This window comes from Lissotriton helveticus, chromosome 11 (assembly GCF_964261635.1).
Source record: "Lissotriton helveticus chromosome 11, aLisHel1.1, whole genome shotgun sequence".
In the NCBI taxonomy this organism is placed as follows: domain Eukaryota; kingdom Metazoa; phylum Chordata; class Amphibia; order Caudata; family Salamandridae; genus Lissotriton; species Lissotriton helveticus.
Window position 1 is genome coordinate 939,196,320 of NC_136072.1, and position 144,179 is coordinate 939,340,498.

A 144,179-nucleotide genomic window follows, 5' to 3' on the forward strand; every position below is an offset into this window, starting at 1 on the left:
CCCGCCGGTCTCGGGGAAAAAGAAGGCCAGGACTAGCACAGGCACAAGGCCAGCCTCAAGCACAGGTACATTGGGACGAGACGGAGGGTCCCCATGCAGGCACGAGGAGCCAGAAGAGGAGAGGTGCCCAGCAATAGACAGTACACCTGAACCAAGTCTAGTGGTGAACTTGAGCAAGCGAATCCTAACAGACATAGAGGAACATATTTTGAACAAAGGCTTAGGTTTCGTGTTTACTGAGGAGGGGGATCCCTTCTTATTGCAAATAGAACTAGCTCAGTCCCTTCGCAAATTGAAATTACATTACTTTTTCAAGAACATAAACACTGACGACCCGAATCAAATTCAAGATACAAATACAGGCCTGAGTGTGAAATCTACCTTCTGCCCCCCTATCCATTCAATTCCATCAAAAGTATTGACATTCGAGCAGGCTGTCAAGGATGATATAGAAAAAATTTGGTCCAATAAGAACAAAGGCTTCAATAATCTATCAAGAGGAGAGAAACAAGCCCTACGAATTCTGACACAAGACCGAACTATCATAATCAAGCCAGCAGATAAAGGGGGCTCTATTGTGATACAAGATGTGGACAGCTATAGGACTGAGTGTTTGAGACAACTCAATAATAGGACCGCATACCAAATACTGACCCTTGATCCCACCCCTAGACTGACCAGTGAAATTAAATCCATGGTAGAAGAGGCATTGGCAGAAGGCTGGGTAACTCAGAAAGAAGCTCAATTCTTACAAGCCCAAGCACCTACTATGCCATATTTCTATACCTTACCTAAGGTTCACAAGTCACAACGACCACCTCCAGGGAGACCGATTATCTCAGGGCAGGGGTCCCTCTTAGAACCACTCTCTGCATTCGTGGATCACTTTCTACGTCCCATAGTACATACGATGCCTACTTATCTGAAGGACACAGCCGATGTTTTGAGAATGATTCCCGAAATTGATTTCAATCAAGAAACAGACCTGCTGGTTTCACTTGATGTTGAGTCCTTATATACTTCCATCCCCCAGGATGAGACTCTAGATACCATCAGATCCATCCTGGGGGAGACGGAAATCGACTCCATCACTCCTGTCCCATTTATCATGAGTCTGGCCACGATGGCCATGAAAGAAAACTTTTTCAAATTTGAAGAGACCCTATATCTTCAAGTCTCAGGGACCAGCATGGGCAGTATTTTTGCCCCGTCGCTGGCGAACCTATACGTCCACAAATTTGAGGAACAAACCGTGCTGGCAGCGACGAACCCTTTCCGTGCATCTTTATTGTGGTGGAAACGCTATATAGATGACGTTTTTTTAATCTGGAGAGGGAACAGCAAACTGTTCTTCAATTCCATCGGTGGTTGAATGCACAGAATGACTTCCTACGGTTCACTATGGAAACCAGCAAGGATAGAATTGCCTTCCTTGATCTCTCGATTTACGTCACTCAAACGGGCTTGGAAACGGAGCTTTATCGCAAGCCCATGGCAAGAAACTCATTGCTCCTATACGAGAGCCAACACCCTAAATCCTTACGAGACAATTTGCCTGTGGGTCAGTTTTTACGTCTTAGACGCAACTGCTCTACTACAGATACTTTCAACACCCACGCTAGTGTTCTATCACCGCAACTGATACAAAGACATTATCCCAAAAAGCTGATACAGCGATCCTGGAAACGGGCGGCGAATAACAATAGGGAAGCATTGCTTGAAGCCTCCATAAGAGAACCTCAGCAAGATCGATTAACTTTGGTCAGTACCTTTACCACCAAGTCCAATAATGTACAGAACATTATAAGACGTCACTGGCGGATACTTAACAGTGGGAAAGATAAGATCGAATGCCCTCTTTTTGCGTTTAAACGAGCCAGTAGTCTGAGAGACCGCTTAGTACATACTCGCCCGCAGGAACAAGTCAAGAGGCAACTAGGCACCCTCTGGGACCTTCCTGCAATAAAAGGGCACCACCCTTGTGGAAATTGCTCCATGTGTGCCCTTACCTGTAATGTCACCAGTCTAGACATTGGAACTACGAGACCATGGGAGTTACGTCAATTTTCCAATTGTAACAGCGAAAATCTAATCTATCAGATCACATGTTCTTGTAATGATAAGTACATTGGTATGACGACAAGAAAAGTCAAGGTACGCATGCTGGAGCATAAAAGTACCTTCCGGTGTAAGAAGAACATATCTAAGATAACACAACACTTTTTGGAGAAAAACCATGCAGAAACAGACTTCACATGGACGGTACTTGAAAAACCTTTTATACCATCACACATTACAGACGTGGCAGGTTTTCTGTTTCGGAAGGAGCAAAAATGGGTGTATAAACTGCGGACAGATACACAGGGGTTGAATGATGACATCCCCTGGCTGTGTCTTAAGTAAACTGGGCTGTTTCTCATAAACTTTCCAATGTCCCATTTTTACACTCAGACAGACTTGGTTACACTACCTGTACTACACTCAAGCTACACCAGTACTCCGATTCCACACTCGGGAATGAACATCTGGGTCTCTGAATTTGGGGAATGCACGACGCTGAGCCCTCCTGGTTCCTTGTGTAATACAGGGAACTTCACAGAGGGACAGTACACTATCCTCCATCGAGGACAGATGAGGAGAGGTGACGACATAGCTGCACCTTGCTTGCCACCCTAATAATAATAACAGGCTCGGGGCCTCCCGCATCTTAGGTTCTGTATCACTGCCACTTTATCACAAGCTGAGGATCACAGAAAGGACCATATGGTGACCTCAAGGTGATGTTACCACTTCTAGCAAAACACGTAATGGGACTACACAAATGGACTCGATGATGTCATTTTGTAGTTTCCATATACACTCATCGATTTGCTGATGTCGAAACGGGCTCTGGGCTTACCACACGTGAGGCTTCCTACCGAGCTGCTAGCTTGCAGTATGCTTTAACAACTATAATAACAATAGAATTATTTGTTAGCTCTATCATTTCTTTACACTCGCGAACGGACTACTAAAATGGACGCCACTCCGTCATTCTGTAGTTCCACTAGCATCGCGAGATTACGCGATAGCGGTGCACTTCACAGATGCCTGTAACTATCTGAATACCGCTGTAGACATATCCACGGTGCATTAAGGAAAACCCCTTTAGCTAAACGAATTGCGCATTGGGGACGGTGTACTAACGTGTAGGACAGCGCCAATGACAGCGCTGGGAACTCGCTTCCGATCCTGATTGGGGGCGAGATCACGCGTTGTCCATGAATAGGAGACCTCGAGCCCTGCTCCATGCCTCCCCCTGTCTCAGCCATTACCCGAGACAACGCCGGACAGGTAAGGAGCTCCACCTCGGGCTCCCGTTTGGTTCTTTTTCTGTTTTTAATGGTGCTCAACCCCTTTCTCAACCGTGATATATCTCTATATGAGAGAGGTTGGAGCAACTCTTACAGAGAGAATTTGGTCACTTGTGGGGCTGAATGATCCAGTCATAATTTTGTTAATTGTTGTATGTGAGGAGCATCCAATGGGATTTCTTGCGGGGTGATGTCCCAGTTAGTAGGGCCCAAGTAACACAAGTTCCTTTTCATGCAAGAGAGAGCATTCACACTGGTAAACAAGGGAATGAGGGTTGTAGTGGATAAAGATGTCCCGCACCCTTATTTTGTTCCGGTGTACTTTCCTCTTACAGAGCGGGGTCTCACTACGTCTGAGCCAGGTCCAGGACGAGGTGAGGTCTCTTCCCCGGGCACCCTGGGTGAGTGATTATATGTACTGCATTAGACATATATGAAAGGTACGCTTTGTCCTTTGCTTATAGATGGTTTTTCCTGTGTTTTTGTTTGGTTTCCTCCTCTATAGATTCTACAGAATTGCCAGGTGTCATGGAGGAGTGAAGCCACAGTATTTGGAGACTCATATCCTTTACTGGTTGAATATTTAATTTATTATTTTGAGTTTTGTCAGCAACACTTTTTGCAGTCGCATTATTTAGAGAACAGAGGCCCTGATGAAAGCCTTGGGAGCGATTCCCGCATAGGCTGAAACATGTTGGCCCCGATGCAGATATTGGTTAAACTGCATGTAATATAGTTTTGCGCTGTTCTTTGGTTTTAATTAGTAAGAGGTCTTGATAGAATAAAGTTGGAATGAGATTCTCTATCCTATTTTATCTTTCCACACACTTATTGTTTTGCACTGCACCTACCGTCTCATCAGATTCCTATGGTTGTCCTTGTGTTGGCATGTGGAATCCATGTGTCCGCAGATGGTACCACTTCTGTCTCAATGATCTAGAGACACAGGACCAAGGACGGAGGACCACATGAGAATATTGATCATACATGATATTGATGGGAATCCTACATAGGTTTTCACTTTGCTAAACACAGGGTTAACCATCTTCTGGATGACGCCTTGAGCTAGTACTATTGTTTATTTTGAGACTTTAGCTCTTTTTCCTGATACATGATTCAGATGTTAGACCCATTGGTTCTCTAGGTTGATCGATTTCCAGTATAAGGGGGATACAACCGATGCAGGTCTTTAAATATCCCTCAGGCCCTCCCTAATGAAGTGTTTATATATATAGAACAAGGGCTTGAACAGCAGTTATGAAGTTACTTTTTGGCAGAAAGGGTCTGACTTTCTTTAGAAGAGAAAGATGGTACCAGGCTATCTTTGTTTTTTTGACAGTGTGTTCCTTAAGGGTGAAGCTGGTGTCTGGGGTGAATCCAAGTAACTTGGCATTCAGTGAAAGTTGGGGTTCAAAGTTATCACAGTTCATGTTATTGAGCCAGGTTTGTACTGAGTTGAAAAGACTTCATCCAAAAATACATTTTCAAATATTGGATGCTCCACACACAGACCGCAGCTTCTTGTTCAATTGTTGAGCATCTTTTTTCTGCCTCAACTAAGGCTCTAGAAGGCAAATCTATTGTTTTTTCAACAATTCCACACTAAGAAATAGCACCCAAATCTTCTCCACTTGCATCCACAGTAACAATATTTCTTGTGAAAACAAGCTTAAAGTGGATGCTATAATACTAGCACCCTTCAGAGCTTGAAATACAAATTCTTGCACTTCTGACCTCACAAAATAGACATTCTTTTTAAGTAACTTCCTAAGAGAAGGGCAATATGCTGCAAAACCAATTTAGCATAACATTAACACTATTGACACTATTCCAAATACAACCTTAACTGGTCTCCTTATTTTCTGGACATCTTACTTGTTCAATAACTCACAGTAAATATTACTTCGATTCTAGGCTCTAAGCTGTGGTTTTGTGCTCCACATATATTCATCCTCTTCAAGTAAAAATCTACACTTGTCCAGTAGCAGAGTCATACCTCTATCCTGCAAGGTGTCCAAACCCCTTCCCAAGAACACCAAGATTTTGTCTTGGGAAGCCACCACTCTTTCCATCTTCCCAAACAAGGATGCCATGAGTTTTTGAAAGACAGAAGCAGAGGCTAAACCAAACTTGAATATTTAAATGCACATTTGGGGGTGATGAATGTAGCCAATTTACTGATTTCAAGCAATAATTCAATTTAGTGGTGGTCTAACCTCAGATCTAGTGATGACCTAGCGATGAAAAATATTTAACCGCATCCAATGTTGCTAAGAATTAATTTATCTTCTGGATCGGATGACACTCCATAAGTGTTCATTATTATAGGCGTTTATTATTATTATTATAGGCGTTTTGTATCGCGCACAATTACTCGAGAGTATCCTGGCGCGCAAAGTTACCAGGTCCTGGCAGGGCAAAGGAGTTTAAACTGGAAAGTTGAAGAAGAAGGTTTTAAGTTGTTTTTTAAATAACCTAAAGTCGTGGATGTTGCGTAAATCCGGGGGAAGTGAATTCTACACTTTAGCTGTTTTCACAGAAAGGGACTGACCACCAAGCCGCATTCTCCGGAATCTAGGAATCACCATCCTGCGTTGCGAGGCTGAGCGCAGTACCCTACTCGGAGCATAGAACGCAAAATGCTTCATCTGGTACAATGGACCCAGGCCGTGCAGGGCTCTGTGGGCCAGAGTGAGAGCTTTAAATTGCACTCTATATGCCACAGGGAGCCAATGCAGATCGCGAAGGTGCTGTCTTACGCTTGATCTTCTGGAGATGTTAAACGGAAGTCTGGCCGCGGCATTCTGTATGGTCTGCAGTTTTTTAACCAGATAGCATGGGACACTAAGGTACAGAGCGTTGGCGTAATCAATGCGGTAGAGGATAAGCCCTCGGCCGACCGTTTCCTTAGCAGACCTAGGGAGCAGAGGAAAGATTCGTCTTAGAGATTTAAGAGTGCCAAAGCACAGCCCGGTTAGTTTCTTAATTTGCGTTGAAAAACGCAGATCTTCTCCAAACCATATCCCCAAGTTCTTAACTGTGGTGCCCACAGAGTTTGGTAGGGGAAAGTCAGGAGGCCACAAAGTTTCTCTAAAGGCAGGAGGGAATTGGCCATACAAGAGGACCTCCGACTTTTCCTCATTACACGTCAGTTGAGCGAGTGCAAGCCATTTAAACACCGATGCAAGACATCTCTGGGCCCCTTCAGTCGACAGTTCAGAGTCTTTCCAGGTGAAAAACAGCTGGGTGTCATCGGCATATGCGATTATTTTTGCCCCTAGCTCCTCCGCCAGAAAGATCAAGGGAGTCAGATAAATATTAAAGAGCAGAAGGCTTAAAGTAGAGCCCTGTGGGACTCCTGTGGCTTCTTTCCTGGCAGCTGATGAAAAGGGTGGCATCCAGACCTGCTGGGAGCGTTCTTCCAGAAAAGATTTCAGCCAGTCCCAAGCCGGACCGATGATGCCAATGTCAGAGAGCCGTGTGAGAAGTAATTGGTGGGGCACCGTATCAAAGGCGGCAGAGAGATCGAGAAGCACCAAGGCTGCTCTGCCGCCCGCGTCCAGACATTCCCTTATTGCCTCAGCCATTTCCACCATAGCAGTCTCCGTACTATAAGATGCCCTGAAGCCAGATTGCGCCGGGTGTAAAACACCGGATGCTTCCACATATGCCTCAAGCTGTCGGAAGACCGCTTTTTCGCAAACCTTGGACAATGCCGGGAGGAGAGAAATGGGGCGATAGCTGGTGGGTTTCAGCGGATCCAAGGAGGGGTTTTTTAAAAGTGGCAAGAGCTTAGCCTGTTTCCAAGTCGAAGGAACAGTGGCAGTCTGTAAGGAAAGATTAATAATCGAGGTAACCTCAGGACAGACCACCTCGGCCACCCCAGCCAAGACTCTAGCTGGGCAGGCTCATTTAGCGCAGACCTGCACACAAACACAACAATCATGTGTTCTTTCGCACCAAAACTGTGGGAGAAATCCATTCATTTCATCAACCCTCTCAATCACTCCATCATTACACTTTTTTCCAAGCAATATGGATATTTCCTTCGTCACAGGCAAGGTAGTATTCTTCAACTGGTGTCTAACAGGGATGGCATGGTGTTTCAACTCAATATAGTAAACAAATCCCTTCACAGATCCCAAACTTTTGCAGAATACACACATTTATTTAAAACGTATTCCACAACAAAATCATTGACACTCACGCAATACAATGGGTTGACTGAACTTCATTCAGTTCTAATGCCCAACTTTCCTTGATGAAGGCCACTTAACACGTGCTGCGCTTGTTGTGCTACGTACATTTTCCCCATGACTTGTCTCCCTTGCAAGCACATTGTACACACAAAACATCCTAACATTTGTATTATACTTTCTCTGAAAGCAAAAGACCAAGGGGCCGATTTGGATTCGGTAAAAACCCTTCCGAATCGTCATACTTAGCCTTTTCCTGTACGAATCGTACGGAGAACCGTACCCGTACGTACGATTTAGTACGATGTGTACACAATAGAGTTCTCCGTACGATTCGTACCAAAGCCCGTGCAAACCATTAACCCGTACGAATCGTATTCGGAACACGCAGTACGCGACATCCGTACGGTTCGAAGCAGCTTTTTCCGACCCAACGAGTACGATTCGTGTCGATAACACTCCGTACGACTCTTTTGCTATGGGAGTTTTAAACATCCGTAAAACCAGATTTTGAGTCGAAATGCGTGCACCCCATCATTGAAGGAGTACGGTGCGTACGTGTATGGTGTGTACACCCCTGGATTACAGGCGTACGGTGCGTAGGGGTGCGTAGGGGTACGGTGCGTATGGCATGTTTACGATTCGTATGGTTTACCGTGCGGGTCTATGTGGTACGGTTTTACACTTGACTTTCGTACGGTACGTGACGATTCGTACGTATTTCGGGCCTACGGCTCATACTACGCGATTCGGACGGATTTGTACGATTCGTCCGGAAAGGGCTACGAATACGAATCGTCTTATGGATTTGTTTCCCGAATCGGAATCGACCCCCTAATGCCATTTGGCTCAAGTTTTTGTTAATCCAAGAAAAAAAAATCTGAAATAATTGTGAAAGATAACTCTGAGTACTGCTAGCACATCCAGCTCAATGCCATCAATCAAAATTTTGCATGACGGCAAGAAAATCCAGTTCAGAATCCACATCCATTTTTCAATCAGTCTTTTCAGGGCATGCCACTTCTGATATCGACAACATCACATCCATTCTGTTATCATTATTTGTCTCACTTTCCACCACCATATTAAGTATTTTCCTACTTCTTAAACATACAGTGGCAAGGTATTAGCCTGTTCAGGAGCAATCTGTACGAATCGTATTCGGAACACGCAGTACGCGACATCCGTACGGTTCAAAGCAGCTTTTTCCGATCCAACGAGTACGATTTGTGTCGATAACACTCCGTACGACTCTTTTGCTATGGGAGTTTTAAACGTCCATAAAACCAGATTTTGAGTCGAAATGCGTACGGAACGGACCCCCCACCACCGTGTAAGGTGCGTACATGTATGGTGCGTACACCCCTGGATTACAGGGGTACCCCCATGACTGCAGGTGTATGGTGCGTAGGGGTACGGTTCGTACCCCCAAAGATCGTAGGTGTACGGTGCGTACACCCCATGCATACACCCCTTGAATTTAGGGGTACGGTGCCTAAGCGATAGTGTAGCTATCCATATGAATTGCTCATTTGCGACGTATCCGTACGAATTGCGTCCTCATTCCCCAGTCCGGATCGTACTTGGCGGGTCATACGGCATGTTTACGATTCGTACGGTTTACCGTGCGGGTCTATGTGGTACAGTTTTACACTAGACTTTCGTACGGTACGCGATGATTCCTACGTATTTCAGGCCTACGGACCGTACTACGCGATTCGGATGGATTTGTACGATTCGTACGGAAAGGGCTACGAATACGAATCGTCGTACGGATTCGTTTCCCGAATCGGAATCGATCCCCTAATGTCATTTGGCTCAAGTTTTTTGTTAACCCAAGAAAAAAAAATCTGAAATAATGATGAAAGATAACTCTGAGTACTGCTAGCACATCCAGCTCAATGCCATCAATCAAAATTTTGCATGACGGCAAGAAAATCCAGTTCAGAATCCACATCCATTTTTCAATCAGTCTTTTCAGGGCATGCCACTTCTGATATCGACAACATTACATCCATTCTGTTATCATTATTTGTCTCACTTTCCACCACCATATTAAGTATTTTCCTACTTCTTAAACATACATTGGCAAGGTATTAGCCTGTTCAGGAGCAACAGAGCAGACAGGGTCTACCAGGACCCAACTATGTTGGTTGAGGTAATTTGCTGCAGGTGCCATGGGGTCTGTCCTACGATAGCTATGCAAATTGGGCCAAGTACAACCTTTTCTGACTCTTGGCTCACAGGATAGTGAGGGTGAGCAGTCAAATGCTCCTCGGGGAGGTAGTGTGGTGGTGGCAAGAGCTCAGAAATCAATAGTCAGTCAACATACACAATTATGTTGTCCAGCCCAGCACATTTCCTAGTAAAAAAGAAAGTACTTTATTATCACAGCAAATTGTAATACAGCACAATCAAATGGGGCACATATACAAGATTGCAATCGTAACTACAATGCCTAGTATAGTGACCCACCCGCTTTGGCACACAGTCCATTCTAGGAGATGGTTTAGTGCCTGTAGTTCTTCAATTCTAGTCAAAGGCAAAGAGCAGCCACAGGTGCAGCTCATTAGACCTCTATCCACTTGCAGCAGTTCATAGGTCTATTCAAGCATTGCTACCCAAATTAAAGGGATCATATAGGCAATAGTCTCAGTTCCCATTGCAGAATGGGGACTGCATATCTGATTTAGGGACTTATTATGAGGTTGTGGGTCTTAGGCTGAGATTGCCACTGCTGCGGTCCCAGGAAGACCGCCAAGCCTGTGGTGCGCCGGCCCACTGGGTTACGAGTTTAATCCAGGCGGTGCTGCACAGTCTCACAGTGGCGGTATGTTAGGCTCATAGGAGAGCCTAACAAGTATACTGCCACAGTGAGAGAGCCTACACCACGCTCCTGAACAGTGTGACATGCACCATGTCTTACATGCCACACCATGCAGGAACGAAGGTGCAATTCCTTGGGGGAGAAACATGTGCCCCCCCCGCTTGTACCCCCATGGCCAGATTCTACAGAGGGCCCTGTTAGGTCCCCCTTGCCTGCATTTCTGCCACTCTTTCCTTTGCATGGTGTCCGCCGTGAAATGGGCAGTGAAAATGCGGTAAACAACCTTTACAACGAAACTTTTACAACGCAGTACCATTACAACGCGGTCATTACAACGCAAACCATTACAACGCATTGCGCTGGGGGGCGCTTTAGGATAGGGAATAGGTTAATTTACTATCCAATAACCTTCCCTAGTGTCCACGGGGACTGGAGTTGGAATAGTAAATTAAACTATTCACTATCCAACACCCAAAAGCACTATGCGTTGTAATGGATTGCGATGTAAAAACCGCGTTGTAAAGGCAGGCGTTGTAATAGCCTGCGTTGTAACGTCATACATCCTGAAAATGCAGGTCGTAATGTGCTCAGCGGTGCCGGCATCGGCACTACCAGCATATTCAGGCCCTTTGAAGACCGCAGTGGGATCCTTGATCCCGGTGGAGGTGGAGGTGGCGGTCTTGTGGCGTTTCCACCGCCACACTCTTAATAGGGCGGATGGGTGGTGGTCAGACCTTCGCTGTGAGTATGGTGGTCCCAGGACCACTATACTCATAATAAGGCCCTTAGCCGCTGCTGTTAGGCCCCATTACCTGCTCACGTAGTTGAGGGTGGGCGCTGGTAGATGCTGTTAGGGTTGGTACTCTCATCACCATTTCCACTTACACAAGATCGCAGTGGTAGTTTCACTTGCGGCTGTTTCTTTTGTGAGGAAGGTGCACAGCAGGTGTGTTTGGCTGGCACCCACACAGATGCAGCCTCCAGGATGAGATCCAATGGGTGTTCACTGTGCAGTTGCATACCACGGTCCAAGTTCACATGGGAGATGTGCTTCTTCAGGCAGTTGGGGCCTCCAGGCTGAGATAAGCTTCTGTTTCAGTGGTAACATCAGCTCCTCCTCAGGAGTTGCTGGTGGTCAGGCAGCAGCAGCACCAAGCCATCACTCACCACATAGGTGCCAGACAGCATTGCATGACTTTTAGGCTTTATTTCCTCATGCGGCCAACTGTAAGAGCCATGGTGGGAGACTAGGAGATCCCTCACAACTCAGGGTGACTCCTGCTTTGCTCCCACGGGCGGTCAGCAGCCTCTCTGTGCTCCTCACACTGGAAATACAGGCGACTTCACATAATAGACTGTCTCACCTCCTGTGGGGTCTGGTATTCTTCTTCCCTCTCCGAGCAAGCAGACATGCTTCTAGGTGATAGGCAGACTTTCAGCTTCTACAGCTAGTTGTGTAGATTTCTGGTGATGTCCCAAGGGTTGGACTGAGACAGAAAATAGTCCCAGTACCCAAAATTAATGTGGCTCCCATTAGTCACTTACAAAGCTTAAAAAGTGAGGCAAATTTGAACTTGTAAAGACGCGCTGTATACGTGTTTTGTGAGGTATGAAAGAATGCATAGATTTGAGCTTTCTACAGGCAATATTTGTTTTAATATCAGGGTAATTAGCAGTAAAACCTTGCCCAGAAGACTATTAAACAGGCCCAGAAACAGCCAAAATGGCCCACATGCTGACCTATAAGATCAGCCCTTTTTGATGTTCCTGCACCTCTTGGAGACTGACTGTCATGCAGACACCAGCCCTGGTCTTTCATATGTTGATAAGAAGGCCATATGCCTTGTGATATCCTCGCTGTGAAAGGAATGGGTTCATGAAGTAGTGCTTGGATTACTTACCAATAATCTTCATTATTGTGATTCTCTCTTCATCGTCCCAGTACTTACAACTCACCCTCCCACTGAGCCTTCTTATAATTTTTGGATGATGGGCTTTAGAAAGGCCCAGGAGGAATGTCGGGGCGGGTTGGAGTGAAGGGGTTTTTCTAGCGTTTGGTCAAGCATCAGTCTAGTGAAAACAGAAGAAAGTTTGGAAAGTTGTGGGTAACAGAGAAGCATGAAGAAAGCCTCATTATGAAAATAATGGAAAGAGGAAGAGAGAATCAGAGTAATAAACATTACCAGTAATTAGTGCAAGCCTTATTGTAGCGTGCCAGGCATTTTATTGTAAACATGAGTGATTGATTGACAAATCAATTAAATCCTCTTACTTTCTCCCGTTCTGCTTAAAAGATTTACTGGGACACTCTGAGCTTTTTGCAATATCAATCACTTAAAACAATGTGGGATACTTTGGCAGCAAAAAAGTATTTTCATTTTTTTAATTCAAACACCTAAAAAGTAATTGATCCCTAATACACTTTTCCTTTTTGTCACCAAAGTCAAAATTAGTAGCTAGCATTCTCAAAGCTGTCACATAGGAATTAAACATATACTCATCATCAAAGATGGCCACGGCTATTACCAAACAATTGAGGGTTCAGGAGTCAAATGCAATGTAGTTTGTGCTTGTATCCATAGCATAGCATGTCTTCCAAAGACACACATTCTTTCTCCAGGGGTGTAGCTTGGTCAGTAAGGCTGGGGGGGGGAGGGGCGTGAGCCTCAGATTTTCCAAAAATCATGCTGGCATATCATGTTAATCATTATATGAGAAGCAGCACATGAGGGGGGCTTTAGGGTCTGTGGAAAGGAAAAGGAGTGCAGATTGCAAGGTGTACTAAAAACGCATTATTTTGTAAATTAACCCTGTTTTTAGACCTTCAAAACAGATGAGAGTGTGTGTGTTTTAGTCTGAGTGGGCGTTTAAAAATCCTAGGTGAAATCCAACAAACGCCTTATCATAACCGACTGACAGCTCTTGTACCCAACTATCTTTTAAATAATACATTTATTGAGGGGTTGTAACACCCCAAACACCCCCCCTGAAGCTACTCCCCTGCCTTTCTCCAAACAGCGCTGATGTTACTAGTCCAGTAAAAATCTTTGGCTGGTGCTAACATGAGTGCACTTAACACCTTCACTGCGGCGGCTATTCCGCCGCAGTGCTAAGGGTGTGGGGCGGCCGCGCGGCGGGCGCATGCTGGTGACGGAACTGCTCCGTCACCAGCGTCGGTTGAGCTGTGCTCGTGACGGAGCGGTTCCGTCACGGCCCGCCCCGCTCAATAGAACCCTCAGTGCAGGCGCGGAATTCGCGCCGCGCATGAGCGTTCTATCGAGCTGGGCGGGCCATGACGGAACCGCTCCGTCATCAGCACAGCGCGACCGCGGCTGATGACGGAGCGGTTCCGTCATCAGCATGCGCCCGCCGCGCACCGAAGGGGTTAAGGCATGATGCCTACGTGCACACAGAGTATGGAGATGTAAACAAAAGGTTCGTGACAGCAGTGCCTTCCAGAGGGACTTGTTTTAAACAGAGCAGTTTTAAGTTTATAAATCGTTGTTAGTAATAATCATGAAATGAAAACAATCTGTTATATCTATCTGATATAATTCTGGAAAAAGCCTTTAAAAGACATATGTTAACGAACTCTATTCAATGATGCATTAAAAACAAAAATAAATGTCCTGATTTTAAAACTAGCAGATCGATAAACATCTAGAATCAGATGTACGAACATTCCATTTTCCAAGTCTCAGATTGTGATTTTTGTGAATCGTAAATTGGAACTTGCAAAACGTAATGTACTAATGTGTCATACACACATTTAGCGATTCCCAATGGGGGCCGTAAATTACCTGCCTCATCAATATTCATGAGGCAGGTTGCAATTTACGACCTATTGGTAATGGCCAGCAATCACAGGAATGGTGTTCTCTTTGGATCAGCTGACCACCATGTCTGTGACTGCTTTTTAAAATAAAGCTGTTTTTTGTACATGCAGCCAGTTTTCCTTGTAGGAAAATGGGATGTATTTGAAAGAAAATGAAACGTTTCTGTTTAATTTTTTAAGATTAGGCAGTGGTCCGTGAGACCACTACCTGTTCTTAAAAATATTTTTGCTGCCCAACACAAAGGGAAAGGGATCCCCTGGGGACCCCTTACCGTTTGCGACTGGTTTACTGCCATTGTTTAGACCGCATTTGTGGTTGCAAAACAATCGTACATACCAGTGCTATTAGGAAGTGATGCCCTTGGCATGCCCCTTTCTAATAGCAACTCGCAAACTCTATTTTGCGAGTCGATAATAGGTTACAGAGTCGCAAAATAGGGCTTGTACATACCACAAATATTTTTAGCTGTTGCAAACAAGCCAATTTTCAGATTGCAACCCCTAAAAAGGGTCGTACATCTGACCCTAAGTTCTTCAGTGAGGTACATTTTCTCCAGATGATCCAAAAATTCACAAACTACCAAGGAATGGTCCTTGGACAGCCGAAGATCAAGCTATATTTACTTCTTGTATTTCCCACACTCTTTTCCCCATTAAAGTAGATCCACAGCAGACTGGCTTCCTCCAAAGTGACTCTGGAACCTATTAGCACAAAGTCAGCTTCCAAGTCCCCGATAGATGCTTTTCTAGAGATTCAAGTGGAAGCAGGAGTTACCCACATCACAGTCCTTCTCCAACCAGGTAGAAATTCATCCAAGCAGGCAGTCTCAAGTCTAGGCAGCATTTTGACAAGAGAATTGTTTTAGCATCATTTTATGAGGTTAACCCAACAGCCATTGGCAGAATTCATAAGTGGCTCATGTCATAATTCTTGTATGTTCTCCCCCTTCCTTTCTCAGCATTCAGGCACAGTTCTGAGTTCCTGATACTGAATTCTGGCAACAACAGTCCCACAAGGCCTTATTCACACGTTTTGCAGGATGGCAACATGAAGCCATATCTTCTCTCCCATTCTCGCCTAGCATCTCCAATGTCAATATCATGTAGTCCTTGTAAGATCAGAGCCACCTCTTTTCTGCACTTCGGCCATCTTTCTCCCAGGTAGTGGGCTCTTGTGAGTCTGTCAAACCCCTTGCACTTCAGTGCCAGCCAATGTTGGGTCTTCTTTTAAAAACTTAGTTGCCAAAAGATATGGGCAATTGCAGGCATGATGGTCTCTGTGGGATCTGTACTTTGAATTATGTCAAACTTCCTTTTAAAGAGGGTTGTGCAGACAGAAGGCTCTGACAAGTCGATAGGCCATTGTATAAATAGGGCTATGATCAGTGCTAAGCTTACTTTGACAGTTGACTGACAAGCAGAAGAGTATATGGAGTCCGAAAAGGCTATTTTTATATGGAGTCTTTCATTAGTGGGCTAGCCTACCCCACCTGAGCAGGGGTGAGATGTAAAGTAATTGGTGGGCTGCAGGGAGTCCACTCGCTAGCCATACCAGATTTGCTTATAGAAGAAAAATACCACCATAAAAAAGTGATTTAGATGGAGTTTCTTTACCACAGACCACCAGTCCGCTCTTTGCGTGAGTTTCTATAATGTTCTGAAGTGCTAACATATTAAACTTCCCTTCTTACATTGCTCTAGTTGAAATGGAGAAGGTGAACATTTTGATTTCTTTACTTAATATTCTGACCTGATGTAGGAAAGTTGGATCTGCTTTCATGGTTACCCCCACTTTTTGCTGGTGTCATTCTGTTTGTCTGACTAGTCTAACTGAGATCCTGATAATCAGGACCCCAGCCTCTGTGCTTCTTCCCTAAATTGGACCATGGTGAGTACTTAGGTTCCCCACAGATTAGCTACTGGTGTACCCTTGTAAGTCCCTAGTATATGGTACTAAGGTACCCAGGGCATAGGTACACCAGGGGTCCCCCATGGGCTGAAGCATGTATTATGCCACCCACAGGAGAGCTCTCACATTGTGACTACAGGTCTTCCATTGCAGCCTGTGTAAGCTGGTGCTAGCACCACTTACGACAGATATACGTTTTCCTATATCTGAGGTCACTATGTTTAAAACCTATAGGTCAACCCTAAGGCAGGCCTCTCAATCCTGCAGGCAGGGACTTGGTTATAAGTATGAGGGCACCCCTGCATGAGCAGGGCACCCCTAAAATCATCTGAGTCCATTCTCCATGGTTGTACGTGCTTCAGCCATTACGATACATAGAGTGGCCATGCGTCATTAAGCGATGGCTAACTCTAAACTGGCTGTAACGAAAACTGCGTGTTTGGTATCAAACATGTTGGAATCATACCTCAACACCGTAAATGGTGTTGGAGGTATGATTCCATGCACTGTGGGGCCCCTCTGGGAAGCCCTCAGTGCTCCCAGTACTCATCTTCCAGAGTCTGAAAGCAAGCTATGACTGCTCTGCAACCAACCACAGACACTATTCTGCCCTACTGCTGCCAAGTTCGAGCAGGTGAAGACAGGACAATAGGTTTCCAGTCACATGGTAAAAGTAAGGTATTGCGTTTCCTAAATTGCGATTTTTTTAAGGAATCACAATTCCTTATGCATGTAGGAATCGCAAAAAAATGTTGCGGGACTACAGACCTGTGGTGGCAGCAATAGTGTACCTAGAATCAGGGAACCTTCCTTTGACACTAGGAACCTGAGCAAGATAGTCCCTCCTTGCTAGGAGAGGGATAACATCCAGAAATGGAGAGGCCTATAAAGTTCAGAAGGTCCTTCAAGGGCAGAGGGCAGCGGTCTTGTGGCTCTTCTTTGCTAACAAAAGGCAGAGATAAGCTCCTCACTGTTAGAGAAGAGGATGCTGACAATTACTCAGTCTTGAAGGGTGCCCTCATTGAAGGGTTTGCAAAACAACAGTTGATGCACAGAATGCAGAACAATGTCATACATTCACCCCAGTACAGAGATCTGGGCCTAAATCCATCGTTTTTTTGCACTCCAAACCACCCCAGTTCAGACATGGCCATATGCAAATCAGCCTTGACCCTGTGCCTCATGGGAACAGTCCAGCCCGAACTGCCAAGCCATGTCTTTCCTGGACCGGAATCAAGCATCCTAGGACCGGTTTCTGGCTATCAGCCTTCTTAAGCCAGGAAAGCTTAACTCCAGTGGTGTGGAGAGCATGGGACTCATGTCTGAGCATACCCATCCCACTCGGGGTGACAAATGCAAAACAACAGTTGATGGACAGAATGCAGAACAATGTCATACATTCACCCCATTACAGAGATCTGGGCCTAAATCCATCGTTTTTTTGCACTCCACACCACCCCAGTTCAGACATGGCCATATGCAAATCAGCCTTGACCCTGTGCCTCATGGGAACAGTCCAGCCCGAACTGCCAAGCCATGTCTTTCCTGGACCGGAATCAAGCATCCTAGGACCGGTTTCTGGCTATCAGCCGTCTCCAGCCAGGATAGCTTAACTCACGTATGAGCATACCCATCCCACTCGGGGTGACAAATGCAAAACAACAGTTGATGGACAGAATGCAGAACAATGTCATACATTCACCCCATTACAGAGATCTGGATAAATCCATCGTTTTTTTGCACTCCACACCACCCCAGTTCAGACGAGCTAGCTAAAGTGAGCTAAAGAGTGAGCTAAAGAACGGTGATGAATTAAACCCAGATCAGTTGACTGGGGGTGAGTGTTTGTATTGTCAACGCTCCGTCCATCACCACCTTTGGTTTTTCTTTGTTCGCCCTAAGTTGGCAGGGTATGCTCAGACGTGAGTCCCTTGCTCACTTTGCCACTGGAGTCAAGCAAGCCCGCCTGAAGACGGCTGTAATGCCAGAAACCGGTCCTGGGAAGCTTGATTCCGGTCCAGGGAAGACATGGCTTGGTAGTTCGGGCTGGACTGTTCCCATGAGGCACAGGGTCAGACTGATTTGCATATGGCCATGTCTGAACTGGGGTGGCGGAGTGAGCTAAAGAACGGTGATGTATTAAACCCAGATCAGTTGACTGGGGGTGAGTGTTTGTATTGTCAACGCTCCGTCCATCACCACCTTTGGTTTTTCTTTGTTCGTCCTAATTTGGCAGGGTATGCTCAGACGTGAGTCCCTTGCTCACTTTGCCACTGGAGTCAAGCAAGCCGGGCTGAAGACGGCTGTATTGCCAGAAACCGGTCCTGGGAAGCTTGATTCCGGTCCAGGGAAGATATGGCTTGGCAGTTCGGGCTGGACTGTTCCCATGAGACACAGGGTCAGACTGATTTGCATATGGCCATGTCTGAACTGGGGTGGCGGAGTGAGCTAAAGAACGGTGATGGATTAAACCCAGATCAGTTGACTGGGGGTGAGTGTTTGTATTGTCAATGCTGCGTCCATCACCACCTTTGGTTTTTCTTTGTTCGCCCTAAGTTGGCAGGGTATGCTCAGACATGAGTCCCTTGCTCACTTTGCCACTGGAGTCAAGCAAGCCCGGCTGAAGACGGCTGTAATGCCAGAAACCGGTCCTGGGAAGCTTGATTCCGGTCCAGGGAAGACATGGCTTGGCAGTTCAGGCTGGACTGTTCCCATGAGGCACAGGGTCAGACTGATTTGCATATGGCCATGTCTGAACTGGGGTGGCGGAGTGAGCTAAAGAACGGTGATGGATTAAACCCAGATCAGTTGACTGGGGGTGAGTGTTTGTATTGTCAACGCTCTGTCCATCACCACTTTTGGTTTTTCTTTGTTCGCCCTAAGTTGGCAGGGTATGCTCAGACGTGAGTCCCTTGCTCACTTTGCCACTGGAGTCAAGCAAGCCCGGCTGAAGACGGCTGTAGTGCCAGAAACCAGTCCTGGGAAGCTTGATTCTGGGCCAGGGAAGACATGGCTTGGCAGTTCGGGCTGGACTGTTCCAATGAGGCACAGGGTCAGACTGATTTGCATATGGCCATGTCTGAACTGGGGTGGCGGAGTGAGCTAAAGAACGGTGATGGATTAAACCCAGATCAGTTGACTGGGGGTGAGTGTTTGTATTGTCAACGCTCCGTCCATCACCACCTTTGGTTTTTCTTTGTTCGCCCTAAGTTGGCAGGGTATGCTCAGACGTGAGTCCCTTGCTCACTTTGCCACTGGAGTCAAGCAAGCCCGCCTGAAGACTGCTGTAATGCCAGAAACCAGTCCTGGGAAGCTTGATTCCGGTCCAGGGAAGACATGGCTTGGCAGTTCGGGCTGGACTGTTCCCATGAGGCACAGGGTCCGACTGATTTGCATATGGCCATGTCTGAACTGGGGTGGAGGAGTGAGCTAAAGAACGGTGATGGATTAAACCCAGATCAGTTGACTGGGGGTGAGTGTTTGTATTGTGAACGCTCCGTCCATCACCACCTTTGTTTTTTCTTTGTTCGCCCTAAGTTGGCAGGGTATGCTCAGACGTGAGTCCCTTGCTCACTTTGCCACTGGAGTCAAGCAAGCCCGGCTGAAGACGGCTGTAATGCCAGAAACCGGTCCTGGGAAGCTTGATTCCGGTCCAGGGAAGACATGGCTTGGCAGTTCGGGCTGGACTGTTCCCATGAGGCACAGGGTCAGACTGATTTGCATATGGCCATGTCTGAACTGGGGTGGCGGAGTGAGCTAAAGAACGGTGATGGATTAAACCCAGATCAGTTGACTGGGGGTGAGTGTTTGTATTGTCAATGCTGCGTCCATCACCACCTTTGGTTTTTCTTTGTTCGCCCTAAGTTGGCAGGGTATGCTCAGACGTGAGTCCCTTGCTCACTTTGCCACTGGAGTCAAGCAAGCCCGACTGAAGACGGCTGTAATGCCAGAAACCGGTCCTGGGAAGCTTGATTCCGGTCCAGGGAAGACATGGCTTGGCAGTTTGGGCTGGACTGTTCCCATGAGGCACAGGGTCAGACTGATTTGCATATGGCCATGTCTGAACTGGGGTGGCGGAGTGAGCTAAAGAACGGTGATGGATTAAACCCAGATCAGTTGACTGGGGGTGAGTGTTTGTATTGTCAACGCTGCGTCCATCACCACCTTTGGTTTTTCTTTGTTCGCCCTAAGTTGGCAGGGTATGCTCAGACGTGAGTCCCTTGCTCACTTTGCCACTGGAGTCAAGCAAGCCCGACTGAAGACGGCTGTAATGCCAGAAACCGGTCCTGGGAAGCTTGATTCCGGTCCAGGGAAGACGTGGCTTGGCAGTTCGGGCTGGACTGTTCCCATGAGGCACAGGGTCAGACTGATTTGCATATGGCCATGTCTGAACTGGGGTGGCGGAGTGAGCTAAAGAACGGTGATGGATTAAACCCAGATCAGTTGACTGGGGGTGAGTGTTTGTATTGTCAACGCTCCGTCCATCACCACCTTTGGTTTTTCTTTGTTCGCCCTAAGTTGGCAGGGTATGCTCAGATGTGAGTCCCTTGCTCACTTTGCCACTGGAGTCAAGCAAGCCCGGCTGAAGACGGCTGTAATGCCAGAAACCGGTCCTGGGAGGCTTGATTCCAATCGAGGGAAGACATGGCTTGGCAGTTCGGGCTGGACTGTTTCCATGAGGCACAGGGTCAGACTGATTTGTATATGGCCATGTCTGAACTGGGGTGGCGGAGTGAGCTAAAGAACGATGATGGATTAAACCCAGATCAGTTGACTGGGGGTGAGTGTTTGTATTGTCAACGCTCCGTCCATCACCACCTTTGGTTTTTCTTTCTTCTTTCCTCATTGATGGGTTTGGCATAACCACTGAACAGTATAGGATTAAGTTCAGGGATACCCAGAAATCACACACTCAAGACTGGGTTGATTTCACAGAGAATTCTATTAAGGCTCTGAAAGGCTGCCTTCAGGGAAACAATGAGGGTTGTACAATTTGTTGATGAGGGAGCACATACTTAATAATTGTCAGAATCAACTACTGCACTGGTGGACTGTGATCTGACCTCAAACTTGATGAGAGGACTGGGCAGGCCTCGAGAGATGTTAAGAACCAACACCTGTGTTGTTGAGCCTTTTGGGATCCATATGAGCTCATGATCAGCAGACCGGTCAGCTTAGTTGCAGTGCCTGCAGATGCAGGGGAGTGACTCCTTCACAGGTTTCTGTATGGTGCACAGGCACGGACGTTGCAGCAGACAAGTAGGGCGACGAGATCAGGAGCAGCAGGAGTCTTTCTAGTTGCAGCGTTGATGCCCAGAGCAAAGTCCAGCGATGTCCAGAGTGCCCAGACGGTCGAAAAAGAAGTGGTGTCGGAAATTAATCTTGTCCTAAAATGAATCTAGGGACCCACCCACAGGTAAGCCCTCAAATATCCTAAGGAAAGGGTTGTGAAGATTCAGGGGTCACTCCCTAAGGAGGAGTTGGAAAAGGGGGAGGATACTCCCCTGTCCTTTGTACAGTTTCACGCCAGAGTGAGAGCCAATGGCTTCCTGAACAGGTTTGAGCTGTGCTATGTATGGAGGGCACCAAGTGTGCCCTGCTTGCAGACTTGTGGTGCTAGCAAATGCTCCCACCCTGCCCCAATACACTAAATCCTGTCTGGGAGGTGGTCACACCTCCCTGTGACAGGGTACCTATTGTTCTGGCTTCCCCTGCTCAAGCTTCGCTCAGCAGCAGGAGGGCAAAAACGTGTCTCTGGCCGGCAGCAGCCTTGGCTTGCTGTCCGGGTCTGGAAGACTGGTACCAGGAGCACTGAGGGCCTCCCACAGGAGGTTTACTGTGCATGGAATCATTCCTCCCACACTGTTTATGGTGTAGGGGGTATGATTACAACATGTTTGATACCAAACATGATAGGATTCATTGCAGCAAGTTTCAAGATGGTCACCGCGTAATGACGCAGTGCCCCTCTAAATGTCCTATGATTGTCTCACTTACAACCCGGGAGAATGGACTCCGTAGGTCGTAGGGGTGTCCTGCTCATGCAGGGGCACCCTTATACTTAGAACCAAGCACCCTTCCTTCAGGATTGAATGGCCTGCTCTGAGGTGACTTATAGATTTTAAGTGCAGTGACCTTAGATATATGGAAACCTATATCTTTTTGTAAGTGGTACTAGCACCAGCTTACACAGGCGGCAATGGCAGGTGTGTAGTTGCAAATTGAGTGGTGTTCCATGGGTGGCATAATGCAGTCTTCAGCTCATGGGGGACACCTGGTGTACTGATAAGTGTACACCAGTACCTCAGTACTCACCAAACCAATTTAGGGGAGAAAGCACAGAGACTGGGGTCCTGATTATCAGGATCCCAGTCAGACTAGTCATAAACAGCTGTACATCAAGCAAAAAGTGGGGGTAACCATGAAAGCAGATCCTACTTTCCTACACAACACCCCCCTCCCAAACGTAAGGAGGTGAGACTAACCTTGCCCAGTTGGGTTTTTATTTTCTACGTGGAAATATCTGGAGAGTCCATCTGCATTTGCACGGTTACTCCCAGAGTCCCAGGTCTATGTTCCACTGAATAGTCCACCCCTGTAGGGAAATGAACCACCTCAAAGGTTTGGAGTTTTCTCCCTTCATCTGTTTAAGCCATAAGAGGGGCTTATGGTCAGTATGAACAGTGAATTGAGTGCCAAACAAGAATGGCCTCAACTTCTTAAGGGGCCAGATAACAGCAAAGGCCTCCCTCTCAATGGCTGACCAACGCTTCTCCCTGGGGGTCAACCTTCTGCTGATAAAAGCTACTGATTCAGTTGTGATAACACAGCCCCTACCCCAAACTCAGATGCATCTGTCTGGACAATGAAAGTTTTAGAGTAGTCAGGACTTTGCAGAATGTGAGCAGTTCACATGGCCTGCTTGAGGTCATCAAATGTCTTTTGACAGCTTACTGTCCACTGAACTTTCTTGGGCATTTTATTTGATGTCAGATCATTCAGGAGAGTCACAATGGACCCATATACCTTCACATATCTTCTGTAATACCCAGTCAGGCCCAAGAAAGCTCTGACCTGAGTCTGGATAGTGTGAGCAATCCATTCCATTATGGTCTGGATTTTGCTCTGTAGTAGTTGAACCTGGCCTCCACCTACCAGGTGGCCCAAGTACACAACCTTGCTCTGCCCTATCTGGCATTTGGTGGCCTTGATAGTGAGGTCTGCTTTCGGCAGAGCCTCCAGAACATTCTTGAGGTAGACCAGGTGATCCCCCCAGGTGGAGCTAAAGAGAGCTATATCTTCTAGATATGCAGCAATATTGGCTTCTAGAACTGTTAGGACTTTATTCACCAACATCTGGAATGTGGCTGGGGAATTCTTCAAACCAAAGGGCATCCCAATAATTTGATAATGGCCATTGGGGGTTGAGAATGCTGTTTTTGGCTTGGCATCCTCAGCTAGTCTGATTTGCCATTAGCCAGCAGTTAGGTCAAATATACTCAGAAACTGAATTGGATGAGCATCAGTCTTAGTGACTGCATTGAGACCTCTGTTGTCTACACAAAACCGAATTTCTCTTTTTCCACCCTTGGTGTGAGGTTTGGGTACTAGGACTACTCGGCTAGCCCAAGGGCTATCTGAGGGTTCAATGACTCCCAGCTCCAGAATCTTTTGGACTTCTGTCCTGATGCAATCTCTGACATGGTCAGGCTGCCTGTAGATTTTATTCTTGGACTTACCTGCAATCAGTCTGCTGTTGATCAGTGAGGCTGATCAACAGCATCATATTGCTCATCTTAAAAAAACATAATTTGTTATTTGTCAAAATTCAGCACCGTCTGTAATGGAAACTCGGCTTCCTGCTGATCGGAAGAATCGAAGCCACCGTTAGAGAGAGAAGCCTCTGAAACAAGTGAGTTTCTTGCTGCATAAAATGCTAATGGAACACTTTTAGTAAACGAGGTTACAATGTTTCCGTAACACGGCATCTGTTTTTGTTACAGTATTTTGAAAACAACGCAAGAACTAATCGTGTCTCCACGATGCTGGACGTTTGAAGGAGAATGATATAACAAACACAAAAAGAAAGCCTTGAGAGTAAGTCGAGCGATTCCATCTTGTCTTGATCAGTCTTCAAGCCCCAAATAATGCACAATAATAGCGTGTTTGCCTTTTCTTCAGCTTTGCAGGCCAATGTCAAAACAGATCACAGTTTGTTTCTCTGGGTAGTAAAAGGAGGTGAAAAAGCTAGAATTAAGCCGAAAACAGTTACCTCTCACCACTCTCATTCATGGTGTGAATTACATTAACAGAAAGCATTGGAAGCAAGTTGTGCAACACATTTCATGTATACACGTGTTTAGCTTCAAACAATCTATGATTTTAAAATCCGTCTTCCCTTTGATTTTGCAGAATAATGATTCTGAATCTGCATTCTGCTTAATTGCATATTAAATCTCAATTGGCATCATTAAGAATTAAAACAGGTACTTCTTGTAACCATGAAGAACACATTGTAGCATTTATTAAATAACTAAGAGAGAGCAGCAAGTCACATTAAAATGTTTCTGTTTTTTTATTCCAGATCTCATCCAGTCATAAGCGCTGAAGTGAACCTCGAAAGTTGTTGAGGGGCTCGAAACGCGTCGGCGTTAACTCCTCCTGGGATAACACACTAATGGTCAATACTTGTCTATATGGAGCGATCTTTTAAAAGTTATTTTGCCCTGTTAGACCTCTTAAAAGTGTACCCAGTGGGCAAAAACCTCCACAGATTTCTTTGATACTAATGGTGTGGAAATAACCTTCTAAATGGCTGTTGTGTTCATTACTGACAGGTTGCAGTTAGATTGCAAATTGATTTATGTTGCATTTTGTATATAATGTATGTTTTGTAATGTATGTTTGGTCTAATTCATTGTTGAACTTTGTGCATACATGTTAAATGTTGTAGGTAGTCTGTCTTTTTGAAGGACGTCTCAATAATGTTTGAATATGCAAAAAAAATGTAAATAGAAGGAAATAAATTACTTCAGACCAGTTGAATTATAAAATGGTCTTAGTCTGTTTAATCAATAAACAGCCTCATTTAGTCAGCAGTTAGGAGCTTTTTTAATATATAAAAATAAGGAAAAAAATACTTATGTAAGTGGGCACCCTGCATCAATCCAAATAACCCTTATGGTGATTTTAGTGGTCTCTGACAACCTTAGAAAGTTGTCTAAGTGGTAGATGTGGAGAGCAGTCTTCAGGCGTAGTCCAGAAGGAGTGTAAAGCAGCTTGTTTAACCAGAACATAATCTTATAAGTATAAGTGAAAAAGAACCACACAGTGTATTTATAAAAATATGTATTTATTATAACACACTCACGAACACGTACAGATATCTCATATCCGTAGATATACACAATGCACACAATACTTTACAATAGAATCAGGTAAGTAGCACTTAATACCCAGCGATCACCAGGGGAGCATCGAACCATATACTAAATAAGTGGAATGTGAACCACGATTCGAGTCAAGACTGTACCCAGAAGATGTAGAAGTGTCGGGGACCCAAGGAACCACTCGAGGTAAGTAACTAGGAGCCCCACAGAGGTCGTGTGCTAAGTGGGAACACGACAGAGTGATCAATGCAAGTCAATGGGTAAGTCGCGGTTTCAATTTCAAAGAAGAAGGACCGTTCCCAGTGAACCCTAAAGAAACCCAGTGAAAGTCAGAAGGTTGGTGAGCCAACCCAGCTGTGGATACCTTAGGAAACAGGATACCTGCCCCAGGGAAGCGGGGTGCATAGATGTTAAGTGGTGTGGGAAACCGCCTTCGAACACAATGGAGGACTTCAGAAAGATGGCGCTACTGGAAAAGGTGAAAGTGTCCATTGGAACCCAAAGGTGGATTCAAGATGTGAAGAACCTGCAAGTGAGAGGGGTCAGAGTCTATGCCACTCTGGAGTGACCAGGAGGCACAGAAGACAAATGCCCACCGATGTTGGGTGCTGCAGAGGAGCTGACGGTGACCTTAGAACTGCAGCTGAGTGGACCAGGTGGTGCTGTGGATGACCAGGAGCCACATACGAGCTGTCCCAGGTCGGACGTAAAAAAAGTTGAGGAGTTGGTGTCCGGTGGGAGCACCAACAAGCCTTGGCACCTGCAATCAACGTGGAAATGGAGAAAGGTACAATATCAGGACCAGCAAGGTCCGGGAGACTCACCACAAGCAGGGGAGTCAGGGCAGGCCAGAGCACTCAGAGGAGCCCAAAGAATACGAAGAAGACCCGCAAGAGGACCCACAGGCCGGAGGCACTGGAGTCGCAATAGGACCTTGAGCAGCTCGCCAAAGATGCAAGCCCATGATGCAAGAGGGGTGAGTAGCCAAAATATCAAAATTTAAATATCGACCTACAGTAATATCGATGTAATAATATCAATGGGACAGAATATAGAAGGTAAGTAATATCGATTTTTTTAAATCGAAGGGACTGAATTTCGAAGGTAAGTAATATCGATTTTCTTAATATCAATGTAAGTAATATCGATGTTACTAATTTCGATGTTAGTAATATCGATGTTACTGATATCGATTTTTATATGATTTTTATGTATATTATTATGTATTTAATATGTATGTGTTCTTTTTTTTAAATGTTATTTAAGTTAATTTTGTATTTTAGTACCGTAGCAGGTTGTGGGTTTATAGGGGAAAAGGGTGGGAAGTAATTTAATTATACAAAATTAATTATTCATTTTTAGGAATTATAAATTAATTTAAATACATTTTTGTGTGTAAGTTCTGTAGCGGGTTCTGGGTTTATAGGGGAATAGGGTGGGAAGTAATTTAAATGTAATTAAGTAGTAATTTATTTTCATTCATTGGTATTGCTAATTATATTATTGTTAATTAATTATTAAATGGTAATACATTTTTTATTAAATGATTAATTGATAAGTGTATTATTTTATTATTGGAGTTTGTTATGTGTTTATAGGGGCATAGTGTGTAAAGTAATTGATATGTAATTAAGTAATTATGAAATTTATAGTTGGGTATTGATAATTCATTTATTGGAAATTAATTATTAATTGGTAATTATTTAAAGGTATAATTTTTTGGCTATGAAAATTAATTTATTGTTGTTTAATCATTAATTGGTAATTAAATATTACTAAATAATATTTATTGATATTTGTAATTAATATATTAATAGGTAATTATTAATTGGTAATTACTGTTTGATAATTCATATTTTTGGTATAACATTATTTAATTGTTTAATATTAGTTCATTGGTAATTACTTTTTAATAATTATTATGCTTTTTTTTATAAAATATATTTTATTTTTCAATGTTTATTAATTGGTAATTAATATTTATGAATTATTATTAATTGGTATTTATTATTAATTTATTGTTATTTAACCCCTTCCCTGCTAGGCCTTTTCCCCTCCTGTGCTAAGCCATTTTTTGGCGATTTGGGTCAGTGTGCACTTAGACCCCTGTAACTTTTGGACCGCATAAGGTATCCATGCCAAATTTACGTCCTTTTCTTCCAACATCATGGGGATTCTAAAGACACCCCAGGTTTGTGGATTCCCTTGGAGGGGTCCCAGAAATTAGGCAAAATACAGGAAAAAACTTGTTTTTTTTCAGAAAAATTGCGAAACGGGTTGCAAATGAAAGCCTCTGGGTTTTTCCCTGCAAATGTTATCAAAAAAGGGTTCGTGGGGCTGAAATCACAATTTTCTCATCTTTTAGGGAATGACAGTCTTTTGTCAGAGAACCAACATTTTTCACACAGATTTGGCATTTTTCTGGGACATAGCCTATTTTTGCTATTTTTAGTGCTTTCAACCTCCTTCCAGTTAATGGTAGAAATGAGTTTGAAAGCAATAATGGATCCTAGACAGCTATACATTTTCGAAACGTAGACAAAATTCTGAATTCAGAAAGGGGTCATTTGTCTAAATCCATGAAGGTTTCTATATAGAAACTAACAGTTAAATATTGGAATAATTGAAAATTAGTTGAAAAAAACAGCCTTTTGTCTCAACGTTTTTACCTGTAACTTCTTGTAATTTTGACAGTTCTTTGAATGCAATATACCGTTACATCCGTTGGACCATCCTGGTTGAGGGGATATATAGGACTTGTAGTTTCACCAAGAACCCGATGAACCCAGAGTCAAAAACTGAGCAGCAACTTGCAATGGTATTTTATTATTTACCAGGTATAGAGCACTTATTCTTGGAAAATGTATACATGGAAAAATCGGTATGAAAGACACCTATGTATTTCTGAATTGGGTACAAATTATAGAGTTTCGAAACAGTATATATTTGAACATTATCAAAATTGGGAATACTCATACTAGCATGAGAATTATTGGTCATTTTTCAAAATGTTTTTTTTTTTACACAATGTCTTTCATTGGGAAGGCAGAAATGCATACAAACTCAATAGGTAATAACAGTTGATTTACAAATCCTATTTACCCTAAGTCTCCCGATAAAAACGGTACCTCACTTGTGTGGGTCGGCCTTGTGCCTGTGACAGGAAACGGCGCAAAATGCAACGTGGTCACACCTCAATTTTGCAGTTAAAAATGTACCCTTTTTTTGCCAAAGTGCTTAGCTGTAGTTTTTGCACCTTAGCTCTGCCGGCACCTAGGGAAACCTAGCAAACCTATACATTTTTGAAAACGAGACACCCAGGGGAATTCAGGATGGGGTGACTCGACTGCCTCCCACCAGGTTCTGTTACCCAGAATCCCTTGCAAACTTAATAAATTGGAAAAAAACATTTTCCTCACATTTGTGTGGTGGAAAGTTCTGGAATCTGCATGGATCAACAAATTTCCACCCACCCCGCGTTCCCCAAAGTCCTATAAGAAAAATGGTACCTCACTTGCCTGGGTCTGCCTAGTGCTTGCGACAGGAAACGGCGCAAAACGCAATGTGGTCCCACCTCAATTTCGCAGTGAAAACTGGCCCTTTTTTGGCAAAGTGCCTACCTGTAGTTTTTGAACCCTAGCTCTGCCGGCACCTAGGGAAACCTAGCAAACCTATACCTTTTTGAAAACTAGACACCCAGGGGAATTCAGGATGGGGTGACTCGACTGATCCCACTAGGTTCTGTTACCCAGAATCCCTTGCAAACACAAACAATTGGAAAAAAACGCATTTTCCTAACATTTCTGTGGTGAAAAGTACTGGAATCTGCGTGGATCAACAAATTTCCACCCACCCCACGTTCCCCAAAGTCTTATGAAAAAAATGGTACCTCACTTGCCTGGGTCTGCCTAGTGCCTGCGACAGGAAACGGCGCAGAACACAACGTGGTCGCACCTCAATTTCGCAGTGAAAACTGGCCCTTTTTTGGCAAAGTGCCTACCTGTAGTTTTTGAACCCTAGCTCTGCCGGTACCTAGGGAAACCTAGGAAACCTATACATTTTTGAAAACTAGACACCCAGGGAAATTCAGGATGGGGTGACTCGACTGCCTCCCACCAGTTTCTGTTACCCAGAATCCCTTGCAAACACAATAAATTGGGAAAAATGCATTTTCCTCACATTTCTGTGGTGGAAAGTTCTGGAATCTGTGTGGATAAACACATTTTCACCCACCCCGCGTTCCCCAAAGTCTTATGAGAAAAATGGTACCTCACTTGCCTGGGTCTGCCTAGTGCCTGTGACAGGAAACGGTGCAAAACGCAACGTGGTTGCACCTCAATTTTGCAGTGAAAACTGGCCCTTTTTTGGCAAAGTGCCTACCTGTAGTTTTTTAACCCCAGCTCTGCCGGCACCTAGGGAAACTTAGCAAACTTATACATTTTTGAAAACTAGACACCCAGGGGAATTTAGGATGGGGTGACTCGACTGCCTCCCACAAAGTTCTGTTACCCAGAATTCCTTGCAAACCTAAAAAATTGGAAAGAAAAACACATTTTCCTCACATTTCTGTGGTGGAAAGTTCTGGAATCGTCGTGGATCAACAAAATTCTACCCACCCCGTGTTCCCCAAAGTCTTATGAGAAAAATGGTACCTCACTTGCCTGGGTCTGCCTAGTGCCTGCGACAGGAAACGGCGCAAAATGCAACGTGGTCGCCCCTCAATTTCGCAGTGAAAACTGGCCCTTTTTTGGCAAAGTGCCTACCTGTAGTTTTTTAACCCTAGCTCTACCGGCACCTAGGGAAACCTAGCAAACCTATACATTTCTGAAAACTAGACACCCAGGGGAATTCAGGATGGGGTGACTCGACTGCTTCCCACCAGGTTCTGTTACCCAGAATTTCTTGCAAACCTAAAAAATTGGGGAAAAAACGCATTTTCCTCACAATTCTGTGGTGGAAAGCTCTGGAATCTGCGTGGATCAATAAATTTCCACCCACCCTGCGTTCCCCAAAGTCTTATGAGAAAAATCGTACCTCACTTACCTGGGTCTGCCTAGTGCCTGCGACAGGAAACTGCGTAAAATGCAACGTGGTCGCTCCTCAATTTCGCAGTGAAAACGGGCCCTTTTTTGGCAAAGTGCCTACCTGTAGTTTTTGAACCGTAGCTCTGCCGGCACCTAGGGAAACCTAGCAAACCTATACATTTTTGAAAACTAGACACCCAGGGGAATTCAGGATGAGGTAACTCGACTGCCTCCCACCAGGTTCTGTTACCCAGAATCCCTTGCAAACCTACAAAATTGGAGAAAAAAACGCATTTTCCTCACATTTCTGTGGTGGAAAGTTCTGGAATCTGCGTGGATCAACAAATTTCCACCCACCCCGCATTCCCCCAGGTCTCCCAAAAAAAACTGGTACTTCACTTGCGTGGGTTGCTCAAGGACGCACAACAGGCAAGGCCCAAAACCTAATGAGGCGACATCATAAAGCAACCTGGTTTTGCAAGGGGGTTCCCATGAGTTTTTGGCCCGGGGCTCAGCGGCCATCTAGGGAAACCTACCTAACCCACACATTTCTGGAAACTAGACACCCAGGGGAGTCCAGCGAGGTATGGCTTGCATGGGTCCCTCATCATTCTCTTACCCAGAATCCACTGCAAACATCAAATTTCGCTACAAAATTCACTTTTTTCTCAGATTTCTGTTTGGTAAAGTTGTGGAATTTGCGTGGATCCTCAAATTTTGTCCCACCCAGCGTTCCCCCAGGTCTCCCAAAAAAAATGGTACCTCTCTTGCATGGGTAGGCATAGTGGCTGCAACAGGAAAAGGCCCAAATCGTACGGTGGAGACTTAACAATTACCTATAGCAAAACTACCTTATTTTTTGGGGGGGCACCTGCGTTTTTGGCCCGGGCTCGGCGGCCATCTTTGGAAACTACCAAACCCAAATAGTTCTGAAAACTAGACACCCAGGGGAGTCCAGGGAGGTATGGCATGCGTGGGTCCCCCAACGTTTTCCTACCCAGAATTCCCTGCTAACCTTAAAATTAGGTAAAAAAACACTTTTCCATACATTTTTGTGTGGGATCTCCGTGCCGGCACAAATGTCCTACCACCCAGCGTTCCCCTTGTTCTCCCAAGTAAAATGATACCTCACTTTCGTGGGTGTCCAAAGCAGAACAGGCTAAAAATGTATTTTAAAGAAATTGTAGTGTTCGGGATTGACAAAAAAGCACAGAGAATTCTACTGTTTTGGGGTCATCCTAGTCACAGGCCTTTGGCCCACCCACACAAGTGAGGTATCATTTTACTCGGGAGAACAAGGGGACTCTGGGCGGTAGGACATTTGTGCCTGCATGGAGATCCCACGCAAAAATGTATGGAAGAGTGTTTTTTTACCTTATTTTAAGGTTTGCAGGGAATTCTGAGTAGGAAAACTTTGGGTGACCCACGCATGCCATACCTCCCTGGACTCCCCGGGTGTCTAGTTTTCAGAACTGTTTGGGTTTGGTAGTTTCCAAAGATGGCCGCCGAGCCCCGGGCCAAAAAACTCAGGTGCCCCCCCAAAAATAAGGTAGTTTTGCTATAGGTAATTTTTAAGTCTCAACCGGACGATTTGGGCCTTTTCCTGTTGCAGCCACTATGCCTACCCACGCAAGTGAGGTACCATTTTTATTTGGAGACCTGGGGGAATGCTGGGTGGGAGGAAATTTGTGTGAGCCCAGTGATGCCATGCTTACCCACACAAAAATGTGTGAAAAATCAGATTTTTTTCTGCTAAAATTGAGGTTTGCAAAGGATCCTGGGTAAAGGAACGTTGGAGGATCCACGCAAGCCAAACCTCCTTGGAAGCCCCCGGGTTTCTACTTTTAAGAAATGTGTGGGTTTGGTAGGTTTTCCAAGATGGCCGTCTAGCACGGGGCCAAAAACCCAGGTAACCCCCCTTGTAAAAGCTGGTGGTTTTGACATAGGCAGTTTTGAAGTCACCTATGTCAAAACCACCAACTTTTGCAAGGGGGGTAACCTGGGCTTTTGGCCCCGTGCTAGACAGCCATCTAGGGAAACCTACCAAACCCACACATTTCTGAAAAGTAGACACCCAGGGGCTTCCAAGGAGGTATGGCTTGCGTAGATCCTCCAACGTTCCTTTACCCAGAATCCCTTGCAAACCTCAATTTTAGCTGAAAAAAATCAGATTTTTCACACATTTTTGTGTGGGAAAGCGTGGCATCACTGGGCTCACACAAATTTCCTCCCACCCAGCATTCCCCCAGGTCTCCCGATAAAAATGGTACCTCACATGCGTGGGTGGCTCAAGGACCCGCAACAGGCAAGGGCCCAAAACCTAATGAGGCGACATCAAAATTACCTATCACAAACCAACCTGGTTTTGCAAGGGGGTTCCCATGAGTTTTTGGCCCGGGGCTCGGCGGCCATCTAGGGAAGCCTACATAACCTACACATTTCTGGAAACTAGACACCCGGGGGAGTCCAGCGAGGTATGGCTTGCGTGGGTCCCTCATCATTCTACTACCCAGAATTCCCTGCAAACCTTAAAATTAGGTTAAAAAAAAAACTTTCCCATACATTTTTGTGTGGGATTCTCCGTGCCGGCACAAATGTCCTACCACCCAGCGTTCCCCTTGTTCTACCGAGTAAAATGATACCTCACTTGTGTGGGTGGGCCAAAGGCCTGTGACTAGGATGACCCCAAAACAGTAGAATTCTCTGTGCTTTTTTTGTCAATCCCGAACGCTACAATTTCTTAAAAATACATTTTGAGCCTGTTCTGCTTTGACACCCACAAAAGTGAAGTATCATTTTACTCGGGAGAACAAGGGGAACGTTGGGTGGTAGGACATTTGTGCCGGCATGGAGATCCCACGCAAAAATGTATGGAAAAGTGTTTTTTTACCTAATTTTAAGGTTTGCAGGGAATTCTGGGTAGGAAAACGTTGGGGGACCCAAGCATGCCATACCTCCCTGGGCTCCCCCGGATGTCTAGTTTTCAGAACTGTTTGGGTTTGGTAGTTTCCAAAGATGGCCGCCGAGCCCCGGGCCAAAAACTCAGGTGCCCCCCCCCAAAAATAAGGTAGTTTTGCTATAGGTAATTTTTAAGTCTACGTCGTACGATTTGGGCCTTTTCCAGTTGCAGCCACTATGCCTACCCACGCAAGTCAGGTGCCATTTTTATCGGGAGACCTGGAGGAACGCTGGGTGGGAGAATATTTGAGGATCCACGCAGATTCCACAATTTTACCACACAGAAATGTGCGAAAAAAGTGAATTTTATTGCAAAATTTGAGCTTTGCTGTGGATTCTGGGTAGAAGAATGATGAGGGACCCACGCAAGCCATACCTCGTTGGAGTCCCCCGGGTGTCTAGTTTCCAGAAATGTGTGGGTTAGGTGGGTTTCCCTAGATGGCCACCGAACCCCCGGTCAAAAACTCATGGGAACCTCCTTGCAAAACCAAATTGTTTTGACTTAAGTTTTAAGTTCAACAGTGTGAGATTCTTGGGACAATATTGCATGGAAATAGTGGCAGACATTTTCAAGTTTGCAGGACATTGTGGATAAAAAAATAACTTAGAATTCACAAGAAAGACATGACCATATACTCCCATGATTTAACAATAATATCTACATTTAGTAAGTTATTTATAGCTTTACAAAATGTGGATAATGTACACCTTAACAGAGTTACTCAAAAGTCAAACATTCCAGCACGGCTATCTATTCCTCAAACACACACACATACAGGTTGGATTTGGCACGAGGGCGAGTGATGATTCAGTACATACAATTTTATTAACAAGATATTTCACAGAAACGAAATGTTCTGTCAATAAATAAATGCATAAAAACCGAGCCAGTGACTCGCAACTCATGAGCTGTAAAGCCACAACAAGGCACCAACCGTTTTACAGGCCATTCACGCACCTTTCATACCTGACACACACCAGACCATTGACACCATCCGGAAGGAAAAGCAACACATTACAACATTCACAAAAAGGAACAAGTTAGACCCTACTTCAGAAAGAGAAAAAAGACAAATATTACTGCACAGCCATCAAATCCGCAAGCACACACACATACTGGTTGGATTTGGCACGAGGGTGAGTGATAATTCAGTACATACAATTGTATACACAAGTTATTTCACAAAAATGAAATGCACTGCGAATAATTGAAAGTATGTGAAACTGAACCACTGACTCACAGCTCGTGAGCTGTAAAGCCACGTCAAGGCACCAACCTCTTTACAGGCCATTCATACACCTTTCATACATGTGACACATACAAAACATTCACACCGCCAGCCGCGGGCCCATCACATTACAACACTCACACCAGCAGACCGCGCCATTCAAGGGCCCATCACTTTCACACACCCACATTCCTGACACAGCAACTACACAAAATGATGGACTGCATGGGGTATCCCTCAACTAGCAGTGTGTGTAGTGACCAACAGAAAGTAACTACTCACACACCGCCGGCCAAGCGCAAGTCCACCCACACCACCATCCAAGCACCAGGCCATGCACGCCGCCAGCCAAGCACCACTCCACGCACACCCCCAGCCAAGCATCACTCCATGCACACCGCCAGCCAAGCGCCACTCCATGTATACCGCCAGCCAAGCGCCACTCCACGCACACCGACAGCCAAGCGCCACTCCACGCACACCAAAAGCCAGCGCCACTCCACGCACACCAAAAGCCAAGCGCCACTCCATGCACACCAAAAGCCAAGCACCACTCAACGCACACCAACAATCTAGCACCACTCCACGTACACCACCAGCCAAGCGCCACTCCACACACTCCACCAGCCAAGCGACACTCCACACACACCGCCAGCCAAGCACCACTCCATGCACACCGCCAGCCAAGCACCACTCCACACACACCGCCAGCCAAGCACCACTCCACGCACACCTCCAGCCAAGCACCACTCCACGCACACCACCAGCCAAGCGCCACTCCACGCACACCACCAGCCAAGTGCCACTCCACGCACACCGCCAGCCCAGCGCCACTCCACGCACACTTCACACAGACCGCCAGCCAAGCACCACTCCACGCACACCTCCAGCCAAGCGCCACTCTACACACATCTCCAGCCAAGCACCACTCCACGCACACCACCAGCCAAGCGCCACTCCACGCACACCGCCAGCCAAGCGCCACTCCACGCACACCGCCAGCCAAGCGCCACTCCACACACACCGCCAGCCAAGCACCACTCCACCTCCAGCCAAGCACCACTCCATGCACACCGACAGCCAAGCACCACTCCACGCACACCGACAGCCAAGCGCTACTCCACGCACACCGCAAGCCAAGCACCACTCCACGCACACCGACAGCCAAGCACCACTCCACGCACACCACCAGCCAAGCGCCACTCCACGTACACCGCCAGCCAAGCACCAGCCTACGCACACCACCATCACATTTTGAATTTTTTTAAACAAAAAAACCAAAATAATTGCAAATAGATAAAAATCTAATAACACAAAATCTGTAACTAAATACATTGCACAAATGCCAACCTTAAAAAAGAATACAAATTATTTAAAAAAACACAGACCAGGCAGTACATTTTACCACTCATGGATACTCACAAAAATTATTTTGTGTGTGGTAAGCTCTATAACATGCAGGCAAACACAGCTCAGGGTTAGAAGGACACCCAGGGCAGTAAAGACGAGTCTTCTTCCGCAAACCTCTTCGCCAACAGACTCTACATTTCCTAGTGGGAAAGTCTTTTGTAGATGTGGGGGGAATGTAATCAGGAAAGTGGCGATCTTTCAATCGAGCCACATCCTCCACCACTCCAAATCTAGGAACACTTACTTGCTCCACAACAGGCTAGATATCACAGAGTGCCGAAACTGAAGAAATGTCAACTTTGACCCAGGAGAACACTCCTTGAACACAATAAAAGCATTGAAAGATGCTAAGTTGAAAACATGGATGGCCAACTTCTTATACCAAACATAAGCCTTCCGAATAGCAGTGTAAGGTTCCAACCTCTGATCTACTCTGTCAACACCACCCATGTGCTTATTGTAGTCCAGAATGCACACAGGTTTGTGCACTTCAGCAACCTGACCCTAAATTGGCAGAGGTGAAGTACTCTCATTATGGATGGTAGTCAGCATGTACACATCCCTCCTGTCCACAAATTTCACAGCTAGTAGTTCGCAACAACGTAAGGAACTGCACTGACCTCTCTGAAGTTTCTTGCAAACAAGCTCCTTTGGAAAACCTTTGCGGTTAGAGCGGATTGTGCCACATGGAAAAGTGTCCACTTTAAACAATTCCTTAAACAATTGCACAGCAGTGTAGAAGTTATCAAGGTACAAATGGTGGCCTCTGTTGAACAGTCTTCTAGCAAGATCCCACACAATTTTCTCTGACACTCCAAAAGTGGGCGGACAACCAGGGGGTCAATAGTGTAATCTCTACCAGTGTACATACGAAAATTAAAAACATACCCTGTCTTACTCTCAGACAACATATACAGTTTAATTCCATAGCGTGCCCTCTTGCTAGGGATGTACAGCCTAAAAACCAAACGACCCTTGAACAAAACCAAAGACTCATCAATAGAAATTTCTTTCCCAGGAATGTAAATCTCTGAAAATCGATCAACAAAGTGATCAAGAACAGGCCGAATCTTAAAAAGACGGTCACAAGTCAGGGTGACTACGTGGCAACGCCAAAGAATTATCCACAAAATGCAACATGCGTAGTAAAAGTAAATACCGATCACGAGTCATAACAGCTGGAAATATGGCTGTTGTTATCAAGGGACTGGTAGACCAATATGAAGCCAGGTTTGGCTTCTTTAACAAACCCATCAATAAAGTCAATCCCAAAAACTTCTTCAGCTCTTCCAGATTTGTGGGAGTCCACCGGGTAGCTCTAGAGTGGGGCCTAAGTTTGTCACTGTTGACCCTCAAAAACTGTTCAGCATACAAATTAGTCTGCTCAACAATCTCACCCCAAAACACATCATCCATAAATAACTGAAAATACTGTATAGGCAAAAAGTTCTCACAATCCACTCTACACCCTGCATCACCGCTAAAGGCAGGCAACACCGGCTGCACCATGTTAGGATCAATCCAGAGTCCAACACTTCGAGTAGGAAGACTAGAAGCCTCAGACTGCAATCCAGATGCCTCTTGCACCATCGGCACATCAGTGTCCTCCTCTAAAACAGGCCCTTCATCTGCACTGAGAGTACCTTCATCATCCGATGATTCCCCTCCCTCCTCTCCCTCAGACGCACTGTCAGTGTCATAATCGGGCTCAGAGGAAGACTCAAGAAGCATACCAACCACCTGCTGAGCAGTCATTCTACGGCTAGCCATAATGATTACTAATAAAAGTAAATTGTCACACAAGTCAACAAAAACAATCACTATGTAAAATAAACAATGAACAAAATTCACTTTTAACAAAAATACCTATACACTGCAAAACAAAACCACTCACTTGCCTGAAGGAGCTAAACTCACCACCACGTACTAAGCACAGACACAGTATGGAGCAACAATATCCCACTACAAAAGAAAGAGAAAACAAAAATACACATAAGACAATGCAAAACACATCACAAAGAATTTCCTGCTCAAAACAGTAACTAAATGCCACTATGACACCGCTTACAAAAAAGAAAATTACATACATTGCAATATTACTCATTTGGAGTACATACAACAAAAATAATTTTTCTTACCTAAAAAATGCAAATACACAAAACTGCAGAACAACCACTGTCGAAACCGCAAACAGGAAGCAAAAGCTTTACACTAGATTTAAAAAGAAGAAAAAAAAATTAGAATCACATATTCAAAAAATGCACCAGTCCACCTGCCAAGCTACGGGGTAGGTGGGCCTAACAGAATAAAATCAAAAGGGGAGCCACCCTTGCCCATGAGGCCACCCCCACCAAAACAAAAATAAAAAAAACTCTGGTGTATAGTGGCTTCTGCCCCCCTTGCGGACAGATGGGACTAAACACATTCTGCTACTCTACCACTCAAAGAGGCAGTAAAGGCAACAATCATCCTCCCATAAAGGGGGAACGACCCGTGTCCAAGGGGCGGATCACCAACATAAAAATAAACCCTGGTGCCCTAGTGGTCCATAAAAAACCCAGCAAAACTGCCCTTCAAGGCAACACCAAAAGGGGGATGATGGACAGAGCCCTTGAGCAAATCTAACACTCACCCCCAGTCAACTGGGTTTAATCCATCATCATTATTTAGCTCAATTCACCAACCCAGTTTAGGCATGGCCAAATGCAAATCAGACTGACCCTTTGTGCTTTGATTGCCCTTAGTTGGCAGACGTGGGTCGCTTGCTCACTTTGCCACTGGACTCAAGCTAACTTGGCTGATAACGGCTGATTAGCCAGTAACCAGTCCCATTATGGTTGTTTCCGGGCCAGGTAAGATATGGCTTGGCAGTTCGGGCTGGACTGCTCCCATGATGCATAGGGTCAGACTAATTTGCATATGGCCATGTCTGAACTGGGGTGCTGCAGTGACCTACAACCTAACATCATGGGCATAACCAAAATGGCAAGGCAAAATATTTGTGCCAAAAAAGGGTAATGACCTTTGACCAAGGGGACACTCCCCACTACATTTACACAATTGGCACAGTGTGTCAAACAAATTATTACCACTTTTATTTCCCCCCCCTTCCCAAGGGGGGAAAACAAAGCTAAAAGGATGGCCCCCAAAACATAAACAAAAAAAGTGGGCATCCAAAAAAGGCCAGCAAGGGGAGTGACTCTTGTCCAAGGGGCCACTCCCCAGCACATCCCTAAATTTAAAGAAAATGTGCCCCCCAAGAGGGGAGCAACCCTAGTCTTAGATGGTTGCTCCCCTACACACAAAAAAAATTGTGGGCTACCTAAAATGGCCCCCAAGGGGAGTAATCCATGCCAAAGGGGCCACTCCCCAGCACATCCTTTATATTTTTGATAAATTAGACTCTCCCGGGGGTAGCCAAAGGCTTACGAAACGCCCCCTAAAGGGGTGCAACCCTTGCCTAAGGGGTAAATAAATAATTATTTTGAAGACCTAAAATGGCCCTTGTGAGAGTGGCCCTTGCCCAAGGGGCCACTCTCCAAAACAATGCCCGATTTTCTAAAATTTAATTTGAAATATAAATAAAGTTGTGCCCCCTCCCGGGTGGCCAACAACTTAAACAATATGCCCCCTAAAGGGGAGCGACCCTTGCCTAAGGGGTCACTCCCCAAAACTAAATATAACTCCTAAAATGGCCCCCTTGAGAGTGGCCCTTGCCCAAGGGGCCACTCTCCAAACAATGCCCGATTTTTTCATATTTTTAAAAATAATTAAATTAAGTTGTGCCCCCTCCCGGGTGGCCAACAACTTCAAATATATGCCCCTTGCCCAAGGGGCCGCTCCCCAAACCAACAAACTTTGCCATTTCTTTAAAAAACAAATCCCTGGTGTCTAGTGGGCATTCCTGCTGCACGATTGCACGATCGTGCAGCAGGAATGCTCTAAAGAGGCATCGAGGGAAAGGAAAACCCTTTCCTTTTCCCCGATGCCTCTTTAGTTTAAATACCCCCCGCCCCAGGCCCCAAACTTACCTCTTTCTCCTCCGACGCGCAGGAAGCAAATGGCTTCCCTGCGCGTCGGAGGAGAAAGGGAACCTCCAATGACGTCAGCGCGCCTCATGCGCTGACGTCATTGATGACGCGGGCGGGAGCGGGGGGAGGCAGGGGAAGGTCTTCCCCTGCCTTCCCCGCAGAAACGAAGGAAATCGGGCACCCGCGGGGGGAGCGCTGGCGCTCCCCCTGCGGGTGGGGCTTGAGCACCCGAGCACTGTATGCCATGACGAGCTCAGCTCGTCATGAGCATACAAGGGATTAATTATTCATTGGTAATTATGTTTTTAATAATTATTTATTGGTATTTGTAAATAGTTTAGATGTATTTAATAATTGATTTATTAAATATTTTACAATATAATTTTATTTATAAGTATGTTATTTTTAACTTCTACGCTTTTCAACACTTTCTCTACTGTTGCACTCTCTGGAGTGGGAATAGTAATTTTTACCCCTAAGCTATACTACACTTTCCCTACTGTTGCACTCTCTGGAATGGGAATAGTAATTTTTACCCCTACGCTGTCCAACACTTTCCCTACTGTTGCACTCTCTGAAGTAGGAATAGTAATTTTTACCCCTACGCTATCCAACACTTTCCCTACTGTTGCACTCTCTGGAGTGGGAATAGTCATTTTTACCCCTACGCCATTCAACACTTTCCCTACTGTTGCACTCTCTGGAGTTGGAACAGTAATTTTTACCCCTACGCTATCCAACACTTTCCCTACTGTTGCACTCTCTGGAGTTGGAATAGTAATTTTTGCCCCTACGCTATCCAACACTTTCCCTACGGTTGCACTCTCTGGAGTTGGAATAGTACTTTTTACCCCTACGCTATCCTACACTTTTCCTACTGTTGCACTCTCTAATTAAAAGTTATTATTAAGTAAATGTATATTATATATTGTATGTACCTAATTAATTTTGTATTAAATTATGTATATTATTAATTGTTAATTTTAAATATTATAAAATATTTTAACTATGTTTATTATATTTATAAGTATTATTTATTTTTTTTTATTTAAAAAAAACAATATTTTTTATAACAATATTTTTGTCATCGATATTTATTTTCTCGATATTTTTGTACTTACCATGTTGTAGATAGGGTGTCGATATTGTTGACATCGATATTTTTGTTCTGATATTTTTGTATGTCGATATTCTGTCTTTTGATATTTTGTCAGACATTCGCAAGAGGATGTGGTGAGGATGCAGATCTTATTCACTGAAGATGCTTGTGGTGTGGGCTACTTCAAGCCCAAAGATCTTGGTGGAAGGAACCCAACAAGCCATTGCAATTGCAAGTTGACGGGGTTCACAGGGGTTCAGCTCCTGCAGCTCCGATGAGGGATACTGTCCTCAAACTTGGTGAGAGGACTGGGCAGGCCTCGAGGGATGTGAAGAACCACCACCTGTGTTGCTGAGCCTTTTGGAGTCTGTGGGAGCTCAGGATCAGCAGACCGGTCAGCTTAGTTGCGGTGCCTGCAGATGCAGAGAAGTGACTCCTTCACTTCAAGGGAGATGTTGGGATTTAGCCAGGTAATCCATCTAGCCTATCCTCTCTCTATGGCCATGCATCACTCCTACACCGGTCAGCAGGTACAGCCCCTCCTATCTTCCTTCTTCATAAAAATGGAGCCTGTGCTGACATCGGTGCTTGGTTTCTATCCTTGTCAGCTCCGCGGTTTCCTGGGACGTCTGGATTGCTTTTCTGGACTTTTGTCTTTGTTTGTAGCTGTGCTGATCGCAAGGCGCGGCTGCGCTTCGAAGGTTCGCGGGATCGCGGACCTTTGTTTTTTGGATTTCCTGTCGGATTGTAGGGAAATTGGAGCCTTGTGCCAGGACTCTTCTGAGGATTAACTTCGCTCGTTTTAGAGACTTGGACAGTGTCTGTGCACGGCTGTGTGCAGACGCGATTAGTTCCGGAAATCCCTACTTCCGGGTTTGTGTTTACCTATCCTAGTCATTGTAGACTTTTTGGACGCTTTCACGAGGATAGCGTTTCCTAGTTAATTTTGGGTGTTTTGAGTACTGTGGCCTCAGATATCGGGTCTTTGCCTGATATATTTGCTTTTTTGGGGTATTTTATGCACAGAAGAAAGGGTTTTTTTCAGTCTAAGGACTTTTTTCCCCTTTTTGTTCGTTTTCCCTGGTGGGTTCAAGTTCGGATATAAATTCTCCTGTATACCTGCTCTACACTACAGAAGAAGCCAGATTACCACTATGAGAATGGTAAGCTATGAGTGTGGAATATATCATTTTTGATGCATGTTCCTAGAGAGACAGACCAGTATATAGGCTTATGTATATGGCTTCTTTCATCCTCTGCAGATTTCCATGGTCAGTGGTTGCCCTGGTGAAGACGTGGGTCAGGAACAAGTCTAGAACAATTCCTTCGTGTATTCCATCCCTTCTTTTGTTTTTTCCCACCCTCTCCCTACGCTCGGATCGCAGGTTCATTGTTATGGATCGGTGAGCCGCGTTCGGAGTGGGGGTAGGGAATTGGGCTTATCTTCGCCTCTGCAGTGTTGGGAAGGTTGGGTGTTGATCTGACAGAAAACCAAGCCCAAGAATTAATACACTGCCCAGGCGGAGATGGACGATAAGACGGATGGAGTAGGGGATGAGAGAGTTCCCACTATGCAGGAGTTAATGGGGGCAATTACGATTCTTCAGACCCAAGTACATGAGTTAAAGCAGGAGAATCAGGGGTTATGGCCGGAATTGGGTAGTGCAAGGAGGCGAGAACAGGAATGGGGGTCTGTGAAAGGCCCAGTTGTTCAACCTGTTCAACCTGCCACCTTCCGGTATGATAGGGGGTTAGGGCATGGTACCAGTAGCAATCCTCCTACTCCTATAGCTGTTACTGTTGCAACCCCTATCCCTGTGCCTTTAGCTGTTCCTGAACGCTTCACGGTGGATTGCAATAAATATAGCGTATTCATGAACCAGTGCCATTTACACATAGGGGTCGATTCCGATCCGGTAAAAAGTGCTCCGAATCATCGTACGGAGCGTTTTTTCCCCGTACGAATCGTACCTGTAAACGTCCCGTATGTACGACGAAGTACGATTCGTACCAGGAGCCGTACTCCGTACGAGTCGTACAAGACACTGTACGACTCTAATCTCTGTACGATTTTCCCTCGGAACCCGCTGTACGCGACATCTGTACGGTTCGCGGCTGGTTTTTATGACCCAGCAAGTACGATATGTGTTGGGTACGCACCGTACGACCCTTTTTCTACGGGAGCTGAAAACAGCCGTAAAAGCAGAGTTCGCGCCGAAACAGGTACGGAATGGCCCCCCCGGGTACGGTGCGTAACCCCTTATGATCTCAGGGGTACGCACCGTACCCCTGCGATCATGGGGTGTATGAGCCATACCCCCATTGTACGATCGATGTACGAGCCGTACCCCATGTACGATCGGTGTACGAGCCGTACCCCATGTACGATCGGTGTACGAGCCGTACTCCCATTGTACGATTGGTGTACGAGCCGTACCCCCATTGTACGATGGGTGTACGGCTCGTACACCGATCGTACAATGGGGGTACGGCTCGTACACCGATCGTACATGGGGTACGGCTCGTACACCGAAGGTACAATGGGGGTACGGCTCGTACACCGATCGTACATGGGGTACGGCTCGTACACCGATCGTACAATGGGGGTACGGCTCGTACACCAATCATACAATGGGGTATGGCTCGTACACCGATCGTACATGGGGTACAGCTCGTACACCGATCGTACATGGGGTACGGCTCGTACACCGATCGTACAATGGGGGTACGGCTCGTACACCGATCGTACAATGGGGGTACGGCTCGTACACCGATCGTACATGGGGTACGGCTCGTACACCGATCGTATATGGGATACGGCTCATACACCGATCGTACATGGGGTACGGCTCATACACCGATCGGACAATGGGGGTACGGCTCGTACACCGATCGTACAATGGGGGTACGGCTCGTACACCGATCGTACAATGGGGGTATGGCTCGTACACACCATGATCGCAGGGGTACGGTGCGTACCCCTGCGATTATGGGGGGTACGGACCGTACGGTGTGTATGTGTTTGTGTGCTTTTCCGTACGACTCGCCCTTTCCTGACGTGGACCGTACGAATCGTGTCCTCATCCCCCGGTCCGGATCGTACTCGTCGGGTCGTACGGCATGTGTACGAGTCGTACGGTATGTGTACGAGTCGTACGGTTCACGGTTTCAGCCTTGCAATACATACAGATCGCGACGATTCGGACAGATTCACGGAATACGGATCGTACTTCGCGACTCAGACGGACGGGTACGATTCATACGGAGAGGGCTCCGGATACAAATCGTACAGACGTTTTTTTTCCCGAATTGGAATCGACCCCTTTATGTGTCGTCCTGCTGCATTTCCGGACGATTCTGCAAAAGTCGCATTCGTAATTTCTTATCTAGCAGGGACAGCAGGTATGTGGGCGGTTCCATTGGTCGACAATGATGTCCCTGTGTTGTATAATTATCAGGCGTTTAAGGAGCAGATGCGTTGCTTGTTCGCTAAACATGCATTTATGCAAGCGAGTGATGCTGAACTGTTAAAGCTAAGGCAGGGAAGACAGGATTTGCTGACTTATATGTCTTCTTTTAATCGTCTGGTTTCAGAGACACTTTGGCCTATGTCAAAGAGAACTTCTTTGTTCTACCAAGGATTGTGTGATGACTTAAAGGATGTGGTATCACAGGTGGTGGATCCCCCAGATGAATGTGGGGCTTTCATTGATTTGGTAGTGAAGTTAAATCATCGTTTGCTTGAAAGACGGGGTGAACGAAACCGCTTTCAGGTGTCCCGGCCAGTATCAGGTCGTAGTGAGATGAGAGGGCCAGTTGAACAGAAACAGGTACCAGAACCCATGGAAATAGGGGGAGTGAGAGGCCCCCTGTCCAACGAAGAGAAGAGTAGAAGGTGAGCTCAGTATGTATGTCTCTACTGTGGACAGAGTGGTCATTACGCTCGTGACTGCCCGTTGAAGACATCCAGTTTACCGGTGAAGAAAACATTGGCATGTGTAGAGAGAAAGGATGAAATCATACAGGAATCGGGCTATAACACCTCATATGAGATTTCTGGCACAGTTAATAGAGTGCCTAGACATTTCATCATTACTGTTTGTTTAGTGATATCAAACAGTAACAGAGCACCTATTTCTGCATTAATTGACTCCGGAGCTACTGGTAATTTCATGGACATTAAGTTGGCAGAAAAATTTAATGTACCATGTGTTTTTAAAGAACAGCCAGAGCCCGTGAGAGCCATTGATGGGACGGAATTGTCTTCGGGTACGATTACCCGTCAGACGGAGCCGATGTGTCTTTTATGTGACAATAGGCATTCAGAATATCTCAGTTTTGATTTGATTGATGCTCCTTCTTTTGGCGTGGTGTTGGGAGTACCATGGTTACAGACACACAATCCTCAGATAGACTGGGTGAGGCGAATGGTGACGTTAGATTCTGTTCATTGTTTGCAATATTGTTACCAGATAGCCACAGATTGGGTCACACCTTTGTCTTGTGCAGGGAATGAGGTTGGAAATAGCATCAAAAGGGATGTTCTTGCTCCTTATTCCGCTTTCAGTGAGGTGTTTGATAAAGGTAGAGCTGCTGATCTTCCTCCCCATCGACCCTTTGATTGTCGGATTGATTTGTTGCCTGGGGCCACACTGCCGTGTAGCCGAATATATGCATTGTCTGAGCCTGAAGAGAGGCATCTCAAGGAGTATCTTGATGAAATGCTGGCTAGTGGGTTCATCCGTCCATCCTCCTCTCTGGTGTCTTCTGCTATCTTCTTTATCCCGAAGAAGGAGGGTAGTCTTCGGGCTTGTGTGGACTACAGGGCACTCAATAAGGGTACTATTAAGAACAAGTATCCTCTTCCCTTAATACCTATATTGTTAGATCAGGTAAAGCATGCTACGGTTTTTACCAAACTGGACCTTAGGGGCGCTTATCAACTCATTCGCGTCCGAGGAGGCGATGAATGGAAAACAGCCTATAAGACTAAGTTTGGTTTATTTGAATACTGCGTTATGCCTTTCGGTTTGTGTAATGCTCCGGCTGCTTTTCAGTTTTTTTATAAATGAGGTATTGAGAGATTATCTGGATTTGAGTGTCATTGTCTACATAGACGATATTGTGATATTCTCGAATACATCCACAGACCATGAAGCGCATGTCACTCAGGTGCTACAACGATTAAAAGATCATCAGTTGTATGTAAAGCTTGAAAAATGTAGCTTTCACACCTCGAGTGTGGAATTCCTAGGCTTCATTATATCAGCTGAGGGTATCATGATGGGCCCACATAAGGTAGACGCTATAACAACTTGGCCATCACCCACATGTGCGAAGGATATACAGGTACTGCTTGGTTTTGCCAACTTTTACCGGCGGTTTATTTCCCATTTCTCGGATATAGTGGCTCCTATGACTGCGCTGTTACGTAAGGGGGTGCCCTTTGTGTGGTTTGATGTGGCACAGGCAGCATTATGTCAGTTGGTGAAATGCTTTACCTCGGCTCCTGTGCTTGCTCATCCTGATACCGCGCTACCTTTTTTTGTTGAGGCTGATGCATCTCTGTGTGCAGTAGGGGGGGTTCTCTCGCAGAGAGATGTGGACTCTGGTTTTATGCACCCGATTGCCTTCTTCTCAAAGACTTTGTTGCCAGCAGAACGTCATTATACAGTGGCCGAGCGTGAGTTGTTGGCCATTAAGTTGTCGTTTGAGGAGTGGAGACATCATTTGTGGGGAGTCCGGCATTCGATAACCATCTTCACAGATCATAAGAACCTAGAATGCTTCCGTTCTGCTCGAGCCTTGACCCCAAGACAGATGTGTTGGGTTTCTTTTTTTAATGAATATGATTTCATTATTACGTATCGACCTGCTGCTCAGCAGTTAAAATCAGATGCATTGTCTCGCATACATGTTGAGAAGGCAGAAGCCTGTCTTGAATCAGAGATAAGATCTATTGTTGCACATGAATGGATTGTAGGAAGTATCTCTTCAGAGGATTTCATGGCCACAGTAAAAGACAAATTGGCGATATTGGATCTAACGCCATGGTTGTCAAATCCATCTTTCTGCTTGCGTAATGGGTTGTTGTACCATGATGATCGTTTATTTATTCCTCCTGAACTCCGGGATATGGTACTGGGGTGGTGTCATTCATCTTCATTAGTGGGTCATCCTGGAATGCACAAGACTAAGGAGTTTTGTCTCCATTGGTTTTCGTGGGACACCCTAGCACATGATGTCCAGGTGTTTGTAGCTTCTTGTCCTGCCTGTGCTGTCAACAAACCATCCCACTCTAGTCCCTCTGGGTTATTGCAGCCGTTACCGGTACCCCCTTCTCCCTGGCATACCATAAGTATGGATCTTGTAACCGACCTACCTCTTGAATCAGGGTTCACCGTAATATTGGTCGAAGTTGATCTGTTTACTAAAATGGCGCATTTCATTCCATTACCTAAATTGCCTACAGCTAGGGAGCTGGCCTTAGTTTTTGTGTCCTCAGTAGTAAAGTTCCATGGTTTACCCTTAGCCATAGTGACCGACAGGGGGGCTCAGTTTGTGTCTCACTTTTGGATGGAGTTATGTGCTGCATTGCATATGGAGTTACGCTTATCATCAGCGTATCATCCGCAGTCGGATGGTCAGACTGAGCGTACCAACCAGCATATGGAACAGTACTTAAGGTGTCTGTTAACCTCATTGACCTGTAGCTGGATTATGGCCCTTCCTTTAGCTGAATTCGCATATAACAATAGCATTCATTCAGCTTTGGGAATGACTCCCTTCTATTGTTCATTTGGGTTCCACACTAGAGCCATCCCCATCCAACCCACAGGGCATGTACCAGCTGTAGACACCTTGAGTTTGTCCCTGGTTCAGATCTGGGAGAAGGCACAGGAACATCTGCTTAAAGCAAAAGAGGATATGAAGAGGCAGGCTGATCGACACAGAGCTCCAGCTCCTACCTATGTTGTTGGGGATCAGGTTTGTTTATCTACTAGGAATCTGCGATTGGGTGGTTCTAGGAAATTGCAGCCAAGATATGTGGGTCCCTTTTCCATAACTAAGGTGGTGAATCCTGTGGCCATGAAATTGGGGTTGCCAGATGAGTACCGGATACATTCTGTGTTCCACACATCCCTCCTGAAACCATATGTAAGAACAACTCAGACATTGCCCCCCCCTCTTTCCATGATGATCGACAGAGAAGAGGAATACGAGGTGCATGCCATCCTGGACTCGAGGCGGAGGGGTGGGAAGTTGATGTATCTAGTTGATTGGAAGGGTTATCCCCCTGAGGATCCTACTTGGGAACCAGCGAGTGGGGTTCATGCTCCTCGCTTTGTAAGGTTGTTTCACTCACGTCATCCTTCTAAGCCACGTCCAGTGGCGAGGCCTTTGAGGGGAGGTACTGTTGGGATTTAGCCAGTTAATCCATCTAGCCTGTCCTCTCTCTATGGCCATGCATCACTCCTACACCGGTCAGCAGGTACAGCCCCTCCTATCTTCCTTCTTCATAAAAATGGAGCCTGTGCTGACATCGGTGCTTGGTTTCTATCCTTGTCAGCTCAGCGGTTTCCTGGGACGTCTTTATTGCTTTTCGGGACTTTTGTCTTTGTTTGTAGCTGTTGCTGATCGCGAGGCGTGGCTGCGCTTCGAAGGTTCGCGGGATCGCGGACCTTTGTTTTTTGGATTTCCTGCCGGATTGTAGGGAAATTGGAGCCTTGTGCCAGGACTCTTCTGAGGATTAACTTCGCTCGTTTTAGAGACTTGGACAGTGTCTGTGCACGGCTGTGTGCAGACGCGAATAGTTCCGGAAAGCCCTACTTCCGGGTTTGTGTTTACCTATCCTAGTCGTTGTAGACTTTTTGGACGCTTTCACGAGGATAGCGTTTCCTAGTTATTTTTGGGTGTTTTGAGTACTGTGGCCACAGATATCGGGTCTTTGCCTGATATATTTGCTTTTTTGGGTATTTTATGCACAGAAGAAAGGTTTTTTTTCAGTCTAAGGACTTTTTCCCCCTTTTTGTTCGTTTTCCCTGGTGGGTTCAAGTTCGGATATAAATTCTCCTGTATACCTGCTCTACACTACAGAAGAAGCCAGATTACCACTATGAGAATGGTAAGCTATGAGTGTGGAATATATCATTTTTGATGTATGTTCCTAGAGAGACAGACCAGTATATAGGCTTATGTATATGGTTTCTTTCATCCTCTTCAGATTTCCATGGTCAGTGGTTGCCCTGGTGAAGACGTGGGTCAGGAACAAGTCTAGAACAATTCCTTTGTGTATTCCATCCCTTCTTTCGTTTTTTCCCACCCTCTCCCTACGCTCGGATCGCAGGTTCATTGTTATAGATCGGTGAGCCGCGTTCGGAGTGGGGGTAGGGGATTGGGCTTATCTTAGCTTATCTTATCTTATTAGAAGGAATCTGACTCTTGAGGCGGAAGCCGGGAGTCCTGCTGTTTTAAAAATTAATTGTGTGTGTTCGCTTTTTTAACCCTCACTTTGCAACTACCCTCGCCTGGGACACTCACCTTGCACCGCGCAGCCGATCTTAACGCTGCCGCGGGATTGCCATTGCCGCCATTACGAGGGAAGCCCTCGAGCCAGGCCACGCCCATTGCCGCTTGGCCACGCCCCCTCATACTATATAAACTGCGCCAGGCCCTAAGAGCGTATTAGAAGGAATCTGACTCTTGAGGCGGAAGCCGGGAGTCCTGTTGTTTTAAAAATTAATTGTGTGTGTTCGCTTTTTTAACCCTCACTTTGCAACTACCCTCGCCTGGGACACTCACCTTGCACCGCGCAGCCGATCTTAACGCTGCCGCGGGATTGCCATTGCCACCATTACGAGGGAAGCCCTCGAGCCAGGCCACGCCCATTGCCGCTCTGCCACGCCCCCTCATACTATATAAACCGCTCCAGGCTCTCAGCGCGTATTAGAAGGAATCTGACTCTTGAGGCGGAAGCCGGGAGTCCTGTTGTTTTAAAAATTAATTGTGTGTGTTCGCTTTTTTAACCCTCACTTTGCAACTACCCTCGCCTGGGACACTCACCTTGCACCGCGCAGCCGAACTTAACGCTACCGCGGGATTGCCATTGCCGCCATTACGAGGGAAGCCCTCGAGCCAGGCCACGCCCATTGCCGCTCGGCCACACCCCCCCTGTTCCCCCTTAAAAGATGTGCTTACCCCGGCCGCACAGCAGACGCGCGCAGCGGGCACGCCGTATGCGCGCCAAAGGCAAGCCCGTCTGCGCCCGTCCGTGGCCGAACGGGGCAAGGGGCCACAACCCCATGTCCTTCCAAGACCCCAAGAAAGGTATACAGTCTAGGCACCCTCCACAATCTAAGGCCCCCAGTAGAAAACAAATGCTGCCATCTTTATCACCCTCTTGATTTACCCACCCTCTGCTCACATTGCAAGGCGAGGCTCAACACCGCCCAAGAAAGAACTGACTTACAGGACTTCACTATGTTTCTTCTAAACTGCAGATCTCTGCCAAAACATAGCATGGAAATTTCACTATTACTAGAGGAACTCGCACCAGACGCAGTCTTTTTAACCGAAACCTGGTTAACCCCCGACTCCGTCCCTGATCTGATACAAGCACTTCCCCCTGGTTATCAGATTACACACAGAGACCGGGCACAGGGGAAGGGCGGGGGAATTGCAATTGTCTACAAAAATGCATATCAGTGCTATTGCATCCTGGATACTGTCCCCGACTGCGAAAGCATGTCCTTTCCCCTCAAATTTACCCCTAATGAGAGCTTTACAGGAACCCTCATATACTGCCCCCCAGGCCCTCTGAACCAATTTCATACAACACTGCCATCAATATCAGCAGAACTGGTCACTTCCCCCTCCAACTTTACGCTGCTGGGCGATTTCAATATTCACTTTGATAACAGCTCAGACAGTGCAGCAATAGAGCTAACCACAAGCTTGGCCGCAGTTCAGCTAGAACGACTTGTCCATACCCCCACTCACATTAAAGGACACCTGCTTGACCCTGTGTTCAGCAACTGCGCTGAGCTCAAGGTAGCCCCCATTATTCGTCTTCCATGGACTGACCACTTTTTAATCCCCCTTACCTGGTCCACTTACAAACCCGTCTGGCGTACTCCATCTCCACGAAAAATGAGGAACTGGTCCAGGCTCCCCCTAAAACAGTGGTCTAGCTCCTTGGCAGACTCAAGACCCTCTTTTTCACAGGACCCCTCCTCTGACAACATGAATTTTGATAATTGGATTCAGAAGTCTCTTGATGCCATACTCCCCATCCGGGAAATCAGCTTAAAAAGGTCACGGGTCACTGCCCCATGGTATTCAGAGGAGCTCAGAATGAAAAAACGCCTCTGTAAGAAGCTCGAAAGGAAGTGGCGCCTGGAATATGCCACTACAGACAAAGCCATCTATAGGGAAGCCATCAGAGCCTACAAACTTGAAATAAAAACGTCTCAATCCACTTACTATAACGGACAAATAATGATGGCTAGATCAAAACCGAGAGAGATCTATCAAATAGTTAAACGCCACACTAAGCTTCCCCCACCCACAGCTCCTAATGACAACCCCACCACGCGCTGTAATGACCTAACTGAATTTTTCTACCAGAAAATAAATAAAATGTATGTCACATTCGCTAGCCCATTTCCGGAACCCCCCACTGATGCTCCCCAGCCCCCATTGGAAGCAGAGCTCTCTCCTCGAATAACTCTGAATCACTTCCCTTTGCTGGACTCAGAGTCTTTGGAACCCCTGACACTTCAAGTAAAGTCAGGCTCACCCTGTGACCCAGCCCCACCCTGTACTATGGTTGCCGCCAGCCAAGTCATTCTCCCCACTCTTATGGAGTTGCTCAACAACTCCCTAATAAAATGCAGCGTTCCGCCCCTCTGGAAGAAAGCCATGGTGAGAGCACTCCTGAAAAAGCCCAACCTGGACCCTAATAACCTCAACAACTACTGCCCCATTTCCCTGCTGCCTTGGGCGAGCAAGATCTTGGAAAAACACATCAACCTCCACCTAACAAGATATCTCGAGTGCAACCATCTACTCGATGCCTCGCAGACAGGATTCCGTCCCAAACATGGGACGGAAACGGCCTTGCTAGCTGTGACAGAAGAAGCTAGGCGGATTCTGGATCGAGGAGGATCAGTGGCAGTTATCCTCCTCGATCTGAATGCCGCATTCGACACAGTATGTCACAAAACCCTGCTGTATCGACTCTCCAATTTAGGAGTGTCTGGGGATGCTTTGGCCTGGTTGGGATCCTTCCTGAGTGGAAGGACCTTGCAAGTCTTTGAGGGAGATTCCACCTCCATAAGCAAGCCTTTGGACTGTGGGGTTCCGCAGGGCTAATCGCTGAGCCCCACGCTGTTCAATGTGTACATGGGACCACTGGCTGAGATCGTCCGCCCATATGACATTAAGATCATTACATATGCGGACGATACTCAGTGGTATCCCTTGCACAGAAGAACAGTGAGCTGGCATAGACCAACCTGGCAGCATGCATGGAAGAGGTCAGGAGATGGATGACGACATCCTCCCTTAAACTCAACGGGAATAAAACCGAGCTTATGCTACTCGGTCCTCCAGCACTGCTCACCTTCGACCGCTTATGGCCCACCAGCCTGGGCACACCACCTACCCCGAAAGACAACATAAAAAGTTTGGGGGTCTGGCTGGACAAATCTCTAACTTTCAACACCCAAGCAACTAAAACATCTGCAATCTGCTTCGGGCTTATCAGGATGCTCAAAAAAGTCCTTCCACTCCTGCCTTTTGAAGCCAAACAGATTGTGATACAGGGCCTAATACAATCTCGACTCGATTTCAGCAACGCCCTGTACTTGGGGGCACCGGAATATGTGCTGCAAAAACTCCAGCGGGTCGAGAATTGCGCTGCACGCACGCTGCTTCAGATCCCACGCAGAGCATCAATAGAATCCGGGCTGAGAACTCTACATTGGCTCCACGTTAGGGAGAGAATACAATTTAAAGCCCTGTGCGTGTCCCATCAAGCCTTCTGGAGAACCGGTCCCAAGATCAACCACTCCCTCCTCTCCCCTTACTGCCCCAGCAAACAACTTCGATCTACTCACGCTTTTTTAGCTGTAGTCCCCCGGATCAAAAGATCAAGAGCAGGAGGAAGATCCTTTTCGCTCAACGCGGCTAAGTTGTGGAATTCACTCCCTATACATCTAAGATCGAATTCCAACCTGCTATCATTCCGCAAACAGCTTAAAACCTTCCTTTTTACCAACTGAACTCTTCTCCAAGCTGTTGTTTCTTGAGGCACAATTTCTTCTTCCCAGCGCTTGGACGCCTAAGGGCAGCAGTCGCACTTAATGAAACCCCTTTTCATTTCATTTCATTCATCTTCGCCTCTGAAGTGTTGGGAAGGTTGGGTGTTGATCTGACAGGAGATTCCTTCAGGTGTCTTGGATGCCCACGGCCCTTTGAAGGTTCCTGTATGGTGCACAGGCATGAACGTTGCAGCAGACGAGCAGGGCGACAAGATCAGGAGCAGCAGGAGTCTTCCTGGTGCATTCCCGGTTCCCAAAGTACCTAGACGCTTGAAGATGAAGTGGTTTCGGATCTGAATCTTGTCCCATGATGAATCTAAAGAACCACCCACAGGTAAGCCCTTAAGTACACTAAGTAAAAGCTTGGGACGATTTAGGGGTCCCTTCCAGAGGAGGGGCTGGACAGTGGGGAGGATACTCCCATGTCCTCTGTCCAGTTTCTCACCAGAGTGGGAGCCAATGGCTCCTTGAACTGGTTCCAACTGTAGTATGCTTGGAGGGCGCAAAATGTGCCCTTCAAAGGAGTCTAGTGGTGCTGGCAAGCACCCCCACCCTGGCACAATACACTAAGTCCTTTCTGGAAGGTGGTCACACCTCCCTGTGAAGGGATACCTATCGTCCTGCCTTCCCCTGCTCGAGTTTGCTCAGCAGCAGGAGGGCAGAATCGTGTTTGTGGTCAGCCACAGCCATAGCTTGCTGTCAGACTCTGGAAGACTGGTACCAGGAGCAATGAGAGGGTCCCGGAGGGGCCCCACAGTACATGAAATCATACTCCAACACTGTTTACGGTGTTGGGATATGATTCCAACATGTTTGGTAGCAAACACGTTCCAGCCAACCAAAGTTGTTGTACAGTGTTGCTTTGGTGGGGAGGGGGAGATTAGAGCATTGAAGAGCCATTTCTATTCAAATATGGCACCGTTACTCTCTTGCCCAGAGCTGGAGCACAGACAGGCTGTCTATAGCCCTTCAAGATTTCCAACAGCATTGAAACAGGTACAAATCTGCGACTGCACCTCCTCCTACATTAGCATTGGAAAACACAAAGTGCTGTTTACGCACTTTAGTCCCGCTCTGCAGTATCCCTACCCTCCCACTACTGGGACACATTCACAGCGGTACCAACGCACCTCACTCCTGACCTGCTACCCTTTCTCTGATACTGTTACTGGGACTGACCCACGGTTCTGTGAGTGTGCCCCACTCCAGACCTGCAACCCCTTTGATGAAACGACTACCGAGACTGACCCAAGGTTCTTGAGGGTGCCTCACTCCTGGCCTGCTGCCCAGTGGCGTAACAAAACCTTAGGGGGACCCCCTGCAAGGTATGCTTATGGAGCCCCTAATAAAGTTAATCTTAAAACCCATCATGGACCTGTGATGACCCGTGCAACATGCCCAAAATTATCGGCATGAGTTTCGGTGATATCTATTTTTATTATATTTTATTGAAAAGCAGCAGTATATACATAATAATGTCAATAAGACACACACATATATCAATATATAGCTATGTATAGACATATAGCGAATCACTGACACAATATCGTGCTAAACAATAATATAGTTGACAAAAATATTGTGTCAAAAATATCCTTTCCCATAATATTGTGCCCCTATACTCATAATAGTAACAACAAAAATATTGGGAAAAAATTATTGCTGACACCTACATCATCAAAAAAAGACAAATATTCATTTTTTTCTTATAGAGTTTAAAGTAGTAAATGTTAAATATTTTAATAGATAACTGTAACATGGGAAGAGGAGTTGGCCTAATGGCTAGGGAGGTTGACCTCGAGTCTCGTCAAACACGTGTGACATCCTGTGATTCTGGGCAAATCACTTAATCTCCCCGTGCCTAACAAAAATGAATGTGTCCTCGTGTAATGCAACTGGTGCTCATGTAAAGCGCTCTGATACCTTCGGGTCAAGTTTGTGCTATATAAAACTCAGCAAAATGTAAATTAAGCATATTCCACTAATATTTAATGCTATATATACCTATATAAACACACAAACACATATATATGTGTTTGTATGTCTGTGTGTGTGTGTGTACACATATATATATATATGTGTATATTTCCTACTGGCGGTCGCCAGTAGGTAGTTATAGTTAGGACCTAGCTACCATAGGAAATCAGCAACATTCTATTGGGAATAACTTTGGCGCCGGTTGAGAAATTTGCGTGTAGTTTTTCACAATTTTGGCCAGATCTGCTCTGCTCCTTCCCTGAAAGTTTCGGGGGGATTCGTGAAGTGGGGGCTGAGAAATAAGGGGTTCCCAAAACGTGTTTTCCCCATGTTAATTTCCATAGGACGGTCTGACAAGTCTACAGCCCGAACCGCTGAATGGAATTACGCCAAACTTGGCAAAATTGTAGGGACTGGTACGCAGATGTGCCTTTGCTATATTTGGTGAAAATTGCTCCAGTGTTTTTTTTGAAAATTAACTTCAAAAACACATATATATCTATAGGCGCGCTCCGAGCGCTCACCGGTACGCGTACCGGGGAGCGCACCCGGCGCGCTACGGGAGTGCACGAGCGGAAAGCTGATTGGCTGTCGGGTGTCTGTCAACATTCTAAACAGTCCGGTGAGTCCGCCATCTTGTGTCTCGGTAGAATCGAGACACAAGAGGTGAAAATAAAAAGGGGGAAATAATTAAAAGGGGGCAGGGTAGACACCCCTTGACCCCCTAGGTTTTTTGAGGGGGGCCTAGAAGGACCCTGGAGGGCAAAATAACTATTTTTTTATTTTTTTTATTTTCGCGGGGTAAGCGCTGGGTGCGTTCTCAGGTGCGCTCTCCGGTACGCGCACCCTGAGCGCACCACGGGGAAAAATAGTGCAAGAAAATAGAATAAAAAAATAATTTAGAGTGCTTACAAGTAGGGTAGCTCTGAAAAGAGCTGTTGTGTTATGTGGGTGTTTTTTGTACCTACAAGTAGGTACCAATGCAGAGTCTCATATTCAAGAGGAAAACTCTATTCCCCTCATCTGTAAAATGAACACCATCTCTCCTATAGATGCCTTGCATGTTGTAACGCAAGTTGTTGTGGTAAATGGAACCCATACCATAGTCTCTGAGGAAAGCAGACACAGATTTATTTACATGTTTCCTTGCTTTCTCAATCTGTGGACAAAATTGGTTGGACCAGTTCCATTTTTGCCTTTGGCATATATTAGAAAATACCAAGGCAGTTTTTGGAAAAAGTGACATCAATTGCCCAAAGATGTCCTTTAAAAGCATTTCCAGACCTAACCCAGTCAAAGTGCCTAGGTCATTTCCACCACAGTGCACAATTATAAGGTCAGGGTGTGGAAGATGCATAAAGGATTTTATCAATGGTATCAGTTGGTGACTTCTTAATCCTCTCTGTCCAATCCACACAATGTCTACATTTGGTAAATTAAGGTTGTAAATTCCTCTGTTGCTTGCAAATTTTTCACTCCAGAAGACATAGCTATGACCCACAAACCAGACTTTAGGCATCTTGAAGGGAGATGTGTTTCTAGTCAGATGAGTTGTGGAAATGAAATGGCAGTTTGAAAGTAGGAATTATGAAAAAAAAGTGGTTGAGATTCAGTGCAATTGAAAAACAAGAAATGATTGGTGCTTTCTTAAAATTCACCACTGAAAATTAGGGTGCATGCTTTTTTTTTTAAAGAAGTCATTTCAATGGTTGAGAAAAAGTCATTTAAAGAAACATTGCACTTGATTAGCTAGTACATTGAGAGGTCAAATACCCTTGCAGTATTCTTTTGCAACATAGTATGATGAACTTGTGAACTGTGTGCTGGGTTAGGAGGGAGTTACCATGGTTACAGGGTGAATGAGCACTGGGGGGATGGGTGAATGTTTTGTGAGTTTGAAAGTCTTGAAATGTACAACCAATTAAAATGTGCAGTTTGGTTTTGAATTTGTGTGGGAACAATTTTGATTGGTTATGTGCAAGAATATGGGTCTGAAATGAGAAAGAATCTGTGCTATTATTCTGAGGCTCAAGTGAAAGAAGCATTATTCAGAGATTCTGCTTAAGAAAATCTGTTGAGTGTCTCTCATTCTCTCTCTGTTAGCCTCATTCTCTCCGTCCCCTTAGTCTCTCACTCCTCTTCTGTCACGCTCACTCCCTATTACTCAGCCATACTCCCACACTCACCTTCTTTCAGACCTTCTCCTTTACTTTCCTTCCTCTCTCTTCCCATCCTTCGCTCCTTCACTCTTTTCCCTTCCCTTACTCTCCTTACTCCACCGCAGTAACTCCTTCTCTCAATCCCTCTGTCCTCTAACTTACTCACTCCCCTTCTCTCACTCTCTCTCTGTTACCCCCATTCTCTCCGTCCTCTTAGTCTTTCACTCCTCTTCTATCACGTTCACTCCCTATAACTGAGCCATACTCCCACACTCACCTTCTTTCAGACCTTCTCCTTTACTTTCCTTCCTCTCGCTTCCCTTCCTTCACTCCTTCACTGTTTTCCCTTCCCTTACTCTCCTTACTCCACTTCACTAATTCCTTCTCTTACTCCCTCTGTCCTCTTACTTCTACACTCCCCTTCCCTCATTCTCTCTCTGTTAGCCTCATTCTCTCCGTCCCCTTAGTCTCTCACTCCTCTTCTGTCACACTCACTCCCTATAACTCAGCCATACTCCCACACTCACCTTCTTTCAGACCTTCTCCTTTACTTTCCTTCCTCTCTCTTCCCTTCCTTCGCTCCTTCACTCTTTTCCCTTCCCTTACTTTCCTTACTCCACTTCACTAACTCCTTCTCTTACTCCCTCTGTCCTCTTAGTTCTACACTCCCCTTCCCTCATTCTCTCTCTGTTAGCCTCATTCTTTCCATCCCCTTAGTCTCTCAGTCCTCTTCTGTCACACTCACTCCGTATAACTCAGACATACTCCCACACTCAACTTCTTTCAGACCTTCTCCTTCACTTTCCTTTCTCTCTCTTCCCTTCTTTCACTCCTTCACTCTTTTCCCTTCTCTAACTGTCCTTACTCCACTACACTAACTCTTTCTCTTACTCCCTCTGTCCTCTTAGTTCTACACTCCCTTTCCCTCATTCTCTCTCTGTTAGTCTCATTTTCTCCATCCCCTTAGTCTCTCACTCCTCTTCTGTTACGCTCACTCCCTGTAACTCAGCCATACTCCCACAGTCACCTTCTTTCAGACCTTCTCCTTTACTTTCCTTCCTCTCTTCCCTTCTTTCACTCCTTCATTCTTTTTCATTCCCTTACTCTCCTTACTCCACTTTACTAACTCCTTCTCTTACTCCCTGTCCTCTTAGTTGTACACTCCCCTTCCTTCATTCTCGCTCTGTTAGCCTCATTGTCTCTGTCCTCTTAGTCTCTCACTCCTCTACTATCACGCTCACTGCCTATAACTCAGCCATACTCCCACACTCACCTTCTTTCAGACTTTGTCTTTTACTTTTCTTCCTCTCTCTTCCCTTCTTTCACTCCTTCACTCTTTTCCCTTCCCTTACTCTTCTTACTCCACTTTACGAACTCCTTGTTTTACTCCCTCTGTCCTCTTAGTTCTACACTCCCCTTCCCTCATTCTCTCTGTTAGCCTCATTCTCTCCATCCCCTTAGACTCTCACTCCTCTTCTGTCACACTCACACCCTATAATTCAGCCATACTCCCACACTCACCTTCTTTCAGACCTTCTCCTTTACTTTTCTTTCTCTCTCTTCCCTTCTTTTGCTCCTTCACTCTTTTCCCTTCCTTTATTCTCCTTACTCCACTTTACTAACTCCTTCTCCTACTCCCTCTGTCCACTTAGTTCTACACTCCCCATTCCTCATTCTCTCTCTGTTAGCCTTATTCTCTCTGTCCCCTTAGTTTCTCACTCCTCTTCTGTCACGCTCACTCCCTGTAACTCAGCCATACTCTCACACTCACCTTCTTTCAGACCTTCTCCTTTACTTTCCTTCCTGTCCCATCCCTTCTTTCGCTCCTTCACTCTTTTCCCTTCCCTTACTCCACTTCACTAACTCCTTCTCTTACTCCCTCTGTCCTCTTAGTTCTACACTCCCCTTCCTTCATTCTCTCTCTGTTAGTCTCATTCTCCCCGTCCCCTTAGTCTCTCACTTCTCTTCTGTCACGCTCACACCTTATAACTCAGCCATACTCCCACACTCACCTTCTTTCAATCCCCCTACTTCACTTCCCTTCCCCTCTCATCCCTTTTTTTGCTCCCTCACTCATTTTTCTTTCCTTTCTCACTGCACTCCACTTCACTCACTCATTTTGTATTTGTTAAGAATACAGCTCTTTTTGGAGAATTGGAGGTAGTTCTAAAAAGAACTGGTTTTTTTTCTTCTTTTTAGGTTTTCTTAGTGAACAAAAACAAAAACAGGGAATGTCAAACTGCTCAACAGGAGCAAAAAAAACAGTAAAAATTAGGGCTGGGAACGGCAGCTGTGGTTTTCCCTTGTTCGGACAATGTTCATAATACTTTGTTCACCGTAACAAAGTAGTTCATCACAGTCTTTACATTTTATAGTGATGCCATCAAAAACAGGCTGAATATTAGGAATCAGCTGTTCAGGTCTCCCTCTCACTGATGATGCAGTTGGTCCTCCAGTCGAAGTTGAAGCACCATCCCTTGGGGCATTTCGTGCCAGAGCCCTGACATTATCCCGGGCATAGTTCTGGGGGTGCCTCCTCTGAACGTGCCGAATCATGGTCGAATTGCCAAAACTGTATTACCTTGTAGGGTCACCCCGTGAAAGGACAGTTTGGCAAATTGTGCACTCCACCTTTGGAGCATTCACCTTTTTTTTACCTGCTGGTATAGTAAAAAACTTCCATATGAAGTGCTCCTTTACCCTGGGCTGAGGAGCCTCTTCCTGTATGAACTCATCCGAGTCCTCACTGCTACTGGTGGGTCTAGCAGCCATTATATTCCCAAAAAGGTAGAGCAGAAAAAAACAGGCCTTGCTGTCACAAAAGTGAAAGAAGAAGTGAAGGAAATGGGTGGGGTTTTCATTCTTTGTAAAAAAAACTGTTAACAAGCAGTGAAAATAGTTTTTTTAAGGTCACATGACTTGACGCGCTTACGCTGCGCGCACCAGAGCGCTTCCGGGGGCGCTTACGCAGCACGAACGTAGGCGCTTCCGTGGGCGCGCCTAAATGACGTTTTGCTAGCTTTACGGAAATGCAAAATCATTTTCATTCTGAAAATCAAAAATACTACTTTTATAAGTATGGTACTGAATGTCTTGCATTATTATTTAGTTTTCATAAAATTTTTTTTACGAATGCAGAAATGGCGCTCTCGCTGCGCTCTCGGGTGAGCTTACCGGTGCGCGCACCCTGAGCGCTCCAAGACAAAATGATAAAAAAAAAAAAATACATTGAAAAAATAATTTAAAAACAATTTAATAATAATTAATAGTTATAAAAAACAGCTAATAAAAAAAACACTAAGAATTGTAGGTTACAAACTCGATATACAAAGGAATTAGCTTTAAAAAAACCTTTGAAATTCACTGAAAAAAACAGAGGTTTCACAATCGTTATAGTTAGGCATTAGCATTTAAAAAACCTTTGAAATTCACTGAAAAAACCATAGGTTTCACATTTGTTATAGTTAGGAATTAGCATTTAAAAAACCTTTGAAATTCACAGAAAAAAACCATAGGCTTCACACCAGTTATAGTTAGCTGAACATTTTACTCATACAAAACCATTGAAATTCCCACGTTATAGTTAGTTGGACTCACTATAACTCGCGCGCCCGCAATCCACTGCTGATGATGTCACATATTACATCATTCATGACATGGTCAGTGACATCACTGATGACATCACTGATTACATCTCAAATGACATCACTGATGACATCACTGATGACATCTCAGATGACATCTCAAATGACATCACTGATGACATCTCAAATGACATCACTGATGACATCATCCATGTGATAATACGATGCACCTCCTCACACTCTAATCTAACCTTTGATACACCCAGTGTTAAATACAAACTATCATTCCTGAAATTATTGACACACCAATACCCATAACTACATACGCACTGACTGATTCCTAGGTCTACACACACATCCACTCATTCACCCATACAATCACTCATATATACAGAAACTCATCACTACAACACTATCATATGCACTCATACACCTATACAGACACTCACACACTGCCACTCATCCATGGAGTTACTCACACACCTAGTCAGTCATGCAAAGAATCAATCACACTCCCATTTCCTCATCTATACAGTTATACAGACAACACCTCAATTATACAAACATATACTAACACATACTTACTTTCTTATACAACCACTGATATAAGTACACATTGATCCATACAGCCACTCACACAATCAGTGGCTCTCATGTATAGTCATTTATATATGCCAACTCTCACATGCACTGTGTTTTACATATGTACTTACTTGGGCATGTAGCACTGAGATATCCATTCACTCACCAATACAGCCATGCACACAGTCAACCGCCCATACAGCTGTTTCCACGTGCACTCTTGAACCCATACACCTGGTGAATCAACTGCTCACACATCTATGCAGAGAGACACACACCTCCCAGCCACCCACACACACACACTCAGACTCACATACAAATACTTTGGCAACCAATCAATAACCCATATAGCCACTCATATAGCTATTGATCAACAGATGCAGCAGCTTATACAACAACAGACATACTGATGCACACATTCACACAGTTTAGTCACTAACCCATGCATTCAGTAAGACACATTAAATCACTCCCTCATACAGTCAGTCAGTTACGCACCAACTAAATCCTTCATCCAGACACTTATACATCCACTCAATCTTCAATATGTAAAACATATTTAAACTTTACAGAAACACACAGACACTGGATGATGACATCAGTGATGTCATTTGAGATGTCATCAGTGATGTCATCAGTGATGTCATTTGAGATGTCATCAGTGATGTCATTTGAGATGTCATCAGTGATGTCATCAGTGATGTCACTGACCGTGTCATCAGTGATGTCATGAATGATGTAATATGTGACATCATCAGCAGTGGATTGCGGGCGCGCGAGTTATAGTGAGTCTAACTAACTATAACGTGGGAATTTCAATGGTTTTGTATGAGTAAAATGTTCAGCTAACTATAACTGGTGTGAAACCTTTGGTTTTTTCTGTGAATTTCAAAGGTTTTTTAAATGCTAATTCCTAACTATAACAAATGTGAAACCTATGGTTTTTTCAGTGAATATATGACTTTTTGTGCCAAATAAATCCTACTCGGATTTAACCCCCCGCGAGTGCTTGTCTTTACTTTTGGAGCTTTGCATACTAACGCGACCCTGCCGGCGCGTGACTGGCACCCGCTACCGAGTGCGCTGGCCCATTACGGCAAGGAACCTGGAGCGTGGACACACAAGAGAAGCCGGTGCACCATTTCCTGCAGCAAGCTTATGGTCCCTGGGAAATGCTGACCGAGGAGTTCCGATCGGTAGACCGCGTGAGAAATGCGGTAAGAAACAGCTGATGTTTTCTTGCATTGGGACATTGCTAAACCGCATTACTGCAATTAGAAATATAGCGAGGGGGGCAGCGTACTTTGAATTTCAACAAACCAAATGAACTTGATGTACAGCGAGGGGGACCGCCGTGACGCGGCGTCTAATATCTTCAAGACGGGACCAGGGTCTCGTCCTGTAGGAGATGCAGGGACCCAGAGTCAACTCCAGTTTGGTCTGAAGACAAAATACCAGCAATTGGAAAGACTTTACGAACGCGAGACTAGGAAGTGGTGGGAGGCGACTTCCTTACAACATTATATAGACGTGGATAGAGTGCCCAGGGGGCTTAGAATCTACACCATACCGGCTTATGAAAATCCTAATCCCAAACTTCTGGATGAATGGGCTGAATACGCTGCCGCATCATCGAAGGGAATGCTGGTGATTCTGGTCAAGTTCGCCTGGAGCGATAGACAAGAAACACTGTGAACTTGAGAAGAAGCTCAGTGAAGAAGGGGAAAAATGTGAGCATGATGCATTACGTGCACAAATGAAGAAGAGATTGGAAACATATGAAGGAAAGATCCGACAGCGAAAACAACAGAAATTTGAGAGAGACGCCAAGGATTACGAGCAAGGTAGAATCCTTACCTTTGCTCGCAAATATGACGCCCCAAGACGTGATTTGAGGCGAAACAGATCACAGCAATCGACAGCAGCACGGGATACCTTAGAATCCGAGGTTTCAGGAGCGGAGCAATCAGACGCAGAATCTAGCGGTGGCGCAAGAGCAAGTGGATCAGCGCCTCCCCATTTTCACGAGGAGTTCGATCTTATTCGACAATCGTGGCTACGAGGAGGGAAGGGAAGACCGCCGGATCAATCAGCTGTCAACACACAAGGAGAGGTGGGGGGCACCCGCCAAAAAAGAGGGGCAGGCACCTATACAAGACCCAAGGGAGCTTTGCAACAGAAATAATGCCTGCTATAATGACCACTAATATGGAGAACACGGAAAACATAACCATTATCAACTTAACCCCAAAAACGTTGACACCAATTGAGGAGTCGGTCCTTAAGCTAGGACTGACATTTTACCCCACCAGCAATTTCGAATATGCACAGACACGCATAGACATTTTTAAATTTGTGCGAAAGATCAAACTTTTCAAGTTCTTTAAACTAAAAGGCATGGGAACTGGCAGTAGTTCTGAGAATGTATCTCAGAATCCATCAATGAACGATGAGGAACTAGAGCTCCTGGCAACGTTAGAGGATCTGAATGTGGAAGGTTCTATAACAAACACTAATGTTCCTGGAATGACAATCATCGAAACCAGCTCCCGAAGCCGTCAAACTAGAGAAGCAAGTCCCTTCAGACCAGTGTCCAAGTTTATTCCACAGACACCTCTTGACACGGTGGATGTGTTCCATGAAAAAATGATACTGGATATTCGACAAATGAGAGAAAATGAGAGCGGGAACACCAAACCGGGATGGAATCTCATATGAACAAAGACAAGCTGTGAAAGAACTTGAATCTGACAGAAGCATGATAATTAAACCCTCTGAAAAGGGTGGCAACGTTGTTTTACAGACATGTACGAACTACTGTAATGAAGCACTTGCCCAACTCAGCAACCGGGATAATTATGTGCCAATAACTATGAAAGAATACTTGGAGAGCATTACCGAATATGAGGCACTGATCCTAAAATGGCATGAATGCTCTCAATGGAAGAGTATAGATTTCTTGAAGTTTCTCATCCAAGATTACCCACCTTTTACCACCTACCCAAGGTGCACAAGGATGCGGAAAAACCGCCAGGGCGTCCGATAATCTCTTCGATTGGTGGGTTACTTGAGAACATGTCATGATTCATTGACTTTTACCTTTTCCCATTTGTTGAGGAATTGCCCTCCTACACCAGAAACACTAAAGACTTCCTGTGCTACATTGAAGGAAGCCCATTTATTTTATTTATTTATTTATTTATAGAGTTTTATATAGCGCGGACAAGACCCGTGGGTATCAGAGCGCTTCACATGTAAGATAAATTACAGACATTATGGAGGCAATTGTAACCACAGATATACATGAGTATAAGGTCTAAGGCGATAAGCTGTAAGGGAGATTATAAGTATGAGTTCTTCAGCCTATCCAATTAGTATTAGGAGGTGAGTGAGGTAGGGTTGTATAGCATAACAGTGCAAATAACGTGTGTAAATAGCATTAAGGAGTAAAAAGTGTTGCCATGTATCCGAGCTCCTAGGCAATAAAACAAAGTGAGGTAGAGGGTATATCGTATTGTCTGAGAGTTACAGATATCGGATCCCCTTGATTTGAGGTAGTAGTAAAGTGTGTGGCCAATGTTTAAACCTGAAATCAATCTGTTGACAGATAATTGATCTTCAGGATGTTCCAGTCGAGGCCGTCTCTCTTTGGTGAGGATGTTCTCATCAATAATCAGTACGCTTCTCTAAGAAAGGTATTTGCTCATCATGTGGTTCTTCAGTTCGCGTTTGAATGTTATCGAGTTTTGAATCTTCCTGATGTTCGGAGGTATTGAATTCCAGACTCTGGGGGCGGCTCCTGAGAACGCTCGGTTGTAGGTCTTTTTCTTACGGAAAAAGGCTGGCCTCAGTAGCAGTTCTTTAGCGCTTCTAGTTGGTCTGTTGCCTCCCGATAGCTTAATTTTCTTGGCAAGGTATCTAGGCATGTTGTAGTGAACTGCTCTGTGGGTAATACAAGCCATCTTCATTTGAATTCTGGCTTCATAGGGTAGCCAGTTTAGTGTCTTCAGGTGAGGAGATATGTGGTCGAATTTCCTCGATCCCGTAATCAGTCTCGCCGCTGCATTGAGACAGGCTTTTAGTGGTGCTATGGATGTTTTCGGTAGACCCGCTAACGTAGTGCAACCGTATTCAATCCTCGAAATAACTAGGGATTGTACAGCCAGTTTTAGGTCTGCCTTTGAGATGTACGGTTTCAGTTTTCTTAGATAGTTCAGATGGAAGCGGGCACTCTTGGCCATTGAGTTTATGTGGTCTTTCATGTCAAGGTTCTCATCTAAGGTAATTCCAAGTGATTTAGCTGACTTAACTAGGGTCGGGGTGCAGTTCAGCGCGGTCACCAGTTTCGTCAATTCCTTTACCTCAGGACGGTTCTTCGTCGGCGAGATTAACAGGAATTCTGTTTTATGGGCATTTAGTTTCAAATGGTTCATGGTTAACCACTGTAGGGCTCTCTTTAGTGTCTTGTTCATTAGGTCAATGTCAGCAAGGGAGGCGATCTTTATGTATATTTGCGTGTCATCTGCATACATGTGATAGGGTATCTGTGATTCCCGAAGGATCTCCGTGAGAGGTTCAACATACAGGTTGAATAGATCTGGGGATAATGTTGAACCTTGTGGGACCCCGACGGCAGTAGGACAAGGGGAAGAGGTCGCTTGATTGACCAGGAAACGTTGAGTCCTATTCTGCAAGAAAGATTTAAACCAATTCAGCACATTTCCCGACAAGCCCATCCTTTCTTGTAGCCTGGTCATCAGCATTTCATGATTCACCGTGTCAAATGCAGATGACAGGTCTAGGAGAATCAGTAGGCATGCTTGATTTCTGTCTAGGGCTTGTAGGGCGTCGTCCACGATATGCAGGATCGCAGTTTCAGTACTATGCCCAGCTCTGAATCCAGATTGGCAATCATCTAGTAATGAGAACTTAGCGATATGTTGACTCAGTTGGCCTTGTACGCATTTCTCAATAAGTTTGGCCAATAAAGGTATGTTGGTCACTGGTCGATAGTTGTTTGGGTCAGTTGCATCCGCTGTCGGTTTTTTGATGATGGGCACAACCTGACCTGTTTTTAGGCAGTCGGGCAGGGTCCCTTGTGCAAGTGAGGCGTTTATTATCTCAGTCCAGATCGGAACTAGGGTGTGGCTAATTACTCTTACGCACTTTGCCGGTAGAGGGTCTTGATAGTGATTATTCGGTCTGATTTCCTTTAGCGTTTTGGTGATCTTATCTTGGTCATAAAGTTCGAATGTGTCCCAATTTGCCTTATTTTTTGTTTGGGGACTCTCTGTTGGCTCATTGGCCTCTTTTGTAGGTGAGGTAAGGGTCGAGATGTTAATCGCAGCAGTTGAGAGTTCCACTTCAAGCAATTTGGTTTTCTCAGTGAAAAATGTAGAGAATTCCTCACAACTTAAGGGAGTTTTTGGATTCTCGTGAACTGTTTTAGCTAGTTTATTCGACTGTTGTTTTAAAATCTCAAAGAGTTTCCGAGGTCTGTTTGAGGCATTGTCAAGTTCGGCTTTTATAAAATCTTTTTTGCATTTAATTATCTTCTTGTTGTATTGGCTTCTGCTATTCCTGAGGGCTATCAGCTCGGGAGAGGAGGGATGTTGCCTCCATTTCCTTTCGACCATTCTCAATTTGCGCCTGTCCTCATTCAGTGACTCACTGAACCAAGGATTTTTAGGTTTCTCGGATACTCTTTTCAGTGTCTGTGGCATGGTGTCATTGACGATGTTTCCTATTGAGGTTAAGTAGTGCTCCGTTAACTCGCTGACATTCAGTCTGTTGTTTGGTGGCTTCAAGACTTTCTCACATCTTTCCACCAATAGTTCAATATTAGCCTCTTTTGTGTCTCGGACCAGTTTTTTGACCTTGCGGGGTTGTATGGTCCTGCCCTTTTTCATTGTGGGTATCGCAAAAGTTATGGCGTGATGGTCGGACCAATCACACGGGTCAATAGCGAGAATTGAAGTCTCTTTATTCCTTGAGATAATCCAGTCTAAGGTCCCTCCTTGTGAATGAGTGGGATGTGTGCAAGCTTGTGTAAGGTTTAGCTCGGTGAGGACATCTTTAAGTGAGTTAACTAGTTTGTCATTGCCGTCATCCCAATGGAGGTTAAAGTCCCCTAGGAATATATTGTGGGCATCAGGGTTAGAGTTGGCTGTTATGATCTCCATGAGTTGCTCTGAGAACTTTGCGTTATCTCCAGGAGGATGGTAGAACGCATGCATGTTGCATCTTTGGTTGTTTGCTGATCTTATATTAAGACCAAGGTATTCACAAGACTCTAGGGGGTCAGATTGGAATTGGCTGACCTCAATCTCAGACCTGTGGATGCAAGCTATACCTCCTCCCACTTTCTTAGGTCTGTCTAATCTGACAATGTTATATTGTGGAGGAACTAGGAGATCTATATTAGGTGAAGATGATTCACTGAGCCATGTTTCAGTGAGGAAGGCCAGGTCGATTTGCTTGTTAATGATGAGAGCAGCTATGTCAGATGCATGTTTCGTTGCCGAACGACAATTTAGTAATAGGCATTTCAGAGGTTCGTGTGAGTTCGGGACGTTGCCATAATCAGATTCAGTTGCCGTTACCTGGATGTGTCGTAGGTTGTTGTGGATAGCTTTCCTGTCATTCTTCCTGGACGATCTATTAGAGTCAATAGGTACTAATTTGATGCTCTCCTCTCTTCCACGGACCGGTTGTTCATAAGATCGGAGTAAGGCCATGGCTTCTTCATTTGATAAGGGATCGGTCCTGTTTGGTCTGTTGAGCCTGAGTACAACATTCTGGATGTGTGAGACTTTAGTGTGGGTCCCCAACGTCATCTCCCAAATTTTTTCCATTGTCTGTGAGAATTTCGACGAGACTAGTACCAAGTTACCTACTAGTTTCTGGAGCTCCTTGACTTCATTTTGAAATCGTGATGTTATCTTTGTTGTAGTAGCCCTGCTTGTCTGTGTTCTACCTTTTGTTTTTCTCCATGATTGGTTCGTTCTCATTGCCACAGATCTTTCTTTTTTGTCCTTCATTTCGTTGGCATTACTGACTCTATTACAAGTGTGCTCATTATTCCCTAGGTTGAGTGGTGTAGGGCGTGAATATAAGGGTAAGGAACTGTGACATTCAAGACTCACATTCCCAGGTTGTTGAGGAAGGGCGTGGTTATCTTCATCGGGTGTTTTCCTTGGAGCTGAGGTAGTCACTTCAGGCGTGGGGGCGTTTTGAGCTGGCAACATCTGCTCTTCGCTTGGGGCCAGATTCTTCACTCTGTTTCCAATGTTAGTAGACCTCATGATCCCTTCTATCATAATCTCTGGTAATGCACTTTCAGATTCAGTGACATCTCCGGGATTGGAGGTTCGGTTGTCCTGGTCGCCCGTTTGGTTCGAGTTACTGGTGATAGGGTCGTTGAGGTCGGGAGTGACAACTGGTGGGGTCATGTGTTGTTGGTGGCTTGTACCTTCTATGGATTCCTTCAGGGTTTTGAAAGTTATCTTAAATTTCTCGAGTTCTCTGTTAGCTGCTTGTATCAGAACTATTCCTGTTTTATATAGAGTAATGTAAAGTTCAGTATTGCTTCTTTTAGTTAGTGAGGTCGTTATTTTAGTGCCATGTGGTATGTTTTTTATAGCTTTCGTGAATAGCGTTTTAGTAAAGGCATTCCGCCATTTAGCGGTTTTGTCAGTGTAGAATATCAGATCATTCATCATAGCGCCCTTAACTCTATCAAAATAAGGGTCAACGAATAGGGTGTCCGGATTTTTTCTTAAGGTGTTATGTTTGAATTTTTTAGCAGCATTTTTGGATAAGGTAGATGGATATTCTATACTCCTTGCATTGGGTCTGGTCGCGCTTCGGTATCTTCCATCCATGTCGGCTTATCGTTGTGGGTCTTCCGACTTCTTTGTCTATCTGTTCTGAATAGGTCCCTGCTAAAATATCATGTGGTTTATACTTCTTATACTGTATGGTCGTGGAGGGTCCAGGCGTTGAGGTTATTCCAGGTCTACAGTTTCGGAAGTATAGGTATGGTTTCTCTGTAAAAGGTATCTTCTAATTAGACCTAGCAGTTGAGCTATCGTAGATCACAGTTGAACCTTTGTGGTTGTGATGCCATGCGTAGTAATTAATTAAATAAATAACTTTGGTAATCAAAGGGTTATCAGAGGAAAAAAATAGTCAATGAGGAAAGTTAATCATAGTGATATCGTGTTCGCCGAAATCCATTGAAATTTTGATGCCATCATCGGTAATCAATTAAATAGATGTCATTGATTATCAAAAGGGGTTGTCCGCTGAAAGTTACTCAGTACAAGATGTCCGGTGAGTCTGATCTGCTGGTCTCTTGCGGAGAGAGTGGAGAGAGTCATGGGAGTCTGACTTCCTTATGGTTACTTTGGATATAGCCAGCTTATACACTAGCATTTCACATGAACAGGGCATTGATGCTATTCAACAAATTTTGAAACAGCGACCGTCGAAATTTACCAACCACAGTGAAATGTTGATTGAATTTTTGCGTTTTTGCCTATTTAATAACATCTTTATTTTCCAGGAACAGATATATAGGAAAAAACGGGGGACTGCATGGGAGCCTGCTTCGCCCCCAGCTACGCGAACTTGTTCGTCGGCTGGTGGGAGATGCAGGCGGCCTGGTCGGACTCCTGTGACCACTGGGTGGAGAAAACCATTATTTGTAGACGGTACATAGACGATATTTTTCTTATCTGGTGAGGCAGTGAGGAATCAGTCTCAGAATATATCAAACATTTCAATAGCAATAATCAGAATCTGAGATTTTCTGGCGAGATCAGTGCGAGAGAAGTCACTTACCTGGATGTCAGGGTCTTTGTAACAGATGGTAGGATGCAGACATCATTATTCAGAAAACCCACATTGGGTAATTCAGTGCTTCATGCACTCAGTGATTCAGAAAAGGGGGTGGTGATGAACAGAGTGCCTGAATTAAGCAGACCACTCTTACCCATTCCAAAGATCAGGGCTTGATCCATCACCGTTTTTTAGCTCACTGCACCATCCCAGCTCAGAACTTGGCTATATGCAAATTAGTCTGTTCCTGTCCCAGTGCATGATGGGAACAGGGCAAACCAAACTACCAAGCCAATTCTTATACTGGGAAGGAAACAAGCTTCCGGGGACCGGTTTCTGCCATTTCAGGCGTCGTCGGCCCGGCTTGCTTGAATCCTGATGGTGCAATGAGCAAGGGACTCACATCTGAGTATACCCTTCCACGCATATGGTGGACAAAATGATTCAGAAAAGGGGGTGGTGATGAACAGAGTGCCTGAATTAAGCAGACCACTCTTACCCAGTCCAAAGATCAGGGCTTGATCCATCACCGTTTTTTAGCTCACTGCACCATCCCAGCTCAGAACTTGGCTATATGCAAATTAGTCTGTTCCTGTCCCAGTGCATGATGGGAACAGGGCAAACCAAACTACCAAGCCAATTCTTATACTGGGAAGGAAACAAGCTTCCGGGGACCGGTTTCTGCCATGTCAGGCGTCGTCGGCCCGGCTTGCTTGAATCCTGATGGTGCAATGAGCAAGGGACTCACATCTGAGTATACCCTTCCACGCATATGGTGGACAAAATGATTCAGAAAAGGGGGTGGTGATGAACAGAGAGCCTGAATTAAGCAGACCAATCTTAACCAGTCCAAAGATCAGGGCTTGATCCATCACCGTTTTTTAGCTCACTGCACCATCCCAGCTCAGAACTTGGCTATATGCAAATTAGTCTGTTCCTGTCCCAGTGCATGATGGGAACAGGGCAAACCAAACTACCAAGCCAATTCTTATACTGGGAAGGAAACAAGCTTCCGGGGACCGGTTTCTGCCATTTCAGGCGTCGTCGGCCCGGCTTGCTTGAATCCTGATGGTGCAATGAGCAAGGGACTCACATCTGAGTATACCCTTCCACGCATATGGTGGACAAAATGATTCAGAAAAGGGGGTGGTGATGAACAGAGTGCCTGAATTAAGCAGACCACTCTTACCCAGTCCAAAGATCAGGGCTTGATCCATCACCGTTTTTTAGCTCACTGCACCATCCCAGCTCAGAACTTGGCTATATGCAAATTAGTCTGTTCCTGTCCCAGTGCATGATGGGAACAGGGCAAACCAAACTACCAAGCCAATTCTTATACTGGGAAGGAAACAAGCTTCCGGGGACCGGTTTCTGCCATTTCAGGCGTCGTCGGCCCGGCTTGCTTGAATCCTGATGGTGCAATGAGCAAGGGACTCACATCTGAGTATACCCTTCCACGCATATGGTGGACAAAATGATTCAGAAAAGGGGGTGGTGATGAACAGAGTGCCTGAATTAAGCAGACCACTCTTACCCAGTCCAAAGATCAGGGCTTGATCCATCACCGTTTTTTAGCTCACTGCACCATCCCAGCTCAGAACTTGGCCATATGCAAATTAGTCTGTTCCTGTCCCAGTGCATGATGGGAACAGGGCAAACCAAACTACCAAGCCAATTCTTATACTGGGAAGGAAACAAGCTTCCGGGGACCGGTTTCTGCCATTTCAGGCGTCGTTGGCCCGGCTTGCTTGAATCCTGATGGTGCAATGAGCAAGGGACTCACATCTGAGTATACCCTTCCACGCATATGGTGGACAAAATGATTCAGAAAAGGGGGTGGTGATGAACAGAGTGCCTGATTTAAGCAGACCACTCTTACCCAGTCCAAAGATCAGGGCTTGATCCATCACCGTTTTTTAGCTCACTGCACCATCCCAGCTCAGAACTTGGCTATATGCAAATTAGTCTGTTCCTGTCCCAGTGCATGATGGGAACAGGGCAAACCAAACTACCAAGCCAATTCTTATACTGGGAAGGAAACAAGCTTCCGGGGACCGGTTTCTGCCATTTCAGGCGTCGTCGGCCCGGCTTGCTTGAATCCTGATGGTGCAATGAGCAAGGGACTCACATCTGAGTATACCCTTCCACGCATATGGTGGACAAAATGATTCAGAAAAGGGGGTGGTGATGAACAGAGTGCCTGAATAAAGCAGACCACTCTTACCCAGTCCAAAGATCAGGGCTTGATCCATCACGTTTTTTAGCTCACTGCACCATCCCAGCTCAGAACTTGGCTATATGCAAATTAGTCTGTTCCTGTCCCAGTGCATGATGGGAACAGGGCAAACCAAACTACCAAGCCAATTCTTATACTGGGAAGGAAACAAGCTTCCGGGGACCGGTTTCTGCCATTTCAGGCGTCGTCGGCCCGGCTTGCTTGAATCCTGATGGTGCAATGAGCAAGGGACGACGAGGCTGAAATGCCAGAAACCGGTCCCAGGTAGCTTGTATCCTTTCTGGTGAAGAATTGGCTTGGTAGTTTGGTCTGCCCTGTTCCCATGATGCACTGGGCCAGGGACAGACTAATTTGCATATAGCCAGGTTCTGAGCTGGGATGGGGCAGTGAGCTAAATAACGGTGATGGATCAAGCCCTGATCTTTGGACTGGGTAAGAGTGGTCTGCTTAATTCAGACACTCTGTTCATCACCACCCCCTTTTCTGAATCGTTTTTGGCCACTATAGGTGTGGCAGGGTATACTCAGACATGAGTCCCTTGCTCACTGCTCCATCAGGATTCAAGCAAGCCGGGCCGACGAGGCTGAAATGCCAGAAACCGGTCCCCGGTAGCTTGTATCCTTTCTGGTGAAGAATTGGCTTGGTAGTTTGGTCTGCCCTGTTCCCATGATGCACTGGGCCAGGGACAGACTAATTTGCATATAGCCAGGTTCTGAGCTGGGATGGGGCAGTGAGCTAAATAACGGTGATGGATCAAGCCCTGATCTTTGGACTGGGTAAGAGTGGTCTGCTTAATTCAGACACTCTGTTCATCACCACCCCCTTTTCTGAATCGTTTTTGGCCACTATAGGTATGGCAGGGTATACTCAGACATGAGTCCCTTGCTCACTGCTCCATCAGGATTCAAGCAAGCCGGGCCGACGAGGCTGAAATGCCAGAAACCGGTCCCCGGTAGCTTGTATCCTTTCTGGTGAAGAATTGGCTTGGTAGTTTGGTCTGCCCTGTTCCCATGATGCACTGGGCCAGGGACAGACTAATTTGCATATAGCCAGGTTCTGAGCTGGGATGGGGCAGTGAGCTAAATAACGGTGATGGATCAAGCCCTGATCTTTGGACTGGGTAAGAGTGGTCTGCTTAATTCAGACACTCTGTTCATCACCACCCCCTTTTCTGAATCGTTTTTGGCCACTATAGGTGTGGCAGGGTATACTCAGACATGAGTCCCTTGCTCACTGCTCCATCAGTATTCAAGCAAGCCGGGCCGACGAGGCTGAAATGCCAGAAACCGGTCCCCAGTAGCTTGTATCCTTTCTGGTGAAGAATTGGCTTGGTAGTTTGGTCTGCCCTGTTCCCATGATGCACTGGGCCAGGGACAGACTAATTTGCATATAGCCAGGTTCTGAGCTGGGATGGGGCAGTGAGCTAAATAACGGTGATGGATCAAGCCCTGATCTTTGGACTGGGTAAGAGTGGTCTGCTTAATTCAGACACTCTGTTCATCACCACCCCCTTTTCTGAATTATGCACTCAGTAGCCACCCGAGGAATCTGAAAAACAGTATCCCGTATAGGGAACTTCTGCGTATAAAACGCAACAGCTCTAGATGTCAGGTTCTGGCCCAGCCACGCCTGCCTGACCTCTAAAACTACAAATCCCATGAGGCCTCGGCAAGCTGTATTCGATTTATAGAGGGAGGGACTAATGGACGTTGTGCGTGATTCTGTTAGTTTTGTGTCATCGGGAGTATGAGGCTGCCATGTGAAGCGGTTTTGTTCCCCAAGAGTTCCAGAGGTTTTTAGCACACCAGAGACAAGGTACTGTTTGTGATCGCTCTCCCTCGAGAGCAACAGATAGTTTAATTGTTTGTTCAGCAGCTTTGGCTCCCGGGCAGACTAGGCTCGGATAGCTGCAACTTGGATTTCCCAGAGGAGAGGCTTCTCTGTCGCTTACTGATACTCGTGTGGAGTTTTAGTTGAAATTCATGTGAGAGCGGAATGCGGAGGTTTGTTCCTCGCATAACCGTTACGAAGAGCTACCGACTTGGTGATTTCTAGATGCGTGCCAATGCGGAAAGTTGTAGTATTCTCGCTACACTTTGCCGTGTTCAGTGTTTTGGATAAAGAGTGATTTAGTGAATACCTTGAGGATTATAAATACCAAAGCGGAGGACAGTGGTGTATGGAACTCCATCCTGCCATATTTGGATAAAGTAGCTAACGTGTATTGGAAATAGGCATACCGCCTCCTGGGGAATTATAAATGCCAAAGTGGAGAATAGTGGTGAATTAACTACGTTCTGTCGTGTTTGGATGCTGAACCTTTCTAAGGGTTTATATGGATTGGAATGGATTAGTATTTGTATAGCGCGATAGCTACCCGCAGGCGTCCTAGCGCTAGAATTGCTTGTTTCACGGGTGTATATGGCGAGCTCTGGGTTATCTGCTAAAAAGAAGGGTTTTTACTTTTTTCTGAAAGAGCAGAAGGTTGGGTTCTGATCGGAGGAGGATTGGGAGGGAGTTCCAGAATTTTGCTGCATTTACTGAAAACATCCTGCCTCCGCTCCTCTCTCTTCTGATCCTGGGAATGGTGGCTTGGAAGGTATGGGCTGATCTAAGCTGTCTATTAGGGAGATAGGGGGTGATCAAAGTGTGGTTCAGACTTGCTCCTTTCCTCCAGTAGGCACGGTGGGCGATACACATGCTTTTAAAATTGATTCTTTCCCTCACTGGAAGCCAGTGTAGATGTTTTAGCTCCGATTTCACGGATTGGCGGCGGGGGATGCGCAGCAGAGTGCGGGCCGCACAATTTTGAATCAGTTGGAGCTTTTTTAGGGTTAGTTGAGGAGCTCCTAGATAGAGGGCGTTCCCGAAATCAAACCAGGAAAGAATTAGGCCCTGAACCATGATCTGTCTGGCTTTGAACGGTAAGAGCGGAAGGATCTTCCGGATGAGTCTCAGGATGCCCATGCAGGTGGCAGATAGTTTGGTTGCCTGGTAGTCGAAAGTCAGTGTACTATCCAGCCAGATTCCTAGGCTCTTGATGGTATTTTTGGCTGGGGGTGCAGGGCCTAGGGCTGGAGGCCACATGGCGTCAATGGATTTCTGTAGGGGGTTACCCAGTACCATTAGCTCTGTCTTATCTCCGTTTAGTTTGAGATAAGACTGGGTCATCCAAACACATACTGCCTCCATACATCCCCTTAGATCACTTGGTTGAGAAGAGGGGTGATTCAGGGTTACCACCAGCTGAGTGTCGTCAGCGTAGGACACGATTTGAACACCAAAAGGGCGAACTATCTCAGCAAGGGGGCGCATATATATGTTGAACAGTGTGGGGCTCAGGGAGGAGCCCTGAGGAACCCCACAACTGAGTGGTTTGCTGGATGAGGTGACATTTCCCCTCACAGACTCGGTACGAGCGATCTAAGAGAAATGACTGGAGCCAGGCTGCTGCTTTGGAGGTAATTCCTAGTTCTAGAATTCTGTGCAATAAAATGTCGTGGTTTACGGTGTCGAAAGCGGCACTGAGGTCCAATAAGATAATGGCCGCAGTGCCACCCTGATCCATAATTGTTCTGGCTCCTTCCATAACAGCGAGGAGCGCAGATTCTGTTCTGTGCATAGGGCGGAATCCAGTCTGTGATGCATCCAGTACATTGTTAGTTTCCAGGAAATTTGTGAGGGAGTGATTTACGTATTTTTCCGCAATTTTGCTTATCCATGGTAGTAGGGAGATCGGACGATAGTTTGCTGGATTTTCTTGATCGAGATTGGCTTTTTTGAGAAGGGCCCTAACTGTCGCCTGCTTCCATTTAGGTGGTACGATACCTGAGGATAAAGAGTTGTTGATCAGGTTTAGGATGGTGGGCAAAATAGCGGGAGTAATTGTTCTGAGTGACTGAGCTGGAGCTGGATCGCTAGGAGATCCAGTTTTAACCTGGAGCATTAATGTTTCCAGGGTGGTCGGTTCCAGTGGTGGGAAGCTGTCCAAGGTGATAGTAGGAGGCAGACTTGTTTCCTTGTTGTCTGTTTGGAGGTAAGGGGCTTGTGGAAAAGAGGAGTAGATCATGGCAATTTTATTATGAAAATAATCAGCCTGTACGTTGCAGCGGGTCTGTGCATTCCTAGGGTCTGGCAGATTGTCCGGACGTTTGAGCAGGGTTTTAGCAATTTTATATATCTACCTTGGTTTGGATGCTGCCTCGTTTATTTTGTTTTCGAAAAAAATGGCTTGCCCGTTTTTAATGCTGTTTTTGTAATGTCTTATGGCCATTCGGTATGCATATTTACTAGTTTGAGAATAGTCAATGCGCCATTTTCTTTCCAATTTTTTACATTCTTTCTTCAGATCGCGTAGATCCTGAGAGTACCATGGTGCATTTTTTGGCCTCTGTTTAGGTTTAATGTATTTAATTGGAATGATGTGATCTAAGGAGTTAGTGATCCACTTATTAAAGTTGTCATTACTGGCAACCGGATCAGGGTTGCTTTCAGGAATGGAGGCTTCCAGAGTGGATACCCACTGATTAGTACTAAGTTTTGCCCAGTTGCGTTCTCTCCTAGGTACAAGGGGTGGTGTAGGGCGTGACCTTGACGGAGACCAAGAAAATGGGATCAGGGAGTGGTCAGACCATGGGAGGGGAATAGGAAGACTGACTGCGAGGTGAGTACAGTTGCTGAAGATTGGGTCCAGGAGGTGTCCCTTGAGGTGAGTAGATCCCAACACTCGCTGGGTGAGTTCTAATGCCTCAAGACTGTGGGATAGTTCAGTAGCTGCTGAGTCCTGAGGGTCATCTAAATTGACATTAAGATCGCCTAATAAGGTGTAGTTCGGCAGGTTGCAGACTCCGCTGGCTATTGCAGGTGCCAAGTTGTTAATGAAGTTGCTAGGTGTGCCAGGGGGCCGGTAGACGAGAGTCCCCGAAAAAGTACATGTGGGGGAGAAGTCCAGCGCAAATGTGAAACATTCGCAGTTAGACAAATTAATGGGAGAGCTGCGGCAGGAATATTGATTTTTATAAATGATAGCTATACCGCCGCCCTTTCCAGACGTGCGGTCGGCTCGAAGGATTTGGTATCCTACAGGAAGTGCCTGAATGATATCGGGATCGGAGTCAGTATGTAGCCAAGTTTCTGTAAGGAATAGGGCGTCAGGGTCATTATCGCAGAGCAGCAAAGAAATCTCCAGGGCATGCTTCGGAAGCGATCTACAGTTCACAAGAAGCATGTCATATGATGGAGGAGGTTTAGAGGGGCAGCTTTGATAAGCACAGTGTTGGCAGATAAAGTGCTTTGTAATCATGTCCCAGGATGCGAGACATTGTGCGTTAATAGAGCCACGCAGTTGTAGTAAAGTGCTGGAGCTATAGGAGATGGTGTTTGTTTGGGCAGGGCTCGTGGCCCCTGGTCCCGGCGCGGACGGGGGCAGACGGGCTTGCCTTTGGTGCACCTTTGGCGCGCCGCCGGCACGCCCGCTGCGCGGACGGGAAGATGTCATCTTTTTATCCAGTGTGGAGGAGGGCGTGAAGCGTCCGACTACTGGACCGCTACCCTATTCCTGGCGTCCCCCCTCCTAGCCTACTGGCGTCAGCACCTGAATCGGCTGAACCGGTCGAGGAATGGCTGCGAGGGACCTCGGAACGACACGATTCTCGCACCGAGGGGTCAGTGAAGGTAGCACTTAAAAATGAACTATTTAAAATATTTATACGTTTTTTAAAATAAGTTCAGCAATCAAATTGATAAAACGCCCGTGGGCAACAGGGATAGGATAGAGGGCCCCCGGCTTCCGCCTCAGGGGTGAAACAAACAATTCTGAGAGCCGGCAAGGCAAAGTGCTTCTTAAATAATCTGGGCGGGCGGGAAGCGTCCGACTACTGGACCGCTACCCTATTCCTCCCCCCAAGATGGCGTCCCCCCTCCTAGCCTACCGACGTCAGCACCTGAGTCGGCTGAACCGGTCGAGGAATGGCTGCGAGGGACCTCGGAACGACGCGATTCTTGCACCGAGGGGTCAGTGAAGGTAGTGGATATGGATACGTACTGAGAAAATGGGGTGAAGGAAACCATTGACTTTGAAGACTATTGTTCTGGGATTTTAAAGGATCTGTTTAGTTCTCTTTTGTTGTGATAGGAACTCTGCCTGAATTTAGTTGAGAAGCATCAGTACAAGGAGAGTTCCCTAACATTTATGGTTACTAGGGAATCAGGGAGGGTAGGTTCACTGAGCACACACATTATAGTTCTTACATTAATCTCTGGTAAAGTTATTAACCAATGTTTTGTGTTTATAGGGAAGGAAACATTAGGAGTTCATCGACGTCCTTGTTGGGCATTGGAGCATAGAGTTTGGACTCCAGGTGAATAGGAATCCTATTAGCGAGAATGCAATGAGAGTAGTTGTATATTAGGGTGCATTGTAATATTGTATTTTCTTTGACAGGTTTTCCCTTCCCTGCTGTTCCCTCCCTTTCCCGTCCCTCGCCTGATCACTCGAACACCCTGTATTCAGTTGTCAGGGTGTTGGTGAGATCAGGAGGTGGAACATTCTTGCTGCTTCTGGATCCTGCGGAGTGTGTCCTGACAGAGTCACGCACCCAAGTATTTCACTCCGCCCGGTCCAGGGGTAGCAAGCATGGCCTCCCTGGAGGATGTGCTGCATGCTTTGGTGTTGGTCCAGCAAGAGATGGCTTCCTCCAAGGCAGAGACAGCTGCATTGAAAGATAAAGTTGAGCAGCTTAGTAGGAATCCATTTAATGCCTCATCCTCCTCATCACAGATAAAGGTAACTGCGTCACCCCCATTCCTTTAGCTAATCTTGGGCGATACTCTGGGGATCCTCGCAAAATACAGGTGTTTTTGACACAGGTGTTGTTACATTTCTCTTGCAAACCTGCTTCCTTCCCTAACAATCATTCACGTGTTGCGTTTGCTATTTCATATCTAGTGGGTGATGCTGCCAATTGGGCTGTACCATTGGTAAAAAACAATGATGCAATACTGTCGGATTGGTCTGCTTTTAGAACAGAATTTGAGTAGGTTTTCGACAGGCGAGCCACTACCTTTAGTGCCAATAGGGAGCTGCTGGATTTAAGGCAGGGTAAGGGGGATTTTATCACCTATTTGACGACTTTTAATCGTTTGGTAGCTGAGGCTGAATGGCCCGAGGAGAAACGGATGTCTCTGTTTTACCAAGGGTTGCGTGATGAGCTGAAGGATGTGGTGGCCCAGATCTATCCTCAACCCACATCGTATGTGGACATGGTTAATTTGACCTTAAGGTTAGATAGTCGCTTGTCCGAAAGAAGGGGAGATAGGCGGAAATGGGAGAGGGGTCCTTACAGGCCTGATCACTTTACACGCAAGGCACTAGGAACATCTGAGGTCCCTTCTGAACCTATGGCGATAGGAGCCCTTAGAGCCCCTTTATCCAGAGAGGAAAGAGAGAGCAGGTGAGTGCAGGGGCAATGTATGTATTGTTCGGAAAGAAAGGGCATTATGTAAGGGAGTGTCCGTCCAAACCCAAGACCCCTAACAACTGGACTAGGAATAAGAGGGTGGCAGTATCAACCACTGTTCGGGAATCAGAGAGAAGGACAGGTCAGACAGAGGAGGAGAAAAGTCAGGACTGGAAACTCACTTCTCTTTCTACCACCGGTGTAGGTGAGACCGAGTCGCACTTTGTAATCTCCATGACTTTGAAATGTAAGCATCAACACCATCAGATCTGGGTTATGTTAGACTCAGGGGCAACAGGCAATTTTATAGATGATGGGTTGGTAACCCGGTTGAATTTACCTCGAGTGCCAAGAGACAATCCAGAAGAGGTCTTGGTGGTGGATGGTCAGCCTTTAAAGTCTGGTCGTATCACTGAAAAGACCTGTGAAGTAGTGTTATCTGTGGAAGTCAAGGGGGAGCAACATGTAGAGAAGTTATCATTAAACATCATAGATGCTCCTCAGTATGAGGTTATCTTAGGGATGCCATGGCTGAGCTAAAATAACCCTGCTATTGATTGGACAACCAAATCCCTTCAGTTTGTGTCAGAAACCTGTAAAGACCATTTCTTTCCATGTGTAACATCCCAGGTAGCAGTGTTGACCTATCCGTTTCTTGTAGCTACAGCGGTGGAGAAAGCAGTCGTGTTACCCGAAGAGTATGTGTCATATGGTGACGTGTTTAGTGAAGCCAAAGTGGAAATGCTGCCCCCTCATAGGGAGTCCGATTGTCGCATCGATTTGGTGGACGGTGCTACCATCCCTTCCTGTGGAGTATACGCTTTGTCTGTACCCGAAACCACACATTTGAAAGAGTACATAGACCATTATGTTGAAATAGGGTTCATTCGCCCTTCCCGCTCTCCAGCAGCCTCTCCGTTGTTCTTTATCGCGAAAGCCAATGGGGATTTACGGGCTTGTGTGGACTACCGAATCTTGAACAAAAACACCATCCGCAATAGGTAGCCACTTCCTCTCATTTCTGTACTACTTGATCAAGTGAGGGAAGCCAAGGTCTACACCTGGTTAGACTTAAGGGGGGCTTATCACTTGGTCAGGGTGCGAGAGGGGGACGAGTGGAAAACGTCCTTCAAGACACGTTATGGGCTATATGAGTATTTGGTAATGCCGTTCGGCCTTTGCACCGCCCCGGCGGCATTCCAATACTTCATAAACGATGTCTTGAAGGAGTATGTAGACCACTTTGTGGTGGTCTACATAGACGATATCTTGGTGTATTCCATGGAGGAGTCATGTCACACTGAACAAGTTTGCCAGGTGTTCGAGAAGTTGTGTGAGCATAGGCTATTCGTGAAACTGAGCAAGTGTGAGTTTGGTGTGACTGAGGTGGAGTTTCTGGGGGTGATGCTTAGTCCTGGGGGCCTGCACATGTCAGAGCGTAAGGTACAAGCCGTGCAGGAGTGGCCTGCCCCTAAGAATGTGAGGGAAGTCCAAAGTGTTCTTGTATTTGTGAATTATTATCGCAGGTTCATACTGCATTTTTCGCAAGTGGCAGTTCCCCTCACTAAATTGCTGAAAAAAGGGATACCTTTTGTTTGGTTCAGAGAGGCAAGGGAGGCTTTTGACTATTTGAAGAAGGCATTTATCACGGCTCCTGTACTCTCCCATCCTAATTTGGAACATCCATATGTGGTGGAAGCTGATGCTTCTGATGAAGCCATTGGGGCTGTTTTGTCTCAGAAGGATCAGACCACAGGGCAGCTCCATCCGGTAGCTTATTTGTCTAAGAAGTTAAGTCCTGCTGAATACAATTACACGATAGCCGAGAAAGAGCTCTTAGCTATAAAAAAGGCATTCCAAGAGTGGAGACATTACTTGTGGGGGGCTTGTCACACCATCACAGTGTATACCGACCATCGTAATTTGCAATACATGAAAGCAGCCAGGCATCTTACGCAGAGACAGATGCGTTGGATGCTCATCTTTGCCGAGTTCGATTTTGTGGTGACTTTTAGACCAGGCAGTGAGAATCGCAAGGCGGACGCCTTGTCCAGGTAGGAGCTACCAGACATACCTAGGAATGGGGATGCACAGGCCATAATACAGCCAGCAAAGGTGGTATGTGTTGTAAGAGCGGAAACATTCTTGGAGGAGGTAAAGGGTAACAGATCCCCTGATGCATGGGTCTCCTGGGCAGCACAGAACACAGTGCGGAAGGTGAGAGATGGATTGCCTTTTCATGATAACAAACTGTATTTGCCCTCCGTGGAGTTACAAAAAAGGCTTTTGCATGGTGTCACGTGGTGCCTACAGCAGGACATCCAGGCATACGTAAAACTGTAGAATTGGTCCAGAGACATTTCTGGTGGGATGCTTTGGCAAAAGATGTGGCTTCCTGGGTTACACGCTGTGAGGAATGTGCCAGAGCCAAGGGAGAAAACACTCGGAAAAAAGGTAAACTAATGCCCATGCCTACTCCTCAACGTCCTTTTACAGAATATTAGCATGGATTTTGTTTCCGGGCTGCCTAACGATCAGGGTTATTCAGCCATCCTGGTAGTTGTGGATTGCCTTCCTAAGATGGGGCATTTTATCCCTTGTAAAAATCTCCCCACCGTTGGACAAACCGCCCAACTGTTGGCTAGCAATGTCATTCGGTTAAATGGTATCCCCAAAGTAATCATTTCGGACCGTGGCCACAATTCATAGCACGTTTTTAGCGAATGTGGTGTGCGGCTTTGGGTATAGACTCCACCCTTTCGACCAGTTTCCATCCCCAGACGGATGGTCAGACCGAGCGTCTGAATCAAACCTTGAAGAAATATTTCAGGTGTTATTCCAAGGAGGCTCATGAATCTTGAGTGGAACTGTTGTGGATGGCGGAATTGGCATACAACAATGCTTGGCATTGCTCTACGGGGATGTCTCCTTTTAGAGCTAATTATGGGTTTGATGCCAATACATTGCCAGTAGATCTGCCTGAGGATCTCAGAAACCAACCTTCCATTAAGGAACAGATTCTGTTGCTACGGAAGGTGCATAAAGGTGTTCGGACACACTTGTTGAAGGCCAAACAGATGTACAAACGGTGGGAGGATCGTCATCGTATTCCAGGGCCTCAGTGTGCTGTGGGAGACAGGGTTTGGTTGTCCACCAAGAACATTTGGTTCAAGCTTCGTTGCGTGTTTCACCCTCGATTCATCGGCCCTTATCCTATTGTCAAAAGAATCAATCCTGTGGCTTTTAAACTGAGGTTGCCTGGGTCTTTGCGTATCCACCCTGTGTTCCATGTTCAGTTGCTGAAGCCTGCCCTTTCATCCAGGAAGAGGGCGTCCCCACTGGTGGTGGGTGATGGTGGTTTGGAATATGAGGTGAGGTGCATCCGGGACTCCAAGTTACGTAGGGGTGTACTTTGGTATTTGGTGTCCTGGAAGGGTTATTCAGTGGAGGATGACTCTTGGGAACCCTGGGACAACGTCCATGCTCCCCGAGCTGTTCGCTCCTTCCATGTGAGATTCCCTGCTAAGCCTGGTCCTAGAAGGCGCTAGGGAGGGGGGCATACTGTCAGGTTCTGGCCCAGCCGCGCCTCCCTGACCTCTAAAACTACAAATCCCATGAGGCCTTGGCAAGCTGTACTCTATTTATAGAGGGTGGGACAAATGATGTTGTACGTGATTCTGTTCGTTTTGTGTCATCGGAGTATGAGGCTGCCATGCGAAGCGGTTTTGTTCCCCAAGAGTTCCAGAGGTTTTTAGCACACCAGAGACAAGGTACTGTTTGTGATCGCTCTCCCTCGAGAGCAACCGATAGTTAATTGTTTGTTCAGCAGCTTGGGCTGCCGGGCAGACTAGGCTCGGATAGCTGCAACTTGGATTTCCCAGCGGAGAGGCTTCTCCGTCGCTTACTAATACTCGTGTGGAGTTTTAGTTGCAATTCATGTGAGAGCGGAATGCGGAGGGTTGTTCCTCGCATAACCGTTATGAAGAGATACCGACTTGGTGATTTCTAGATGCGTGCCAATGCGGAAAGTTGTAGTATTCTCGCTACACTTTGCCGTGTTCAGTGTTTTGGATAAAGAGTGATTTAGTGAATACCTTGAGGATTATAAATACCAAAGCGGAGGACAGTGGTGTATGGAACTACATCCTGCCGTATTTGGATGAAGTACCTAACGTGTATTGGAAATAGGCATACCACCTCCTGAGGGATTATAATTGCCAAAGCGGAGAATAGTGGTGAATTAACTACGTTCTGCCGTGTTTGGATGCTGAACCTTTCTAAGGGTTTATATGGATACGTACTGAGAAAATGTGGTGAAGGAAACCATTGACTTTGAAGACTATTGTTCTGGGATCTTAAAGGATCTGTTTAGTTCTCTTTTGTTGTGATAGGAACTCTGCCTGAATTTAGTTGAGAAGCATCAGTACAAGGAGAGGTCCCTAACATTTATGGTTACAAGGGAATCAGAGAGGGTAGGTTCACTGAGCACACACATTATAGTTCTTACATTAATCTCTGGTAAAGTTATTAACTGATGTTTTGTGTTTATAGGGAAGGAAACATTAGGAGTTCATTGACGTCCTTGTTGGGCATTGGAGCATAGAGTTTGGACTCCAGGTGAATAGGAATCCTATTAGCGAGAATGCAATGAAAGAAGTTGTATATTAGGGTGCATTGTAATATTGTGTTTTCTTTTACAGGTTTTCCCTTCCCTGCTGTTCCCTTCCTTTCCTGTCCCTCGCCCGATCACTCGAACACCCTGTATTCAGTTGTCAGGGTGTTGGTGAGATCAGGAGGTGGAACATTCTTGCTGCTTCTGGATCCTGCAGAGTGGGTCCTGACACTAGATCAGAGGATTTTGCAGAGTCTGGCGCAGAATATCTTAACAGATTTAGGGAGCGTGGCTACAAGGAGAAGGTTTTGAAGGAGGCATGGAAAAAAATCGGAAACGACCAATAGATTAGAGCTTATCAAGGATGTCCCGAAGAAGAATAGCACAGGGAACAAGAACCTTAGACTCATTACTAACTTTTCCAATGCAGCCAAGAGTCTTAAGAGAATCATGTACTCCAATTGGAGCATATTGAAATCAGACCCATTATTGGCCGGGACATTCCTAACCACCCATCCTTGACTTTCCGCAGAACTAGGTCTCTTAAAGATCACCTAGTCCAAAGCCACCTACCACCTATAAACAAAGGCATACACGGACTCCAGGTTTTCATCCATGCAGCAAATGCAAAGCCTGTGCGGATAGTAAGAAGACTTTGACTTACTCAATACCAGGGCGAGAAGTTCCTATCAAAATTAAGAAATTCATGAATTGCCACACACCTTACGTTGTCTACTGCCTGAGCTGCCCCTGTGGGCTTAGGTATGTGGGCAGCACGATCCATCCAGCCAAAATGTGTGTATTAGAACATCAGAGGGCTATACAGAACAATTATAGCAATTATCCCGCACGTCATTTCCAATCTCATCATGACAGTAATCGCAAACTGCTGAGGTATTTTTGCTTAGATCATATGGCCTGAGACCCGCGAGGCGGGGATAGAGAAAAACTCTTGAGGAGACTCGAATCTCGGTACATTATAGATTTGGCCACAAAAACACCTTTGGGACTGAACATGGGGGAAGAACTCAGGGTACACTAGTAAATATTGCTTGTATATCATTTTGTTTTTGTTATTTGCTTTTACACATTTCAGGATTTGAGGTCATTAGCCAACTAACTATTGCCAACCCTCACAACTCCCCTATTGCTATGTTCGTATGATTCTCGCACTTGACTTATTGAAACAATGAGTTTTTTCCATTTTTTGAAATAAGAATGCCCATCCAGGGCTCTATTGAGTGTTTTTGTCGAGCAAGAATAGGCTGCAACTTATCTAATTTTGGAAGCCCATATAGGGCAACAACATGAATGATGACCATTGATTTACATGGGAGTGCATGCCTTTCCGGTTGATTATTAGACTTAGACTTTCTCTGAATTTTCGAAGATGGATTTACTAGAGTATTGAGAATGTAAATAGTGCGATTTGAATTGACATGATTCACTGATTTATTAACTTTTGAATTTTGATAAATTTTTCCGTTCATATTATCCTAATAATTATTGTGATTTGAGTTGTTGAGAAAGGCTTATGAATTCCACTTCTATTTATTTGTTTTATGTTATTTTGTAATGAATTCGCGCCATGCCTGACATTAACATGGCGCCCAGTGGTGACCATCTCCCACGTGATCGCTTTTGTATTTAAATGAGCCGCGTCATGGCGGCCGCATTACACTGACGAAGGCGTACCGCCGAAACGCGTTTGCACTTTGATTTTTTGTGCAAAATAAATCCTACTCGGATTTTACCCCCGCGAGTGCTTGTCTTTACTTTTGGAGCTTTGCATATCTATCTATCTATATATATATATATATATATATATATATATATATATATATATATATATATATATATATATATATATATATATATATATATATATATATATATATATATATATATATATATATATATATATATATATACATATCCACTCGATCCTCTCGCTCAAGGAAGGGATGACAAGCCACACCAGCCAGGTACGATCAAATTTTCTTTATTGGGCACAAAAACAGACGCGTTTCAAACTCACGGGCTCTTGGTCACATGACCACCACAGACATTTTACAATTGATATAGAAAACAAAGTATAACAAAGGAAAAGAGACTCTGTGTTCACTTTCACACAGGGTTCCCAAATGTGCCTTTTTTAATATATAAAATACATTTGATTTTAGTCATAAGGCACATTTCCAAGGTGTATGGTGTATTTCAGCAAAAGGTATTTGATCAATTTACCTTTTATTTACAGAAAATAATAATAAATAGTGGGTATAGTACCCTAATTCATATTCAATTCAAAGAACTCAAGATACACAAACGGGAGGACAGAATACTATTATGGAAGAAAGAAAATATAGATGGTAGGGGGCAAAGGTGAAGAGAAGGGTTAGGTGAGAAATCTTTGAGAGAGGAAACAGAAAATGAAAAATGAAAGGAAGGCAGGTTAATTCCGGTGTAGTACCTTTATGAATCAAGCTTTTATCCAAACTTAATTGTCAATTCGTCCCATATCCCTCTGTATCCTATGTATACTCCTCAGCCCACCAATTATCTAAGTATATCCATACTAAGTCAGAGATTGTAGAAGCTGGTAGTCAAAAATTAGAAGATAATAAGTGTATAAGGAAATCACATTTCTCCAGAGTTGCACCCCTTCTACTCATTATTAGAAATTTCAAAGTAAAATATCTATATATATATATCAATATAAGCCCCGTGCTCTTATCGCTAATGTATAAATTTTCGTGGAGTTGTTGTGCTCGTAACAATATCTTCTATCCGTGATGCACATTATCACTCCATCAACAGCGCGGTTTCTAGAAGAGGTAAAAGTGAGAGGGTTGTAATTAGTTTCATAAATGACCATAATGGCTGAACATATATAGATAGTACAATCTCATCTCAAAATCTCAATCTTCAACATTAGCCTTGTCATCAATTCGCTAACAGTACACCAAAAACACCCAATTAGTTGTATAATAACATAAATTATAAATTTAAAATCAGATTATCATGGAATCTGAGTATCCAGAAGCGGGTAGAGGAAGGTCTCGGTCAGAAAAAACCATAAATGTACATACATTTCCTCATCAATATTCATCCCCATGGGAGCGATACTGCCTGCCTGAAGGATGAACTTGGACTCTGCTCTATGTAGTGCTGTCACTGTCTCCTCCTCACACATGTTTGGGAATTGAGTCAAGGGCAAAGAATTTTGCCTTGGTCCAGTCCCCATCATGATGGGTATGGAAATGCTTGGCTGTGCTGTAGGAAAAATCCTTGTTCGTAATTGCACGCCAATGTTCCAGGATTCTCTTTTTAATTGGAAATGTCGTTGACCCAATGTACCATTTGCCACAGGGGCATGTTACTACATAGACCACAAAGTCTGTGGTACAAAGGATTTTCTTGTTAATCTTCCATTTCTTGTTCACCCTACTGAGTATGACATCCCTCACATTAGTGCTGTGTCTGCAAGCCTTACATTTTCCACATTTGTGGAATCCTCCCTTTGCCTCCAGCCATGACTTTTTCTTATCCATATGGTTCTGTACTATTAAATCTTTAATAGACTTGCCCTTCCTGTAGGTTATCGATGGGTGTTGACCTAATCTCTCTTTGAGGGTTTTGTCCTGTAAAAGGATGTCCCATCTCTTCCTTACAATCTTGCTGAACTCGGGGGATTGAGTATTGTATGTCGTTATAAGTCTTATGGGGGCATTGGATGTATTCTGCATACTCTTGGGTGTTCTGAATAATGCATCTTTCCGGTCAATTTGAGAAACTTCACCTTTTTTGAGCATATTAGGATGATAGCCTCTCAGAGTAATCCTCTCATGCATTGCTTTCTTATGCCTCTCAAATGATTCTTGGGAACTACAGTTCCTCTTGGCGCGTAGAAGCTCGCCAAAGGGTATTGCCCATCTAAAGCTGGAGGGGTGACAGCTTGTCGAATGGACTTTGATTTTTTGTGCGAAATAAATCCTACTCGGATTTAACCCCCGCGAGTGCTTGTCTTTACTTTTGGAGCTTTGCATATATATATATTTCCAAGCCACTGACGAAGGGGTTTCGTGAAACGCGTATGGCTTAAGGAACAGTGATGTTGTGTTACCTGACAGAGTGCCTGCTGGCGAGCACTTGATTAATAAAGTGGACTTCATTTCTTACTTATAATCCCCCTTACAGCTTATCGCCTTAGACCTTATACTCATGTATATCTGGTGTTACAATTGCCTCCATAATGTCTGTAACTTATCCTACATGTGAAGCGCTCTGATACCCACGGGTCTTGTCCGCGCTATACAAAACTCTATAAATAAATAAATAAATAAATAAATTTCAACTCGTGTGGTCTCACCTTAAATTTTGGGCTCCTGCAGTTTTGGATTTGTAAACGGCCGGTCCTGGTCGTTAGGAGAGGCCCGCCGCGGGAAGAGCGGATCCACGGCTGCATTTGTGTGTCACAAGCGGAACGAGGAGAAGCACACACCTTAGCAGGGTGGTGAGTGCTTCAGCCCTGATCAAGTGCTACGAAGCGGGGCAGGACCCCTGCAGGACTATGTACATCGGAAACATTGATTTTTAATCCATGATGACAGCGCACCCACTTGGTGAACATTTCGCGCACTACAACACCCAGAAGTCTTATGACCTTGCACACGGAGGCAGGTGTTGATAATGAGAGTGAGCAACGGCGCTGTTAATCATTTCCAAGCCACTGACGAAGGGGTTTCCTGAAACGCGCATGGCTTAAGGAGCAGGGATGTTGTGTTACCTGACAGAGTGCCTGCTGGCGAGCACTTGATTAATTAAGTGGACTTCATTTCAACTCGTGTGGTCTCACCTTAAATGTTGGGCTCCTGCAGTTTTGGATATATATATATATATATATATACGTCAAACCAACTTTCAGGGTAGAAAAGAAGGAAACTCGAGCCACAATCTCCATAAGCGTGAATGTTTATTTCTGCAAAATGGTTCAAACGCCCAGTAGGTATATATAGTTAGGATGTTTTCTCTATGGGATTTTTGAAAATTCTATGTCTAATAACTTTGGCGTTTGTGGACGGAATTGGCTGAAATTTTCAGGAAAATGGAACATTTTGTTTCTGAGCAGCCCCTGAAAATTTGGGGGGGGTTCATCAAGGGGGGGCCGAGAAAAAAGGGGGGTCCCAAAACGTGTTTTTAACATTGAGTTTTCCATAGGGCGGTTGGCCTCACTTTTAGCCCGAACGGCTGAATGGATTTGCACGAAACTTGGCAAAATTGTAGGGACTGGTAGCCCGATGTGCCTTTGCTAGGTCTCAATATATGTGCTCCAGTGGATTTTGAGAAATTAACGTTAAAAAAAAGATATATATCTGTAACAGCGGACCGGGCAGCGCTCCAGTTCGCGTACTTTTCGCGTTACGGAGCTTTGTGAAGCGAAGCTGATTGGTTCTCCGGCGTCTGTAAACATTCCAAACAGTCCGTAGCGGCCGCCATCTTGTCTCTCGGTAGGATCGAGAGACGAGAGGAGGCCAAAGCGAAGGGGCAAATGACCATAAGGGGGCATAGTAGATCCTCCCTGACCCCCTAGGTTTGATGTGGAGGTTTTAAAAGGGCCCCTCGGGGCAAAAAAAATAAAAAATAATAATAATCGAACGGCTGAATGGATTTGCACGAAACTTGGCAAAATTGTAGGGACTGGTAGCCCGATGTGCCTTTGCTAGGTCTCAATATATGTGCTCCAGTGGATTTTGAGAAATTAACGTTCAAAAAAAGATATATATCTGTAACAGCGCTCCGCTTCACGTACTTTTCGCGTTACGGAGCTTTGCGAAGCTGATTGGTTCTCCGGCGTCTGTAAACATTCCAAACAGTCTGTAGCGGCCGCCATCTTGTCTCTCGGTAGGATCGAGAGTCAAGAGGAGGCCAAAGCGAAGGGGCAAATGACCATAAGGGGGCATAGTAGATCCTCCTTGACCTCTTAGGTTTGATGTGGAGGTTTTAAAAGGGCCCCCCGCGGGGCAAAAAAAAATAAAATAATAATAATCGAACGGCTGAATGGATTTGCACGAAACTTGGCAAAATTGTAGGGACTGGTAGCCCGATGTGCCTTTGCTAGGTCTCAATATATGTGCTCCAGTGGATTTTGAGAAATTAACGTTCAAAAAAAGATATATATCTGTAACAGCGCTCCGCTTCACGGAGATAACATTATCTCCCTATTACCTAGCTGTTGCTAACACCAGTTAGCGACCGCTAGTAGGAGATAGCGACCATCTTGGGCTCCACTTTGCATGTCAGTGATATTTATCACTAATGACATGCAAAGTGGGCATGTCAAGATGTTAGCGACTGGAAACAGTCGCTAACATCGCTATCTTCTATTACCAACTTTTGGAGACATTCGCGCTAAGCGCGAATATCTCTAAAAAGTAACACCTGCCCTGAGCAGTTCTTAGCCATGTTATCCAATGGGAGGTGGATAACATGGCTAAGAGCATTAGCTCGGTAATGCATGAATATCGCTGACTTTTCAGCGATATTAATGCATTGCGGTCGTTTTTCATCGCATTTGCGATAAACCTTGATAATAGCAAGGTTTATCTGCGATAATTTCTGACGATGCTTAGCGGTAAAAAATTCGTTGCTAAGCATCGTTGGGGATAAATATCGCTTAACTTTGGTAATATGCCCGAACGTCTGTTAACGTTCGATTCGAAGGAAATCAGGAAGTGTTGAAAAACATTGTCTGCGCCATCTTGCCTTTTTTCAAATGCCACACTTTTGTCGTGCACGGCAGCCATTTTAGATGCCTTGACCAGACCCACTCTCTGTACGCTGTCGATCCTTAGCATGGCTCCCCACCCTCGCAAGCATCTCCCCCAGGCACTGGTCACCCCCGCTCTCTGTCTTATGCATGGGTAATAAACCTCCCCCGATCTGCGCTGCTCTTCCCTGAGAATCACACCCTGTGCCCGCCCGACACCTCCCTTTCGCCCTATTCACTACCGCACCCTCTGACACTCCTTTTCCTCTGTGTCCAATTGTCCAGGACGGTCCTAGGCTATCAGCTAGCCCTGCAGATGTAGTTTATGGCCCCAGCTGTAAAGAATCACCCCTCTTCAAAGGAGTTATAGTAGATCAAGGCCCACACCCGATGAGATCCGTCACAGCACACGCGTTCCTACTATCTGAAAACCATCCTGTATTGTGATTGGGGAGGGGACCGAGCCTGAAGCGGAAGATTCCAAGGATGACTCTTTGTACATCAAAGTTTTTACAATTATGTGTCACATTAAAAATATATAGCACTCCAACAAAGTAGTAAGATTATAAAACTTTAATAACTTATAAATATATACAACAAAACAAAAACAGTAAAAACATTTAAACATTTTTAGGGAAAATGAAGGAAGTAGCGGTCGGCTGTGCGAATAGTCCCAACGTAGCACAACGTCCAGATTTCTGGACGGCACCCAGGTGATGTTGCCTGGGTGCCGCACTGATTTCGGTATCCGGCGTGGGGCGTCGTGGGGGGTGGGTCATCAGTAGCGGTCTGTTGTGCGAATAGTTCCAAGGCAGCAGAACGATGGCACCAAGGTGAAGTCCAGTAAGTTGCCGCCCTCCGAATAACGGCGTGGGGCGCCCCGGGGGGGGGGGGAGGCGGCGTGAACGGGCCTCTCCAGGTGGAGTTTCGTCTGCTGTAGTGGGGCGCCCCTTTACCGTTGCAGTTGCCATTCCGTCCGCTTTTGGTCCACTGTGTCAAAAGCCGCAATTCAGCTGAGTTGCGCCCACTCTTGCGGTGCAGCGATAGGCGGCTGTCACAGGACTCTCAAAATGGCGGCAGGCTCTTTCCTTTTTGGGCCTGGTCCACTGAAATGGCCCTGGGACACCTTGGAAATCGCACGCTTGTCTGCTAGGTCTTGGACCCCATTCTCGAAAGCGTCCCCTCCGCCTTGAGGATTCAACAAAAGTTTTGGGGGCCCCCGACTCCTGCAGGCTTCTGGTGGGGAGCGGCTGCCATGATTGCTCGCGGAATGACCACGACGGAGCCACGAGATGGTGGTGCTTTCATGTTGACGCCAGCTTCAGTCTGAAATATCCAGAAACAAGGTGGGGCTTTCATCGTTTGGGGAAAAAAAAAGTTTTCATCCAATGAAAAGTGTTGTTTTTAGGTCATATGATCAAGCCTTCCATCATTAGGAAACCAAAAGTAAAATGAACCAATGAAAAGTTTTATAAACAAGTCACATGACCTGTTATGCGGCATAGGGTATAAAATGCGGAGAAAATACGTTGGCACGTGAGGCGGCGTCAGTAGCGGAACAATGTGCAAATAGGCCGAAGGCAGCACAACGCGCCAAGATCCGGATGGCACCGAGGTGGTGTCTAGTAAGTTGCCGCACTGGTGTGGCCATCCTACAATGCTGAAAGTCGGCGTGGGGCGCCCCGTTGGCCTGTGAGATGGCGTCAGTAGCGGACCGATGTGCGAATGGGGCCAAAGGCAGCGCAACAATATTTTCTGAATAGAAGACACCACAAGGCGCTGAGATGCGAAGATCCGGATGGCACCGAGGTGGTGTCTAGTAAGTTGCCACACTGGTGTGGCCATCCTACAATGGTAAAAGTCGGCGTGGGGCGCCCCGTTGGCCTGTGAGATGGCGTCAGTAGCGGACCGATGTGCGAATGGGGCCAAAGGCAGCGCAACAATATTTTCTGAATAGAAGACACCATTAGGCGCTGAGATGCCAAGATCCGGATGGCACCGAGTTAGTGTCTAGGTTGCCGCACTGGTGTGGCCATCCTACAATGCTGAAAGTCGGCGTGGGGCGCCCCGTTGGCCTGTGAGATGGTGTCAGTAGCGGACCGATGTGCGAATGGGGCCAAAGGCAGCGCAACAATATTTTCCGAATAGAAGACACCACTAGGCGCTGAGATGCCAAGATCCGGATGGCACCGAGGTGGTGTCTAGCAAGTTGCCGCACTGGTGTGGCCATCCTACAATGCTGAAAGTCGGCGTGGGGCGCCCCGTTGGCCTGTGAGGTGGCGTCAGTAGCGGACCGATGTGCGAATGGGGCCAAAGGCAGCGCAACAATATTTTCTGAATAGAAGACACCACAAGGCGCTGAGATTCGGTTAGCACCGAGGTGGTGTCTAGCAAGCTATGCAGCTGAGTTGCGTGCGCACTTGCGGCGAATAGGTCGAAGGCAGCACAACAATGTTTTCTGAATAGGAGACACCACAAGGCGCTGAGATTCGGTTACCACCGAGGTGGTGTCTAGCAAGTTGCTGCACTGGTGTGGCCATCCTACAATACTGCTCCGAATAACGGCGTGGGGTGCCCGAAGGGGGGGGGGAGGCGGCGTGAACGGGCCTTCCCAGGTGGAGGCTCGTCTGCTGTAGTGGGGCGCCCCTTTACCGTTTCAGTTGCCATTCAGCTGAGTTTCGGCCACTCTTGATGCTACAGCGACAGGCGGCTGCAACAGGACTCTCAAAATGGCGGCCTGTTCTTTGGATTTGGGCCTGGTCCACTAAAATGGCCCTGGGACACCTTAGAACTCGGACGCTTGAATTTTTTTCCCTTTCCTCTACATGCAAAAAAAGGTAAATGCCCGGTACGTTACACGCTTCATCTGCCACAATGTACTCTCCAGAGGAACCGAAAAAAAATATAGTTATGGTAACTATACCATGCATCGTCATATGGAGAGGTGGCACCGATTAATTATAGTGCTGCATAAAAGAGAGATTTGGAGAAGAACCCCCGACCTGCCAGTACATTCATCAAAGAAGTGGCACTGACAGCATCAGAGGCAAGGGAAACGGTCCCAAATATTTAGAAGAAGTTTGGAAAGATTAAAATGACATGTTTAGATTGTGGCAAATTAATTTCATGTGGACAGATGAGTGTTACTCTAATAAATACAGCATATGAACATCATCATAGTCGATGGTTGGTAGAGACATTTTGACTATATCCTGGACCTGCCCGTCCTCGCCCAAAATGGCGCCGGAATAAATGGGACTCGTAACTCCTTGTTGTGTACTTGTTGTAAAACTTTGATATCACGAGATACGTATGCAGTTTTGAAGCACATGGCGGGCGGGGACGAGAATAGATTGAATATTTCGACATCTCTATTGATATTAAGTTGTGATGTGTTATTGATTACTGTACTATTGAAAGTTCAAATTAACGTCACCCATGGTACTTGCCCGCAAATGTATATCTAGATAATTTTATTGTAACTGGCCCTGTCGTATTTTAATTATAAAATGTACGTCCACCGATTCCGCAACTGTTAGACACCTTAGTTCTTGCAACCTAATGGCCCGCCCGTAACGTTTCTCTACAGTGTAAATGTCTCCTCATCATATACGATTACAGTTTGCTCCGTGGCCGGCGCACGTGGTTATAGGCCCGTATTTGTATACTGACATTTTCACAATAAAGGTTTTTAAAAGAAAACATGGTAGTAGTATTTACATTGGTAAAGTTTTTAATAATAGTCACTGTTTTAGAATCAGTAAAAGGCAAGTGAAATAAAGCAGACCAATTACATGAAGGGTAAAAGGTATAATACGCAGGAACGCAGTAAAGATAAATGGTCAAGGGCTGTTGTGTTTTCTACTCCTGCAACATAAAGTGATCGATAAGAATCTCATATTCAAGCGTATCGGCGACTAAGACAGCAGGTCGACCCTCTTTTGCTCAACGGCTCCGTCATGGGACGAAGAAACGCCCTTTTTCTCGAAAAAAGAATATATTTTACTTGCAGGACAGTTGTAAATTTTCCGGGAAAGTACATTAGCCTGGAACATTATAACATATATGTTTAAGAAAAAATAATGTTCGGAAGTAATAAAAAGCGTAATTTTTAGGTCATATGACCAAGCCTTTCATCATTAGAATAAGAAAAGTAAAATGAACCAATGAAAAGTTTTATTAACAAGTCACATGACCTGTTATGCTTACGTTACGCGCTGCGCGTCGCGCCTCGGATCACTTCCGGATGCGCTAACGCGGCGCGTCATATGACGCATTACGCGACAACGCAGGTCCAGAATATAGTCGAAAGGTCTCCACCAACCAGCGGTCGGAACACAACCCTTTTCAGCAGGCTAAATAGTTCTGTTAAATGACAACAGAACGGACAGGCAACAAGAACCATCAGTCAAAGAGGGGAGGGCTAGTTCTTCTCTACCGGGTTACGTTGGGGCGCTACCGGAACTGATCGAATTGGTAGTCTACAGTGTTTCTGGATGTTTCAGACTGAAGCTGGGGTTAGCATGAGAGCACCACCATTTCGTAGCTCCGTCGTGGCCATTCCGCGAGCAATCATGGCAGCCGCTCTTTATCGTTATTTTGGGCGGGGTGGGTGGCGGAGTCGAGCTGTATTGCAGCCATCATGGTGTGGAGTTTAGTTCATCTCACTAGTTTCGTATTTGTCATGAGGGGTTGTTCCTAATGTTTCTATTTTAGCGAGGTCAAAAAGAGATCCCATTAGTGGCCTACTGATTTTGCTCGATTCCTTATGTTTTTTTACACGATTTTTCGTTATCTGCAAAGACTAAACAGAGTATTGCGACTCTGTGTTTGTTTGTAAATAGAGAATGAACCAAAGAGAACCAATTCTAAAACAGTAAATGCTTGGATAACAATCAATCAAATGGAGAGAGAAGCAGGCACGACGTATTACAACGGGGGTAAAGGCCTGCGTTAACTACCTTTCACTATCTGCAAAGAGAGAGTACTCCTAATAGAAATGAGGGGGGGGGGGCAGCATTCAAAGCAGATCAGTGTGCATAAACACGAAAATGTTTTTACTTACCACGTATTTGACATTCGACAGCTTATGATATTTGCTATTAAAAAACCATTGAAATTCACTGAAAAAAACCATAGGTTATAGACCATATATAGTTAGGAATTAGCATTTACAAAACCTTGAAAATTCACTGAAAAAACCATAGGTTATAGACCGTATATAGTTAGGAATTAGCATTTACAAAACCTTGAAAATTCACTGAAAAAACCATAGGTTATAGACCATATATAGTTAGGAATTAGCATTTAAAAACCTTATTTTACTCACACAAAACCATTGAAATTCCATATATAGTTAGTTGCACTAACTATATATCGCGCACCCGCAATCCACTGCTGATGATGTCACATATTACATCATTCATGACATGGTCAGTGACATCACTGATGACATCACTGATGACATCTCAAATGACATCACTGATGACATCTCACTTGACATCAATGATCACATCACTGATGATATCATTCATGTGATAATACAATGCATCTCCTCACACTCTAATATAACCTCCGTTACACCCAGTGTTAAATAGAGAGTATAATTTTTGAAACCATTGACACACCAATACTAGTTACTACATACGCACTCACTGATTCCTATGTCTACACACACATTCACTCATACAATCATTCATACATACAATCACTCATCTTTACAACACTATCATATGCACTCATACACCTATACAGACACTCACACTCTGCCACTCATCCATGGAGTTACTCACACACCTAGTCAGTCCTGAAAAGAATCGATCACACTTCCATTTTCTCATCTATACAGTTAAACACAGAACACCTTACATTTTTGAAACATATACTAACACATACTTACTCTCTTATAGAATCACTGATACAAGTACACATTGATCTGCACAGAGTCACACACCTCCCAGCCAGCCATACACACACTCAGTCTCCCATACAAATACTTGTGCAACCAATCAATAACCCATATAGCTACTTATATAGCTACTGATCAACACATGCAGCAGCTTGCACAACAACAGACATACTGATGCACACTTTCAGACAGTTTAGTCACTAACCCGTGCATTCAGTAAGACGCATTTAATCACTCACTCATACAGTCAATCACGCACCTACTAAAACCTTCATTCAGACACTTATACATCCACTCATTCTTCAATATGTAAAACATATTTAAACTTTACAGAAACACATAATCACTGGATGTTGTCATCAGTGATGTCATCAGTGATGTCACTGACCATGTCATGAATGATGTAATATGTGACATCATCAGCAGTGGATTGCGGGTGCGCGATATATAGTTAGTGCAACTAACTATATATGGAATTTCAATGGTTTTGTGTGAGTAAAATAAGGTTTTTTAAATGCTAATTCCTAACTATATATGGTCTATAACCTATGGTTTTTTCAGTGAATTTTCAAGGTTTTGTAAATGCTAATTCCTAACTATATATGGTCTATAACCTATGGTTTTTTCAGTGAATTTTCAAGGTTTTGTAAATGCTAATTCCTAACTATATATGGTCTATAACCTATGGTTTTTTCAGTGAATATATATATATATATATATATATATATATATATATATATATATATATATATATATATATATATATATATATATATATTCACTGAAAAAACCATAGGTTTTACACACGTTATAGTTAGGAAGTAGCATTTACAAAACCTATGAAATTCACTGAAAAAACCATAGGTTTGACACCAGTTGTAGTTAGGTGGAAATTTTACTGATATAAAACCAATGAAATTCCACGTTATAGTTAGTTGGACTCACTATAACTTGCGCGTGTAATGCACTGCTGATGACGTCACATATTACATCACTCATGACATCACTGATGACACCATCCTTGTGACACAGTGACAGACCTCCTTTCACTGTAATCTAACCCTTGAAACACATATTCAAAAATAGAAACTAACATTTTCAAAAAAATGGAGATACCCATACCAGTTACAACAACCAATTCAATAATTCCACCATCTATATACACATGCACTAATTCACCAACAGTTCTATATAGTCACTCATACATATATTCACTAATCATATGTAGTGATACACCTACACATCCTGTTACACACTGACAATCATCCAAAAGTTATTCACACACATACTCACACATGCAAATAAACTATTGAACATTCATTTATTTGCATAAACAGCTATACACACACTACCACTTTACTTCTAAGGAAACTTACACATACTTACTCTCTTAAAAAATCACTTATAGAAACACATACTAATTTAAACAGGAACTCTTACAATCCCTCACTCTCACATATAGTCACTTATATACATCAATATTCACATATACTACATTAAAACATATGTAGTTACTGAAAAAGACACTAATAAGACAGTCATTCACTCACTAACACAGACATATACACACTAATCCACCCATACAGTCCTTCACATATGCTGTCTTCAAAACACATACAAACAGAGACTCAGTCATTCTTGCATCTATGTACTAAGTAATACCTCCACCAAACCATGCAAACACTCATACTGATACTAAGAAAAACATCTAATAACCTATATACATACACATGTACCTACTCATCAACCCATGCAGCCACTTATACACAAAGTGAAACACTAATACATATATTTAAATATTTAAGCATTACTCAGTAATATATGTATTCACTAAGATATTCAATAATATATACATATATAACACATATTTATTTTTCAGAAAGACACACATTCACTGGATGGTGTCATCAGTGATGTCATGAGTGATGTAATATGTGACGTCATCAGCAGTGCATTACACGCGCAAGTTATAGTGAGTCCAACTAACTATAACGTGGAATTTCATTGGTTTTATATCAGTAAAATTTCCACCTAACTACAACTGGTGTCAAACCTATGGTTTTTTCAGTGAATTTCATAGGTTTTGTAAATGCTACTTCCTAACTATAACGTGTGTAAAACCTATGGTTTTTTCAGTGAATTTCATTGGTTTTTAAAATGCTAATTCAGAAATATCTCGTGTATACAACCTATACTTTTGTCAATAAAGTTCTGGCAATATTTTTTTCAGAAACAAGCCGTTTTCTTCACTGTTCAAGTTGCATAGAGACTCCTTGTAAAGCGATACAGAATTAGAAAGTCTGTACCTTGCCTTTTTTTCAACGCATTAAAATTTGCCTGTAAATAAAAATAGCCTTTCTAAACTTTCGTGCACGACCCGGTGTGCGCACTCTCGGTAACAGTTCTCAATAAAATGGATAGCGCATTTCCAGGCTTTCGTGCACGACCGACTGCGCGCACCCGCCTATATATTTCGTGAAAACTTTGCAATCTGAACTTATTTAATTTCTTCATAGACCCATCAAAGAACTTATACTACGTCAAAGAGACTAAACCTAGGCTTCTTTTTTAATATTATGAAAATTTTCATTAAATGGAGCCGAATGTCTTTTTAAACTTTCGTGTGTGACCGAATGTACACACCTTGGTATTTTAAAAAAATATATAAAAGGTTTTATACTTTAACAATTGTATGCTTGAATCGAGCTCAGAAGATATATTAAATCCGGATATGTTTGGATTTACTCCTTTTCACGTTTTAAAACTTTGCTGAATTAGACCGCTACTTCCAAATGGCGTACGTGACCAGATACTATCACCGCGTACACGTCCTGAGACGCGCATGTGAAGTCATGTGACTTGAAAACAACACTTCCAATTGGTTCTTAGTAGTTTCTATTCTGCAATTTACACGGAGCACTCCACCCACTCCTCTCACTATCTTTTCTACTCTCAAAAGAGAACGACGTTCAACACCCTTCGGAAGACTTTGCTGAAATGGCTGCCGCCCCGCATTCATCTTCCGAATCTGAAGGAAATGAGCGACTACCTTTAAAAAGAAAAAAGGAATCTTTTATTTGGCAATTTTTCACTTATCCTGAAGAACAAAAGAAAGTGAATGCGCCAAAAGTTACCTGCACGATATGCAATTCGGTTCTCTCAAGAGGAAATCCAAGAAAAAAATATTCCTTTTCCATACATACCATGGTGCGGCATGTCAAACAAGTGCACCCTGTGGAATTTGCAAAGGCATCGACAAGAGCCCTGGCCACGCTATTACCATCAGAGGTGGCCAGCACATCTTCTGGTGGACGACCTGTATCACCATCGAGTGCTGTGATGGACTTGAGACCATATCTTGCAAAGGTGCACATAAAATGCAACGAGTGTGGAGAAATTCTTCTGTACGGAGAGCAGAGCCTCATTCTTACTAAACTAAAAATAGAGAGTCATAAATGCCCCGAGAAAAGATACATTTCTTCATTTCATTTTGATCCTGTGTCACACATGAAAATGTTGTTGCAAGTTTAAAAAATCAAAAACAACATAACACTTGTTTAAAAAAAAAAAAAAAAAAAAAAAGTTCTTTTCAGAACTAACTCATTCTACCAAAAAGAGCTCCAGGAGCATATTATAAAGGGGGTTTATCTCCGCTTTTTTGGCTTTCGTTCGTGCGCGACCGTGTGCGCGCACCCGCCTATATATTTCGTGAAAACTTTGCAATTGCAACTTATTAAATTTCTTCATAGACCCATCAAAGAACTTATACTACGTCAAAGACACTAAACCTAGGCTTCTTTTTTATTATTATGAAAATTTTCATAAAATGGAGCCGAATGTCTTTTTAAACTTTCGTGCGTGACCGAATGTACACACCTTGGTATTTTAAAAAAATATATAAAAGGTTTTATACTTTAACAATTGTATGCTTGAATCGAGCTCAGAAGATATATTAAATCCGGATGTGTTTGGATTTACTCCTTTTCACGTTTTGAAACTTCGCTGAATTAGACCGCTACTTCCAAATGACGTACGTGACCAGATACTGTCACCGCCTACACGTCCCGAGACGCGCATGTGAAGTCATGTGACTCAAAAACAACACTTCCAATTGGTTCTTAGTAGTTTCTATTCTGCAATTTACACGGAGGACTCCACCCACTTCCCTCACTATCTTTTGTACTCTCAAAAGAGAACAATGTTCAACATCCTTTGGAAGACTTTGCTGAAATGGCTGCCGCCCCGCATTCATCTTCCGAATCTGAAGGAAATGAGCGACTACCTTTAAAAAGAAAAAAGGAATCTTTTATTTGGCAATTTTTCACTTATCCTGAAGAACAAAAGAAAGTGAATGCGCCAAAAGTTACCTGCACGATATGCAATTCGGTTCTCTCAAGAGGAAATCCAAGAAAAAAATATTCTTTTTCCATACATACCATGGTGCGGCATGTCAAACAAGTGCACCCTGTGGAATTTGCAAAGGCATCGACAAGAGCCCTGGCCACGCTATTACCATCAGAGGTGGCCAGCACATCTTCTGGTGGACGACCTGTATCTCCATCGAGTGCTGTGATGGACTTGAGACCATATCTTGCAAAGGTGCACATGAAATGCAACGAATGTGGAGAAATTCTTCTGTACGGAGAGCAGAGCCTCATTCTTACTAAACTAAAAATTGAGAGTCATAAATGCCCCAAGAAAAGATACATTTCTTCATTTCATTTTGATCCTGTCTCACACATGAAAATGTTGTTGCAAGTTTAAAAAATCAAAAACAACATAACACTTGTTTTAAAAAATAAAAAAATAAAAAGTTCTTTTCAGAACTAACCCATTCTACCAAAAAGAGCTCCAGGAGCATATTATAAAGGGGGTTTATCTCCGCTTTTTTGGCTTTCGTTCGTGCGCGACCGTGTGCGCGCACCCGCATATATATTTCGTGAAAACTTTGCAACTTATAAAATTTCTTCATAGACCCATCAAAGAACTTATACTACGTCAAAGACACTAAACCTAGGCTTCTTTTTTATTATTATGAGAATTTACATTAAATGGAGCTGAATGTCTTTTTAAACTTTCGTGCGTGACCGAATGTACACACCTTGGTATTTTTAAAAAAAATATAAAAGGTTTTATACTTTAACAATTGTATGCTTGAATCGAGCTCAGAAGATATATTAAATCCGGATGTGTTTGGATTTACTCGTTTTCACGTTTTGAAACTTCGCTGAATTAGACCGCTACTTCCAAATGGCGTACGTGACCAGATACTGTCACCGCCTACACGTCCCGAGACGCGCATGTGAAGTCATGTGACTCGAAAACAACACTTCCAATTGGTTCTTAGTAGTTTCTATTCTGCAATTTACACGGAGGACTCCACCCACTTCCCTCACTATCTTTTGTACTCTCAAAAGAGAACAACGTTCAACATCCTTTGGAAGACTTTGCTGAAATGGCTGCCGCCCCGCATTCATCTTCCGAATCTGAAGGAAATGAGCGACTACCTTTAAAAAGAAAAAAGGAATCTTTTATTTTGCAATTTTTCAATTATCCTGAAGAACAAAAGAAAGTGAATGCGCCAAAAGTTACCTGCACGATATGCAATTCGGTTCTCTCAAGAGGAAATCCAAGAAAAAAATATTCCTTTTCCATACATACCATGGTGCGGCATGTCAAACAAGTGCACCCTGTGGAATTTGCAAAGGCATCGACAAGAGCCCTGGCCACGCTATTACCATCAGAGGTGGCCAGCACATTCTGGTGGACGACCTGTATCTCCATTGAGTGCTGTGATGGACTTGAGACCATATCTTGCAAAGGTGCACATGAAATGCAACGAATGTGGAGAAATTCTTCTGTACGGAGAGCAGAGCCTCATTCTTACTAAACTAAAAATTGAGAGTCATAAATGCCCCAAGAAAAGATACATTTCTTCATTTTATTTTGTTCCTGTCTCACACATGAAAATGTTGCAAGTTTAAAAAATCAAAAACAACATAATACTTGTTTTAAAAAAAAAAAAAGAAAAAAAAAGTTCTTTTCAGAACTAACTCATTCTACCAAAAAGAGCTCCAGGAGCATATTATAAAGGGGGTTTATCTCCGCTTTTTTGGCTTTCGTTCGTGCGCGACCGTGTGCGCGCACCCGCATATATATTTCGTGAAAACTTTGCAACTTATTAAATTTCTTCATAGACCCATCAAAGAACTTATACTACGTCAAAGACACTAAACCTAGGCTTCTTTTTTATTATTATGAAAATTTTCATAAAATGGAGCCGAATGTCTTTTTAAACTTTCGTGCGTGACCGAATGTACACACCTTGGTATTTTAAAAAAAATATATAAAAGGTTTTATACTTTAACAATTGTATGCTTGAATCGAGCTCAGAAGATATATTAAATCCGGATGTGTTTGGATTTACTCCTTTTCACGTTTTGAAACTTCGCTGAATTAGACCGCTACTTCCAAATGGCGTACGTGACCAGATACTGTCACCGCGTACACGTCCTGAGACGCGCATGTGAAGTCATGTGACTCGAAAACAACACTTCCAATTGGTTCTTAGTAGTTTCTATTCTGCAATTTACACGGAGGACTCAACCCACTTCCCTCACTATCTTTTGTACTCTCAAAAGAGAACAACGTTCAACATCATTCGGAAGACTTTCTTTTCACGCGATAATGTGAAATACTGAGATTGTTACAGGATTTTCTATCAGTATTGTGTTCCCATTGCTGTAGAAGCACTAACACCGTGGAAAATTCCACCGATAGCAGTGATATTTTTAACGCCGAGCACCGGCGATTTTTATCACTTAGAAGCCTTCCTATTATGAAGGTTTATCTCCTAAGTCTCTGATTCTCAAACTGTGCAACGCGGCTCCCCTGTGTGCCATAATGAAGTGCTAGGGGCGCCGCCCACACTCTAGTGTGACTAACCATCTATAAATTCCACAGACATCTCTACCCTGTTATATGCAATTGTGAGCATCAAAAGGAGCTGCGCTACGCCCCTGTGAGAGGCCTCACTCCCACTGCTGCAACGGCTTGGCAGTCCTCCAGATGCACAGGAACAGCCCCTCCGATCCATTGAAGTTCTGTGTCGTGAGAGGCCTCACTCCCACTGCTGCAACGGCTTGGCAGTCCTCCAGATGCACAGGAACAGCCCCTCCGATCCATTGAAGTTCTGTGTCGGTCTCAATACCACTTACAAAATGAAAATAAGCACTGAAGAATATTCAAGTATGTAGTACTCCGTCTGCTACAGCATACAAAATGCATTCTATTACCTATAAAAAAGTCAAACACCCACGCTACAATCATATAGAATACTTCCTCTAAAGAAGCCTGTGAATAACTTTAAAACATCAGGTTAACCTGTTTTTACTCTCTCATCATTGTCAAAAATTTAACACACTACTTCTCATTTTTACATAGAATAATTTTTAGTGCATTGGCAAATTTTGTATTCACAAATAGTAGGAAAGAAATGGAATGCTTCTACATTTTACCTGTGCTGTTTTATATGTGAATCTGATCTAATTTTATGAGAATATTTGACTATTTTATTAAAGACACTACACATAACCTGTTTATGAAGCTGTGTTTAATTTTAAATGAAACGGTTTACATTTTTACTTTTTATTTCCAGTAAATTTTAAAAATAAATGTTTATAGTTCCATAGGCTCAAGCAGGTCAGCTTCCCACCCTATGTCATACAATTCTGACAAATCGGCACCCTCATCATGTTCTTCATCATCCTCAGGATTTAAATCATCTAAGGGATCTACTTCCACTGACGTTTCAATGACAAGTTCAATGATAAGATCGAGATCAACGGATTGCTCATTATCACTCATGGTTGATGTTGTCGTTATCTTTAAAGAAAGAGAAGAACAATAAGATGTTGCAGAGTAAGAGACAAATCTCAGAGACTATAATAGTAAAATTGTTTAACAAGAGTAACATTTTGCAGCTATTATTTAGCCATGTCCAGCGATGCTGAGGAGGTGAGGCCTATGTCCAAGTTTTCAGTGAACAGGACTCATCTCTTTTTAACCTTGGATAAGCCTCACCAACTCTGTGTCCCCTGCTCATACTTAAATGTAAAGGGGCAGATTTATGTTAACTGGCGCATCCCCAGAGATGCACCAGTTAATGTGCACCGCTGCTCTGCCACCCATGGTGTGCCGCATTTACAATGTGGAGCACCATTGAGCAAAAACAGCACAGATGCGTCACACATCTGTGCCGCAAAAGCAGCACATTGCAGGAATCACGTCGTAAGCGCGACATGTCTACTGCAATGCACAGGAGCAAGCCACACATTGCATGGTGCATCACTCCTTATGCCTGTTTCAAACAGGTGTAAGGATTTGATTCAGCAATGCTATAAAGCTGACTCAGTGAAATCTTCTAAATTTCACTGTGTTAGTTTTACAGGGCTTTCATGCAAATGAATGCCCACCCTGCAACAAAACGCCTATATGAAACCTGACGCAGGTTTCATGTGGCACAGGACTTTACAGCATGATACATCTGCCTAGATGCATCAAGTTGTAAATATGTCGCAACATAGCGCATCTTTTGCGCCGCCGCTACGTCACAAAAGTGACGCACAGCGGCGCAAAAGAGGCACACGGCTATCATAAATCTGTCCCTAACATTTTAAATGATTGATTCAGGATGACGATAAGGTGTGGCCTATCCAGAGGTTTGTTTGAGGTGAGGCCTACTCAGGGTTGCAGATGAAATTTAGGCTTCTTGAAGAATACAGAGGAGATAATACATGTGCAGACCTACCAATGAAGTGAGTCATGTCCACTTCACTCTTGAACAAAGGCCAGACCTCTTCTGTGTCTGTGGACAGGCCTAAACCTCATCTGCACAATGTGATTCGTAAAGTTATGAAACACAGGTGATGTAATTGAAAAATGTGGAATTTCTTTTCCTCATTTCACAATCACATCACCTGTGTTTCCTTTGCTTAGGTATCTCATTGTGCAGATGCAGTCTAGCATATCAAAGAGTACACAGAAGTTCAGCACTGTATACAACAATTTTGACATTTAAAGAAGATTCAGCTTCTCCATGCCCCCTACACATTCCTAAATGTTTACAGTTTAAACAGACGGTATGTTGTTGGAGATGAAGTGAGGCCTGTCTTGCAACATGGTGCATCTTTTGCATCACTGATGCATTGGTTTCATGTGGCACAGGACTTTACAGCATGACACATCTGCCTAGATGCATCAAGTTGTAAATATGTCGCAACATAGCAAATCTTTTGCACCGCCGCTGCGTCACAAAAGTGACGCACAGCGGCGCAAAAGAAGCACACACCTATCATAAATCTGTCCCTAACATTTTAAATGATTGATTCAGGATGACGATAAGGTGTGCCCTATCCAGAGGTTTGTTTGAGGTGAGGCCTCCATATTAATATATATCCTTAATATAATAATCCTCTAAGGATGCATACACATTTGCGTAGCGGCCCATGGCAGGAATTTGGCGTGCTCTGGCTCTGTTCCACTTCCAAACACCTTGATCCACCCCCCCTATTCAGTGGGCTGCACGCTCCGCCCCGCCCAAACCCCCTGTTACAGAGCCCCCTACCTACGCTCCCTGCCCAGGGCTGCCATGACCCTATACCCGCCCCTGGAAAATGTATAAGACACAGCAACAGTAAAAATCAAAGAATAGGCAACATGCAGAAAAACTGCACAGTAGATAAAGAAACGAGGGGCATATTATCAAGGGGGTTTATCTCCGCTTGTTTGGCTTTAAAAGCCAAGAAAGCGGAGATAAAATTATCTCCCTATTACCTAGCTGTCGCTAACACCAGTTAGCAACAGCTAGTAGGAGATAGCGACCATCTTGGGCCCCACTTTGCATGTCAGTGATATTTTTCACTAATGACATGCAAAGTGGGCGTGCCAAGATGTTAGCGACTGGAAACAGTCGCTAACATCGCTATCTCCTATTACCAACTTTTGAAGATATTCGTGCTAGGCGCGAATATCTCCAAAAGCTAACACCTGCCCTGAGCAGTTCTTAGCCATGTTATCCAATGGGAGGTGGATAACATGGCTAAGAGCATTAGCTCGGTAATGCATAAATATCGCTGACTTTTCAGCGATATTCATGCATTGCGGCCGTTTTTTATCGCATTTGCGATAAACCTTGGTAATACCAAGGTTTATCTGCGATAAAAATTGCCGCAGCGCAGCGGTACATTTTTGTCTCTAACCAAGAAATAGCGATAATTATCGCTATTGCTTGGTAATATGCCCCCATATGTTTAAGATAACCCCATTGAAAAACATGTAGTAATTTTTTTAATCTGCCATGCATCTAGCCCTCCACGACCGCTTTGGAAACTCCTGCTCTAAACCTTTACATTTCATTTTTAAAACAAACGCACGTTTTTTTTCAAAGCTGCATATTAAACGCCTAAACATATATTTAGTCGTCCACATGCAGGCACTTTCAATTACATGACTTATTTAAGTGGAATCCCTGTAATGTTGCATATCTTTCCAAAAATACACCAGTGCCTATTATTATAACGATTTTTTTTCATTCTTCATCAGTGATATTATTTTTTACATATAATGAAAATCACTATGACTTTTTAAACGACAAAGCTTACGCGGTAAAAATCACTCTGCATTTGCTTCCCTTTAAGAAAGTAGTTTATCTATCCCACGCATGTGAACCTTGATATTTCCATCTGGCAGCAAATTCCGACCTTGAATCACAAGACATGAACAACAGCCTTATTGTCACAAAAACAAGTTAGCGTAGCATCTGTTCGCGAACATATCTTTCACTTAGCTAATATTCACAGACAACACCATTCCTTATAAAAGAGTGGCCTTCCTTTACAATGTACTGAGGTGACTCCCTTAATTTTAAACGCATCCTCCACTTCAAGACAGGCTATTTTTTTTATAACTACTAAGCAATGGTTTAGTGACCGGACTGCCAAAAATTATATCAAGTCATTCTGCTACTCTTCACTCCATGCTCTACGACCTATTTCTGTGGACTTCCTGTTGAACTGCCAGTGCTGCGACGTTTGTGTTCCCATCTCGTTTTTTTCAAAATGGATGTCCCTCCTGTCTTCGCAAACAAGCCGGAACACTTAGAACTATTTCGCCAAAAGATGCTTGACTACTACGGCATCTTAGCACTCTCGACTCTGAATACTTCATATCGATTATCATTTCGATATTCCTATTTCACCTGTGTGCAGCCTGTATTTCATTGCCTGAGCTGTGATTTCATGTGGGCCCTGGACTTATGTCTCTGCAACTTGGTACCTCCTGAAGGGAATTACAATCATCTCATGAATCCGTTAATTGATCATGAACAGTTTTGTTGCAACGGAGGGATTATGGCCTTTGCAGCGATACAAGGAGTTCTGGGTCATTGGGATATATTCGCAGCGGCGCAAGATTTCCTGACAGACAGCTACATTGAAAACCCACCGAGCTGTCCTCTGATGGTACTAGAGGCTCCGGTAATAACAGATCATGAATGCTGCTTTCCTCTTTTCAATTGGATGGCTGACATGTTTTCGGATCATAACAGTGACTTCTTGTTAGAAGCAGTTGCTGCCTACTTTGCCTATACAATCCTGGGTTGACTGTTATGCAAGCCATTGACGTCCACATTTCGTTTTGCCTCCCTATCTTTTTCACGTTTTCCTGGATATTTTCTTAACATGAACAGACCTATTGGCTTTACTAACAGTGGACATTATGATTTCCTACTGGTTAAATTTTGATCTTTTATGTGGACTAAATTTTTTTTCTTCACCTACTCGATTTTGAACTTTATTTTTTATTAAAGTCTAATCCCAACAATTCTATTGTATATCTTATCTTATGTTATTTCAAACGTACTCGAACCAAAACTCGCTAATATATGCTACATGTGCCCTAATTAATGTGTAAATATAGAATGAGTTTTTTATAACTGTAAACGCAATTTCGCATTTGAACTGCTTAATTCCGCCTCAGACACCTCTGATCATTTAATTTTCCATAAACTGAAATATTTTGATTACATACATGCACCTCTCGCCATTTTGTCCGTTTTGGCGCATTTTTTTTCCCTTACACAATAGCATAACAGAAACGTGATAGTGCTTCGCATGCAGAGAGCTGATTGATAAAGACATAATGTCTAACCACTAGCATTTTCATGTATCGTTCCTAAACTGAAAGGCCAGAGACCTTCTTCCATTTATTAAAATATAATATACTTCCTCATAAGAGTGTATAATTAATTTTGCAAAACCATATTCATTTTTCATCAACTATACCGTTTGTATTCTATGTACTACTGACTATACCGATTACTTTGTTTTTTGCAATGTCTCTACTCGTATTAGATTAGAAACTTGCCTTGAAAACAGTGCATTTCTGAATAAACATTTCAAATATACACGTTCTCTCTTTTAATCCATAATCTCAACTAAAATGATTGTATACTGAAACAGTATTCATGTGTTCCACGTAACTTCAGCTGTACTAACTTAATATTTTCTTTTGTCGACCTGATTTACTCATACTAGAACCCACAGGCCTATAACAGCCCGTGAACCCTTTCTTAGTAGGTCGCACACCATGCAGACAGTTGTACCTCTGTAAAAAAATAATGTATTACTCTTCTCAAGCACCGTCGCAGTTCCGCTTCACTCAGTGTTAATCACTGCTCCCACGCTTCTACAGACCAGACGCTATGTCGTATTTCACTCCTTATCACGCTTTAATCTCCACAATAAAAAACACTTCTCCGCCAGCCACCAGAGAACAGAGTGCAGATGCAGAGGCACTAAGTAGTGAAATACAACATACCCTCTGCTCTATGGAAGCAACCGAGCGGTAATTCTGAAAGAAAACATTCACTAGCGCTTCAAAAAAGCATTTCAATTATATAAATAGTTTTTTGAAAACGTTCCAACTACTTTGATGCGACTATCTGTGTGTGCCTCCACAGCAAAGTTCCTCAGCCCGGACTGAAGGCAGACACAGACAGACACACACACAATAAGATAACACAGGGCAACGGAGACGGAAAACAGAAGGCAGATGAAGATGCAGTCAAACAGCAGGAGTGAGAGAGATATTTTTATACTCCGTTTGGTACCTCAATTTACGAACACATTTACTGCACAAATCTGTGTACAACCTCATGGTCAGAACTTTTCATTTTATTTTACTCGACCACCTCCCCCTCTCACCCCACCAGTACAAGCCGCGGCCACAAACTACAATGTAATTTTGTCGTCTGTCAGAAAGTTTAAGAATTCATTAAGCATTACCACTTTTTCAAGACGGTATCACATGTAATGTACCAACTTTTCATTTTATTTTACTCGACCACCTGCCCTTCTCACCCTACGCCCACCAATGCAGGCCGCGGCCACAAACCGCACTATAATTTTGTCGTCTGACAGAACTTTAAGAATTCATTAAACATTACCACTTTTTCAAGACGGTATCACATGTAATATACCAACTTTTCATTTTATTTCACTCAACCACCTGCCCCACCAATGCAGGCCGCGTCCAGAAACCGCACTCTAATTTTGTCGTGTGACAGAAAGTTTACGAATTCATTAACCATTAACATTTTTTCACGACGGTATCACATGTAATTTACCATTTCTCTCTCTATCTGCATTATCTGTCTCTCTGCTAATATCATTTTTTCACTTCATAAACAACTTCTCTCATTATATATAAAGGCTTCAAAATCACACAAATAATTACTCTTTATATTAAACATATTTTATACTTCATATTTCACATTTAAATTAAAAATAGTTTTAGAAATACAACACATTATGACAGCCAAAAATGAGTTTAGTTTCAAACTATGAGGAAAATCAATCATTGTTTGTGAGTAAACCATATTTTACGGTACATGACAAAACAAACAGTTACAGACTTACCTTTACCAATGCTTTGTACGATGTACAACAGTGACAGTCACAAAATTGATATTCGTTTGACGGAAGTCTCAATTATGCTGCTATCACTGCAACCAAAATTCAATGGCACAGATATCCAGTCAATACAGACTCATATATGTCTCTTCAGCCAATCATATTTCCTCCCGCAAAATTTTGTATTCAAATTTACATTTCAGTTGGTTGTCCCTCACAATATTTTCAATGTCACATAAAAGTCACCCATCACCCACTGCCATCTCTGGCTGTTTCCATGGTAACACCTCATTCTGCACCTGGCTGAAGGCACAGGTCAAAAGTTCATATCTCAACGTTCTACAGCAAACTAACAACACTGTTTTCCCTCCAGAAACACCTGCCTATCCACAGCTCTGTTACATGTCATTTTTTTCACACCCAATACTACTTTTTCTTTTACATAACATTAACATGCAACGTAGTCTTCAATCTTCACGTATTAGAATCAACCAATCATTTTTAGTTTTTCGTTTTTCAACCACACCAAGCTTCATCCATTTTTTTATCCTGACTTTCAGCTTCTAACTGCCATTCCACTTCCAGAACCCATCGGAGTACGAGTGCATCTGCCTTGAAAATGAAGGTTTGGCTTTTAGGACACAGCTATATACTTGTGGCCGCGGCTCCAGTGTCTTTTAACTCGCCTTCGATCCAAGGAGTGTTGCATTGGTAATAACGTGTGGATATTACAGGGGGTGGCTTCTCCGTGAGTGACATTTCCTAATGAGCAACTTCGTGGTGTTTATATTTGTGCGGCCTGCTTGGTCGCGGAGATGCCCCCATGCTTGAAAGCGGAGTCCGTGCTTGGTAATTACCGAGCACATTGGAACGGAGATGGCCAAATGACAGGACTTGGTAATAACAGGCGTGGCAGTGTTTTCACCTTTCCAGACCCACTTGGGAAATACTGAGGACACATGAAACACTCTCGGCACCCACAAGGGAAATATAGACAAAGGACCACAAAGACCAGAATGCCGTGGGGCATAAGCCTACCTGGGCGGAACTTTCTATCAGCTTATAGGTGCCTTTGCAACATGCCGGGTTTGTCACCCACCTTCAGCCCGTGAACAAGAGCACAGTGGTGCTCGAAACGCGTCGGGACTTTGATGCAAATGGATTGAGTTGTCAGGCTGCTATGCTGTTTCCTGCCAATAAAGGTGTTCAAAACTTCTCCGTGAGTGGCATTTCCTAATGAGCAACTTCGTGGTGTCTATGTATATATATATATATATATATATATATATATATATATATATATGCACAAGATTCTCCTCCCAAAGACCAAGAAATACTCAGACTCTCCTGCATGCTAAATATTCAATTTAATGACAACAAGACGCGTTTCGGCATTACACCTTGCTTATGGTCATCAGTTCCACACCACAAACTTCCGTATTAAATTAATTACAGAATGTAAAAACAGACTTCAACCCACATTACCATGCACTGACAGAGAAAAGGCGTTGCCCATCTTAACACAGTCTTATGCTACCTAATATATTGCACAATTTCAAATGAAAACAAATACTTTAAACACTCAAATACATGTAATAAAGTGCTACATAGTCTTTAACAATTAATACTTAGCGAGAGAGAACATCTCCGTTCTATCTCACCGGGCAGATTTGCTTAGAAACCTTAAATGCATGGTAACAAGAGGCAAACATCCAATAACCACCTTTGCCAAGCTAATGTCAATACTCTCGCATGTATCGTAAATATCAATAAATTTATGTTCCATTGATAAAATATCAACATGCAGTGGCTCAAAACCCCATCACGTTCACGTGGGCAAACCAAACAAAAAGACATTCCATGATTGACTCTTGGTTCCCTTCACTTTGTCTCAGGATTATATTTAGCAATAATATAATATTGCTAGTTATTATACTCCAATGATCAGTTCTTGAGGTGTGTGAAAACAGACGATTCCACGCTAATCTCTATCAAAAGAGTGCCTGCACCTGTATGAAAATAGAAATATAAAAATATTGCAATAAAACTGTTAAAACCATCAGCAAAAAATGCATAAATATATCAACATCTACTTTAGTACTCAACCCAGATGGCTGGCTAGTTCCTCACTTGAATTCAGGCCCTGAGGTATCGGAGTTTCAAAATCCACAATGAACTTGGATTCCAACTTCCGCAACTCCAGGTCGCGGTTTCCACCCCTCACATTGGCTCCTACTGCATCAATCACAATCATTCTAAGTAGCTTTTCATTTTGGTAATGAGACTCAAAGAAATGTCTTCCTCAGCACACTTAGAAAAAAGAATATGCCACCCTAGATTGGTTTTGTGCAGGAAAGTGCCCATAGAATATTACAATACATTTTGCGACATGCACAGCGCATGAGAGAGGCTTAAGAGGCACTTGAAAGGGAGAGGTATGATGATTGGTTGGGGTCCTAAGTGAGAGAAGCTACAATACTTGGTAAAATAAACATTTTGAAAGACTTTCAAAACAGACAGAGTGATAGGGATTGTGTGTGATTCTATCTGTGTGTGTGTGTAAATATTCCTGGTGAAATCCAACAGATACGTCACCATAACGGACTGAAAGCACTAGTACCCAACCATGTACCATAAAATACATTTATTGGGGGGTGTAATACCCCAAGCTCCCCTCCGGAAGCTACGCCCCTAAATTCAATCTCTCATACCTTTTTAAAAACATGAATGGCATGTCTCTGCAAGTTCCAAACTGCCACAGCTTATGGGCCACTTTCTAACTAACTGGTTCCCTAATATAACTTTTAATTTGGTGCCGGAGACTGCTTCTTTCCCAGTTTGACCCTTGAAGGTAGTCATTTAAATTTCATTTAAAAATAACTTACCTCTAGGAAGAACTATGGAAGGAAGTCTGCGAGGGGTCTCGACCAGATCAGGGCTGCAGTTTGCCGATGGCTCTGCCAGGGCCAAAAACAAACTCTACATGAGAGAGACTTGGGCGAAGCTCTGGGCAGCATGGGAGAATTCAGCAGCAGAGAAAGTGAAACCAACTCTGCTGCTGCTCCTGGAGTGCACCGGATACGATTGCAGGGTGCTCTCTGTCAGCAGATATGGGCTCCTGCACCTCACATTGGAGGAGCCCCACGCCCCCCACTCCAGAGGGCTTCACCTTCGCTGGATCCGTGAAAAGTTGGTCAGCCTTCTTCTAAATTATTTGAAATGTTTCTGTCTATTTACAGAGTTTTCTTTTCTTTCCCTCTTAGCGGGGTCCCTGAGCACATTGGGGCCCCCCCCGCACCGCGGGGGGCTGCGGGGGGGTGTGTTACGCCCTTGCTGCTGCCCCTTCTCTGATACTATTACTGGGACTGGCCCAAGGTTCTGTGATTGCACCCCACTCCTGACCTGGAACCCCTTCTCTGATGCCATTACTGGGACTGGCCCAGGTTTCTGTGAGTGTGCCTCACTCCTGACCTGCTATCCCTTCTCTGACACTATTACTGGGACTGGCCCAAGGTTCTGTGATTGCGCCTCACTCCTGAACTGCTACCCCTTTTCCGATGCTATTACTGGGACTGACCCAAGGTTCTGTGAGTGCGCCTCTCTCCTGACCTGCTACCCCTTCTCTTATACTATTACTAGGACTGGCCCAAGGTTCTGTGAGTGTGCCTCACTCCTGACCTCCAGATCCTTCTCTGATGCTATTACTGGGACTGGCCCATGGTTCTGTGAGTGCATCTCATTCCTGACCTGCTACCCCTTCTCTGATGCTATTACTGGCCCAAGGTTGTGTGAGTGCACCTCACTCTTGACCTGCTACCCCTTCTCTTGCTCCTATTACTGGGACCGACCCAAGGTTCTATGAGTGTGCCTCACTCCTGACCTGTTACCCATTCTCTGATGCAATTACCGGGACCAACCCAAGGTTCTGTGAGTGCGCCTCACTCCTGACCTGCAGCCCCTTTTCCGATGCTATTACTGGGACTGACCCAAGGTTCTATGAGTGCACCTCACTCCTGACCTGCTATGCCTTCTCTGATGCTATTACTAGGACTGCCCCAAGTTTCAGTGGGTGCTCCTCACTCCTGACCTGGAAACCCTTCGCCAATACTATTACTGGGACTGGCCCAAGGTTTTGTGAGTGCGCCTCACTCCTGACCTGGAAACCCTTCTCCGATGCTATTACTGGGACTGTCCCAAGGTTCTGTGAGTGCATCTCATTCCTGACCTGCAGCCCCTTCTCTGAAGCTACTACCGGGACTGACCCAAGGTTCTGTGAGTGCATCTCACTCCTGACCTGCAACCCCTTCTCTGAAGCTACTACTGGGACTGACCCAAGGTTCTGTGAGTGCATCTCACTCCTGACCTGCAACTCCTTCTCTGAAGCTACTACCGGGACTGACCCACAGTTCTGTGAGTGCATCTCACTCCTGACCCTCTACCCCTTCACTGATGCTATTACTGGGACAGGCCCATGGTTTCTGGGAGTGCATCTCACTCCCGACCTGCTACCCCTTCTCTGATGCTATAACTGGGACTGGCCCATGGTTTCTGTGAGTGCATTTCACTCCTGACCTGCTACCCCTTCTCTGATGCTATTACTGGGACTGAGGTTCTGTGAGTGCAGCTCACTCCTGACCTGCTACCCCTTCTCTGATGCTATTACAGGGACTCGCCCAAGGTTCTGTGAGTGTGCCTCACTCCTGACCTGTAGCCCCTTTCTGGTGCTTTTACTGGGACTGGGCCACGGTTCTGTGAGTGCGCCTCACTCCTAACCTGCTACGCCTTCTCTGATGCTATTACTGGGACTGGCCAAAGCTTCTGTGAGTGCACCTCACTCCTGACCTGCTACCTCTTCTCAGAAGCTACTGCTGGGACTGACCCAAGGTTCTGTGAGTGTGCCTCACTCCTAATCTGTTGGCCCTTCTCCGATGCTATTACTGGGACTGACCCAAGGTTCTGTGAGCGCATCTCACTCCTGACCTGCTACCCCTCCTCTGACACTTTTACTGGGACTAGCCCAAGATTCTGTGAGTGCGCCTCCCTCCTGACCTGCAGCCCCTTCTCCGCTGCTATTAGTGGGACTGGCCCAAGGTTCTATGAGTGCGCCTTACTCCTCACCTGCTACCCCTTCTCTGCTCCTATTACCGGGACCGACCCAAGGTTCTGTGAGTGAGCCTCGCTCCTGACCTGCTACCCCTCCTCTGACACTATTACTGGGACTGGCCCAAGGTTCTGTGAGTGCGCCTCACTCCTGACTTGCAGCCCCTTCTCCGATGCTATTACTGGGACTGGCCAATGGTTCGGTGAGTGCATCTCACTCCTGACTTGCTACCCCTTCTCTTATGCTTTTACTAGGACTGACCCATGCTTCTGTGAGTGCGCCTCACTCAAGACCTGCAGATCCTTCTCCAATGCTATTACTGGCCCAAGGTTCTGTGAGTGCACCTCACTCCTGACGTGCAGACCCTGCTCCGATGCTATTACTGGGACCTACCCAAGGTTCTATGACTGCGCCTCACTCCTGACCTGCTACTCCTTCTCTGATGCTATTACTGGGATTGACCCAAGGTTCTGTGAGTGCGCCCTACTCCTGACCTGGAAACCCTTGTCTGTTGCTAATAATGGGACTGGCCCAAGGTTCTGTGAGTGCATCTCACTCCTGACCTGCAGCCCCTTCTCTGAAGCAACTACCGGGACTGACCCAAGGTTCAGTGAGTGCATCTAACTCCTGACCTGCGACCACTTCTCTGAAGCTTAAAAAAAAGGGGTTACCCTGTGTCCCTCAGAACCTGGGTGATTATGATTAAATACAAGAGTGGTTCTGTTGGGTAAGACAAATTGCTTTTAAACGCTAATCAAATGCAAGACATACGTGTGAAAGCTCTCTGAAACACATTTAAAGTGAAATAACGAATCTTCAAGCAAAATTAATAATCAATTTCTTAAAACCAAGGGATGATTTGCATTGTATTTATATTTTGATTCAAATACGTTACATTGGAATTATTTCATTCAACAATGATATGAGTTATTTTATAAAAAAGACTGTCGAACACAAGTGAAAATTATGTGACAATTAGTGACAAGTGCTCAGTGCTTGAAGCAATGTACAGTGAGATACAAAATTCATATATACAATTATGTACAGGGATAGAGTTGGTCAGAGTATATTTCACATCCAAGGACACCTAGCATTTATTTCAAGGATCCTGGAGTTTTCTGAAGCATTGGTGGGCGTCGACGTTTCGACCCTGTTGCGCCCCCGTTGGTGGTCGCGTCAGGTCTTTATCAAGACTGGAGGGGAGGGAGTGGACAGTTTGAAATGGATAAAGAGGTGTTTCAGAGGGCTGTGGGTGCAGTACGTATGTGCACTGTGCATGAAAACTGCACGAGTGCTGGGCAAGTGAGCCGAAATTACTGGCGTAGATGTCAGGAGGGGATTCCTCTGCCTGATCTTGGGCCAGCTGGTCAAGTCTAAAAAGGGAAAGGAGTATCATGTAAAGGATCCTAACCCAAGGTATCTTCGGCGGGAAGATGGTGAATTAACCGCTCTCACGTTGTGGAATTCATGCAACAAGGACTGGAAGCGTGATTTATGTAAACGCGCTTGCAGGATCATGCATTGTGGCTCATGGTAAACATGCAAACTGGGACAGAAGGCGTGATTGTAAGACGCGCTTGCATAGCGTGATCATGCGCTGACAAGAGCTATTTACCAACCCTTTGGATATTTCAAACCAGAGTGCAATGTGATCAAAACCCATAATGCGGGTCTAGAGATGTACTCTTAACGCGCGTGAGTATTGCCGAGTAAATTTCTAAGGCGCAGAAAACTGTAGGCGGAGGATTAGCCAAGTTAAATCCATAGCTGCAAAATCGGCCCTGTACCAAAATCGGCCGAAAACCGGCCCCGGCAAAGAGCTCGGCGGCACCTCCAACCCCCCGAGTGGGGTGGAGGGGCCGGCCGAGCACTTTGGCAGGGACGGTTGTGGTTCCCAGTCCGGCCCTGTCTCTGATGCAATTACCGGGACCAACCCAAGCTTCTGTGAGTGCGCCTCACTCCTGACCTGCAGCCCCTTCTCTGATGCTATTGCTGAGACTGCGCCTCACTCTTGACCTGCTACCCCTTGTCTGATGCTATTACTGGGACTGACCCAAAGTTCTGTGAGTGCGCCTCACTCCTGACCTGGAAACCCTTCTCCGTTGCTATTACTGGGACTGGCTCAAGGTTCTGTGAGCGCATTTCACTCCTGAACTGCAGCCCCTTCTCTGGTGCTATTACTGGGACTGAGCCAAGGTTCTGTGAGTGCGCTTCACTCCTGACCTGCTGCCTCTTCTCCGATGATATTACTGGGACTGGCCCAAGGTTCTGTGAGTGCGCTTCACTCCTGACCTGCTGCCTCTTCTCCGATGATATTACTGGGACTGGCCCAAGGTTCTGTGAGTGCGCCTCACTCCTGACCTGGAAACCCTTCTCCGACGCTATTACTGGGACTGGCCCAAGGTTCTGTGAGTGCATCTCACTCCTGACCTGCAGCCCCTTCTCTGAAGCTACTACGGGGACTGACCCAATGTTCTGTGAGTGCATCTCACTCCAGACCTACAACCCATTCTCTTAAGCTATTACCGGGACTGACCCAAGGTTCTGTGAGTGCATCGCACTCCTGACCTGCTGCCCCTTCTCTGAAGCTACTACCGGGACTGACCCAAGGTTCTGTGAGTGCGCCTCAATCCTGACCTGCTGCCCCTTCTCTGATGCTATTACTGGGACTGGTCCAAGGTTCTGTGAGTACGCCTCACTCCTGACCTGCTACCCCTTCTCTGAAGCTACTACTGGGACTGACCCAGGTTCTGTGAGTGTGCCTCACTCCTGATCTGTTGGCCCTTCTCTGGTGCTATTATTGGGAGTGACCCAAGGTTCAGTGAGTGCACCTCACTCCTGATCTGTTGGCCCTTCTCTGGTGCTATTACTGGGACTGGCCCATGGTTCTATGAGTGCGCCTCACTCCTGACCTGCTACACCTTCTCTGATCCTATAACTGGGACCGACCCAAGGTTCTGGGAGTGCGCCTCATTCCTGACCTGTAGCCCCTTCTCTAATGCTATTACTGGGACTGACCCATGGTTCTGTGAGTGCGCCTCACTACTGACCTGCAGCACCTTCTCCGCTGCTATTACTGGGACTGGCCCAAGGTTCTGTGAGTGCGCCTCACTCCTGACCTGCTACCCCTCCTCTGATACTATTACTGGGACTGCCCAAGGTTCTGTGAGTGCGCCTCACTTCTGACCTGCAGCCCCTTCTCCGCTGCTATTACTGGGACAGGCCCAAGGTTCTGTGAGTGCGCCTCACTTCTGACCTGCAGACTCTACTCTGATGCTATCACTGGGACTGGCCCATGGTTCGGTGAGTGCATCTCACTCCTGTCTTCTACCCCTTCTCTGATGCTATTACTGGGACTGACCCAAGGTTCTGTGAGTGCGCCTCACTCCTGACCTGCAGACCCTTCTCCAGTGCTATTACTGGGACTGGTCCAAGGTTCTGTGAGTGCGCCTCACTCCAGACCTACAGTCCCTTCCCCAATGCTATGACTGGCCAAAGTTTCTGTGAGGGCGTCTCACTCCTGACCTGCTACCCCTTCTCCGATGCTATTACTGGGACTGACCCAAGGTTCTGTGAGTGCGCCATACTACTGACCTGCAGCCCGTTCTCTGGTGCTCTTACTGGGACTGACCCACGGTTATGTGACTGCGCTTCACTCCTGTGCTGCTGCCCCTTCTCCGATGCTATTACTGGGACTGACCCAAGGGTCTATGAGTGTGCCTCACTCCTGACCTGCTACCCCTTCTCTGATGCAATTACCGGGACCAACCCAAGGTCCTGTGAGTGCGCCTCACTCCTAACCTGCTGCCCCTTCTCTGATGCTATCACTGGGACTGGCCCATGGTTCTATGAGTGCGCCTCACTCCTGACCTACACTCCCTTCTCTGATGCTATTACTCGCCCAAGTTTCTGTAAGGGCGCCTCACTCCAGACCTGCTACCCCTTCTCTGATGCTATTACTGGGACTGACCCAAGGTTCTGTGAGTGCGCCTCACTCCTGACCTGCAGCCCCTTCTCTGGTGCTCTTACTGGGACTGGCCCACGGTTATGTGAGTGCGCTTCACTCCTGTACTGCTGCCCCTTCTCCGATGCTATTACTGGGACTGGCACAAGGTTCTATGAGTGCACCTCACTCTTGACTTGCTACCCCTTCTCTGATGCTATTACTGGGACTGACCCAAGGTTCTGTGAGTGCGCCTCACTCCTGACCTGCAGCCCCTTCTCTGATGCTATTACTGGGACTGGCACAAGGTTCTATGAGTGCACCTCACTCTTGACTTGCTACCCCTTCTCTGCTGCTATTACTGGGACTGACCCAAGGTTCTGTGAGTGTGCCTCACTCCTGCCCTGCTACCCCTTCTCTGATGCTATTACTGGGTCTGGCCCATGGTTATGTGAGTGCGCCTCACTCCTGACCTGGAAAGCCTTCTACGATGCTATTACTGGGACTGTCCCATAGTTCCGTGAGTGCGCCTCACTCCTGACCTGCTACCCCTTCTCTGATGCTATTACCGGGACTGACCCAAGGTTCTGTGAGTGCGCCTCACGCCTGACCTGCTACCCCTTCTCTTATACTATTACTGGGACTGGCCCAAGGTTCAGTGAGTGCACCTCACTCCTGACCTGAAGCCCCTTCTCTGATGCTATTGTTGGGGCTGACCCAAGGTTCTGTGAGTGTGCCTCACTCCTGGCCTGCTGTGATTCTCTGATGCTATTGCTGGGACTGGCCAAGGTTCTGTGAGTGCGCCTCAGTCCTGACCTGCAACCCCTTCTCTGATGCTATTATTGGGACTGGCCAAGGTTCTGTGAGTGCGCCTCAGTCCTGACCTGCAACCCCTTCTCTGATGCTATTATTGGGACTGGCCAAGGTTCTGTGAGTGCGCCTCAGTCCTGACCTGCAACCCCTTCTCTGATGCTATTATTGGGACTGGCCAAGGTTCTGTGAGTGCGCCTCAGTCCTGACCTGCAACCCCTTCTCTGATGCTATTATTGGGGCTGGCCCAAGGTTCTACGAGTGAGCCTTAATCCGATTTTGCAGATTATTAGTGGATGCTCTAAAATATTGTTTTGATTGGGCACACACTCGACCTTACATAAAATTTGAGGGACAACTAAAACCTATAATAGGGTGGGGAGAGAGACAGGTAGGGGGGAAGGGGGAGGGCTAAAGAAAGAAAGAAAGAAAGAAAGAAAGAGAGAGAGAGAGATGGCAGAGAGAGAGATACACTCACCCCAGGTGTGTATCTTCATGTGTGTTCCTCTATGTACCATCATGGTTGTGTGCAGTAATGCTTCTGGTTCTAAAAATGTACAAGGGGAAGGGACTAAAACCAGACTCTGTTGAGACTTTGCTCTTCCGCTTATGAAGTACCGTGGTATGCCCGAGGCGAGCTGCAGTTTTGGAAGAAACTCTGTAGTTTTGCTCTATCTGCGCTTTGGAAAGGACGATGTGCATATTGTGTGCCTCTGAAAGGAACCGTGAGGTGTAGAGCTGAATGTGCTAAGGGAAGCAAGTGTACATGTGTGTGCTTGCACAGTGCCCATCTCCAAGCTCTGATACTCTCTTCCACAAGTGCAGAAGTAAACTGAAACCTGAGAGACCCCGGGCAACTCCTCGTCTCGAAGAAGCTAAAATAGATGAGGCTGGGTCATGCCCATGCCAGACACAGCACAAGGTCTACTGGCCTCGTGTACGCTGTATCTTAGCAAGAAGTGGTAGTTGTTATTACCTTATCATGCTCTGCATTACATGTCTACATACCCCAGCCCATCCTGCCTCGCCAGGACACCATCGTGTTACAGAATTGGGAGAGTTTAGTGAGTCGCGTGCAGTAGTCTATCATTTTCCATTATACAGGAGGGCCCCGGCAGGAGTGCACTACAAGTCCCATAATACCCCTCCTTCCTGTCGGTTCCTGTCTTGGCCAGGCATGCAAGTTAGGCTAGTTTTTTTTTCTTCTTTTTTCTCTGTGTATTATAATAGACCGCTGAGCCTAGCCGGGGGCACGCCTGGTAATGGGGGGTCGACGCCCTCCCCACTCTGTGGGCCTGTGGGGGGAGCACAGCAGGAGGGGGCGGTTCAAAAGCTGCTGTGAGCCACATCCGTGACCCGTCCTGGGCTCCGCGCGCTGCTTTAATTGAACAAACACCGTGATTAAGGCAATTAGATGGGGAAGGGTGTATTTACAATTATTCAGCGCTTGCAAGAGCATCTTTCGGCCCCAAAACCCACCTCTATTTAAGGAAGCCAAGATCAATGACTCATTTTGCAGCCGATTTTCTCGCTGAAAGCACTTCCTCGGTGGGGGAAATAATGGATTCAGTGCCTGATAAAAGGGGGCAGGGGAAAAGCTCCCAGAAATTAAATCCTGGAGAACTATCTGCACCAGCGCTAGAACCTGAGCTGGAGGAGGCGGCGTCAAAAGACTAGATCAAAGCTGGAGTCTCTGATTAGAGAGGCAGAGAGCAGCCTCCTGATAAAAAGCAATGTATGGATTCGGAAATAAATATGGGCAGTGGCCCAAAGGGTCAATGCATCCAAGGCAAACAGTTACTGGAGGTTATTGTGCATATAAAAGGTGTGTTAAAAATCCAGGAAAATCCCAGGTTGAAAAGGACGTTTTTTTGGGGGTTGAATACACAATACTCCAAACTGATGTGTTGCCAATCCATGACATGTAGAAAAATGTGGTCTTCATGTAGTGGAAAGATCTAGCAAAGGCATCCTTTGTGAGATTTTCTTAATGCAGTTTGAGGATAGTTATCCTCAAGTCCTTAAGGTGAACCCAGTACCTGCTAGCATGGTGTTAACATCTTTCTTGGTGTCCTAGGAATCATCCCTTTCAGATGTGGTGGACATGAAGGTTGAATGTGCTCCAGGAAGGGATATACGGCATCACATTTTGCACTTAGGGTCTACACTTATGCGGAAAATGCTTCGCAGGCAATATAAAATGGCTTTAAGGTGTTATTCGATCATTTACAGAAAAGAAAATATCCCACAGAAATTCTGGGCAAAATGGAACTTTTAGCCCAAATCCTATCGGTCACCTCGTTTGATTCTTTATAGATGACTGCAACATCATTTAGGACATCAGTTGCTGGAAGGAGGCTGTTATGGCATATCTGGAAGGAAGAGCAGTCACAAAGATCTTTAAATCAATATCTTCTCTTCAAGGGGGCAAGCTATTTGATTCTTAACTCAAAGAGATAGTGAAAAAGTCAGCAGAAGAAAGGAAAATGCTCCTCTATTCCTTCAGAGGCTCAGCAAAAAAATTGTTTGCAAAAGAAACCTGGTCAAAATCTATGGGACAAGAAATGTCCAATTAGAGGCAGGATCCGAGGGGAATGGGGCTGTGCTTTTCTCCAAATCATGACCACAGTCCAGTAAACCATTATTTCCTGACTATGCAGGGATAATGATTTGAGATCGTTCGTTTATCAAAGTATTATGCAAAATGGGCATGCAGAATAACAGACCAATGGGTTCTGGACATTATAAGAAATGAATATCCTATAGTCTTTTAAATTTGACCTTGGAACCATCATTTTGGCCCATACCAATTCCTAAAGATCCAGACAAGAAGCAGGTAATGTTGTTTTCGTGAGAGAAACACTGTTGCAGAAAGGAGCCATAACCTCAGCACCACATTCTCGGAGATGTGGTGAATACTCATTAATATTTTTAGTCCCAAAACTAGGTAGAAAGTATAGGTCGGTTCTGGACCTGAAATGGCTCAACAAATGTGTCCGTTACATACCCTTCAGAATGTTGAAACTTTAGCTCATAATTCTTGTGTTGTCAAAAGGCGGTTTTCTTTGCCCCTGGATTTACAGGGCTCGCATTTCCATGCCAACTGAAGGACAGGCGACATTTTCTAAGATTTGCAATACAAGAGCAACATTTTCATTTCAAAGCACTCCCTTTTGGGCTAGCATCATCTCTGAGAGTATTCATGAAGGTGTTGGCTCCAGTTGTGTCTTCTCTCCATTACAGTCAATTGAATTATTTCTATACCATTATGGCCTGCTCATTTCTGGCTATTCTGTTTTTAAGATGGAGTCCAAAGTTGTAAAAATATGTGATTGCCTGTAATCCCATGAGTTCTTCTAACATTTCTGAAGTTCAGTCTTGTACGGAGCAGAATAAAACATTAATTGGGGCCTGCATAGACATGCACGAGGCAAATGTGTTCCTCCCTGGGAACAGTGTATAGTCCTTAAAGAAACAAATATCACACGTTCTATCTTTGGGGAATATGATATCCAGCCATTGTTTGCAGATTCAGGGGCTAATGTCGGCGTCCCACGTGCACCCTATCATCTAAACCAATAGTGTTTCATCTATTGGTCCAGGGGTCACCAGTGACACAGCAGTACAAGAATCTGATCCCACTGTCAAAGTAGATGAAACCCCTCTCCAATGGTGGCTAGATTAAGAAAGGGAATATTTTTTCAATACCTCAGACCCTTCAATAACTCAGAGCAGCCTGGCCTTAGCGTCGTGATATCTCGTGGGATGAATGTCACGCGTTATAAACAAATAAATAAATAAATAAGTTCATGGGAGTCAGGAGCAACTCTCAGTGGCTGGGAAGTGAAGGAAGAATGGTCTGTAGAAGAGCTATCTCACGCCTCAAATTGGCAGAAGGTATGGTGATGTAATACGCTCTCCATATATTTGCTTCTGACATACAGAAATCTGTGATATTAATCGGGACTTTACAAAAAGATAGTGAAGGCTTGTTTTAACATGCAAGGGGGTTCAAGGTGCAGCATCATACTCAGAACCGCTACAGAGATTTTTTCGTATGGGCAGAGATCCACCTTCTGACTCTGAAGGTGACATTAATCCCAAGAATAGAAAACATTCAAGGAAATATACTAAGTCGCAATTCGTTCTAATGTCATACAACCCATATCTGCCGACCAGAGAATGGCTGTTGCATCAATCCCACAAGCATTCACGTGCCAAATGTGTGCACAAAACCGAGGCAGAGAGTTTTGTCCGAGGACTCAAAGAAGTCTAGCCATGGCATCCCGCATGTTCACTGTCTTCTGAAATTAGGGAGAACTTAGGTGAAATAAGACTGATGTCTGTAGATTGCGAATTAGTCTATTTCCTTGAATGTTCTCTATTCTTGGGATAAATGTCACCTTCAGAGTCCCGGCAGGCATGTTGTTGTATTTCTCCCAAAAACTTATCCATCTGAAATGATTGCAGGAAATTTGTCTCGAGAAGGTGGAGGTAATTTTGACTGCCTCATATTGGCCTCACTGCCCATGGGTTTCAGTGATCGGTCACTTAATGAAGGGGCACTGTTCACAACTATCTTTGCATCCTTTTGGCCTTCCGTTTTGAATCTTGACGTAAATGCAGCTAAAATCTTTGCACCTTACAACATGGAAATTAAACGGCTCACTCTCCAGGAGATAGGGTGCTCTAAAGAGGTTGTTATTGACATTTAGGCATGTAGAAAGCTGTCAACACTTGCAACTTATTCAAGACACTGGAAAAGATAAGTTTGAGCGCAAAGTCATGTGATCAGTTTTGCATATTTGATTTTTAAGGGCTGTTTTTATATTGAGGTCATACCCTTCTACCATGTCAGCCCAAAGGACAGCAACTGGGAGTTTTAGCAAACCATCTGAGAATATCTCTAAGGTCATTACACTTGTTTTCAAACTTATGAAAATACATAATGCTAAAATCAAGAGAAAAAGGAGGGCCTGTTCTCCAATTTAAGCTTTTTATACTGAAGATCTGAAGGCAGAGGATCTCAGCTCTGAAGATTCCATTTTCCTGGGACCCGATTTGAGGGAGAGATATGGTTGTATCCCATGAACTCAGATACCCATGAGTTGGGGGATGTTTGGTGAAGTTGTTTTGGTTTCTGGTTATTTTTTGTGTTCCTGGTTGGTGACAATTGATAGAGCCAGTCCAAGCACACAAAGTGTTCTCTCTCTCTACCAGTGAATTTATCTACCTGCACTTTCATCAACACAGTGCGTGGAAGAAGCTGGAAAGACTTACCAATACTTCAGGTTTTACAGTCCAAAAGCAGAAACTTCGGATGCTCGGCGCATTACTGTGTATTTCTGTAGTTGGTCACGACAAGCCCTTTTCTAGCGGTAATTGTTTACGGTAATTTCGGTATAAACCGGTATTACTGCATTTAGCAACATCTGCAGGAATTTTAGTGATGTGCGGTAATGTAAATATCGCACATTTCCACCATTTCCGCGTACTCTAAACCTGCTTGTGTGATCCTGTGCGTGTCCGACTCTCTCCGAGAGATCGCGTGTGGCTTTACCAACATATTTACATATTACCAGCTAGTAGGGGTCGAAACTGGCCGATTTCTTTACTAATCCAATAACGTAAGACTGCACCCAGTCTCCAGCCTTATCTTTGCGCTCACACTCGTTGATTACTCTCACAGTCTGTCCGAGGACTTTATCAGATCTGTAATTTATGCATCAACTACCCCTGCTAAACGACAAGTCCAAAAAGTTACTACCAACATTAAGTGAGGCAGCCCACCCTGGTGTCACTTCTGAGCCTCCGTAGTTGAATTCAGTTGCTGGTCGTTGGGCGTCGCATCGATTATCTTGCGAGGCGAGATGTCTAGGACAGACACAGGGGTGTGGCAGATGCCCGTCAGTCCCTAATTAAATTTGTCCCCTGCGAGCTGGACAGTTTTTGTAGTTCTGCACCTGCTTTGCACTTTAGTAAATTACATTTCCTATAGAGATGGCAATTTATTGCCGACAGCCAACTAACTAAATAATTCCCATTTGCAATTAAGAGAAGCGAGGCATTGGGAGATAAACTGATTTGTGCAAGATCACACACTGCATCAAGTGGGTGAATCAACACTGGAAATTGAAGTCATATCCTCAGTTTGTTTAGTTAATGTGGTCTTATGGGCTTTTAAAGGCTCTTTGACTGCTGGAGGGTGCTTCAGTGACATTTCAAACGCTATAATGAGGCCTTCAAAGTCCAGCGAGGAACTGGAATTAACAGAAGCTGCCGTCCAGGGGGGAGGGACAAATATTTATTCAGGGCTACCTTCTCTCCCTATGTGGAGATGAGAACGAAGCGCCTGCCTATCCCGGGGACTGGCCCTTTGATGCTGTTTGTCGCTTCGGCCCTGTGGGGTGCAAGGATATTCTGCTGGGAGAGGGGGAGCAAACACGCGCATGGCAAAGAACTTGGGACCCTCTTGTGTGTTTGAGGAGCCCCGGGGTTGGCATTTGGGGTTATCAGAGGAGGTGTCAAGACAGTTTGGCTCTCCAGCGTGGAAAGCATTTAATGCACTTTTTGTATTTAAACTCTATGAAAGACGTTAACGTATATATTCCACAAGTTATAATGTATCACCTGCCGGACTCCAGCTGGAGACTTGTGGGTGGATGCTTATTACACCCCGAGCCTAGCTTCACACTCCGGAGTCCGGAGTATTTAGTATGCCTTGGTTGCAAAGTGATTTTAAATACAAGGGTCTTGTGTGCGTGCGCATTAACTGAAGTGACCACTAGGGGGAGCTGAGAGGTTAAATATAACACGAAATTGAAGAACCGTTACCTAGTACACAAATTTCCATGAACAAAACGGGTAATGCCACTTATCCATGGACCTCGCTCAGAGACACAACAATCGCCTGGTAAAGAAGGCTGTCCATGTCCGCCAACTTTACGGTAGGTAGTATAGAACGTAATGATACACTGCGGGTGAGTGACAGCGCAAGCTCGGAACTGCACAAGTGTACTGTAACATACTGTGTGCAGTAACACCAGCTAAAAACTAAACACGTGTACTGTAACACACGGTGAAGCTCACAACTGCACAGTGTACTGCAACACGCTGTAGAAAGATACAGCGGACACATCTCACAGCAACAGTCGGTCAGATAATGTAACATGCAACACAAAGCTTACAGGATGGTGAGCGAAATTGAAGGAAACTTCTGCTATAAGCCTCTCCCCTACACAACTCTCTGTAGTTGACTTACAGGGCTGCCGGCCAATAGCGACAGGGCCACTTCCTGACCCGGGGATTCTACCCTCTAACAGTTAGCACTTCCAAAGACAAAGAAACAAACTTCCTTAAGTGCCACTGACCACGGCGTGTTTTTTTTTAGACCAAAAATATTTTTTGCTGTTAGTCAATGGTTTTTGTAGATTGATGAGGGCCGAGCAGGTTCCCCAAAAATAAAGTATTGCAAAAACAATGACAACAAAGACATTGACTAAGCCAAAATGTTGGCAGCTAAAGTCAGACCTACTGGTTTTGCCAATGCTTGTCCTTTTATTATATTGATTACGTCTACAGCCTGGCTCATAGTAAGTCTTGTTCACTTTGCATCTTTGTAAGCGAGGGCATTAATCAATATCTTATGATGACGTCCAACTGTTTAAACTAGCTAGCAGTATTTGTAATTTTTAAAAACACGCACCTGTGATGAATGTTCATCATTATCATTATAGTCTTTATTCTGATTTTAAAAAACCCTCCATAAAAGCAACACATAATAGCAAATAAAATATAAACAAAAACGAAGATACAACTTCATACAAATAAAATAAAATGAAGAGGCCCGGCAAGACTTCATTCTCAGCACGCAAAGACTAACCTGCCTAGTACACCCTATTCAGATTACACTACATTTAACCGCAATCTATTCATCTTAGATGTATTTGCCAAACCTCCATCCTTTTCATTATCTTAACCACCATTTTTAAGAAAACGTACAACAGAATAACATGTGAATTCATTATTTAAAAATTTGTAAAAACAACAGAGAAAGACAGACCTGCCTAAAACCTAAGTTTTTCAGGAGGAGTTTGATAAAAAGCAAGTGGGCAAATCATTAAAAAGTGAAGGGTATATTGAGGAGACACGTGGTATCAGCCACAGAAACCAAGGTTCTTGATTGAGTTCCACCCTTTGGGTCCTGCCAACAGACAGTGTAAAAGACTCAGCCCGCACATTGTTAACAATAGTAATGATCACTATTTGTTACAAATGTGAGGAAAGGCTCAGACGACAGTACTGTCTTTAACAAGTTATACCATGGCTGTTTCTTTGACAATACAAAATATTCTCTTTCTGTACCCCTAGTGGCAAGAAAGGCCTTTCTTGTTTACTCTTTATGTCCCTTAGTTATTGACCCAGGGCTATTAAACATCTCTGGGCGCCCTAAAGTGTCAAAAGTATGGGTGGGCGTAGTTCATGAAGTAGCACTACGTGAAGCTACACGAAGTGCACTTCGCACTATGCGAGCTACGCGTAGCACTACGCGAACTGCGTAGTAGCATGTTCGCACTGTGCAAGATGTCGTTTTCAATGATTGCACAGTGCGGACAAGCATCCGGCACTGTGCAATCATTGAAAACGGCATCTTGCACAGTGCGAGCTGTACTTTTCTGCCGCTTGAGTAGATTTTTACTCGAGCTGCAGCTTTCTCAACGCGGACTGATGTTGCTGATCGCGAACAAGGAAAAAATCTTGCGAGGATGTAATTTTGCTTGCTCTTGGTCGCCAACTTGACGTTGAGGACCGCAAGCAAAAAATGACCACTGCACTACGCTACACATGTTCACACTGTGCTACGTGCAGTTCGCGTAGTGCGAAGTTGCGCAAACTTTGCAAACTACGCGAGCGTAGCGTAGTGCTTTCCCCAGGGTTAGTCAAAAGCATTATTTACGTATTCCAGTCAAGGAATGTTCATAGCCCTGTCCAGATTTAAAGAGTCCTCAATTATTGCTCTGTTGAGCTTAGACTCAGGATTAACCCAAATCAAGATTCATCCGATCAGGGTCTGGAATGCCAAAACGTAAGAGAGACATGGTAAGCCTAACTCCTGGTGTGTAATATAGGCTGAGATCATATTTGGCAAGCACAGCAAATGTGTTAAAAGATTTCCCACAGCTTGGAGAGAAAGGAGGTCCTTATACCCCCAGATATCACTACCATAAGTCAAGGCAGACACACACTTAGATATTTATCATAGCTTTCAAATGTTTATTCCCTATTTTTGTGACAAAGCCAACAAGCATTGGCATTGCCAATAGGTCTCGCTTGTGGGACCTTATAAGTATTTAGTTTTGCAGCACAATATCCGATTATGCAACAAGGATATTGTGCTGCAAAACTAAATACTTATAAGGTCCCACAAGCGAGACCTATTGGCAATGCCAATGCTTGTCTGCCAAGTTGCTGATAAGAGCCCCAGCTGAGGCTGGTACAGAGAGTGGGGGGGAAGGGAGGGCTTCACGAGTCACGACGCCGTGACCCTGGGAGTGCTGCGCTTTTCTGAGAGCAAGTAAACATTCATAGTGGAAGTTCTCTCTGCACTGAGAGGCATTACGAGCGTCTTTGCACAAATGACCTGTTTTTCTTGGTAAAGAAGCTTCCTTCACAGCGTCTTGACTGAGACTAGCGAGTGACTGTTCGCACTGTCAGTGATGGCGTCCATTAACTGCAGCAGAGCTGTGAGGCAGACTCACACTGTACAATGTGCGATGACACCGCATTTCTTGAGGCCAGATTTCCACAGGTAATTGGCATTTCAACTTCGGTGGTCAAATTACCCCATTTAAGACTTTAAACACGTTTGGTATTCACAAAAAATATTGGTGCCCAGGGCGGGAAGCAGTCTGGAGCCCATGCAAATGTTCTGATCTCACTTGTTAATTTGAAGTACCCTGGGCACAATTACAAGACTCAAGAAAGCTACAAAAAATCGGAAACTGTTTCTTTTACTCAATGGAGATGTACTTTTCTGAGATCTTTGTAGATTGCTTGCTCTTTTCGGGATTCACCGAATGTGGGGGTGGGGGCCTGAAGGAGGAGGGGGTGCAAGGGATGAGGGAACACGGCCTGGGGGAAGCTGGCTGGGGAGGGGGAGGAGAAATGCAAGGAAGAATAGGGGAGGAGAAGCCGAGAAGCCGCAGAGCGCACGCTGGGCAAAGCCCTTTGATGTGCTCTGCGGCAAGATGCAATTAGGAGGGAGGGAGGCTGATGCGCGTTCATGTTGATCACGTGGTTCACGTGAACTTCATGAAAACGCCATGCAAAAAGCTGGTGGTTTCACGAGCAGTTTGAGCACTTGAATTCTCGTTCCTCAATGCGCTTGCGCGCATTTAAGGTCACAAGACCTAAAAACTCCCTCAATGGACTTTGCTAAAGGGGAGAGGATGTGGTCTAATGGCTAGGGCGGTCAACCTCAAATCTGGGGAACCGGGGTCGAGTCTCGGCAATGATGCTCAACATCTTGTGATTCTGGGCAAATCACGTAATCTACCCGTGCCTAACAAAAATGAATGTGTCCTTGTGTAACGCTCATGTAAAGCGTTCTGATACCTGATCCCTCGGTGTCAGGTTTGCGCTATATAAAACTTCAGAGGGAAAAAAAACTTCTTGCCAGTTAACAATGGAGGCCATGTACTCAAAGATTCAAACAAAATGCCTTGATATGGAAAGGCATCTACCCTCGACACAGTTCTGTCTTGCAAGCTTCATTGCCTTGCCTCAGTTGATCGAGGCTCAGCCACCATAACATAAGGTTTTGAATAATTTGTTGCAAACTCAAGCAAGTACATAAAGTTACTACAACTATTCAGCTGCCGTTAGAGTCCTAAATTGGTTCTGGATAACTGGATTGCATCATCTGCGTACAATAATGTGGAAATATAGCAGAAGCCAGTCCTGGGAAATCAACACTACCCTGCAATAAGATAAGATAGATTACAACTTGGTGATCTATAGAGTGAATAAAAGAGGGGATAAAATGCACCCTTATCTAATTCCTTTCAGTGTGGGGAAATATTCAGTGTGTGAGCCATCATTATTATAACTCTCCTCAGCTGTAAGGTTTGAATGCAGGTCTTGCAAGAAAAAATATATCTTGCCCAGCTCCATGGGTCATAAAAATAGACCATAGTTTGTCCCTGTTCACAAGATCAAATTCTAAGATGAGGTGTCAAGCGCAATTAATCAAAACACTTAGGTGCATAGTTTTCTAAACTCACCTAGCCAAAACACACAATGAAGGGAATAAGTCGGGTCCCTTACTCGCCTTGTTTATTAAACACGATGGGTCCAAACCTCCAGTGTCAGCCATCCAAGTGGCTCCTAACACCATAACGTGATGAGAATCAAATATTCATGCAACATTCCTTTCACACTATTGTGGATTGTTTGGTCCAATACGTTTCACATTCCACATTTACACCACAGACTTCTTGGAGCATTTGGCACTTCCCACACTGCTGGCTGAACAAGTAGAATCACTTAATAACAATGGGCCAGATGCATCAATGAAAAAAACGGTTGCAAACGGGCAGATTCGCAGAATCTGCCCCTTTGCGACCAGTATGTTTGCATTTGAGATGCATCATCCCAAATGCAAAAATTGCTATTTAAGGAATCTCAAAATTTGCGATTACTTTAATCGCGATTGCATTTAAGGAATCTCAAATTGTGATTCCTTAAATGCAATGCATTAGCCCCCAAAAATGTGCGATTTCACAAATAAGAATCGCAAATTACCATCAATTCCAAGTTGATGGTACTTTGCTAAAACTTTGAAAAATGCACAAAAGTACAATTTTCCAAATTCCATGTTGCACACATACATGCCCTTGGGGAAAGTGTGCATGCAACATGTGGTCACATTCCAATTTCAGGGGTGCATCAGGGAGTCTTTTTGGCACCCTTGAAATTGCATGCACAATTTGCGCATGCCTATTTGGTACTCACAACTTGCGCATGCAATTCCCATTCATTCCTATGGGCCTATAGGCCCATAGGAATGAATAGGGAGCAATTCCTTAATTGCAATTTGCAATTTGCGAGTCCCAATTAAGGAATCTGTAGGAATCGCTAATATTTTAGCGAAACCTACATTCATAGGCAATTGTGATTCCTTAATAATCGCTATTAAGGAATTGCAATTGCCTAGCTTGATGCATGTGCTCCAATATAAGGTGCAAACAATACGTGGAGCAATCTGAGAATTTGCCACACGTGAATCTCGAGGACTGGATGGCCTCCCAATTTAGTTTTACAATACCTATTTAGACCTCCTAGCACAATGACTGGCAGAGGATTATATCATGCCCCTTCAAGAAGGACACCTAACGCTTTCTATCTGAGAGGCCCTATTAGTGTCTGACCATACACTGGGACGTGATCCATTGGATGTTGGCTCCCATTGGTCCTTAGCCATCCTAAATAATGATGACAATATATAGAAAAAAGTTTTAGCCATGAGATAACTACCACTTATTCCACATCTGGTCCACCCGGACCATTATGGCTTAATCCCTGGCAGATCCACATCACTTAAGATACACCAACTGCACAGGCTGTAGAACAAGGCAGGTCTTATGCTGTGTGCCTTGTTTTGGACCTAGAGAAAGTAATTGACACACTGTATTAGGATTATCTGTTTGTGGGCTCTGGCGTTTTGGTTTTGCAAACTGATTATTACAATGAATTGCATTGCCTTACTCAAAGCCAACTGCCAGAGTAAAGACTGGCCAATCCATTTCGAATCCTGTTACCATCACAAGAGGAACCAGATAGGGTTGCCCGCCTCACCACTTTTATTCGCACTTGAAATGGAGACCCTGGCTATGCGTGGTCTGGGTTGAGATTGGGGTGTCTGTATTGCTAATGAGACTCATACAGTGTCATTTTATGCAAATTATATGTTTGTCTACATTAGGGACCTTCGCAGGGAGATATATCCAATTGCACATATTTTGACGGCCTTCAGAAGATCTTTGGGCTTTGGCATTAATTGGACCAAGACCTGCTTATTTCTGTTAAATCCTGATTGCCCCAGACAATCGGTGGAAGTAGATGAGTGCCAGATCAAGTGGGAAAACCTGACTTAAATACCTCAACATTAACATTTATCATCCGCACATTGACATGCTTGATGGGAACTCTGCTCTTAAGGCCCAGATCAGCTGTTGAAAAACTCTCCCCCTGTCCGTCTCAGGGTTGCTCTCACTAAAATGGTTATTTTGCTGAGATTATTATATATTTTTGCTAATTTACACATCCGTGTTTCGAGGAATGCCTTTTGTACCCTGAACAGCATGATGAAGGATTTGATATGGAACACAGGCTGGCAGAGAGTTGCCTTGGCCAAGTTAAAACTTCCATGGATTGTGGTGGACTTGGTGCCAGGGATTTGGAACACTATTATCTAACAACACAATTGCAATAGCCCTCCTAATGGTTGGCTGGGAAATTCCTTCATGAAACAAACCTGTCTCTGCATCATAGTGCCTTGGTTTTCATCAGAGATCTATTCCTGCCACACACTAAACTCACTCACACATTCAACAAATTGCTCTTTATAGTTCAAGGTGTCTATCGCACGGCTCTGCCCTTCTTATGCCTACTACACACTATGCTCCAGGATCCCCTTGTGAAGTTTTCGATGCTTTCGAGACAGTGTTACACCCACCTCATCAGAAGCTCGGGAAAACTCTGGTCAGTAATGTATGAGAGACCTATTTCAGGAAAGATCTCTTCTCCCCTTTGATCTTCTGATCGAACAATTTGGCCTCCCTGCAGGACTGTTCTTGATGCACAGGCTCCTCACAGTAGACCTTCAAGATCTCTGGGACATTTCCTAGGTGGTACCACCCGCCTACCCTCTACTACAAACTCTTTACACAACGGGTACTGGTAGAAAATTAATTTCCTGGCTTGTTCGAACCATTCCTGACTGTACTAGCCTTCCTCTAATGGATCTGCATTAGAAGTGGGAATTTGACTTGGGTGCAAGAAATGGGCTGCATTTCTAGTTCACCCTAAGTACTCACATAGCAGCAGTTTCCAATATATCCAATTAAACATCCTGCAGTGCGTCTATTTAACACCCACAATACTAAGCAGGGTGCACCTTACTGCAAGCTCTGACTGCCCTCGTTGTCATGCGCCTGGTGCAGATATCAAACATATGTTCAGGGATTGTGCCGTGGTTGCTGGGTAGTGGAACAAGATTACAGCAGATCTTGCAGATGTACTGGGTAGGCCAGGACTACACAAGCCAGAATGTTACATACTTGTTCTTTATACCGGCCCATACACTGGCAAAGTTGGCTCTAGATTTTTTGACTGTGCCTTTGTGTTGTTAAGGCACCTGCTCACTATTCATTGGAAGGCCTCCTCACTACCTTGGAAATCATGCTGATGTGTCACGGTGATCCGCTGGACTGAAATACAGTCTGTCCCTATGGAGGGAGGAGGTACGGGCTTACACCAATGCCCTATTGCCACTGGCTGGTACAAAATTATGGCTGCATTTATGGAACCGATCAGTGATGACACCAGACACCCTTGCTTAGATATCAACCTAACGTACCTCTGCAAGTTTCTTCTCCCTTTAATGTCCCCTTTTCCTTTTTTCCTAATACTCAAAAGACCCCTTCTACCATCACTTCCTAGCGCATATATGTCTGTCATGCAGAAGTCTCTGCATTCGATTAACTTCTTCCAATTATTACATTGCGGATTGCCTTTCCATAGAGTGTCCCTCCTGTCATCTCACATCGAGTGCGTCCACTGCTTAATTTGTCAACAAAATAAATACCAGGCCCCTTGTCAGGAGGCCTCTACAGCTTGCAGCATGTATTGCCCCTGCCATGCTGCCAACGATAATAACAACACAACTACTAACCATTGCACTCCTACAAGTGTATTCCTGGCCCCAAAAGCTATAAGAATGGCTTGGGCGGAAATAATCATTTTTGATGTACATTGAATTACTAACTAACTATTGTTGTGGTTGTCTCTCAATTAGCCAGACAACGCCACTTCGTGGCAGACTGTTATAAGCACTGCTGTTGACAAATACGTACCGGAATCAAGCACCGGAAACCACCGGCTCAAATTAAACTTGCACCAGGTATAATGTATGCATGGTGGGTATTCCCCTGCAAAAAAAAAGGCTTGTAGTAGTGTGCGTTGAAATCTATGAGGTTTCACTGCGCCACATCTAGGACGCAACTGAGTGAAATCCTTACGCCTGCTAAGAGTGCCGCAGGCCCTTTTACATGGGGTTGGACACATTGCTGGAGTTGCGTCTGTTTTCAGACACACCCCAGCAATGCGCAACTTTTGTGCCTACAGATATGTCACAAATACTGACATATCTGTAACTCCTTGCGACATGGAGCCCTGTGCAGTAAATACGGCGCATCCATACTGTAAAAAGGAGGGCACACTGAAAAGTGCTGAATTGCTGTTTTCATGCAGCGATGCAACATTTTTCATAAATGAGGCCCGCGGTTTTCATCCGCCCAGTTCATATGTCTATTCAAGATGACCCTCCATATACCTTTCACAACAGAGTCAATTACCCGCTGACAGCTGACAGACTGCTGAGTGATGAATTCTAATATTAAAGAGCAGGTACTCAGTATCCCAAAGTGCGTGTTTCCTCCTTAGAAGTTCTTATAGTCTCCCATTAGATGTATTGTAGTCATGGTGACAAGTGTCAACACTCTCCCTTTCACGTTAAAGAAATATGGCTCCTCAGTACTGGACAGTATCCGCCATTTAAAGCTTTCAGCAGGGTGCCAAGCCCACAAGGGTAAAAATGCACTCCCAAGGTGGATGCCACACTGTCCCTATCGATGCACAGTTTACAGGGCAGAACCAAAGTTCGACGAAGCTCATGTATCTTGTCTTCCTATAAATGCATCTAGGCACTAAAATGGCTTTTACAAACCCACAATGGGGTGGCACTTGTGGCAATGAACACCCCCTTACCCCCTTACCAGGCAGCAGGGAATACCCTAGTAGGCCATGATCTGATGGCAACCTGAGGGTGGGCTAGAACAATCAGCACTTTTTAGGTCTTGCCTGGCAAAAGCAGCACATGGCTGCAATAGCCAGAGAGGATCTTTTGGAATCAATTCTCCCCGTGGGCTCATGCACGCGTCTGCATGGACAAACATGGCTGCTCTCGCCATCTGTCAATAGCAGACAGCATGCGCGTGCCCGTGGGACTGTGAACAGTCTGACGCCATATTGCGATGCTTTCGTTGTCAATGCAATGAAAATGCCGGTTCACGGTGTACAAAATGTGCACACGTGCGTGATGTTTTACATTGTGCGCATGCGAGCGCGCACGCACGCAGCACTCCTGGGCTCTCTCTATCTCTTGCAAATTACAGGTTTTCAGAACATGCAGATTCAAGTCTTCACTAGAATTGTTTCTTTTATTTGTTCTGCATGTATTTATTTGCATATAATAATGTAGTATCCTCAGAGCATTATGAATAGCCACAACTCGTTAACCTCTGCAAACATGTACGGGTTTTATAATCAACCATTGTCACAATGAAAGTTGAGCTTTAGAGTACTCACACTAACTGCAAATGCCTTGCATTAATGGCTGATTCACTCTCACGGACACTCTCTCACAGACTCTCTTGCTCACAGACTCTCTCTCACAGACAGACTCTCAGACACTCTCACAGACACTCTCTCACAGACATCTCTCACAGACTCTCTCACAGGCACTCTCTCACAGACACTCTCTCACAGACAATCACAGAATCTCACAGACACTCTTTAAGACTCTCACAGACAATCTCTCACAGACTCTCACACTCTCTCACAGACTCTCCCAGACACTCTCTCACAGACACTCTCTCACAGACTCCCAGACACTCTCTCACAGACTCTCAGACACTCTCTCACAGACTCTCACAGACACTCTCTCACACACTCTCACAGACTCTCACAGACACACTCCCACAGACACTCTCTCACAGACACTCTCTCAAACACTCACAGACTGAGTCTCACAGACTCTCACAGACACTCTCTCACAGACACTCTCTCACAGACACTATCTCAAACACTCACAGATTGAGTCTCACAGACTCTCACAGACACTCTCTCACAGACTCTCACAGACACTCTCTCACAGACTCTCACAGACACTCTCTCACAGACTCTCTCACAGACACTCTCACAGACTCTCTCACAGACACTCTCACAGACTCTCTCACAGACACTCTCACAGACACTCTCACAGGCACTCTCTCACAAACACCCTCTCACAGGCTCTCTCTCACAGACTCTTTCACAGAGACTCTCTCCCAGACACTCACTGGCACTCTCTCACAGACACTCACAGCCACTCCCTCACAGACACTCTCTCACACTCTCACAGACACTCTCGCAGACACTCACACAGACACTCTCTCACAGACACTCTCTCACAAACACTTTCTCACAGACTATCACAGACACTCTCTCACAGACTCTCACAGACACTCTCTCACAGACACTCTCTAACAGACACTCTCTCACAGACACTCTCTCACAGACTCTCACAGACATGCAACAGACACTCACAGCCACTCTCTCACAAACACTCGCTCAAAGACACTCACTGACACTCTCTCACAGACACTCTCACAGACACTCTCATAGACGCTCTCTCACAGACTGTCTCACAGACACTCTCTCACAAACACACTCTCACAGGCTCTCTCTCACAGACTCTCACAGACACTCTCTCACAGACTCTGACAGACACACTCTCACAGACACTCTCTCACAGCCACTCCCTCACAGACTCTCTCACAGACACTCTCCCAGACTATCTCCCAGACTCTCTCTCCCAGACTCTCTCTCCCAGACTCTCTCACAGACTCTCAGAGACTCTCAGACACTCTCTCACAGACTCTCACAGACACTCTCTCACAGACTCTCACAGACACTCTCTCACAGACTCTCTCACAGACACTCTCACAGACTCTTTCACAGACACTATCACAGACACTCTCACAGTCACTCTCACAGGCACTCTCTCACAAACACTCTCTCACAGGCTCTCTCTCACAGACTCTCAAAGACACTCTCTCACAGACTCTGACAGACACACTCTCACAGACACTCTCTCACAGACACTCTCTCACAGACAATCACAGAATCTCACAGACACTCTTTAAGACTCTCACAGACAATCTCTCACAGACTCTCACACTCTCTCACAGATTCTCCCAGACACTCTCTCACAGACACTCTCTCACAGACTCCCAGACACTCTCTCACAGACTCTCAGACACTCTCTCACAGACTCTCACAGACACTCTCTCACACACTCTCACAGACACTCTCTCACAGACTCTCACAGACACACTCCCACAGACACTCTCTCACAGACACTCTCTCAAACACTCACAGACTGAGTCTCACAGACTCTCACAGACACTCTCTCACAGACTCTCACAGACACTCTCTCACAGACACTATCTCAAACACTCACAGATTGAGTCTCACAGACTCTCACAGACACTCTCTCACAGACTCTCACAGACACTCTCTCACAGACTCTCACAGACACTCTCTCACAGACTCTCTCACAGACACTCTCACAGACTCTCTCACAGACACTCTCACAGACTCTCTCATAGACACTCTCACAGACACTCTCACAGACACTCTCACAGGCACTCTCTCACAAACACCCTCTCACAGGCTCTCTCTCACAGACTCTTTCACAGAGACTCTCTCCCAGACACTCACTGGCACTCTCTCACAGACACTCACAGCCACTCCCTCACAGACACTCTCTCACACTCTCACAGACACTCTCGCAGACACTCGCACAGACACTCTCTCACAGACACTCTCTCACAAACACTTTCTCACAGACTATCACAGACACTCTCTCACGGACTCTCACAGACACTCTCTCACAGACACTCTCTAACAGACACTCTCTCACAGACACTCTCTCACAGACACTCTCTCACAGACTCTCACAGACATGCAACAGACACTCACAGCCACTCTCTCACAAACACTCGCTCAAAGACACTCACTGACACTCTCTCACAGACACTCTCACAGACACTCTCACAGACACTCTCATAGACGCTCTCTCACAGACTGTCTCACAGACACTCTCTCACAAACACACTCTCACAGGCTCTCTCTCACAGACTCTCACAGACACTCTCTCACAGACTCTGACAGACACACTCTCACAGACACTCTCTCACAGCCACTCCCTCACAGACTCTCTCACAGACACTCTCCCAGACTATCTCCCAGACTCTCTTTCCCAGACTCTCTCTCCCAGACTCTCTCACAGACTCTCAGAGACTCTCAGACACTCTCTCACAGACTCTCACAGACACTCTCTCACAGACTCTCACAGACACTCTCTCACAGACTCTCTCACAGACACTCTCACAGACTCTTTCACAGACACTATCACAGACACTCTCACAGTCACTCTCACAGGCACTCTCTCACAAACACTCTCTCACAGGCTCTCTCTCACAGACTCTCAAAGACACTCTCTCACAGACTCTGACAGACACACTCTCACAGACACTCTCTCACAGCCACTCCCTCACAGACTCTCTCACAGACACTCTCCCAGACTATATCCCAGACTCTCCCTCCCAGACTCTCTCTCCCAGATTCTCTCACAGACTCTCAGAGACTCTCAGACACTCTCTCACAGACTCTCACAGAAACTCTCTCACAGACTCTCTCACTGACACTCTCTCACAGACTCTCTCACAGACTCTCACAGGCACTCTCTAACAAACACTCTCTCACAGGCTCTCTCTCACAGACTCTCACAGACACTCTCTCACAGACTCTGACAGACACGCTCTCAAAGACACTCTCTCACAGCCACTCCCTCACAGACTCTCTCACAGACACTCTCCCAGACTATCTCCCAGACTCTCTCTCTCAGACTCTCTCTCCCAGACTCTCTCACAGACGCTCAGAGACTCTCAGACACTCTCTCACAGACTCTCACAGACACTCTCTCACAGACACTCTCACAGACACTCTCATGGACACCCTCTCACTGACACTCACAGACTCTCACAGACACTCTTTCAGACTCTCACAGACAATCTCCAACAGACTCTCACAGACACTCTCTCACAGCCTCCCTCACAGACACTCTCACAGACTCTCTCACAGACACTCTCACAGACACTCTCACAGGCACTCTCTCACAAACACTCTCTCACAGGCTCTCTCTCACAGACTCTCACAGACACTCTCTCACAGACTCTGACAGACACGCTCTCAAAGACACTCTCTCACAGCCACTCCCTCACAGACTCTCTCACAGACACTCTCCCAGACTATCTCCCAGACTCTCTCTCTCAGACTCTCTCTCCCAGACTCTCTCACAGACGCTCAGAGACTCTCAGACACTCTCTCACAGACTCTCACAGACACTCTCTCACAGACACTCTCACAGACACTCTCACAGACACTCTCTCACAGACTCTCACAGACACTCTCTTACAGACACTCTCATAGACACCCTCTCACTGACACTCACAGACTCTCACAGACACTCTTTCAGACTCTCACATACAATCTCGCACAGACAATCTCTCACAGACTCTCCCACACACTCTCTCACAGACACTCTCTCACAGACACTCTCTCACAGACACTCTCTCCCAGACTCCCAGACACTCTCTCACAGACTCCCAGACAATCTCTCACAGACTCTCATAGACACTCTCTCACAGACTCTCACAGACACTCTCTCTCAGACTCTCACAGACACTCTCTCACAGACTCTCTCACAGACACTCTCTCATAGACACTCTCACAGACTCTCACAGACACTCTCTCACAGACTCTGACAGACACACTCTCACAGACTCTCACAGACACTCTCTCACAGCCACTCCCTCACAGACTCTCTCACAGACACTCTCCCAGAGTATCTCCCAGACTCTCTCTCCCAGACTCTCACAGACTCTCAGACACTCTCTCACAGACTCTCTCTCCCAGACTCTCTCTCCCAGACTCTCTCACAGACTCTCAGAGACTCTCAGACACTCTCTCACAGACTCTCACAGACACTCTCTTACAGACACTCTCATAGACACCCTCTCACTGACACTCACAGACTCTCACAGACACTCTTTCAGACTCTCACAGACAATCTCTCACAGACAATCTCTCACAGACTCTCCCACACACTCTCTCACAGACACTCTCTCACAGACACTTTCTCACAGACACTCTCTCACAGACTCCCAGACACTCTCTCACAGACTCCCAGACAATCTCTCACAGACTCTCATAGACACTCTCTCACAGACTCTCACAGACACTCTCTCACAGACTCTCACAGACACTCTCTCACAGACTCTCTCACAGACACTCTCTCATAGACACTCTCACAGACTCTCACAGACACTCTCTCACAGACTCTGACAGACACACTCTCACAGACTCTCACAGACACTCTCTCACAGCCACTCCCTCACAGACTCTCTCACAGACACTCTCCCAGAGTATCTCCCAGACTCTCTCTCCCAGACTCTCACAGACTCTCAGACACTCTCTCACAGACTCTCACAGACACTATCTCACAGACACTCTCACAGACACTCTCATAGACACCCTCTCACAGACTCTCACTGACACTCACAGACTCTCACAGACACTCTTTCAGACTCTCACAGACAATCTCTCATAGACTCACACTCTCTCACAGACTCTCCCAGACACTCTCTCACAGACACTCTCTCCCAGACTCCCAGACACTCTCTCACAGACTCTCACAGACACTCTCTCACAGACACTCTCTCAGACACTCACAGAGTCTCACAGACTCTCACAGACACTCTCTCCCAGACTCTCTCACAGACGCTCAGAGACTCTCAGACACTCTCTCACAGACTCTCACAGACACTCTCTCACAGACACTCTCACAGACACTCTCATGGACACCCTCTCACTGACACTCACAGACTCTCACAGACACTCTTTCAGACTCTCACAGACAATCTCCAACAGACTCTCACAGACACTCTCTCACAACCTCCCTCACAGACACTCTCACAGACACTCTCACAGGCACTCTCTCACAAATACTCTCTCACAGGCTCTCTCTCACAGACTCTCAAAGACACTCTCTCACAGACTATGACAGACACACTCTCACAGACACTCTCTCACAGCCACTCCCTCACAGACTCTCTCACAGACACTCTCCCAGACTATATCCCAGACTCTCTCTCCCAGACTCTCTCTCCCAGACTCTCTCACAGACTCTCAGAGACTCTCAGACACTATCTCACAGACTCTCACAGACTCTCTCTCACAGACTCTCTCACTGACACTCTCTCACAGACACTCTCACAGACACTCTCACAGACACTCTCACAGGCACTCTCTCACAAACACACTCTCACAGGCTCTCTCTCACAGACTCTCACAGACACTCTCTTACAGACTCTGACAGACACACTCTCACAGACACTCTCTCACAGCCACTCCCTCACAGACTCTCTCACAGACACTCTCACAGACTATCCCCCAGACTCTCTCTCCCAGACTCTCTCTCCCAGA